Source organism: Hypanus sabinus, chromosome 1 (assembly GCF_030144855.1).
Source record: "Hypanus sabinus isolate sHypSab1 chromosome 1, sHypSab1.hap1, whole genome shotgun sequence".
In the NCBI taxonomy this organism is placed as follows: domain Eukaryota; kingdom Metazoa; phylum Chordata; class Chondrichthyes; order Myliobatiformes; family Dasyatidae; genus Hypanus; species Hypanus sabinus.
The window spans coordinates 148,884,122-149,028,300 of record NC_082706.1 but is presented as its reverse complement, the minus strand read 5'-3'; the positions used below and the strand labels follow the sequence as shown (position 1 = coordinate 149,028,300).

Here is a 144,179-nt window from a genome sequence, read left to right as displayed (position 1 = left end):
ACAATTTATAAGATTGGAGAACAAATAGTAAGGGCAGAGTGGGACCTAATTCATTGTATAATGTTACCCCATTTTCGAGACCATGTGCAGAGCAGTCCTTAATCAACGTGAAAGAACTCAGGTTGTTGAAGAGGTTGTATGCACCCACTCAAGGGCAACAAAATACCACCACAGGGCTCTCCCCTATTCCTTCCAAAGGGGACGTAAGGTCAGTAACAAAGTTATCAACTACCCTTATTCCTCAGGATGATCGTATTCAATGTCTTCCTACATCAGATCCTCAGCAAGGAAAACGTAATCAACAAACCAAACAATTTCCCTGGTGACTGCCTTAAGAAAAGATACTCACCTGCATCCTAGATGGCTAGACACTAGGATTAGGCCACGGCCTTTAGCTCCACAACCCTTTCTTCGCGGAAGAAAGTTTTAGACCAAGATACTCCTTCAGGGACAGAGGGAACATTCAGAGGTGCCATTGATATTATGGGGAAGAGCGTGAAACTGAGCACACACACCATGGTCCAGCTCATCCTTCACTCTCTAAATGGACCCTGAAGGAGATGGACTCCTTCAGGGCCCATCTCGAACATTCACCCCCTCCCTTGCAGCTCAGGAAAATCAAGTGTAAAGAAGGGAAAACTAAGGGTTATCTAACAGAAACTGCACAAGGGATTATTAGCAATAACTCTAATCAAAATGCTCCATCTGATGGATACTGAGGCATACTGACTCTTACCTTTCCACATGACAAAGCATGTATTTTTGGCAAAAATCAAGCCTGCTGACTTGATAACTTTGAGGTCAACAACCCCAATACCATCACAGAAGAAATGTGATCTAAGTGACTTTGTGAAATGATTGTTGGTGCCAGAGAGAGTGATTTGAGTATCTCAGAAACTGCTGATTTCCCAGGATTTTCATGCATAATAGTGTCTAGAGTTTACAGAGAGTGGTGCAAGAAATAAAAAAAACATCTAGTGATTGGCAACTTTGTTGTCAAAAACACTTTATTAATGAGAGAGATCAAAGGAGAGTGGCCAGACTGGTTCAAGCTGACGGGAAGATGGCAATAACTCAAATAACTATCTATTATAATAGTGGTATATAGAAGAGCATCTCTAAATGACAGCGCGCCGGCATAAAGGCCAGTCCCAAAAGGGATTATTAGCAATAACTCTAATCACAATTTCCCTTTGTTGGTGAGGCAGACCTGGTGCCCTTTTGGGACTGGCCTTTATGCCAGCGCGCTGGCCATTTGTGAGCCGGTTCGAGTGCGCTAGGAAGTGGGTCGCCACAATATTACACTTAATGAAACAGCAGAGACTACACAAAATCATTCCTACCCACATGAATGATATTGCTTATCATATCCATGAACTATTTGATAATTAATATACAAAGTCATATGTATTTGGCTGATAAAATTTTTCATGCAATCATTAATACCACTCACATCAATCTGGAAAAATACAAAATGAAAACTTGTAAATTAAAAAACAATGAAAGGTCATAAGTCTGTCAGAAGAGGCTGAAATTCCTCACATGAATATTATTGAGAAGCTTGCCAAGTGTACAAATTATTAATAAGGAGAATTCAAAATTTAATTTAGGAATAATGGGTATAAATATTTTAAAAATGCAATACAGAAGAGATTCTGCAGATACTGGAAATCTTGAGTAACACACATAACATGCTGGAGGAACTCAGCCAGTCAGACAGCATCTAATGCCAGAAATGAACTGTCAAAGTTTCAGGCTGAAACCCTTTATCAGGATTGACAAAAAAAGGGGGCAGAAGGCAGAATAAAATTGTAGAGGGACGGGGAGGTGCAGGAGCACAAGCTGGCAGGAAATAGTTGAGTGATCATTTGCCAGAGAAAGGTTTGAGCTTACTGTATTTTATCTATTCTCATTGATATTATTTGTAAGTCAATGAAAAGCTACAACAGTTGTAATAGGTTAACGGCCCATTACCTACACATTTCTCCCACTGGTTCCCATCACAACCTAATTTGGGTATGCAGCCTCATCGATTGGTAGGTGAGGATTAGGGTAATTCCATACCTGTTATGTCTGAGAGTGGGGGAAAGGGTGATGGCAGATGACAGGAAATAGAAAAGATGTGGGTAAGGGCTTGATAGCAGTAGGAGAGGGAGCCTAATTTTCTGAGAAAGTGAGGTCATATTGTTTATCCTAGAATGGAAAGCTTCATCATGAGAACAGATACAATGAACAGTAAGGAACTGAGAGAAGGGAATAGCATCCTTGTGGGAAGGGTGTCAGGCCCAGTGAAAGGGTGGGAAGAAGTGTTAGTTGATGTAACTGTGGATTTACATTGAATAATCTGTCTCTGGAGCTGAAGACAGAATCAAGAAAGGGAAGGCAGATATCAGGGATGCCCCAAGTGAATGTGAGGGCAGGGTGGAACTTAACAGTGTAGCTGATGAAATTGATTAACTCTACATGCATGCAAAAAGTAGCACCAATGCAGGCATCAATGTAGTGGAAGAGGTGGGGAGTATGCCAAAACATGACTTATTCCATATATCCAATGAAAAAGCAGACATCACTGGAATACCCATGGCTGCACCTTTAGTCTTGGGCACTATTTTTTACCCTTATCCCACTGGCCTCCTGTCTATTCCATCTGTCCATCACCCACGTATTCCTCCCACCACTTCTCCTCTCTACCTCCATCCGGAAATTTCATGGTCTACTATCCTCTCCTTTCAGATTCCTCCTTCTCCAGCCTTTTATTAGCCCTACCTATAACCTCGCAGCTTCTTACATCATGCCCAGTCTCCAATCTTCCTCCCCTGTCATTCAGCCCCGCATTCCCCTGGATCTCCTATCACCTGCCAGCTCTGACCCTCACTGTTTCATTAAGGCTATCTCCCCTATTTCTTTCCAGTGCCAATGAAGGGACTTGATCCAGAACTTCAGCTATCCAGAACTTCCCTGGCTGCTGCCTGAACTGCTGAATTCCTCCAGCTTTTTGTGTTGAACAAGCAGAGTATGTAAAATCATAACACTGAATATCCTAATAATGGTAAGACAATATAGATAAGAGGTTACAAATTTTTGAATGACCAAGTGCGAACTGGGAAAAAAACCTGAAAACTAATGCTGCAAAAAGTGATACCACTAAGGATTATTAATTTATAATCTTACTAACGTCCTTGGCCAATTTATTGTTTTTGTAAAAAGAACTATTCAACAAAGTTTTATTCACTTGTCCACATTTGTGTAAAAGCCTGCTACAAACTCCTATTTCATGAACAAAAGCATAAGAAAGAGAAGCAGCATCCCCTTGAAGTTGCTCCATTATCCCATAATATCCAAACAAAATTATGTGAACTTCACTTCTTCACTCTTTCTCATTATTCCTCAAGTAGTGGTGCTGCCTGAACATGGCGATTCTGTCTCAGTCCTGCAGCATCTAGTGGAGAAATGTCATCCTTTTTATCTGCCCAGGGACCTTTCCATATCATCGTGGTAGCAGGGTTTCCACCTCATGCCAATGTCAGGCAGGCACTGGAGGAGCTGAGTACCATAATCAGCAGCCATGCCTTCCCTATCGTTGCCATGAACAGATTTCAACCGGGTCTCTGAACAACTACCACCTGTGGAACCAGAGGAGCCAACACACTTGGCCACTATTATACTGCCATTAAGAATGCTTACCCTGTCATCCCACACTCACACTTTGCAAAGTCCGATCAACTGGCTATACTACTCCCAGAGAATAGGCAGGACTAAAGACCATAGTACCAGTGGTGAGGAGCAAGAAGATATTGTCAAGGGAGGCGGGGGAATGCTTACAGGACAACTTTCAGTCAGTGGGCAACAATCAGGGACTCATCTTCAAACCTGAGTGAATGCACCACAGTTGTCACCAACTTCAAGACCTGTGTGGATGAGTGTATGCTTTTGAAAACATACCAGATGTGACCAAACCAAAGCAGTGGATGAACCAGGACATTAGTACAGTAGTCTGCTGAGGGCTAAGTCTGTGGCATTCAAGACTGATGATCCAGAGCTATACAAGAAGTCCAGGTACATCATACAGAAGGCTATTTTAAGGGGGTAAAAACAATTCTGATTCAGGTTAGACACAGATTTGGATGGACGTCAGCTCTGGCAGGGCTTTCAAACCATGACTTCCAACAAAGCAAAACCTAACATGATGATGTCATAACAAAATTCATTCCCAGGTGAGCACAATACCTTTTATGTACTCTCTAAAAGGGAGAATAAAATTACACTTGTGCAAATCCCTGCAGTATCTGGTAACCCTGTGATCTCTGTTTCAGAGATCATTGCTCAAAGTTCAAAGTACATTTATTATCAAAGTAAGTATATATTATACAACCTTGAGTTTCATCTCCTTATAGGCAGCCTCAAAACAAGAAGCCCAAAAGAACCTATGAAAAATCCTGACAAACAGCCAATGTGCAGAAAAAGAGAAAAAACAACAAATCATGCAAATGATATATGTAAGCAAATCACATTTAGAACGTAAGGGAGTCCTCAGTCTCAAAGCCCAGAGTAGCCGGAGCAGGCCCACAGCCTCAGCCCCAGAGCAACTTTAAGCAAGTCTACAGGGAGTTTGGCCTCATCACATAGGACATCAATGGAGTAACTCCTTAGCAGCTAGCCAGCTAGTTTAAATAATGATAGCTATGCTAATGAACGAATGACACCTGTTAAATTCACCTCAACATGTCTTTTACATTTTAACCCACCATGTGCAATAGAAAAGTCACTGTTGCAAACAGTGCAGCGAGCAACACTGTCATTATTTTTGAGGTCGACTGTAAAGCCCGCCCACAGAGAAAACTGATAGGTCTATTTATCACGAAGAGACCAATCAGGATGTTGTGTCTCGCTCTTGCTCTCCCTCTGCCTCTCTCAAAAAATCGATTTCCGGGATATTGTATATAATTTGCAGGAATCAGAGAGCCACTATCAATATACAGGAAACTCCCAGAACTTCCGGGAGAGGTGGGATGTCTGTTTTTATATTAGGGCCAGATAACATGCCCATTCTATTGCATCTATTCTGAAAAGAAAGGAATCTTGCCTCAGCAGTCCATCCAGAGCTTACTCTGTAATATTCATATACTGTGGAATCCAGTTAATTGGGGCACAATTACACCAGTACATTTTGGCCCAATTAGCCTAAGTTTTATGGAAATAATTTAAAATGTAACAAAAATGACAAACTACCATTTAACTGAGTAAAAAATTATGTATTTAATTGAAATACAGAACAAATTAGCACATTATCAATCCTACTACAGTATTATAAAACTGTGTATTAATTCCTAATAGTTATTGAAGGAGGAAGTCACCTGGTGTATGCTGTCATGTATGGGGTGTCCAGGGAGGTGTAGCAGCTCTGGTGAAGGGGCTTGTAGAAGTCATGTATCTATTTTCTGTCAGTCTATATTCCACATTTCTGATCATTTGGATTGGGTCATGGTAGAAGCAAATGAGTATAGTCATGTATTCACCCTTAGTGCAGTTAGTTTTTAGTTAGAGACAGCCAGGAAATGAGTTTTTTTTTGTCGAACACGAATTTGAACACTAATTACTCTTATTTCACTATATCACTAATTTAGATTTGTTAGTTTTTATCACTATATAAATCATTCGTCTTTGTTGGTTTGTAATAAAAGATAAAACTTTTTTTGACTTGGAATTGTTATTTGGAAGTGCGTTATACAGTATCGAGTCTGTCACTCAGTTTCTCAGCAGTTTTGTTTGTTTTCAAGCAACTGCTACATTTCTGTCAGCACAAGAATAGTCCTACCAAATGAACACCGATCAATGGAAAAGAATTGCCTTGGGCCAGTTGGTGAAACTGGAACAGCTTGCAGTAGGATTATCTTTTGTTGATTCACGCTGTTATTTGTGGTTTGAACATAGTTTTGAATGGTCAGTGCCGTCTGTCCATTGTGGACCATTGCTTGATTACATGGTGTTTGCCTGAGAGTTCATCACTTTGGTTTTATTGAAGTGCTGAGACATTGTCCCAGTTGCCAACATATGAATTGAATGCTATTCTGTTTGTTTGGTTGGGTTTAAGTGGTGTAGATGCATGAACAGTTTCAAGTCAAGTCAAGTCAAGTCACTGTTTGTTGTCATTTCAACCATAACTGCTGGTACAGTACACAGTAAAAACAAGATAACGCTTTTCAGGACCATGATGCTGCATGAAACAGTACAAAAACTACACTGAACTACGTGAAAACAACACAGAAAAAAACTACACTAGACTACAGATCTACCCAAGTCTGCATAAAGTGCACAAAGAGTGCAGGTATTACAATAAATAATAAACAGGACAATAGACACAATAGAGGGCAGTAAGTTGGTTTCAGTCCGGGCTCTGGGTATTGTAGAGTCTGATAACTTGGGGGAAGAAACTGCTACATAGTCTGGTCATGAGAGCCTGAATGCTTCAGTGCCTTTTTCCAGACGGCAGGAGGGAGAAGAATTTGTATGAGGGGTGTGTGGGGTTCTTCGTAATGCTGTTTGCTTTGCAGCTGCAGCGTGTAGTGTAAATGTCCGTAATGGCAGGAAGAGAGACCCCGATGAACTTCTCAGCTGATGTCACCATTCGCTACAGGGTCTTGCAGTCCGAGATGGTGCAATTTCCGAACCAGGTAGTGATGCAGCTGCTCAGGATGCTCTCAATACAATCCCTGTAGAATGTGATGAGGATGGAGGGTGGGAGATGGACTTTCCTCAGCCTCTGCAGAAAGTAGAGATGCTGCTGGGCATTCTTTGCTATGGAGCTGGTGTTTACGGACCAGGTGAGATTATCCACCAGGTGAACACCAAGAAATTTGGTGCTCTTAATGATCTCTACCGAGAAGCCGTCGATGTTCAGCGGGGAGTGGTCACTCCGTGCCCTCCTGAAGTCAACAACCATCTCTTTTGTTTTGTTCATATTCAGAGACAGGTTGTTGGTTTTGCACCAGTCCGTTAGCTGCTGCACCTCCTCTCTGTATGATGACTCATACAGAGTTTGTTTGTTGCCTGCATTTATCGAATAGAACATTGCTGCTCTGTTTGGTTGTTTGGTTTAAGTGGTGAGTTTTGTGAATCTGTTGTAGATGAACAAAGTGTTAATTGTTAGTTGCGCAATAAGAAGAAAGTTACATGAGTGAATCAAAGCACTGAACTGATGTCAGTGACCCTGAGTCAGGGCTGGAAAAAGAGGCATAAACTTACTGCCAAAGTAAGGCAAATCAAAAGTATTCAAAAAGAGTATGAAATGTGTTAACAAAATGAAAGGTTTAGTACCATCAGTTAAGGATCGTAAGAAAATAAAGAAAATGCCTTACAAATGCAATCTTATTTTGAGTACTTGACTAATCTCTGTGAAGCAGTTGCTAAGCAACATCAAATACTCATGTTAATACTTCCCAAGGACGAACAAGGAAAAAAGAATGAATGCTTTTCAAGCATTGATAGCTGTAGCAGTACATTCAAAAAGGTGTGAAACAATAGATGACCCAAACATGTTACACTGAAGCAATGAATGAATGTGTCTCATCTTCCATCAGATGTTTCTCAAATTCCAATGCATTTAGCGACGCATACAGCAGATAGGTACATTGTTAGAAAGGTATCCTGTTGGATAGGTACATTGAGCTTAGAAAAATAGAGGGCTATGGGTAACCCTAGGTAATTTCTAAGGTAAGGAGGTGTTTGGCACAGCTTTGTGGGCTGTAGGTTTTCTATGTTTCTACGTTTCTATGATGTGAAGCCGAACAACAGTGTCTCAAATGTCAGCACTCAAAGCTCTGCTGCAGGAAGAAAAGTTTTGGTATCTCTATGTGCATTATCACACATGAACAATTAAGGAAGGACAAATGCACTGGAAGAGCGAGTGCGAGATGGAAGAGCAAGAGGAGCAGCTACACAAAAGGAAGGATCATCTTAAGTCACAGGAAGACATTTCCACATGTATGGCTAAGGTTAATGGGCTAAGGCAAGGGTCAGCAACCTTTACCACTGAAAGAGCCACTTGGACCCGTTTCCCACAGAAAAGAAAACACTGGGAGCCGCAAAACCCGTTTGACATTTAAAATGAAATAACACTGCATACAACGTTTTGTTTTGCCTTTATGCTATGTATAAACAAACTATAATGTGTTGCATTTATGAAATTGATGAACTCCTGCAGAGAAAACGAAATTACATTTCTGCATGCAACAAAAACATTTTGAACTCCCGAAAAAAAGACGTTGGGTTGAAGGTTACTTTTAAGTAAAATACTCAACGTCTATTTGAGTCCTTCTTGTATTTATGAAAAACGCCAAACTTAAATTTGCCGCCAGCAGCAAACCAAAAATAACGTCAGCCAGCTGTCAACCTGAAAAATAAAAGGACTATTTCACTGAACAATGAAAACATATGAATGTACGTAAAATAATAGACAATTAAAATATTTATCATACTTGTTCAGGTTGACTCACACCTGACAATGCAGTCGTATTCAGTAGGGATGGATCGATGCTTAGGGGAGTGACCGGGAAGGATAATGTGTTTTTTTCCTCTCTGAACTCACAGAAGCATTTCCCAAACGATGTTTGCATTGCGATGATTGCAGAATGTAAATACCCCGAATTTATCATGTCGTGACCTTGTTTGAACTCTCTCAAATTGGGGAAGTGAGACAAAGTGCCTTTCTGTAAATCTCTGGCAAGCAACGTCAACTTGCGCTCGAATGCCAAAACATCCTCCAACATGTACAGGGCTGTACGTCCTTACCCCTGAAGAGCTGTGTTCAGCGTGTTCAGGTGCGCTGTCATGTCTACCATGAAGTGTAGCTTTTCCAGCCACTCTGGCTGTTCCAGCTCAGGAAAGGTGAGCCCTTTGCTGCCCAGGAAAGTTTTCACTTCTTCCAGACACGTGACAAAGCATTTCAGCACCTCCCCTCTGGACAGCCAGCGATAAAAAAACGTTGTAGCGGTGTGCTACACGCAGTCAGTAAACTGCAGTCAAAGATAGCTTTATTCGAACTAAACAGCCTTGCTTTTAAGCCTCCCTCAACCCGCCCCCCCATGGGCGCGGATGCTCCAAAAGACACGTACTCACAAACCCCCGTAGGCTATCTCCCTTAGCCTGAACACTGGCTAATTGTGAGCCGGTTCGAATGTGTCAGGAAATGGGTCGCCACAACGTTTTATTTAGATTGTACAAGATCACCATAATCTTCAAATTTAGATTTACATTTCAAAAACTAACAAACTAACATAAAATACATTTTAATTAAATACTGACCATGTAGCGGTGTGCTACACGCAGCGCTAAAATTACGACACGGAGTCGGTAACTGCAGTCGAAGGAAAAAACTTTATTCGAAATCTTCAGCCTCACTTTTAAGCCTCCCTCAACCTGCCCCCCATGGCGCAGAGGCTCCAAAGCTCTGTGCTCGCAAACCCCCGTAGGCTATCTAATTGTGAGTCAGTTCGGATATGCCAGGAAAAGGGTCGCCACAACCAATTATTTCCCAAAGCAACAGGGAGCCGCAGCACAGACGTAAAAGAGCCACATGTGGCTCCGGAGCCGCGGGTTGCCGACCCCCGGGCTAAGGGCTTCAAGAGTGGTGAGTGCTAAAAGTGCTCCAGCAGGATAGCCCTATGCTGTAAGCTCCTATATTAAAACGGTACAGAGAAAACAATGTCAATGTTGATTCATTTGTTCCTTGAGTGTTTGTGTAGTTCAGACTGCTTACTCTCAGCCTGCATTAATGAGGCACTCTGAACCTATTTTAATTCCAGCAACTCAAAGGGCTCACAGGGACATTCACTTATAACATGGAAACACTCTTGTTTCAGACGATAGAGTTCAAAATACTATTACCGATATCATGAGGAAGCAAAATTAATTAACACACTTATTGGCGCAACAACAACGCATTTCAGTTTTGCCTAATAGAGAGTTTTAAATCTTCGATTGTGATCCATTGCCGCATCGTGCATTCATGCAGGCCTTTGTAATTAGTGTTAAAGGCAAAATGGACAGCCATAGTAACTGCCTCTATTTCCTTTACACTATGTACCCTAGAGATCTTGTCAGATGTCAGCAAGTTGAAAAGATATGTAAATACTAAGGCTTTATTACAGAAATATTTTGGAAAAAAACAGAAAATTGCAGACGCCTACATGCAAAGAGCTCTTTCTTGGGTACCTAGTTAAGTCTGAAGACATGAAAGCTCTTCAAGACTACGGTCTTTCTCTTAATGTCTGTTGCAAAGCCATGGAAGAAGTGCAGTACATGTGTGAGTTGGACACACCTGCTGAAGTGTTGACTGTTGTGGGGGCTGGAGTCAGGGCTACAACACAGTATTCGCTTGGCCTAAGACAAGTTATTTTGTGGTCAACTGAAGATTTCAATGGACTAAGGGTCTCGACTATATATATATATATATATATATATATATATATTGTTTGTGTGGTTGAATTTTTACTGATATTCTATATGGGATTATTACCTTGCGAGGACTGAGCCTCAAGCTGCAGTATCAAATGGGGGAAGGGCATCAGGGCCAGTGAGCTCCACTGGGGCTGTTGTGGACGTCTGAAACTTTCAATAGGTATTTTGTGTGGTTGTATCTTTTTTCCTGATATTTTATATGGGCTTGTATGTGAATGTCTGGGCCTCAAACTGCAGTGGCCAGGGGTGGGGAGAGGGTGTAGTGGGGCTGGAGGAGTCAGGCTCTTTTGTAGTTGTCTGTCGATTGATTGCGTAAGGCTTTTTTGGACTCTTTTATCGAGTGATAGTGAAATAATTTTTTTGTATATCTAATGTGTGCTTTGTGCTGTATGTGACTGTACTGTGTTTTGCACCCTGACTTCGTAGTAATACAGTTTCATTTGGCTGTATTCATGTACAGTTGAAATAACAACTAAACCTGAATTGAACTGAACTGAATTGAATTGAATTATTGAAAGACAAATAAAGATTGCAACAGACCCAATATTTGGGAATATACGGGACAGGATTTCCATCACTGGCTATTAGTAAAGGTGTGACCGACACTAAGTCACAACTTTGTTCTAAGGCTAAAGTTAGTAGCTTTGCCACTACTGTGGCCATTGTGAGAAGTAAAGCTAAAACGGAACGTGAAACTAATCAAAGGGAAATGGTCTCGTCAGCCAAAAGGGTTTGTTTGATCTGCAAGGATGAACAGGCATTGGATGTGTGCCCTCAACTGGAGAAAAGGGCTCATATTGAGAAGATTGCCTTCCTAAAGGAAACTGGTGTCTGTTTTGACTGTGTACAGGACACATCAGCAAGGATTGTAGGAAGCATTTTTCATGCAAGGTATGTGATGGCAAGCAATCCAGCATACTTCATATTCATTCTAACAAAGAGGGTTCAGAATCAAAACAAGCCTTGAAAGAATCAGATATTGCAGTGAGTGGCTGGATATCATGATTGTAAACTCTCCATAATTCCAGTACAAGTGAAGTCTAAGAAGGGGAACAAGACAGTGGTTACCAATGTTACTTTACTGGATCTGGTTATGACTTTGGTCGATGAGTTAGTAAGACTTGATCCCTGTAAGAGCTGAACATTAAGTGATATTCCCTGAAAAGTTGCTCCACACAACACAAAGTTTCCCTTTTCAGGAATGATAAACACCATGATGTGGAATATACCAATCTTTCCCATCACTGCATTCCAGATCCCCTGCTGGCAATCTTTTGGCATAACTTTGGTGATGACATCCTCCATTAAGGCTGTGTAATCAGTGTGAAATGATATATCCTTCTTAAATCTCTTCCTTAGAGTTGGAGCACGCTGTTCTGCAATCTTCCTGTTATTTGGCATGTTAACCTCCTTCTTTCTGAAAGGTAAACTAATCTGGTAGTGGCTATCAACCAATTTTGCAGAATTTATAACCAGCTCTATGAACTTGTGGTCCTTTCTTGACAAATCAAGTTGTTCATCCTGACTGCATTCAGTGAAGTCTACCTTGAACTGCCACTGCCAGAACTCATCCAAGTTCAATACTATGACCCTGTTAACTGTCAGCTCAGGCTGTGAACAGTCTCTTCCATCACCATTGTCTCCTTTCAGTGGTCCACTCACAGTCCAACCCACCACAGTTCTAATTGCATAAGGTCCATTATTAACACTGTGAATCACTTGCAACAGCTTCAATGCTTTAGGTACATTCATCCTATCAGCTACTCAATTTCCGAATCAATCTCTGAAATATAGATGCGTTCCAAGTGAGTCCATCCCTGGAGATCCCTCTGTCATGGAATGTTCCCTTCAAGGACAGGGATACTTACTTGTGTAAAATATTAGGTAGTTCACAATAGTTCTCACCATCCAAGCCAACCACTTCCAATCTTGAAACATGTAGCTGCTCATGACTTTCCCTTGAACTATGGTGCATAAGAGAACGTGTGTCCTTTTTCTTGTAAGGTTGAATTTGTTCATGAGGCCCACTATGCCTAAAGCATTGGAGCTGTTGCAAAAAGTAATTTGCATAAATGTTAAGATGTTTATCCTTGAAGATTTCATGTCTCCAATTTTGTAGAATGTAGATGTAATTACTATACTGTAATAATTAGGGGCTCGGATGTAAGAGCCATGTATCTATTTTTTGTCTGTGTTCTATTTTGTGTTGTATGTTTAATATGGGTTACTGTAATTTGTCACATGGGTTGGGGCATAGTAGAAGCAATTGAGCATAGTCATGTATTCACCCTTGGTACAATTAGTTGTTTGCTAGATGCAGCCAGGGAATGGATTTTTTTTTTGTTAATTGCTAATTTGAACACTAATTATTCTTATCTGTTATATTGCTAATTTAGTTTTGTTAGTTTTTTTGTTGCTAAGATTGTTTGTCTTTAAAGAGCAAACACAAGGAAATCTGCAGATGCTGGAAATTCAAACAAAACACACGCAAGATGTTGGTGGAACACAGCAGGCCAGGCAGCATCTATAAGGAGAAGCACTTTCAACATTTCGGGCCGAGACCCTTCGTCAGAACGAACTGAAGAGACAGATACTAAGAGATTTGAAAGTAGTGGGGGGAGGGGGAAATGCAAAATGTTAGAAGACCGGAGGGGGTGGGATGAAGCTAAGAGCTGGAAAGATGATTGGCGAAAATGATACAGAGCTGGAGAAGGGAACGGATCATGGGACGGGAGGCCTTGGGAGAAAGAAAGAAAGGGGAAGGGGGGGGAGCACCAGAGGGAGATGGAGAACAGGCAGAGTGATGCGCAGAGAGAGAGAAAAAAACAAACTACTAAATATGTCAGGGATGGGGTAAGAAGGAGAGGAGGGGCATTAACAGAAGTTAGAGAAGTCAATGTTCATGCCATCAGGTTGAAGGCTACCCAGCCGGTATATAATTTCACTGTTTTATCCCCCCTTGTTCAATCTCTTCTCACCTATGTTCGTGACCCTTCTCACGCTTTGAATTTTTTCAATTATTTTAAGTTCCCTGGCCCCCACGACCTTATTTTCACCATGGACGTCCAGTCCCTTTATACCTCATCCCCCACCAGGATGGTCTCAAAGCTCTTCGCTTCTTTTTGGATTCCAGACCTAACCAATTCCCCTCTACCACCACTCTCCTCCGTCTAGCGGAATTAGTTCTTACTCTCAATAATTTCTCCTTTGGTTCCTCCCACTTCCTCCAAACCAAAGGTGTAGCCATGGGCACCTGCATGGGTCTCAGTTATGCCTGCCTTTTTGTTGGCTTTGTGGAACAGTCCATGTTCCAAGTCTATACAGGTATCCGTCCCCCTCTTTTCCTTCGCTACATCGACGCCTGCATTGGCACTGCCTCCTGCACACATGCTGAGCTCATTGACTTCATTAACTTTGCCTCCAACTTTCACCCTGCCCTCAAATTTACCTGGTCCATTTCTGAAACCTCCCTCCTCTTTCTTGATCTTTCTGTCTCCATCTCTGGAGATGGCTTATCTACTGATATCTTCTATAAGCCTACAGACTCTCACAGCTACCTGGACTATTCCTCTTCCCACCCTGTCTCTTGCAAAAATGCTATCCCCTTCTCACAAATCCTCCATTTCTGCCGCATCTGCTCTCAGGATGAGGCTTTTCATTCCAGGACGAAGGAGATGTCTTCCTTTTTTAAACAAAGGGGCTTCCCTTCTTCCACCATCAACTCTGCTCTCAAACGCATCTCTCCCATTTCCCGCACATCTGCCCTCATCCCATCCACCTGCCACCCCACTCAGGATAGGGTTCCCCTTGTCCTCACCTACCACCCCACCAGCCTCCAGGTCCAACGTATAATTCTCCGTAACTTCCACCACCTCCAGAGGGATCCCACTACCAAGCACATCTTTCCCTCCCCCCCATTCTGCTTTCTGCAGGGATCGCTCCCTACGCGACTCCCTTGTCCACTCGTCCCTCCTATGCCTTCCCACTGATCTCCCTCCTGGCACTTAGCAGAACAAGTGCTACACCTGCCTTTACACTTCCTCCGTCACCACCATTCAGGGCCCCAGACAGTCCTTCCAGATGAGGCAACACTTCACCTGTGAGTCAGCTGGTGTGGTATACTGCGTCCGGTGCTCCCGGTGTGGCCTTTTATATATTGATGAGACCCGATGCAGACTGGGAGACCATTTCGCTGAACACCTACGTTCAGTCCGCCAGAGAAAGCAGGATCTCCCAGTGGCCACACATTTTAATTCCACGTCCCATTCCCATTCTGATATGTCTATCCATGGCCTCCTCTACTGTCAAGATGAAGCCACACTCAGGTTGGAGGAGCAACACCTTATATACCGGCTGGGTAGCCTCCAACCTGATGGCATGAACATTGACTTCTCTAACTTCCATTAATGCCCCTCCTCCCCTTCTTACCCCATCCCTGACAATATTTAGTTGTTTGTTTCTTTCTCTCTCTCTCTGCCCATCACTCTGCCTGTTCTCCATCTCCCTCTGGTGCTCCCATCCCTCCCCCTTTCTTTCTCCCAAGGCCTCCCGTCCCATGATCCTTTCCCTGCTCTAGCTCTGTATCACTTTCGCTAATCACCTTTCCAGCTCTTAGCTTCATTCCACCCCCTCCGGTCTTCTCCTATTATTTCGCATTTCCCCCTCCCCCCACTACTTTCAAATCTCTTACTATCTTTCCTTTCAGTTAGTCCTGACAAAGGGTCTCGGCTCGAAACTTTGACAGTGTTTCTCCTTATAGATGCTGCCTGGCCTGCTGTGTTCCACCAGCATTTTGTGTGTGTTGTTTGTCTTTGCTGGTTTTGTAATAAAGGATCAAACATATCTTTTTTTTGACTTGGAACTCATTTATTTGGAAGCATATAATTTAGTATTGATTCCAACACTCAGTTTCTCAGTGATTTAGATTTGTTTTCAAGCAACTGCTACAAGGCTTGTCATATCCATTCTGGAGCAGCTCCCACACCTTTTGTCCCCACTGGGCACTCAGATCTCACCTGTGGCTCTGAGTGACCGGTGGGGACAAAAGGTGAGTGAGCTGCCAGGTGAGGGTTACTGGTGAAATACAGACATGCCTATCCTAGTATGTGAAGTCAGCTTGGCAAACTGGGCAGATGAGATCAACAGTGAGATCCAACAGCTAAAAAGGTGGTTCTTCAATGCTCTGTGGAGAGTGAAGGGCATGATTAGGCACAAAACAAGTCATGGTCATTTACTGCAACCAAGGAAGATCCCAATTTGTGACAACTACTTGTACCATTCGAGCAGGAGTTCTGAGGTCAAGAAAGTGGAACTGTCTGAGTGCAATGGCTGTCCCAACTGAAAAACTTACCTGCACAGGTTTCATTGTCATTGTCAGATACAATGGACAACCTTAACACTGCCATGTTCTTTTGATTAACTGTAAGTGAACAGAATTAGTGCAGACGTCTTGTTCAGTTAATGGACTGCCTTCACACAATGCTTTCGACAATTGCATCCTCTAAGTCTTCATTTTCATTGTAACATTCAAAATGATTGTTGATACCTTCAATTCTCTGTAGTTCCTAACTTGTTGAAGGAGTGAAATTGTTTCATTTTTACTCTCAGCTGTTTCTAACAACTCTCTGAATGCTTGATACTGCAGTGAGCAAAACAATTCTAAATTGTCTTACTAATTGTTTTTTGCGAACTATCAGTGACAAAAATCACTGCTTTTTGAACACAAACACACACTACTGACTCTATTTAAAAACTTCACTCTAAGCTTGTTGTGGTCTCTACCAGTCACACAAGTTCACATTTCTGATACTATGCTGCCTGCTGAATTCCTCCAATATTTTGTGGGTGTTGCTAGTTAGAAAATGTTTGGCAACACACTCCTGTACCTAATTAAGTGGTATAGTGTTCCAAATAAAAGAAAGGAATCCCAGCTATTTTCTCTATTAGCTTTTGTTCTTTAAAAGTTGTCCCAAATAAGTGGCTGCCCCAATTAACTGATGGACTAATTAACCAGAATTCATTGTATCTTTCTATTAGTAAGGAGGCCACATCTGGAGTACATAACACTCTCGTTGTATTCTCTGAAAAATCAGTTTCAAACCCACTTAATATCAATGCTTACTCCCACCTTTGAAAAATATTGTCTTTCTGTTCTTTGTGCTTACGTGACTAATTCTACAGATATTTAAGATATCTGCTACTTCAATAATTTAATTTTCTATATCCTTTGGTGATCTCTTTGTCCTCTTTGCAACTTACTTTCCTATATAGATTTATATAATCAAAATACATGGGTATATTACACTCAAATTCACTCACTTAATTCATTAAAATTAAATGTAAATGGGCAAAGTTCATACTTGTGACATTCCACTAGTTATGTTTATTTGAAAGTTGATGTTTTTGTCTAATTGGAAAGGAATTGCTGGCTATCTCTGATCATAGCCAGCAATTTTAGACTAGTACAAATACATGGTGAGAGTTGGAAGTCCATGAGAAGCTAGAGCACAATTGATGGCATATTCAACTGTTCTTGCATATTTGTTTCTACCCTTCAGCTCTGGACTAGGTGGTAAGCATTTGAATGATGATCCTATTCATTTGAATGACTCCATGGAGGAAGGTTTTATGATAAATATATTTAATATAGTAATATTAACAAGGAGGAAACAAAAAAGCAGGAAGTGTATGGTTAGTTAGTTTATCATCTATTGCTAGGAAGATCTTAGAGTTTATAATCAAGGGACAATTAACTAATCATTAAGAATAGCTTAAAGTAATCAAAGCAAAAATTGAGATTTTATGAAAGGTAAATCACATTTAACAGATTAGACAGAATTCTTTGAGGATGTTACAAGCAGAGTCAATAGATGGAATCTGTATTTGGTTTGCCAGAAGGCACTTGACAAGATGCCACACAAAGGTATAAGATAACAGCTTATGATACTGGAAGAATTGTATTAGCATGGAGATTGGTTATCATATTGAAGACAGAGAGTTGAAATAAATCAGCCTTTTCAGGCTGAAACTAATAGAGTGCCCTAAGAATCAGTTCCTGGCCTTCAATAATTGAAGTCTGCCAGGGACACTAAAAGAGCTGGGAAGGCATGTGTGATAAGGATTTTTAGGTGCTGCAACAGAATACTGAAAAATTGAGTAACTGGCAACAACCTGCCAAACTGAATTTAAATCGGGAAAATGTGAGGCTATATGCTTTAGAAAGATATGAATATGTTTGAAAGAGCGTAGAGAAAATTTACAAGGATGTTGTTGGGACATGAGTATCAACGTTATAGGGATAAGTTGAATAGGTTAGGAGTTGACTACTGAGAAGATCAGGTGTGAATTCACTAAATGGCAAGTGGCCTATTCTTGCTCCGCTTTTTATTCTATTCTTGTAATTAGAATAATTTCCAGTTAAGTTGCCATAGATAACTTGTGCATTGTCAAAGGGTGTCAAGATGTTCTGGGGTAACACCTGATGATTACACATTGACTGGGGCTCCAGCTGTTTCAAAGGATACCTGTTAGTTTGTGTGAGTCTATTCATTCATCCTCTAAATCTGGGGGAAAAAATAAATACAACAGGTGGCAAGTGTGGCTTGGACAATCCTGTTATTAAATATAATATGAGCAAGCAATTTGACAATTTCATGAAACAGCCTTATGTTTTTATCCATATATCTTCTGAAAACTTAAATGTATCATATCCACTGATTCAATTTAGCTATTCTGCTATTTACAGCCATTAAAAAACTCAATAGATTTATTAAAAATTATTCCTCTTTCATAAACTGTGGTGACTTTACCAGAATTAATGCTTTTCACATGCCTTGCTGTCAATATTGCTAATGACTGGAAAATGTTGAAATAGGGTTATTATGCCATATCTCATTCTAATGCACAAATCAATGAGTATGTCAGACAAAGCTATCAAGATCAAATCGTTTTTGATTTGTTCATCTGGACAACAACTCTTTGACCACAGACTAACATCTGAAATAATAAATCTCAGACATTTGCTGTAATATTTGATTGAGAGTAAACTTAAAAGATCTGCATTGAATGGTTCTATCTCAAACACATTTTTATCACTGAAGTATTTGCACAGTGTTTCTAGAGCTTTTATTGCAAAAGTAAATCTTTCATCTTGAATTTTATATATACTTTTTCCATCAAATGAATGAAAATTACTATCAGAGTTTTGTTGGGAACTTAAATTACTCAGTTAAGAAAATTATATTTTATCATAAAATATTGTAATGATTTGGTGGTAGTAATTCATATATAGAATGCCCAAGATTGCATGCTGTATAGCAGTTAAGGTGTTTATGTTGGGATGTGAGGTGGAGGAGAGTGGGGAGAGTGGGGAGAGTGGGGAGAGTGGTGAGGGGCAGTGGATAGTCTGCAAACACTAGCAGATAGTTTAGTATATTGAATATGCAAGTTTTTGTTTGGATGGGAATGTGCTTTGTTTACACAGTAACAAATATTGCACTGAAAGTTCTGGATCAATGCACTACCTACAGAATCCCTTGCAGAAAAAGTTGAACCTTACTCTTAGGTGTGTAAGACCTGAAAGATACAAAAGGTCTCAGGAATACTTGGTAATATTATAAACAGTTTTAAAAGGTAGATCAGGAAATTATTAACATTATGGAGGTATGGGTGAAAGAACAACAGGGCTAAAACAGTTAAGCATAAACTGGGGACTAATTATATTTTCTACACCAAAAAAGATCAATACAAGAAATTCACTCCCATATTTAAAAGGGTGGTGAGGGTGAAAGCCTTCCAAACATCTATACAAAATAAAATACCACAAGAAGAAAATATGGGAGTTATTTTGCAAAAATGGCATAATTATTTTTGGAGAAGTAGTCACAGTATATAAATGAAAACATCAGTAACTCTAAACCTTCTTTACACTTTTGAAATGAGTCAGTCTAGACAATCAGCAAATATCATGTACTATTCATAGATGCAGTTTGAGTCAACCAGTGCTTCAGAATTTAGACGCAAAATCAGATGTACGAGTTTGAATTTATTCAACCAGCCAAATTGTAGCAGGATATATGTACCCTTCAACGAAAAATTCAAGGTTTGCATTCTCATTCTTGAGGTACAATTTCTCCACAAAAGGTGGCTGTGGAGAATTTGCCTTGGAAACAGTTCACGCAAAGCTACAATTTTATTGCCCAATGCAGTAAGATCTCAAGGATACAGCAAAATGCAGCAATCAACATGCTAGTTTATTAATTCCAGCTGTTTGAGGTATGCAGAGTTTTTAAAGATTATGTTTCACCTGTTGGCCTCCTCAGATAGCATTGATACTTGTGATATTATTGGCCAGCTGGAAAAAATTTAAATTTCAAGGAGAGCATGCTATATATGCATACTTCTTTTCATTTTGAGATCATAAACCACATATCTATTTCAATCTATGAACTCAAAAGATTAAAATCCTTGATGCAAAAATGTCACACTTCATTGAATTAAGCCTCAAAAATTCATGTGTTCTAAGCCATTAAAAATCTATTAGTAATCAATTTGAAACACCAATGCCTATTATCATTTTTTCCTATTTACCACATATTCTGTAGGTTGAAAACAATGGAAGATTAACTTGGGAGAATAATGCATTGCGGTGTTACATAAACCTTGATATTGATTTCTAGATTCCATATTGAATGTGCTTTTACTTGCTATCTAGATATGATCTCAGAAGCACAGGTGTTAAAGAGACTATATTGCAAGTATCAGCAGATGCAGACTTTTATTTGGATCTTTTCATGCCTATCTGTTCTTTGGGTCTCCATGCTTACTTTATATATTCAAATTTCTTATTACAAAATTAGCTTACATATGTAAAGGATGATGATCTATCTTCCAATCCACAAATGTGAAATACACTAGGTCTTACATGTTTCAAATCCAAACATTCCATAAAAATGGCTACAGAAAATATCTCCCAGTAGTTCTCTGATAAACCTCTTGTAAGAAAATAACTGAACTAATCGGGAAGTAGCATCTGTAGCACAGGAAGGACAAAATAGTATAACTCTTTAATATTTTTAAAGGAATTTTGGCTACTAATCTTGTCATTGGGTAACTGCGGTCATCCTATCATGTACATAAAGAATAACATCAAAGAAGTATGGCCCTGTTAGAGGTATAAAATTCACTTTTTTTTTACATTCCTAGATAATAAACATTGCAGGTAAAAGGAATCACTCATAACTGTATATTTTAAATGTTTGGGATTGAAGTAGAAAGAGTAATATTATGTTGTATTTTAAGTAACAAAGTTGTTATACATGACCTTGATTATCTTGATTATTTCCAAAATGTGGAATGGTTCTGTCCAACAGCTATATCTCAAAAGAGAATTAGAATAGTAATATACTATAGACACACATTTCTATGAATTGCATTTACTACATTAAAAAGTTCTTTGTTAACCCATTTTCAATTTATTTCAAGTGCACAAACTCTACCAAAAGTGCTGCTTTACAAATGTGGTACTTCAACATCTTGATTAATTAGAATCAAAGAAATTAATCATGAACCTCATCACTGTAAAAATCTTCTAGCTGTTGAGAAAAGTTGGATGGGTTCTTCCCATAAAGATCCAAAAGTCCAGTAGATATGTTTAGAAATATTAAACTGAATATAAGCACCTTCCAAGCGAGTTCAGGACTTGATTTGCAACCATCATTCAGCCAGCAATTCCTTGATGATTCGTAGCCATCTTTTGGTAAGCAAAGCATAAACCCCGTCCACTTTCATACAATCTCTCTCTCTAAGAAAGAAAGCATGGCAATTAGTCTGACATCTAGGAAAATGTAAAAATCAATCCATACTTATCATTTTAAAAGATGTTCCATTGCATTCCATTTTTCAGAGTGATATATTCCAAATGGCAATAACGTTATACTTAGTTGAAACAACTCAAAGATACATTACATAAACATGATTGGAGAAAATTATTATTCTCCATCTGAATTTATATCAGGCAACTGGAGAAGTCCTGTGTAGATTTCATTTATTTGATTTCCATTTTTTCATAAAATACCGTAAGCAATATTGAAAGGCCCAGTGAACCATGACAATTTTATAAAAAATTAAACCTAAAGTGTCCAATCCAAGTGTTATTGCTAGCAAGATGATATTTCAGTACATACAAGGACAGAAATTTTCTTACATTTATTAAGACAAAATATCAGTCATATGTTCTTCACCTTTTTGGAAAGCTAAGTTCCTAAAAAAGAATGGGTATCCATGATCAAGAAGTTTTAAGTTATGCTGAAGTAACAGCTGCTTCTGTTTGCAAGATGGAGATCTTTAAGATACGTTCTTCATCTAATTAAATTAGTTAGTACGAGGAGTGATTGATAAGTTTGTGGCCTAAGGTAGAAGGAGCCAATTTTAGAAAACCTAGCAGATCTATTTTTCCAACATAGTCCCCTCCTATATTTACACACTTAGTCCAGTGGTTGTGGAGCATACGGATCTTGGCACTCCAGAAAGAGTCCACAGATGGGTGATTGATAAGTTTGTGGCCTAAGGTCGAAGGAGATAAGTTATACAGCTCTCTTTACATGCACATGCAGATCAACCCTGAGTAATTATGCAGAAAGTTTGAAGTTAATAACTCATCTCCTTCTTCTGGACTAAATGCATAAATATAGGAGGGGACTATGTTGAAAAATAAATCTGATAGGTTTTCCAAAATTGACTCCTTCTATCTTAGGCCACGAATTTATCAATCACCCCTCATATATTCCATCAGGAAAATTTACCTTAACTTCTATGTCAGCAAGAAAACAGAAATTTGCAAACTATCGTAAATTTCCCATGAACTTTAATATTTCATTGAGTACTTTGAATAAAAATCTCATTTATAAATTATTCTTTCAATTAAATGTAATTTGCTCTTCAAATAGATTTGTCATTTATCGCTTCTTTACAAATTGCTTTATGAGTGGAAGAACTTCTCTACCACTTTGTTGTAGAAAGATAATTGGAAAATAACTGTTCATAAAGGGATTTAAAAATGATATCTGAATTCTATATTATCATAATCACTTTTAATTAGACCATTGCTTTCTTTTAACCTCTTTGAAAAATGCTTATTTCACTAGTCCCTAGTAATCTTACAACTGAGATTTTATTTGATGTTTTGTCAGAAAAAAAATGCTTCAGTTTGTCTTCCGTAGTTTAATGCTCAGTTTACTAAATTCTTACTCATTTTCAACAGTTTTCTACTTCCTTAATATAAAATCAACTACAATTTTAAATATAATTTATTTCCTATAGCAAATAAGTAATAAAGATAGTTGAAAAGAATGACCTTTTGTTTGGTCATATATATTATCAGGAAGAATTGATAGAATGAGAAGATTATGAGGAAGAAGTATCTGCAAGCTGGAAAGAAAAGTGCAAATGTGGAAGTAAATTTAAGTCATAATGGATATAAATTCAAGACTGAAATTTTAAATTGAAGCCCTTGAGGAATTAAGAACAAATATTAGTAACAATAGGGATGCTGGGCAACTAAGACAACTTGTCAAATACATACAATAGATAAGTGACAAAACATAACTTTCCTGAAGCCACATTTCTGTGTCTCTGATCTAGAAACATGATTGAACCAATTCATAACTGTTAGGTAATTCAAATAACTTAATACACCTGGAAGTGACTACTTGATTTTCATAAAAACTACTTCTAGTATCTTTCAGGGAAGGAAATCTCCCTTTTATTCCTGTTTCGACTGGGACTTCCCATGAACAAATATAGTTGATTCTTAACTAATTCCTTCGTTCTAGGAAAATTATGAATAAATGCTGACAATCCAAGTAAATAAAAGGGAAGTAGTGAAAACAATTACTGGTGTATCAGAAAGGCTGAGAAAGAAGAGGACAACAGAAAAATTATGTTGGCTAATTGTAATTAATGACCCTTTGTGAGAGAGATGTAAAGTTTGTGCTATCTGGTTGAAATAGTATTAAGGAAGGAAGATGAAAGCAGTTTCAAGAAAGCAGAATTTATGTTGGAAGACAAAGATGACATCTTCAGTCTCGGTGTTACTGCAATACAAACAAATTCAGTTGTCCCAGTGTGGCAGGTGAAACTTGAATCTTTGCTATCCAAGTTCTCTTTGTTGCTAACCAAACCCAAACTGACAATGTAAAAAAAAACATTGTGATCCATCAGAAAGAAAGACTATCTGATATTCTAGCCCAGGCAAATATTAGTCCATGGCACAAAAGTCAGTTGTCCTCTTTCAGGGTCACAAGAGTATCACTTTGAACATGGTCAGTGAGACAGTGTCAGAATCAGTTAAGTCAGAATTGCCACTTCAGCACTGCTTGCTGTCATCTTTCATGTCCATCTGTTAAAGTCAATTGGCATACAAATGCAATAAGGACTGAAAAGGAAAGGGGAAGATGCCAGAATAAAAAGGTTTGGGGGGGGGGGGGGAAGGTTAATCTGGTGTCTTCCCTCTTCCTGACGAAGAGTCTTGGCTCGAAACATCGACAGCGCTTCTCCCTATAGATGCTGCCTGGCCTGCTGTGTTCCACCAGCATTTTGTGTGTGTAACTGTTTATTTATTTCCTTAGATGTTGCATGACCTGCTGAGCTCCTCCAGCATTGGATGTTGCTTTGGATTTCCAGCATCTGCAGAAATTCTCATGTTTATCATTCTCTCCAGCCTTTCTACATAACTGTTGTGCTTTATCAGTGAAACATTCTAATACTATAAATCTCTTCAATCTTTCTCATGCTTTTAAAATGCTTTTCTCTGCTTAGATTGGACACAATACTCCATTTATAGCTGAACTAGCATCTATTATTCAAAATGGCTTTCTTGATTTATATGTCTTTACATATCCCAGGATTTTTAGTTGTTTTTACAACTTGGATTGTCACCTTCAAAAATCTGTGTGCATGAAATTCCTGGCCTTTGTATCATTGGACTTTTTGGCAAACCAGAGCTATTAAATTATATTACCTCTCTTCAGTTTTCAATTTAACACACTGCATTTATCAATATTAAATTTAATTAGCAGCATGCTCCTTCATTCCATTAGCCTAAGTCTACATCAGTTCAATCACAGTGTGCCGTACTATATACAGGACGTCTACCAGTCTTGAAATAATACTTGTAAGCGAATTATATCCTATGTACTGTACCTATGAAGAAAAGTAGTGGTATATCACTACTACTTTCATGTATCTCTTATTAATTCAATAAATAATTCATTTTTTGTTTCCCATCTCATGACTCATTTCATGTCTGCCTGTCACTGTCCCCATTTTTCTATATACTGCAGTTTGCTTACAAGATGTGAAACTTATGAAATATATTTTGAAAGCCTACATTAAAACTCTTTGTTACCTTTTCAAAGTACTCCTTTAGTGCAATATGAGGCACTTGAACCCTAATTAAGTAAATCGCTTACTGAACCGGTGTTGAACAAGGGTCCGCATCAATTCTGTGCATAACTATGCAGTATTATCATTTTATTACATGTATGTCTATGATACTCACAAAGGCTTTACTTTTGGTAGTTGCACCTTTGTGGATCTAGCAAAGAAATCAATTGGTCTGCAATTCACAGTGTGAAGATAAGATCAGTAAGGTAGGGTAGACCAAGCTAAAGAGAGAGATCAGGATGGCAAAAAGAGGGTATGAGATGAATTTGGCAAGCAGGGTTAAAGATAATCCCAAAAGGTTCTTTGGTTATATTAACTGTAAAAGGGTGTCTGGGGGGAGAGTAGATCCTCTTAAAGACCATCACCTATATATGGAGCCACAGGAGATGGTTGAGCTTTCTCATGTCTATATCTTCTCAGTGTTTACTTATCATGATGCCAAAGAGATGAGGGTAATAAGTAGTGAGGTTTTGGATCATATGCATATTATGAGGAAGAAACCTGACCAAGTGTAACTCCAGACCTTATGTAAGAAATTGTGGTGGTTCTTGTTAGTCACTGGTGAAGTACCAGAAGACTAGAAGGTAGCTAATGTTGTTCCATTGTTCAAAAGGGGTAGCAAGGATAGGTCATGGAACTACAGGCCATTAAGCCTGACGTAAGCTGTAGGGAAGTTACTTGAGGGATTTCTGAAAGACAAGTTCTACCATTGCATATTTAACACCTAATCAGGAATAGTTAGCATGGTTTTATGCATGGGAGGTCATGTTTATGGCAGACATCAATCATCACAAGCACTCATGGTAGTGATGCAGCATAATGTTTAAAAAGAGCATGTGGCCTTTCAGAACTTTATAGTGGGTTTCAGTCATTATGAGCAGTTGCTTGTTGGTGAGGCAGCATGAGGGTTAAAAAGAGCTTGGGGTCTTTTGAGAATTTTTGGTAGACCTTAATCATCACAAGCTCTTGTTTCTTGGTGAGGTAACACAAAGTTTAAAAAGGACTCAGAGCTTGTTGGGATTTTTCTGTAGGCTTCAATCATAGTGTTCTATTACACACTTGGCAAGAGCCAATAAAAAGAAGTTAGGTTTAAGTGGAGCATCCATTTTATGCTTGGGACATTATTAGAGGAGTTAGTTTCAGGTTTTGGATCAATAGGTTTAGGCAAGAAGCGACAAAGGCTCTAGATAAGTTTCTGGTGAGTTATGTGAAGAGCAAGAGGATAAGACATGAGAGAATAGGACCAATCAAGTGTGGAAAACTGTTTATGGAACCGGAGGAGATAGAAGAGGTACTTAATGAATATTTTGCTTCAGTAGTCACTAAGGAAAAGGATCTTGGCGATTGTAGGCATGACTTACAGCAGATTCAAAAACTTCAGCATGGAGACATTAAGAAAGAGGATGTGCTGGAGCTTTTGGAAAGCATAAAGCTGGATAAGTCTCTGGGACCGGATGAGATGTACCCCCAGGATACTGTGAGAGGCGAGGGAGGATATTGCTGAGCCTCTGGCGATGATCTTTGTGTTATCAATGGGGACAGGAGAGGTTCCAGAGGATTGGAGTGGTTGCAGATGTTGTACTCTTATTCAAGAAAAGAAGTAGAGTTAGCCCAGAAAATTATAGACCAGTGAGTCTTACTTTGGTGGTTGGTAAGTTGATGGCAAAGATCTTGAGAGGCAGGATTATGAACATTTTGAGAGGCCTAACATGAATAGGAGTTGTCAGCATGGCTTTGTCAAGGCAGGTCGTTCGTGCCTTAAAAGCCAAATCGAATTTTTTGAGGATGTGATTAAACATGTTGATGAAGGTAGAGCTGTAGATGTAGTGTATATGGATTTCAGCAAGGTATTTGATAAGGTTCCCCATGCAAGGCTTATTGAGAAAGTAAGGAGGCATGGGATCCAAGGGGACCTGGCTTTGTGGATCCAGAATTGGCTTGCTGACAGAGGGCAAAGAGTGGTTGTAGACGGGTCATATTCTGCCTGGAGGTTGGGGACCAGTGGTGTACCTTAGGGATCTGTTCTCGGACCCCTTCTCTTCTTGATTTTTATAAATGACCTGGAGGAGGAGGTTAGAAAATTTGCTGATGACATAAAGGTTGGGGTTGTTATGGACAGTGTGGAGGGCTGTCAGAGATTACAATGGGACACTGATAGAATGCAAAACTGGGCTGAGAAGTGGCAGATGGAGTTCAACCCAGATAAGTGTGAGTGGTGCATTTTGGTAGGTCAAATATGATGACAGAATATAGTATTAATGGTAAGATTCTTGGCAGTGTGGAGGCTCAGAGGGATCTTGGAGTCTGAGTCCATAGGACACTCAAAGCTGCTGTGCAGGTTGACTGTGTGGCTAAGAAAGCATATGGCGTATTGGCCTTCGTCAACTGTGAGATTAAGTTTAAGAGCCGAGAGGTAATGTTACAGTTTCATAGGACCCTGGTCAGACCCTACTTAGAGTACTGTGCTCAGTTCTGGTCACCTCTTTCTTTCTTTTTCAATCTTTTCATTAATATCAAAATAGTGGATATGCATAGTATTGTTACACAATTGTTGTGATTACATTGTTAATAGATAACGTATATAGTTATATATTCACCTCACTGAAGGAAGGATATGGAAACTATAGAAAAGGTGCAGAGGAGATTTACAAGGATGTTCCTGGATTGGGGAGAATGCTTTATGAGAATAGGTTGAATGAACTTGGCTTTTTGTCCTTGGAGTGGCAGAAGATCAGAGATGACCTGATAGAGGTGTATAAGATGATGAAAAGCAGTGATCATGTGGATAGTAAGAGGCTTTTTGCCAGGGCTGAAATGGCTAACACGAGAGGGCACAGCTTTAATGAGCTTGGAAGTAGGTACAGAGGAGATGTCAGGGTTAAGTTTTTTACACGGTGAGTGGTGAGTGCATGGAATAGGCTGCCAGCAATGGTGGTGGAGGCAGATACGATAGGGTCTTTTAAGAGACTCCTGGATAGGTATATGGAGCTTAGAAAAATAGAAGGCTATGTGTAGCCCTAGGTAATTTCCAAAGTAAGTACATTTTCCACACAGCATTATGGGCTGAAGGACCTGTATTGTGCTGTATGTTTTCTATATTCTATGTTCTCTCTTTCTTTGTCTATCAGTATATAGCCAGTGCTGTCAGAATGAGTCCAGGGTCAGTGGTATGCCTTCGTGTGAGGTAAGACCATAAGACATAGGATCAGAATTAAGCCATTCAACCCAACACAAGTCTGTTCCAGCATTCCATCATGGCTGAACCCCAATCCCTCTCAAACCTATACACCTGCCTTCTCACCATATCCTTTGATGCCCTGACCAGTCAGGAAACTATCAACTTCCACCTTAAATATTCCCACAGAGTTGGCATCCATCACAGCTTGTGGCAGAGCATTCCACAGATTCATCACTCTCTGGCTAAAAAAAATCCTCCTTGCCTCTGTCTAATAGATCGCCCTTCAATTTTGAGGCTGAGCCCTCTAGTTCTGTGTACCCCCTGCAGACTAAACATCCTCTCCATTTCCACCCTAACTAGTCATTTCAACATTTGGTAGTTTTAAATGAGATCCTCCCAAATTCTTCTAAATTTGAGTGAGTGCAGGCACAAAACTACCAAATACTCTTCATATGTTAACCCCTTCATTCCTGGGATCATCCGTGTTTTATCACCTCTGGACTCTCTCCAATAACAACTCATCCTTTCTGAGGTAAGGGGCCTAAAACTGCTGACAATACAGCAAGTGTGGCCTGACTAGTGCCTAATTGAACATCCTTGTTTTTATATTCTATTCCCCTTGAAATAACTGCTAACATTGTATTTGCCTTCTTTACCAAAGACTCAATCTATAAATTAACCTTCTGGGAATCTTGCAGAAGGACTCCTAAGACCCTCTGCACTTCTGATGTTTGAACCTTTTCCCCATTTAAATGTGGGAACTATGTAAAACCTCCAGTCTCCCGGATTGCTACATTTGCATGAGGTACATCCAGCTGTGGCTCTTTACAAACCATGATAGGAAGCTGCATTTGCAGCTGGAAGACCTAGGGAGGGGAAAGGAAAAGAGTGCAATTGTGATAGGGGAGGATCAAACTGGAGGTTCTGTGGACCTGAAAGGAACACTTGGATAGTATGATGCCTTCAAGGTGCCACTGTCAGAGACATCTCAGATCTAAAGAAGGAGAGTAAACAGCATGAGGTTGTGGTACAAATTGGCATAAATGTCATAAGTAGGACAATGGCTGAGGTTGTGAAGAGAGAATATAGGGAGTTGGGTAAAAAGCTAAAAAGCAGGACTTCAAAGGTAGTAATCTCTGGATTTCTGCATGTACCACACACCAGTGAGGATAGAATGATCTGGCAGATAAATGTGTGGCTGAGGAGTTGGCTCAAGGGGCAGAATTCCAGATTTCTAGATCGTTGAGATCTCTTCTGGAGAAGGTATGACCTGTACAAAAAGGATGGGTTACACCTGAACACAAGAGAGACCAATATCCTTGTGGACAAATTTGCTGGTGCTGTTGGGGAGGGTTTAGACTAATTTGGTAGGGGTTAGAAACTGGACTGATAGGCCAGAGGATGAAGCAGTTGATATACAAGTAGATGTAGCTTGTATTTTCTAAAAGGATAAGAATTTAACATTCAGTAACACGGCAAAATTTAAAAGGGTGATTAATACAGGACTGAAGTGTTATATTTGAATGTACACAGTATATGGAATAAGGTATTATAGTGCAGTTAGATATTAGACCATGAGAACATAAGATATAGGAGTAGGATTAGGTCATTTGGCCCATCATGTCTACTCCGCCATTTCAATGTGGCTGATTCAATTTTCCTCTCAGCACCAATCTCCTGCCTTGTCCCCATTTCCTTTATAGCCTGACTAATCAAGAATCTATCAACCACTGCCTAAAATATACATAAAGGCTTTGCCTCCACAGCTGGCTGTAACAGAGAATTCCACAGATTCACTCCTCTCTGCCTAAAGAATATCCTTCTCATCTTCTTTTTAAAAGGACACCCCTCTATTCTGAGGCTGTGTCCTCTGGTCTTAGACTCTCCCACCATAGGAAACATCCTCTCCACATCCACCTTATCAAGGCCTTTTGTCTTTCAATAGGTTTCAATTGGGTCACCCCTCATTCTTCTGAATTCTAGTGAATACAGGCCTAGAGCCATCAAATGCTGTTCAAGTGACAAGGCATTCAATGCTGGAATCATTTTCATGAAGGTTCTTTGAGCCCTCTCCATTTTTAGCACAACCTTTCTAAGATAAAGAGCCCAAAGCTACTCACAATGCTCCAACTGAGACCTCAACAGTGCTTTAGAAAGTCTCAACATGACATCCTTGTTTTTATATTCTAGTCCTCTTGAAATGAATGTTAGCATCACATTTGCCTTCTTCACCACAAACTCAAACTACAAATTAACCTTTAGGGAATCCTGCACAAGGACTTCTAAGCCGCTGTTGCACCTCGTGTTTTTGCATTTTCTCACCATATATAAAATATTCATCCTTTTCATTTGTTCTACCAAAGTGCATGACCATACATTACCCAACACTATATTCTATTTGCCATTTCTTTGGCCATTCTCCTAATCTGTCTAAGTCCTTCTGTAGCCTCTCTACTTCCTTAAAACGACCTACCCCTGCACTTATCTTCATATTGTAAGCAAACTTTGCAACAAAGCCATCAATTCAATCATCCAAATCATTGACATATAATGTATGAAAAATCAGTCCTAACACAGAGCCCTGTGGAACACCACTAGTCACCGGTAGCCAACCAGCAAAGGTCCCATTTATTTCCACCCTTTGTCTCCTGCCAATCAGGCACTGCTTTATCAATGTGAGGATATTTCCTGTAATACCATGGGCACATAGCTTGTTAAGCAGCCTCATGTGTGGCACCTTGTCAAAAACCTTCTGAAAATCCAAGTATAGGTCATCACCCAGTTCTCCTTATTCTATTCTGCTTATTGTTTTTTCAAAGAATTCCAACAGATTTGTCAGGAAAGATTTTCCCTTGAGAAAAATATGCTGACTACAGCCTATTTGATCATGTGCCTCCAAATACCATGAGAATTCATCCTTAATAATCGATTCCAACATCTTCCTAACCATTGCAGTCAGACTCACTGGCCTATAGTTTCCTTTCTTCTGCCACTCTCCCTCCTTGAAGAGTGGAATGACAATTGCAATTTTTCAGTCTTCAGGAAGCATTCCAGAAGCTAGTGATTCTTGAGAAATCTTTACTAGTGCCTCCACAGTCTCTTCTGCCACCTCAATCAGAACTGTGGTGTGTATACCATCTGGTCCAGGTGATTTATCTACTTTCAGACCTTTCAGTTTCATAAGAAACTTCTCTCTAGTAATGGTAACTTCACACACTTCATAACCCCTGACACCTGGAACTTCCAACATACTACTTGTGTCTTCCATGGTGAAGACTGATGCAAAATGCTTTTTCAGTTCATGTGCCATTTTCTTGTCCCCCATTTGTACCTCTCCAGCATCGTTTTCCAGCAGCCTGATATCTACTCTTGTCTCTTACTTACACTTTATTTATCTGAAGAAACTTTTGGTATCCTCTTTAATATCATAGGCTAGCTAACTTTTGGTTTCCATCTTTACATTCTTAATAACATTTTTTAGTTTGTAAAAGCTTCCCAATCCTCTAACCTCCCACTAGTTTTTCCTCTATCATATGCCCTCTCTTTGGCTTTTATATTGGGTTTGGGAGATTGTTAGGTATAACATGGAAATCACTGAGCTGTGGCTGAAAGAATGATCATAGTTGAAAGGTTAACTTTTAAGGATAGACATTGATTTGAAAGGACAGGCAAGTAGGCAGAGGGTTTGGAGTGGCTCTGGTGGTAAAAAATTGAAATCAAATTCATAGGATCTTATCATAAAGGAACACTTAGGAGGCAGTGTTCATAATATGATTGAATTCAAACTGCAATTTGAGAGGGAGAAGCATAGGTCAGATGTATCAGTATCGCATCAGAATGAAGTGAATTACATAGGCATTAGAGTGGAGCTTCCACAGGTGGATTGGAGGAGGATACTGGTGGGGACGACAGCAGAGCAGAGGTGGCTGACGTTTCTGGGAATAGCTCACAAGGTGCAGGAGAAATATGTCCCACAGATAAAGAAGTTCTCAAATGGCAGGGGTAGGCAACCGTGGCTGACAAAGGAAGTTCAGGACTGCATAAAAGCCAAGAAAAGGGCATATAAGGCAGCAAAAGTGAGTTTGAAGTTGGATGATTGGGAAGCTTTTAAAATCCAACAAAAGGCAACTAAAAAGTTACAAGAAGGGAGAAGATGAAATATGAGTGTAGACTAGCCATTAATATAAAGCAGGATATCAGTTATATAAAGAGTAAAAGGGAGACAAGATATTGGACCACCGGAAAATGATGCACAGAAACATAGATAAACATAGAAAACCTACAGCACAATAGAGGCCCTTCAGACCATAATGCTGTGGCAAACATGTACTCACTTTAGAAATTACCTAGGTTTACCCATAGCCCTCTAGTTTTCTAACCTCCATGTACCTATCCAAGAGTCTCTTAAAAGACCCTATTGTATCCGCCTCCACCACTGTCGCTGGTAGCCCATTTCATGCACTCACCACTCGCCGCGTAAAAAAAACTTCCCCTTACACCTCCTCTGTACTTACTTCCAAGCACCTTAAAACTATGCCCTCTTGTCTTAGCCCTGGGAAAAAGCCTCTGAGTATCCACACAATCAATGCCTCTCTTCATCTTGTCACCTCTATCAGGTCACTTCTCATCGTCCATCGCTTCAAGGGGAAAAGGCCAAGTTCACTTAACCTATCCTTGTAAGGCATGCTCCACAATCCAGGCAGCATCCTTGTAAATCACCTCCGCACCCTTTCTATAATTTCCACATTCTTCCTGTAGCGAGGTGACCAAAACTGAGCATAGTACTCTAAGTGGGGTCCTATAAAACTGTAACATTACCTCTCAACTCTTGAACTCAATCTCATGGTTGATGAATACAGTGCACAACCTGCACAGCATCTTTGAGTGTCCTATGGATTTGGACCCCAAGATCCCTCTGATCCTCCACACTGCCAAGAGTCTTACCATTAATATTATATTCTACCATCATATTTGACCTACCAAAATGAACCACTTCACACTTCTCTGGGTTGAACTCCATCTGCTACTTCTCAGCCCAGTTTTGCATCCTATCAATGTCCCGTTGTAACCTCTGACAGCCCTCCACACAATCCACAATACCCCCAACTTCTGAGTCATCGTCAAATTTACTAACCCATTCCTCCACTTCTTAATATTCAGCAGGATCTTGAGATTGTAAAACATATGTTTAAAAAGGACAATAACACAAGTAGAAGTTGTTGCGATTGACCCCGCTACTATCTTACAGGAAGTTGCAATTATAGTGAAGGCACATAGGCAGATAATTCTCATTAGGAGTTTGTGAAGAAGTGATATCCAGTCAAAACTCCAGCAAAATTCTATATGTGCATGTGGAAAATGCCCTGAATGGTTGTATCATTACTGAATAGAGAAGGTGTTATGGAACGGGAGCAGCAGGTCAAAGTAATCTGGATCCTGCAGGATACTGAAGAGATAGGAGCCACAGGAAGGTGGTCACCTCTAAGTTGCAGGAGGCAGTTACCTGGATAACTGTAAGCAGAGGGAAAGGAAATGGGCAACCAGTGTGGAGTACTCCTATGGTCATTCCCCTAAGTAGTAAGTATACTACTTTGGATACCGTTGCGGCAGACAATGTACCGGGGGAAGCCTCTACAATTGGATCTCGGGCACTGAGTTCAGAAGAGAAGGGGAGAGAAGAGGTTTACGGTAGTGATAGGGTATTCCATAGTTAGAGGAGTAGACACAAGATTCTATGGATGTGATAGACACCTGGATGATAGATTGCCTCTCAGGTGATAGATTACCTCCCACGAGATTCTATGGATGTGATAGACACCCGGATGATAGATTGCCTCCCAGGTGCAAGGGTCAAGGAAGACTCTAAAGAATGAGGGTGAGCAGCCAGAAGTCTTGGTACAGTGATGCATAAATTTGAAAACCTGCCGCTTGTAACACTTTCTCAGCCACGCATTCATTTGCCAATTTATCTTATTTATCCTGTGACCAGGTTTGCTAAAACTGTTAGGAAAGCTTTAAACTATGTGGGAAGTGGGAAGTCTGGGAGATCTCCAGACTCCTAGATAAAAATATCTGCAGCAAGTGCACCAAGCTGCAGCTCCTGAGTGAATATATTAACAAACTGGAGCTGCAGCTCAATGACCTTCAACTCATATAGGAGAATCTGGAGGTGATAGATAGGAGCTACAGGGAGGTAGTTACCCCTAGTTTGTAGGAGACACATAACTGGGTGACTATCAGGAGGAGGAGGGGAAATACATAGCCAGTGCAGAGTACACCTGTGGCCGTTACCCTCAATAATAGAGGAGCCACGGTGTCCATGTCTCTGGCGCTGAGTCTGGTGCTATGACTCAGAAGAGCAGAGAAGTGAAAAGGACTGTAATGCAAATAGGAGATTCCTTAGTCAAAGGAACAGAGTAGATGTTCTGTGAGGCCAGAGGTCTTGGTACATATTGGCACCAATGACATAGGTAGACAAGGTGAGGAGGTCCTGAAGAGAGCTTCTAGGGAGCTAGGTAAAAGCTGAGAAACAGGACCTTCAGTGTAGTAATCTCTGGATCGCTGCCTGTACCACATGCCAGTGAGGGTAAGAATAGGATAATTTGGCAGGTGAATGTGTGGCTGAGGAACTGGTGCAGGGAGCAGGGGTTCAGATTTATGGATGATTGGGATCTCTTCTAGGGGAGGTATGACCTGTACAAAATGGACACGTTACACTTGAATCCAAGGAGATCCAATATCTTTGTGGGCAGGTTGGCTAGAGTTGTTCGGGTGGGTTTAAACTAATTTGGCACAGAGGATGGAAACTGGGCTGATAGTGCTGAAGATGAGGTAGTTGGTTTACAAACAGAGGATATGTGTAGTGAGACTCCTAGCAAGGAGATGCTGATGAAAGGGCAAAATTGCAGTCAACAGGAGTTCCAATGTAAATGGCAGACAAAATCAAAAAGGATGAACATAGGACTAAAGGTGTTATATTTGAATGTGTGCACTAGACAGAATAAGGTCAATGAACTTGTAGTACTGTTACAGATTGGTAAGTCATGGATGAAAGAAGATTATAGCTGGAAGCTTAATGTCCAAGGACACATGTTGTATTGAAAGGATATGCAAGAAGGAAGAACAGTTGATGTGGCTTTGTTGGTAAAAAATGAAATTAAGTTATTAGAAAGAGGTGTTGAATTGTTGCGGATTAGGCTAAGGAACTGCATGGATAGAAAGACTCTGATGGGAGATGTATAAAGACCTTTAAACAGTAGTAAAAATATGATCTACAAGTTACAATGGGAGATAGAAAATGCATGTCAAAAGAGCAATGTTACAACAGTCAAGAGGGATTTCAATATGCAGGTAGATTGGGAAAATCAGGTTGGTGTAGGATTCCAAGAGGGGGTACTTCTAGAATACCTACCAGATGGCTTCTTAGGGCAGCTCATGGTTGAACCTACCAGGGGATCAGAAATTCTGGATTGGGTGTTGTGCATTGAACCAAAATTGATTAGAAAGTTTAAGGTAAAACAAACCTTAGGAACAAGTGATCATAATATGATCAAATTCACCGTGAAATTTTATAAGGAGAAGTTAAAGTCATATGTATTAGTATTACAGTGGAGTAAATGGAATCAGGGGCATAAGAGTGGAATAGACCAGAATTGATTGGAAGAGAATACTGGCAGGGATGCTGGCAGAACAGCAATAGCTGGATTTCTGGAAGCAACTTGGAAAGCACAGGCTATATACATCCCATAGAGGAAGAAGTATCCTAAAGGTAAGATAACATAACCATGGCTAACAAGGGAAGTCAAAACCAAAGAGAGGGCATATAATAGAGCAAAAGTTAGTGGGAAGTTAGAAGATTGGGAAGCTTTTAAACACCAACAGCAGTCAACTAAAAAAGTCATTACTTCTGATGGAGATAAAGAAGCAAGCTAGCCAATAATATGAAAGGTTAAAGAGATACCAGAAGTTTCTTCTGATACATAAAGTGTAAAAGAGAGGTGACAGTGACTATCAGACCACTGGACAACAGTGCTGGAGAGGTAGTAATAAGGAACAAGGAAATGGCGGATGAACTGAATAAGTATTTTACATCAGTTTTCTCTGTGGAAGACATTAGCAGTATGGTGGAAGTTCCAGGTGTCAGGGGTTATGAAGAGTGTGAAGTTACCATTACTAGAGAGAAAGTTCTTCAGAAACTGAAAGGTCTGAAAGTAGGTAAGTCAGCTGGATCAGATACTATATACCCCAGAGTTCGGAAAGAGGTGGCTGAAAAGACTATGAAGGCATTATTAGTGATCTTTCAAGAATCACTAGATTCTGGAATGGTTCCAGAAGACTGGAACATTGCAAATGTCACTCTGTTCTTCAAGGGAGAGAGGCAGAAGAAAGGAAATCATAGGCTAATTAGTCAGACAGTGGTTTGGAAGATGTTGGAAATGATTATAAAGGATGTCATTTCAGGGTACTTGGAGGCACATGCCATAGTCAGCATGGTTTCCTCAAGGGTAAATCTTGCCTGACAAACCTGTTGTAACTCTTTGAAGAAACAGCAAGCAGGACAGACAAAGTAGAGTCAGTGGATGTTGTGTAGTTGGATTTTCAGAAGGCCTTTGAGGAGATGCTACTCATGAGGCTGCTTAACAAGCTATAAGCTAATGGTATTAGAAGAAATATTCTAGCAGGAACACAGCAGTGGCTGATTGGCAGGGAGCAAAGAGTGGGAATAAAGGGAGCCTTTTCTGTTTGGGTACGGATGACTAGTGGTGTTGCACAGGGGTCTGTGTTGGAACTGATACTTTTTATGTTTTATGTCAATGATTTGGATGATGGAATTGATGGTTTTGTAGTAACATTTACAGATGATATGAAGATAAGTGGAGGGACAGGTAGTTTTGGAGAAAATAGAGAGGCTTCAGAAGGACTTAGATAGATTTGGAGGAAGGGCCAAGTGGCAGATAGAATACAGTGTCAGGAAATGTATGGTCATGCACTTTGGTAGAGGAAATGAAAGGGTTGACTATTTTCTAAATGGAAAGAACATACAAAAGTCTGAGGTGCAAAGAGATTTGGGAGTTCTTGTGCAGGAATCCCTAAAGGTTAATTTGCAAGTTGAGTCTGTGTTGAGGAATGCAATTGCGATGTTGGCTTTAATTTCAAGAGGACTAGAATATAAAATCAAAGATGTAAATTTGAGACTTTATAAAGCACTGCTGATGACTCACTTGGAATATTGTGTGCAGTTTTGGGCCCCTTATCTTAGAAAGGATGTGCTGAAACTGGAGAGTGTTTAAAAGAGGTTCATGAAAATGATTCCAGGATTAAAAACCTTGCCATTTGAAGTGCATTTGATGACCCAGCACCTGCATTTACTGGAATTCAGAAGAATGAGCCATGACCTAATTTAAACCTATTGCATGGTGAAAGACCTTGTTTAGGGTGGATGTGGAGAGGATGTTTCCTGTGGTGTGAGGGTCTAAGACCAGAGGACACAGTCTCAGAATAGAGGGGCATCCTTCTGAACCGAGATAAGGAGGAATTTCTTTAGCCAGAGAGTAATGAATCTGTTGCCATAGGCAGCTGGGGAGGCCAAGTCTTTACGTATATTTAAGGCAGAGGTTGATGGATTCTTGATTAGTGAGGGCATGAAGGGAAATGGAGGTGGAAGGCAGGAGATTGGGGCAGAGAGGAAGAATTAGATCAGCCATAATGAAATGGAGGAGCAGACTCGATGGATCAAATGGCCACCTTCTGTTCCTACAGCTTATTGTCTAATGGTCTAAACTAACTTGGCAGGGGAATAGTAAACAGTGGTAGGGCTGAGGATGGAGCAGACTGTACACAAGCAGAGGCAGTGTGTAATGAGTCTGTCAGGAAGGACAGGCAGATGATACAGCAAAATTGCAGAGAGTGGAATGAGTTGCCATGTATAGGGGGCCAAAAATCAAAAAAGGGATGAACACAGGACTGAAGATGTTATACTTGAATGCAAACAGTATATAAAATAAGCAGATTGTAGCGCTGTTCAAGGTTGGTAAGTGTAATGTTGTGGGGATCACTGAGTCATATTTGAAAGAGCTTAACTTCCAAAGATACACACTGTATTAAAAGGAAAGGGAGGTAAAGGGAGTGCCATGGTTCTGTTGGTAAAAAAAAATGAGACCAAATCCTTAAAAAGAGGTAACATAGGACTAGAAGATGTAGATGAGGATCAGACAGATCTTGGGGTCCTAGTCCATAGGACACTCAAAGCTGCTGCGCAGGTTGCCTCTGGGGTTAAGAAGGCATATGGTGCATTGGCCTTCATCAATCATGGGATTGAGTTGAAGAGGCGAGAGGTAATGTTGCAGCTACATAGGACCCTGGTCAGACCCACTTGGAGTACTGTGCTCAGTTCCAGTTGCCTCACTACAGGAAAGACGTGGAAACCAGAGACAGGGTGCAAAGGAGATTTACAAGGATGTTGCCTGAATTGGGGAGCATGCCTTATGAGAATAGGTTGAGTGAACTCGGCCTTTTCACTTGGAGCGACAGAGGATGAGAGGTGACCTGATAGAGGTGTACAAGATAATGAGAGGCATTGATCATGTGGATAGTCAGAGGCTTTTCCCCAGGGCTGAAATGGCTAGCACAAGAGGACTTAGTTTTAAGGTGCTTGGAAATGTACAGGAGAAAAGTACAGGAAATGTAAAGGTACAGAGGAGATGTCAGAGGGGTAAGTATTTTACACAGAGAATGGTGAGTGCGTGGGATGGGCTACCAGTGGCGGTGGTGGAGGCAGAAGTGATAGGGTCTTTTAAGAGACTCCTGGATGGCTACATGGAGCTTAGAAGAATAGAGGGCTATGGGTAAAGCCTAGGTAGTTCTGAGGTAGGAACATGTTCGGCACAGCTTTGTGGGCTGAGGGGCCTGTATTGTGCTGTAGGTTTTCCATGTTTCTATGTTTCTAGATTCATTGTCGTTAGACTTAAGGAACTTCAAGGGGGAAAAGACCCTGATAAGAGTTATTTACAGGCCTCCAAAAGCTGGGTTGTGCGCTATAAAATACATTGGGAGATAAAAAAGTGCAGGTTAAAAGGCTGATGTTACGATAGTCATGGGGATACCAATATATGGTTAGATTGGGAAAATCTAGTTGGTTTGGATTCTGAGAGAGAATTTGTAGCATGCCTTTGAGATAGCATTTTAGAGCAGCTTGTGGTTGAGCCCAATAGGGGAAAGGCAATTCTGGATTGGGTATAGTGTAATGAACCAGATTTGATTAGGGAGCTTAAGGTAAAGGAACCCTCAGGAGCAGTGATCATCTTAAGATAGAATTCACCCTGCAGTTTGAGAGGGAGAAATGAAAGTCAGATGTATCAGTATTACAGTGAAGTAAAAGGAATTACTGAGGCATGAGAGGGAAGCTGGCCAAAGTTGATTGGAAGGAGACTAGCAGGATTGACAGCAGAGCTGGAGTTTCTGGAAGCAATTTGGAAGGAGCAGGCTAGAAACATCCTAAAGAAGAAGTATTCTAAAGGCAGAGTGATGCAAAGAGGGATGATAAGGGAGTCAATGACAGCATGAAAGCAAAAGAGAGTACAGTATATAATAGAGCAGAAATTAGTGAGATATTAGAGATTTGGGACATTTTTAAGAACCAACAGAAGGTAACTAAAAAAGCCATAAGAAGAGAAAAGATGAAATATGAAGGTAAGCTTGCCAATAATATCAAACATTTTTTTCAGATATATACAGAGTAAAAGAAAGGCGAGAGTAGATATTGAACCACTGGAAAATGACACTGGAGAGGTAATAATGAGGGACAAGGAAATGGCGGACAAACTGAATAAGCAGTTTTCATCAGTCGTCATTATGGAACACACTAGCGGTATGCTGGATGTTCAAGAGTGTTAGGGGTCAGAAGTGAGCACATTTGCTATTACTAAGGGAGAAGCTGCTTGAGTAACTGAAATGTTTGAAAGTAGACAAGTCACCTGGACCAGATGGATACAACACCCCATCATTTTGAAAAAGGTACCTTAAGAGATTGTGAGGCATTAGGATCTTTCAAAAATCACTAGGTTCTGGCATGGTTCCAGAAGACTGAAAAATTGCAAATGCCACTACTTTTCAAGAAGGGAGGGAGACAGTAGAATGAAAATTATAAGCCAGTTAGCCTGACCTCTGTGATTGGGAAAAAGTTGAAGTTGATTTTTAAGGATGAAGTTTCGGGTACTTGGAGGCACATGATAAAATGAGCCAAAGTTGAGCTAAAGTCTTGCCTGACAAATCTGTTGGAATTCTTTGAGGAAATAACAAGCAGAATATACAAAAGAAATGAGTAGATGTTGTGTATTTCAGTTTCCAGAAGGCCTTTAACAAGATGCCACACACGAGGCTGATTAGGCAAGATTAGAGCCATGATATTACAGGAATAACACTAGTATCGATAGAGCATTGGCTGATAGGCAGGAGGAAAAGAATGAGAATAAAGCGAGACTTTTCTGACTGGTTGCCACAGAAACCACGGAAAACTAGTGAATTTCTGCTGGGGTTGGTATTGGGACCACTTCATCTTACATTGTCAATTCTTTGGATGAGGGAATTGATGGCTTTGTGAACCAAGTTTGCAGAGGATATGAAGATAGGCAAAGGCAGAGGTAGTGCTGCTGTATCAGGAAGGCTGCAGAAGGATTTAGACAGATTAGGAGAATGGGCAAAGAAGTGACAGATGGAATACAGTATCAGGAAGTCTATGGTCATGCACTTTGGTAGGAGGAATAAAAGCCAAGACTATTTTCTAAATGGAGAGAAAATTCAAAATAAGTATCTTATAAAGCCCAAGCATTATATCCTTGCTTTTATATTCTAGTCCTCTTGAAATGAATGTTGACATTGCATTTGCTTGGAGTATTGTAAGGAGCTTTGCATTCCTTATTTAAGAAAGGATGTGCTGACATTGGAGTGGGTTTAAATGAGGTTCATAAAACTTATTTCAGGATTGAAAGGCATATCATATGGGGTGCATTTGATAGCTCTGAGCCTGTACCCACTGGAATTTAGAAGAATGTGGGTGGTATCTCATTGAAACCTATCGAATGTTGAAATGCCCAGAGTGAATGTAGAGAGGATGCTTCCTTTGATGAGGGAGTGTAGGACTAAAGAGTACAAACTCAGAGTAGAGGGACATTCATTTAGAATGGAGATGAGGAAGAATTTCTTTAGCCAGAGAGTGGTGAATCTATAGAATTCATCACTACAGGCAGCCGTGGAGGCCAGGTCATTGAGTGTATTTAAAGTGGAGGTCGATGAGTAATGGTGTGAAAGGTTACAGGGAGAAGGCAGAGGAATAGGGTTGAGAGGAAAATTGATCAACCATGATCAAATGGCAGAGCAGGCTTGATGGTCTGAATGGACTAATATTGCTCCAACATCTTAGAATCACAGAAAACCTGCAGCACAATACAGGCCGTTTGGCTCACAAAACCGTACCAAACATGTCCTTACCTTAGAAATTACCTAGGATTACCTATAGCCCTCTATTTTTCTAAGCTCCATATGCCTATCCAGGAGTCTCTTAAAGACCCTATCGCATCCACCTCCACCACCATCACTGGCAGCCCATTTCACGCACTCACCTCTCTCTATGTTTAAAAACATACTCCTGACATCTCCTCTGTACCTACTTCCAAGCACCTTAGAACTGTGCCCTCTCATGCTAGCCATCTCAGCCCTGAAAAAAAGCCTCTGAGTATCCACAAGATCAATGCCTCTCATCATCTTGTACACCTCTATCAGGTCACATCTCATCCTCCATTGCTCCAAGTCTTACAGTCTTATGGTCTTGTATGGTATTCAGATGATGATGAGGAAGTTCACAAGAGTTTTATCAATAAACTTATAGATGGTGTTTGAGTTGTCCCTAGCCACAGAGTTGTGTAGAGAGAACAGAGTAGTACGCATCCTTGAGGTGCACTTGTGCTGATTGTCAGCAAGGAGGAGATATCTTTGCCAATCTGCACTAACTGCAATGTTCCGATGAGGAAGTCAAGGATCCAGTTACAGACAGAAGTACAGAAGCAGATTTTGAAGCTTGTTGATTAGTACTGTGGGGATGATGGTGTTGAACACTGAGCTATGATCAATAAACTGCAAGCTAACAGAAGTGTTACTATTGTCCAGGTTGTCCAAGGCCAAGTGCAGAACCCATAAGATTGCATCTGCTGTAGACCTATTGTGGTGGTAGGCAAACTACAGCAGGTCCAGGTACTTGCTTAAGCAGACATGATCAACCTCTCTAAGTACAGTAGATGTGAATGCTACTGGTCGATAGTCATTCAGGCAGTTCACCCTGCTCTTCTTGGGCACTGGTATGATTTTCACTCTTTTGAAGCAGGTGGGAACCTCCAAATGCAGCAGAGAAAATTTGAAGATGTCCTTGAACACTCCAGCTAGTTGGTTGGCACAGGATTTTAGTACCCTGATAGGTACACCATCAAGGCCTGATGTCTTGCAAATGTCCTCTTCTTGAATGATGTTCTGATGTTGGGCTTTGAGATATCACAATGTAACTAGCTGCTTCAAGGATTCATAAGGGTATAGTTTTATTCTCCCTTTCAAAGCATGCATAAAAGGTGCTCGGCTCATTGGAGAGTGAAGCATCAGAGACATTTATGATGTTAGGTTTCACCTTACAGGAAGTAACGGCCTACAATCTCTGCCATAGCTGACATGCATCTGATTTAATCTTTAACTTCACTCAACATTACTCATTTTGCTTTTAAAATAGTCTTCCATAATTGGTACCTGGACTTCTTGTAGAGCTTTGGATCACTAGTTTCAAACGCTGCAGACCTAGCCCCAAGCGGACTGTGAATCTCCTGGTTCATGCATGGCTTCTGGTTTGGGTATGTCTGATATTCTCAAAGGTACACCCTCATTCATACAGGTCTTGATGAAATTTGTGACAACTGTGGCATATTCATTCAGATCCGAAGATGAATCCACTGGTTCAAAGCAGTCCTGTAAACATTCCTCCACCTCTCTTGGACCATAACTTCTCAGTCTGTACTACTGGTGCTACAGTCCTCAACTTCTGCCTGTCTGCCAGGAATAGAAGTACAGCCAGATGATTGGACTTGTGAAAGTATGGGAATGAAATGGCACAGAAAACATTTTTGGTGGTGTAGCAGTGTGTTGGCTCTTCTGGTTCCAGTACTTGGTCAGAGTCTTCTTCAAGCTGGCTTGGTTGCAATCTCTGCAAGCAACAGAAAGGCATCAGGATTTACTATCTCATGACTGCTGATTACAATGCTCAGCTTCTCCAGTGCCAGCCTGACATTGGCCAGGAGTGGAATCTACACCGCAACCAAAGTAGTTTACTCAGCAGATAGAATGGATGACACTTGACTACTAGATGTTCTAGGTCAGGGGAGCAGAAATGAGACAGAACCATCATCTCCATGCCCTACAGTGAGTTAATGATGAAGCAAAAACTGCTGCCTCCGCTTTTACCTTGTGCGTTGTCCAGTTCATGCACTGGAAGATGAAGCCCTCAGGCTGAAGCCCCATGTCTGGAGTGTTAGGGGTGAGCCATGTCTCTGCAATAATGAAGGCAGTCACAAAATCTTAAACATTCACAAAATGCTGGAGAAATTCAACAGGTCAGGCAGCATTTATGAACAGGAATAAACAGTCGACATTTCAGACTGAGACCCATCATCAGGACCCGATCCTCTCTATAGATACTGTCTGACCTGCTGAGTTCATCCAGAATTTTGTGTATGTTGCTCTGGATTTCCCAGCATCTGCAGAATCTCTTGTGGTTATAACTTCTCCCTTTGTCGTTTCTTATGGATTTCCAATTTTACACAACTATTTACACCATCTTGCATCCTGATTTCCACTGATTCTCCACAGGCATTATGTTTTGTACTTTTTATTATCTCATTTAAAGTTACATTACTGTTTTTTTTTCTATCTGAATGATCTTCAAGGCTTCCATGCATGTGCCAGTCTGTCTTTCTGCTCTTTGAAGATGACATCAGCCATTTCATATCTGTTATGACACCCTAGTTGGAATGACAGAGCTTCTGACCTGCTATCATATTGCAATACAATTCTTCTTAACACATTCAACCTGATCTGTGCTTGATTCAAACTATTGAACAATTCTGTAAACAAAAGTCTTGAAGACAGGATTCTTCTCCAGAATTATAATCTACATTGTAATATCTAGCGTAATTGCTATTACTTTACTACAGCATCTGCAGCTGGATGTTTTAATTTCTCATCTTCTTTGCAAATCCAGTAATAATCCTCTGAGCTGCTTGTCTTCAAGATGTATGAATATTTTCATCATTCCGAACCTAAATCACTGTTCAAATAATGCTTTTGACTTGGTTTTCTGTTAGACTTGGTTTACTATAATCTACATGAACTATATATAACTCACTGGTCCAACATTAAGTAAGTCCTTTCCCCAAGACATCTCATTCTGGTTTATTTCTTGAGTGAACTTGTTACTTCGTAGGTTTGTTTATTTGGTTTCACGATATCTTCTACAGGCATTTCTGTAATCAATATCTTCTGTGCTATTTGCTATCATGGCTCAATACTGTCTTACTTTTGACTTATGAATAAATGTACATATATCCAGCTCTTGCTGACACCTAGGCAGGCAGCTCCATGAATCTATACTTTTGTAGAATGCTGTCAGTATTGTATCTATGTTTTCTGTGGTACTATTTTAATTACCTTTACTAATTGTAACTTTCTGCAGGTATTAACATCCTTGTGGCAGCTGTAGCACTGGACATTCTCAATGTAGGTGAATCCCAGTGCATACATAGCAAGCCTTCCTATTGCTCCTTTCACTTAGCAATAGTTTTCCACCAGTATTAGTTCAACATTCACATGACAAGGCTGTGAAGACTGTGCTGCCATGTCCTTCTATGGGCTCCCCACATCCAACTTATCTAGTCCTTTCAACATTTGGTAAGTTTCAATGAGATTACCATGCATTCATCTAAATTCCATTCAGTACAGACCCATAGCTGCCAAATGCTTCTCATATACTAACCCTTTTAGTCCCAGAATCATCCTCATGAACCTCCTCTGGATTCTTTCCAATGACAATATGTTCTTTCTGAGAAAAGGGGCCCAAAACTGTTGACAATACTCCAAGTGTGGCGTAACTAGTGTCTTATAAAGCTTCAGCATTATCTCATTTGTTATATGCTATTCTCCTTGAAATGAATGCAAACATCGCACCTGCCTTCTTTACCATAGACTCAATCTGTGAATTGACCTTCCCTTTGCACCTCTGATGTTTGAATTTTCTCCACTTAGATAATAGTGTTCACTTATTGTTCCTTTTACCAAACTGCATTATCATACATTCACCAACACTGCATTCCATCTGCCACTTTTTGCCCCATTCTTCCAATGTGCCTAATCCTGCTGCAATCGCTTTGCTTTCTCAGCACTACCTATCCCTCTGCCTATCTTTGGATCATCCGAAAACTTTGCCACAAAGCCATCAATTCCATTATCTAAATCATTGACAAGCAATGTGAATAGTAGTGATTCCAATACTGACCCCTGAGGAACTAGTCACTGGCAGCCAGCCAGAAAAGGCCTCCTTTATTCCCACTCGCTGCTTCCTGCCTGTCAGCCATTCCTCTATCCATGCCAGTAGCTCTCCTGTAACACCACAGGATTCTATCTTGTTAAGTAGCCTCACGTGAGGCACCTTATCAAGTGCCTTCTGAAAATCTAAGTAAATAGCATCCACTTCCTCTCCTTTGTCTAACCTACTTGTTACTTCCTCAAAGAATTCTTATAGATTTGTCAGGTAAGATTTCCCTTTGCAAAGACTATGCTGACTTTGACTTATTTTATCATTAGTCTCAAAGTACCCTGAAACCTTGTACTTAATAATGGATTTCAGCACTTTCCCAACCACTGGCCTATAATTTCCTCTCTTTTGTCTTCCTCCCATCTTAAAGAGTGGTGTGACATGCCAGAATCAAGTGATCCTTGAAAGGTCATGACCAATGCATCTGTTGTTGCATCAGCAACCTCTTTTAGGATCATGGGATGTAGTCCATCTGGTCCAGGTGACTTATCCATCTTAAGACCTTTAAGTGTGTGTGACACTTATTCCTTTGTATTTGCAATGGCACTCACTCCTGCTCCCTTATGTTCACAGACCTCTGCCATACGGCTAGTCTATTCCACAGTTAAAAACTGCAACAAAGTATCTATTAAGTTCATCTACCAGTTCTTTGTTCCTTATTACTGCCTCACCAGCATCATTTTCCAGTGGTCCAAGATCAACTCTCACCTCCCTTTTACTCTTTATGTAATTGAAAGAACTTTGTTTCCTGCTTTGTATTATCGGCTAGATTGCCCTCACACTTCATCTTTTCCCTTCTTAGTTTTCTTCAGTTGCCTTTTGTTAGATTTTAAAAGCTTCCCAATCATCCAACTTCTCAGTCACTTTTGCTATCTTATTATGTCCTTTCTTTGGCTTTTATGCAATCCTTAACTTCCCTTCTCAGCCACGGTTGCCTACCCTTGCCATTTGAGACCTTCTTTAGTGGGACATATCTATCCTGCGCTTTTCTATTCCCAGAAACTCCAGCCACCTCTGTGCTATTGTCATCCCCGGCAATATCCTCCTCCAATCCACCTGGGCAAGCTCTTTTCTGGTGCCTCTGTAATTCCCTTTATTCCATTACAATACTGATGCATGTGACTTAAGCTTCTCCTCCAAACTATGACTTTCTTTCAGCCACAACTCAGTGATGCCCACAACGTCATAGGAACCAATCTCTAATTGTGCCACGAGTTCATCCACCTTATTCCAAATGCTATGTGCATTTAAATACAGTGCCTTCAATCCTGCATTCTTCTCCCTAATGAATTTTGTCTTTGTAGTACAACTTAACTCTTTGCTCTGTATCCAGTTGTAACCAATCATTAACTTATCCTTCCTTACATTCATATTACATCATCCACTTGTATACCTGCTGGCTCAACCCCAGAAGAGGTCACAATGATCCAGAAAACTCAATCCCTGCCCCTTGCTCCAATTCTTCAGCCACACATTTATCTGCCACCTCATTTTATTAAAACAGGTGAGCATCAAAATGGACATACCAAATTTCTTTAGCCTTCTGAGGAAGTAGAGGTACAGTTGTGGTTTCTTGGACATGGTGTCTATTTGATTGGATTAGCATAGGCTATTCATGATTTTCACTCATAGGAACCTGAAACATTCAACCCTCTCAACCTCCCCACCATTAATATAAACAGGAGTGTGTGCATAGCACCCATTCCTGAAGTCAATGACTTGCTCTTTTGTTTTGGAACATTTAAGGAAAGGTTGTTGTTGTGATGCCTTGCGACAAAGCTCTCTATCTCTTTCCTGTACTCCAGCTCATCATCATTTGAGGGCATCAAGTTTAGGAGCAGTTTAAGAACCTACACTTGGAGTATTGTGCACAGTTTTAGTTACCCTATGATAAGAAAAACATTGTTAAACTTAAGAGGGTGCAGAAGAGATTTATGAGGATACTGCCTGGAGTTGAGGCACTGAGTTATAGGGTTAGGTTGGTCATATCAGATCTTTCTATCCTGGAATGCAGAAGAATGAAGGTGAGAGTAAATGACCTCACAGAATTTTATAAAATCATGAGAGGTGGAGATAAGGTAGACAGTAATAGTCTTTTCCCCAGGGTTGGAGAGTCCAAAACTAAACAGTACAGATACAAGATAAGAGGGGAGAGATTGAAAAAGTGCTGAGAGATGTTTCTAGGCTGTATGACTGTGACTATGACTAAACAGTTCCACTATACTCATTCCGGACAGTTAATCCTTCTGCCAATCATAAATACAACAGATTCTGCAGATGCTGGAAATCCAGAGCAACACTCACAAAGTGCTGGAGGAATTCAGCAGGTCAGGCAACATCTACAGAGAGGAATAAACAGTTGATGTTTCAGGCTGAGACCCTTCACCTAGGCAGGAAAAGAAGGGGGAAGAGGCCAGAAAAAGAGCTGAGGGGGAGGGGAAGGAGTACAAGCTGGCAGGTGATTAGTGAAACCAAGTGAGGGGGAAGGTAGGTGGTGGGGAAGGGGAATCAAGTGAAAAGCTGGGAGGTGATAGGTAGAAAAAGAAAAGGGCTGAAGGAAAGGAATCTAATAGGAGGGGAGAGTGGGCCATGGGAGAAAGGGAAGGGGGGCATCAGAGGGTGGTGATGGGCATGTAAGGAGATGATAAGAGGTAAAGGGGAGCCAGAACGGGGAATGGAAATAGAGTGAAGATTGGGGGGGGGGGGGGGTGAAGGAAGAAATGACCGGAAGTTAGAGAAATCAATGTTCATGTCATCGTTGTCTGTAATTTGTAGTAATTCACTGCATCTTGTGTCCTTTTGGCCTCATCAACTGAAGATTTCCTCTTCTTATGTATGATTATGTTGCTCTATTTTGTATCCACCCTTGGGATTTTGACAATCTTGTTCATCCTTAAGAACATTTGCACTTGTTTCATATGGCTGAGCTCATTGGTATTGCTTGATGTATCTGTCAAATCCACCGCCTGTCGTCATCACTGCTGTATCCCCAGAATTCCTACTTTCCAATTGCAGTAGTTCGCACTTGATCGCTCTGCTGGTACTCCATTAATAAGGAACATTCTATCATACTATCCCCCACTTTAAAGGAGAAAATACAGAAGCCTGAAGACCCACACCACCAGGTTCAAGAACAGCTACTTCTCTTCAACTATTCAATTCCTGAACCAACTTACACAATCCTCTTGATGTTGAATAATTCATGTTGTTAACATGTTTTCCTTGTGAAAGTTATCTTTCTAATGCTATGTGCCTGTCGTGTTGCTTCAAGTAAATTTTTCATTGCACTTGTGCATATCACAAACTCAACTAATGTAGTGTCAGTTCGTTCTTTAGTATAGTTACTTACTGATCAAATTATACAGATAGAGTTGGAACTATTGACTAAATATCTTTTATCGAAGACAGTGGGCTCGCAACCAATGATAATATGTCAAATGTCATACCATTTGGTACTGTTGGATATTTAATATTTCAGCAATATTTAAGTAATCCTGTATAGTTATTGGTTGATTAAGCATTCTTGTTTGTTGAAATAATTTATTATGGTTCATATGTGTAAATACATAATTACACTACCACATCATACATGTGTACCTCGCTTAAAAGTGAACCCGAAGTTAGACTCACATTGCAAACTCCCGTGTCTTCCTTTGAATTTTTTTTAATGGTTTGAACAAACATATAACAGGTACATACAGTAATGATTCTTAAGGGTACATTAGCACACACACACACACACACACTTTCTCAGGCAACACGAGTGAATCTGCAGATGCTGGAAATAAATAAAAAACACAAAATGCTGGCAGAACTCAGCAGGCCAGACAGCATCTATGGGAGGAGGTAATAACGACGTTTCAGGCCGAAACCCTTCATCAGGAGTGAAGTAACATGGGATGGTTGATGGGGGGGATAAGAAGTGGGGGGAGGGATAAAGTAGAGAGCTGGGAAGTGATAGGCTGGAGGGAAATGGGCTAGGGGAAAGGTGGAGAATTATGGAAAATAAAAGAGAAAGAAAAGTAGGGCTGGCGGGGGGCGGGCAGGGGAGATTATAGTGAGGGAGGAAAAAGAGAACCAGACTAAAATAATGGATAGATTTCCCGCCTAGGTAGCCTCCTTCCTGCCGGCATGAACATCCAACTCACTGACCTCCGTTGATACCCCTGCCCCCCACCCTTATCTATAATTTTAGTCTGGTTCTCTTTCTCTCTCTTTCCCCCCTCAATATAATCTCTCCCCCCACCCCCAGCCCTACCTTTCTTTCTCTTTTATTTCCCATAATTCTCCACCTTCCCCCAGCCCATTTCCCTCCAGCCTATCACTTCCCAGCTCTCTACTTTATCCCTCCCCCCGCTTCTTATCCCCCCTCGACCATCCCATGTTACTTCACTCCTGATGAAGGGTTTCGGCCCGAAACATCGTTATTACCTCCTCCCATAGATGATGTCTGGCCTGCTGAGTTCTGCCAGCATTTTGTGTTTTTTACACACGTTCTCAGATGCTTTGCCTAGAAACAGGAAACAGACATCATCAAATACATTCCATCAATCTCATAACCTCCCATCTCACTTTAGCCCTCCAAGTTATTGTCGGATGTGCATCGATTCCCCTTTCATTATTTTGTCTTCACAATCACTAGGGGTAATTTACCAGAGCTAATTAATCTAATAGCATATCTTTGGGATGTGGATAGAACCAGAATACTTAGGAGAAATCAGAAATAAGAGAAAATTGTAAACACGAAGTACACTGCAGATGCTGTGGCCAAAGCAACATGTACAACAAGCTGGAGGAACTCAGCAGGTCGGGCAGCGTCCGTAGAAACGAGCAGTCAATGTTTTGGGTCGAGCCTGGCGAAGGGTCTTGGCCCGAAACGTTGACTGCTTGTTTCCACGGATGCTGCCCGACCCGCTGAGTTCCTCCAGCTTGTTGTATGTGTTACAACAGAAAATCTGCAGATGCTGGAAATCCAAGTAACACAAACACAACGTTGGAGAAACTCTGCAGGTCTCGCAGCATCTGTGGAAGAGTACAGTCGATGTTTCAGGCTGTGTCAGCCCAAAACGTTGACTGTACTTTTTACCATAGGTGCTGCCTGACCTGTAGAATTCCTCCAGCTTTGTGTGTGTGTGTGTGTGTGTGTGTTACTTAGGAGAAACCTATGCTGTTTTAGATTAGAGACTAAATTGTCATTTTTCTTGTAGTTTTACTTTGTTTGTGCTTGCTTACGTTTGTATAATCATCTGTTTGTCCGTGAATGTTCAGTGGATTTTTAGTAATTTGTAGTATAGCTGGTTCTTTGTCTATAAGTCTGTGTCACATCAGCATAAGCCAAACTCTTTCATAAGTTGTTCTTATCAAAATAATTCTCTTATCTCTTCAGTTTGAGCCAATTTTCTGTATAATGTAGACCATGCAGCAAGGTTGTTTGTTCTATTTTGATCTCTCGCTCTCACTGTAGAAGAAGTTGGTTACTGTTTTTGCTTTGGTGTGAACATCTAAAAAGAAACGGCTGTAAATTACAATATTTTGCCTTATTCTTGACTTCCAAAGAACATTCTGGATAATATCATCTCCAGATCCAACAAATGGCATACTCAGGAGGATAGCTGTGAAGATTTAAAGACTGGGGAGAATCACAGATGAAAGGGAAAGTTTTAGTGTGCACATTTAACAGGAGCAAAGACCTTCCTCCTTTCTTAATCACCAGAGAAGCACCCTAGTTCTTACTTCATACACTATTTAAAGGAAGTCAAAGAGTGAATGCATACTCTACTTTATTCTGCCTCCTTTTAGTGAAGTTACATGTTACTTTTTGACTGTGCATAGTCTTTTAATTTGACAATTTATCTAATCAGCTGTGTATAGTTTATTTAAATTTCAATTGTGGGTAGTATATTTATTAAATTTTGATGCAGTATAAATTTGTTGGTTGTGCAATGTCCATTTAAATTTTGGATTTAATCTAGTGACATAGGCTAAGGGAGCTCTGGGGCAGTTAATTCATTGCTTTACTAGTACACCATGGCCAAATTAGAAAAGAAACCTACTACAGAAAAAAGGGTAACTGAACATCCAGTTGTTATACAGTATGTGAACAGATGACTGAGGGCTTGAATTCTTTCCTAAACAAATGGATAAGATTAATAAGGAAATCAGAATGAAATATACAATCAATGCCAAGTCTAATAGAAGCTGGCTGCTAGTTGATATTGACAGGTCATGGAGTAAGATCCAGAGAATGCCTGAGACTCAGGGAAAAATTGGACGAATGCTAACATTCTTAGCACAATTTTTTTTTTACAGAGAATGTGTCCTTCAGTTACAAGACCAGCATGATGAGAACTGTTAAAAAGTATAAAGGTCAGATATGTACATATGCTGAATGAACCAATGAAAAGGGAAAAAGAGAATTGTGACAAATTATGAAATCAGTATGACAGAAACAGTATAAAAAATCTAAGGAGCAAATCTGTGTATGAACTGAGCAAGTAAGAAAACAAAAGCACAAGTGTAATTTAATTGAAGTGAACTGAATAGAGCTCAGGAAGAAATTGGGGTAGTATCAAAGTGCACAGCAGGGACTTCAGAAGGGTGGTCCTGTCCCTGGTACCTCCCTACATCGGACAACAATCCAAAGAAGCACCTCTAATTGAACTTACATGAATTGCAGACTGGACATGGTATGGATTAAAAAGTGACCTCTAGTGATTCAAGTGATGTTAACAGTGATTAGAAAATGACACCCAGGCCTTGATTTGCTCCAATAAAGATCAAGCAAGTGCATAGAAATGATGATAGATCCTATGAAAGGAGACAAGTGCTTTCTCACCAACCAGCTGAATTCTCCCCTCAGCCTGCTCTCCCTAAACATCCCAACCCTCCTCTCCCTCCTGAGACCTCCCACTCTATACCCTCCTCTGACCCCAGCCCCAACCCTTGCTATGTCTTCACCAACCCACTGACCTTCCCCTCTCTGAGGCAGAGTGTTCTGTCCTTAACAAGGGCCTCACTTTTGTCCCCCTCCATCCACACCTCAGTGAATTCCGTGCCTGCAATGGCGTTGAACGCTTCTTCTGTCACCTACGTCTCTGAGCCTACTACTTTAACAAGGATTCCCCTCCCCCTATTGATGGCCCCTTCTCCCGTCTTCAACCCTCCTCCTCCTCCTGGACACCTCCACTGAGCCATCTACCTGCACTCAATCTTTTCAACTCCAACTGTCGCCGCGACATCAACTGTCTCAATTTCACCACTCCTCTCTCCTGTTCCAACCTCTGAACGCACTGCCCTCCACTCTCTCTGCACTAATCCTAACCACACCATCAAACCCGCAGACAAAGGTGATGACGTAGTAGTCTGGCAGTCAGACCTCTTTCTCACTGAGGCCAAACGACAGCTCTCTGACACCTCTTCTTACTTACCCCTGGAACAGGACCCCACCCAAAAACATCAAACAACTGTCTCCCGTACCATCACTGCCCTTATCAACTCCGGAGACCTTCCATTCTCAGCCAAAAAATTCATAATTCCCACACCCTGCACTGCTTGGTTTTACCTCCTCCCCAAGATCCACAAGCATGACCGTCCTGGTAGGCCTATAGTTTCGGCCTGCTCCTGCCCCACCGAACTTGTATTTGCCTACCCGGACTCCATTTTGTCGCCCATAGTTCAGTCCCTCCCCACCTACATCCTGGATACATCTGATGCTCTCCACCTCTTCAATAACTTCCAGTTCCCCAGTCCAGACCACTTCATTTTCACTATGGATGTCCAATCCTTATACACTTTAATTCCCCATCAAGAATGGGCCCCAACTATGCCTGCTTCTTCGTTGATTATGTGGAACAGTCAATGCTCCAAATCTATACTGGTACAGCTCCCCAACTTTTACTTCACTATATTGACAACTACATTGGTGCTGCTTCCTGCACCCATGCTGAGCTCGTCAATTTCATTGACTTTGCCTCCAACTGCCACCCAGCCCTCAAATTCACTTGGTCCATCTCAGACACTTCTCTCCCCTTTCTTGATTTCTTGGTCTCCATCTCTGGAGACAGACTGCCCACTGACATCTTCTATAAACCCACTGACTCTCATAACTACCTCAACTATACCTCTTCCCACCCTGCCAAATGCAAAAATGCTATTCCCTATTCCCTGTTCCTCCGTCTCCGCCGCATCTGCTCTCAGGATGAGACTTTCCATTCAAGGACATCTCAAATGTCCTCGTTCTTTAAGGATCACGGTTTCCCTTCTGCCGTCATCAATGATGCCCTCACCTGCATCTCCTCCATTTCCCGCACTTTGGCCCTCACCCCATCCTCCCGTCACCACAACAGGGACCGAGTTCCCCTTGTTCTCACCTACCACCCCACCAGCCTCCAGATCCAGCATATTATCCTCCGCAACTTCTGCCACCTTCAACAGGACCCCACTACTAAGCACATCTTTCCCTCTCTACCCCTCTTTGCTTTCCGCAGGGATCATTCCCTCCGTGACTCCCTGGTCCTTCCCCACGGATCTCCCACCTGGGACTTATCCCTGCAAGCGTAATTGCTACACCTGTCCCTACACCTCCTCTCTTACCACCATTCAGGGCCCCAAACAGTCCTTCCAGGTGAGGCAACACTTCACTTGTGTGTCTGTTGGGGTCACCTATTGCATTTGGTGCTCCCGGTGCGGCCTCCTCTACATCGGCGAGACCCGACGCAGATTGGGGAACCGCTTTGTCGAGCACCTCCGCTCCATCCGCCACAACAGACAGGATCTCCTGGTTGCCACACACTTCAACTCTGCTTCACATTCCCATTCGGATATGTCCATACACGGCCTCCGCTACTGCCATGATGAGGCCAAACTCAGGTTGGAGGAGAAACACCTCATATACCGTCTGGGTAGTCTCCTGCCCCTTGGCATGAACATTGAATTCTCCAACTTCTGGTAATTCCTTTCCCCTCTCTTCCCCCATCCCAGTTTCACTCTGCCTCCTCCTCCAGCTGCTTATCACCTCTTTCGTGATTCTGCTTTCTTCTACTACACAGTGCTATCACGTTACATTCCTTCTTCACCTTTCCTGCCTATCACCACCCTGCTTCCCCTCCCCCCACTCCTAGATCTTTCCTCTGATTGGTTTTTAACCTAACATCCACAAGCCTTCTCCTTCCCACCCTCCCCCCACTTTGTTTATAGGGCCCCTGCCTCCCCCCAACAGTCCTGACGAAGGGTCTCGGCCCAAAAACGTTGACTGCTCATTTCCACAGATGCTGCCCGACCTACTGAGTTCCTCCAGCTTGTTTGTACCTGTTGCTTTGACCACAGCATCTGCAGTGTACTTTGTGTTTGATTTATATAGTATGTGTATGATGTCCTGATTGCACCTAACACTACAGATCAGCATGAATGCAAGGTATTTTCCTTACTCAATTACTTACCTTCCAAAGGTCACAAGACAAGTTTGGACAAGGCACAATTACAAGAAGTAAGTTACTTGAAATAAAAAAGATTCCCAAGGTAAGACAGGTATCACCAAAAATTGTTTATCAGTTCAGCAAAACCTTCTGCAACAGTCCAGCAACTCCTGGGTTTGTATAACTACAACAAAATGTGTGTTGATTCATATGCTAAAATTCCACTACCAGCCAACAAACTACTGAAGAAGAGCAAGTCCTCAGATGACCTTAAGACTCTTATCGAAGAACAATTGGAAGCGTTACAAACCTTAACTTTAACATTATGCACAGCACCTGCATTAAGACTCTCTGACAAAGGTAAACCATTCACCCTAATGTCAATGAGAAACATAGCTGCATGGTACCAGTCTTGACTCAAGAAAATGAACACTCACAGCATTCTGTTGGCTATTAATCTACCAAATTGGTTAATATTTCACTAAGATTGGGGCTTTATTTGTAATCAGTACAAGCTATCTATTCAGCAGTCATAACTACTTTCAGTATTGTGCTTGATCAAATTTTGAATGTTTGATGTCCTCACTCAGTACACATCTTACTGACAATGAACTGACAAGGGCCTCTCAAGTTACAGCTGCTCAATGGTCCAACTGGTCCCCTGTTCTTGAGGCATCTAACATTATCATTCAGCAAGCAAATCTAGTGAATCCAACTACACTGTTGCATTGGACATGGAGGACTATGATAGCCATAACTGAATAAGGATAATAACGTGCCATGAAGATGGAAGCAACCACAAAGAAATGGTCTATTGAACCCAGATTTGATTCTGCTCACAGATGGCTCCTTGCTAGTTGAAAGACAGGTTAAAATAGCTGGATGGGCTATTGTTTCTGAAACTTTAAGTGCCAGCATTAAGAAGTATGGTTCTAGCTACTACTGCACCAACAGGCTGAACAAAAATTAATAATTGAGGCCTATAAGATGGAAGTAGGAAAATCAGATAACATCTGCACAGATTCCTGACACGCTTTTGGTGCTCGTCATGATTTTGGAAATTTATGAATGCAACGGGGATTTCTTATGGCTGTAGGAACACAAATCAAGAATAATTAGCTAGCACAATATACAATTGCCTCCGGAGTGGCTGTATTGAAATGTAAAAGCCTCTCCAAAATTGACACAGTTGAAAGTTGTGGAAATGCATCTACAGGCAGTAAAAGTAGCAGCACAGGAAGGAATACAAAGAATATAAGGAATACAAGGGATAAACAAAGTGAATGAATCCTGCCGTTGAAGTTCTGAGAACAAACTTGATGTCAGAGAGGCTGATATGCACATTATAACAGTTTAGTTGACTGTTGTGTGAAACTAATGCAAGCTGTTCAGACTGCTTCACAACAGGTTTCTGCTGCTTGGAGTGATCTAACAGGAAGGGGATGCACCTTGATTCCTGATCAGTGTGTCCTGGCCAAGAAACCACATAGAGAGCCATTAGGCACACAGTGGGAAGAAGTCGATCAGCTGCTGTTGATTACTAAATCAGCAGTAAATGTCAAAGGAACAAATGGATATATACTAGGTACTGCAAAAGACCTAAAGGAAGTAAAGACAGAGACAGCAAATACTTAAGTTAATGTGCTAGTAACCTCTGAGTTATGTCACTGGGCTAAATCATTAACCTGGCTGAAGACATCAAACAAAGCAATTAACTACTGAACATAATGTTCATTCTGATGTTGTTTGTTATTGTTACATTTCTACCAGTCTTGTTTAATTAAAAATGAAAGAGTAAGCAATGAGCCTTACAGAAAGTAACAACAACACTAGTTGCAATGCTTCTCCAAAATCATATGGCATTAGGCCTTCTCTTAGCCATTAAGAGGGGAGTGCAAATATAGGAAAAGAGTGTTGTACTTACACATTTGATGAGTCCTAAGATAGGTCAGGTTTAGTTAACTGAATTCATAAAGCTGCAGCTAAGATACACCAATCAGATGAGTAGGATTTCTTTGATTGGATCAAATCAGCCCTTGGGAGCCAATTTGCTCTGGTGTTCCTTAATTGCTTGTATAAGGGCCACCATCAATGAAGCTGTTCAAAACTCACATGAGTGTCCCTATCCCGAAGGACAATCCACATGGTTATGATATAGCTGTATGTTTTTATACCTCGAGGTTGATTAAACTTTATATTCGACACTACCACTGCAAGTTTTTCTACCCTTAATTTTCGGATGTAATAATTCAAAATGGTGATTTAGAGCAAAAGGGAGAAATGTTGGTTAGAGTCCAAATTGTCATTCTTCTTATAGTTTAACATTTTTATTCTTGTTTATACGTTTTTATAATCATCCGTTTGTCTGTAAATATTCAATGGATTTTCACTCATTTGTATTATAGCTGGTACTGTCTTTTATTTGTAGTTTATTTTTGTCCATAAGCTTGTGACATTGTCAGCATAAATCAAGCTATCTGATAGGTTGTTCTTAACAAGAATTTTCTTCGCTGTCCGGTTTGAGTTAGTTTCAGTATAAAATGACCATGAAGCAAGGTTCCTTGTTCTTTCTTTCTTTGCTTTCTCTCTCTCCTCCTTACTTATAGTAGAGTGAATTGGTCTTATACTTTTGTTATAAGAAAGGCTGTAATTACAAGAAATATACCTAATTTTTGACTTCTAAGATGGACAGACAGACAGACATACTTTATTGATCCCGAGGGAAAATGGGTTTCATTACAGCCGCATCAACCAAGAATAGTGAAGAAATATAGCAATATAAACCCATAAATAATTAAATAATAATAAGTTAATCATGCCAAGTGGAAATAAGTCCAGGACCAGCCTATTGGTTCAGGGTGTCTGACACTCCAAGGGAGGAGTTGTAAAGTTTGATGGCCACAGGCAGGAATGACTTCCTATGACACTCAGTGTTACATCTTGGTGGAATGAGTCTCTGGCTGAATGTACTCCTGTGCCTGACCAGTACATTATGGAGTGGATGGGAGTCATTGTCCAAGATGGTATGCAACTTGGACAGCATCCTTTTTTCAGACACCACCGTCAGAGAGTCCAGTTCCACCCCCACAACATCACTGGCCTTACGAATGAGTTTGTTGATTCTGTTGGTGTCTGCTACCCTCAGCCTACTGCCCCAGCACACAACAGCAAACATGATAGCACTGGTCACCACAGCCTCGTAGAACATCCTCAGCATCGTCCGGCAGATGTTAAAGGACCTCGGTCTCCTCAGGAAATAGAGATGGCTCTGACTCTTCTTGTAGACAGCCTCAGTGTTCTTTGACCAGTCCAGTTTATTGTCCATTCATATCCCCAGGTATTTGTAATCCTCCACTATATCCACACTGACCCCTTGGATGGAAACAGGGGTCACCGGTGCCTTAGCCCTCCTCAGGTCCACCACCATCTCCTTAGTCTTTTTCATATTAAGCTGCAAATGATTCTGCTCACACCATGTGGCAAAGTTTCTCACCGTAGCCCTGTATTCAGCCTCATTTCCCTTGCTGATGCATCCAACTATGGCAGAGTCATCAGAAAACTTCTGAAGATGGCAAGACTGTGTGTTGTAGTTGAAGTCCGAGGTGTAGATGGTGAAGAGAAAGGGAGACAGGACAGTCCCCTGTGGAGCCCCAGTGCTGAAGAACCTTCTGGATAATATCAACTACAGATCCAACATATGAACATAGGCTCCAAAGAGGCAGCATGCAAAATTAGTATCAACCCTGGATCACTGGGATTGTGAGAACACAGCATTAACTACCATGCTACTACAATGTATTCTTCCTCAGTAACACACAAAGGAATCAAAGAAACTCAGCAGGTCAGGCAGCATCTATGGACAACCTACATTTTGGGTTGAGATCCTTCAGCTGAAGTACAAAGGAAGAGGAAGGTGATGGGCAGTTGGAGAGGGTCGGGAGAGGAAAGAGATAGGATAATGAAGGCCAGTTGAATCAGAAGGAAAGAGGAAAGTTAAAGAAAAGAGTAAAGGGGGCAGAGGAGAGCGATTACCAAAAATTTGAGAATTCATTGTTAATTCCATTAGTTTGGAGAGTGGAATATGAGATGTTATTCTTCTAATTTGCATTCAGTCTTGACCTGGCAATGGAGGAGCCAAGGACAGAAATGTCAGTGTGGGCATAAAAGTACAATTAAAATGTTTGTCCACCAAGAGATCCCAGCTTTCATGGTGGATGAAACCATTTTTTTTGCTGATTATGGGCAGTTTGATCAGGGCACTTCAGTGAAGACTGGCTCTGCAGCCCACAGTCAGCCAGGGGTGCTGAACTGAACTAAAATGAATACTCCTGGACTCCTGGTTTGATATTTGACGTTCTATGTGCTGTTCCCTCACTTTATGCCTTTTGCTCAATTTGTTCCTTTTTTGCATGTTAGGGCTTTGATGTTTCCTTAGAATGGTTCCCATGCTGTTTCTTTGTTTTATAGCTGCCTGCAGGAGGATGAATCTCAGTTGTATTCTATACACACATACTTTGATAATAAGTGTACCTTGAACCTTTTGAATCTTTAGATGGAGAGAAGATGCTCAGCAAAGCAATTCCCCTATCTATGTCCAGTCTCATTGATGTAAAAGAGACCGGATGCAATAAATAACTCTGCAGGTTTCACATATGAAAGACAACTATTGTCTTGTTTATTAATTATTGTACTGTCTTGCTCTGTTTTGTACACTTTTTGTAGTCTCGTGTAGGTCTGAAGTCTAATGTAGTTTTGTGTTGTTTCACGTAGTCTAGTGTAGCTTTGTGTTGTTTCAGGTGGTCTAGTGTAGTTTTGTGTTGTTTCATGTAGCACCATGGTCCTGGAGGAACGTTGATTCATTTTTACTGTGTACTGTACCAGCAGTTGTGGTTGAAATGACAATAAAAGCGACTTGACTTCACCTGAAAAGCAGTCCAGAGCCATGGATGGTGGTGAGGGTGGTAGTGTAGGTGCAGCTCTAACATTTTGTGCCGTTGGAGGGGTAAGTGAGTGGAAAGGAAAGGAGAATCAGTAGTGAGAGATGAGTGGATGCGAGAATTACAGAGGGTTTGATCCCTGCACAAAGCTGGAAGGGGTGGAAAGATTTTCCTGATAGTGGCTTCCTGTTGTAGATGAAGCAAGTTTCCGAGAATGATAATGTTGGATGTGTAGGCATTTTGGAGTCGCTTTGAAACTGCCAGAGTATTGGAAACAAAGTGCTGTTGTTTAGTTTATATATCCCGAGGCTGAATTCTACTATATGGTAGCGTCGCTTGGAAACTCCATGGCTGCAAAAGTGGTGAGTCTACTAGGACATCCGCCTGAACACAATAAATACTGATCACTGAAAGCTCACATTGCACAGACCTTTGGACTATTGGAGCCTGAGCACACCAAACAGTTGCTCTACTTGCCTGGCTTCAGCAATGCTAAGCCATCAGAACTAATGGACCACATGCTGTCAATCCTGGGAAATCACCATCCTTGTTTTATTTTTAAAGAACTCTTCATGCAGCAAATGCCTGATCAAATTCGCATTTCCCTCACTAATGCACCTGTGAAGTCCTTCACGGCTGCTTCCTTTGTGTCACAGGGTGCTCAAGGGAGCTTGCTAAAATGGTTGACAGTCTACACAGCTAGACGGCAGAGCATTATCCCTTCCCCTTTCTCGACATGAATAAGCCCAGTCAGCAAGACCCTCAACATTAGGATGCCCACAGCTGCAAAACAGATTATGCTGTCCTGTGTTTTTACCACATTCGCTTTGGCATGTACGCTGGGAAATGCTGACCATTTTGCACTTTGCTGAGTGTCACCCACATCGGGACATCAGAGGTTTGTTAACACTATGGGTCTCAGCTGCCAGGGACGTCTGCTGGTCATGCACACACTTTCAGGGCAATGCTTCCTTTGTGGCACAGGGTGCTCAATTGAGTGTGCTGTCAGCATCATCTATAGATGAGAAGGCAAACAGTGATGAAACTTTGCCTTCAGCAGCGGGATCCAGACTTACAAGACATGATGTGTGACACTCTGTTTCAGTGGGCGACATTACACATGGGAATTCATCCTGGCTAAAGTGACTGGACTTCTGCTCAGTGCAGATTTCCTGTGTGCCCAAGAACTATTAGTCAATCTTAAAAACTGCTGGCTTGTGGATGTCAAGGACTTTGAGTTGTTACCCTGCTCCTCCAATAAGTTCCCCACAACAACTCTGTCAAGCACATGCACCACCACATGTGAGTTTACTCAACTGCTGGGTAAATCCCCAGACCTCACCAAATCCACATTCTCAACTACAGTCACAAAACATTGGTCAAGCACCACATTCCCACAACTGCCAGTCCATGTTCGTGCATGTAAACTGGACTGAAAAAAACTGGCAAATGCAAAGGCTGAGTTTGCCAACATGAAAGGACTGGGAATTGTGTGTTGGTCAAATAGCCCCTGGACTTCATTCCATATGGTCCCTAAGTCCGATGGTGGTTGCCACTCATGTGGTGATAATCAACATCTTAATCAGGCTAGCACCTCCAATCATTACTTGGTCCCACACATTCACTACTTTTGAGCACACTTAGCCAGAAGGTTAATTTTTTTCAAATTTGATCTAGTTAGTGGCTACCATTAGCTCCTAATATGTGCTCAGAGGACATTCCCAAAACAGTTGTGATAACCCCATTTTGTCTCTTTTGAGTTTCTGTGCATGTCATTTGGGCTGAAAAATGCAGCACAGACTTTCCAATGGCTGATGGACTCTGTACCAAAAAACTTTAGATTTTCTTTTTGTTCACCTGGATGACATATTGTCCAAATCCAAGCATGCATCTCTTTTCTGCACACTTTTCGAGCACTTAAGCCAATGTGGATTGATTATTAACCCTACTAAATGCCAGTTTGGGTTGTCAGCCATTGACTTTCTTGGCTTTCGCATTTCTGCAGATGGTGCAAAAACGCACCCATCAAAAGTAGCCGTGATTATGGATTTCTCACTGCTGAGCACAGCTAAAAACTACAGGAGCTTTTAGGTATGGTGAATTTCTATCACCGCTTCATTCCACAAGCCGCTGAACTTGTGCTCCCCCTGTGTATGGTGCACTTTAAGGCTATACCACTAATCAAGTGCTTGACTGGTCAGTGTAAATGACCAAGGCATATGATGATACCAAATGAGCTCTTTCCAACACAACCCTACTGGTGAACTCACATCCCAATGCATTTATAACCATTGCTACCAATGCTTCAGAGTATGCTGTGGGTGCTGTGCACGAACAGTTGGTCAGATGCATGTAGCAGGCGCTCGCCTTCTTCAGCCAGCAGCTCCATCCTTCTGAAACTGCTGGCTTGTGGATATTTGACTGTGAGCTTCTCTGTCTCGTTCTGGCTGTCTGCCACTTTTGTTTTCTTCTAGAGTGTCACCATTTCACAGCATTCATTGACCACAAACCCTTCATGCAAGTGATGTCTAAAATATCAGGCCCTTGGTCTCCATTGCTGCAATGCTAGTTGGCCTACATATCAGGTATACAACTGATATCCAACATATCAAGAGGAAAAATAATGACATAGCTGATTGCCTCTCATGGCCGGCTGTTGAGGCCATACACATACGGATTGACTATGCTGGCATGTCAGCCGACATAGCCATTGACCCTGAGGTCCAGGATCACTGAACAGCAGTGTGGTTGGCTAACACTAAGCTCAGGGAGGCTGAGGTGTGTCTCCTGTGTAACACCTCAACTGGTTACCCTTGCCCCATAGTAGGACAAACTGGAGGTGAACTGTTTTTAAGTCCATGCATGGCCTCTTGCATCTGGGCCAGAAGGCCTCACAGAAATAGTTTGCTCTAAAGTTTGTGTGGTATGGCCTTTAAAAGGACATGTGTGATTGAAGTGCAGCTTGTGGGGAATGCCAGTGAGCAAAAATTAACCGTCATTAACCGTCAGGTGCCATTGGCATCTTTTTGAGGTCACTGATTGATGGCTTGACTATGTCAATGTGGACCTTGTTGGTCCTCTTACCCACCCCCTCTCCCATGGTTTCATGTACCTGCTTACCAAGGTGGACCGTACTATCAGGTGGCCAGAGGTCATCCCACTAGCATCAATGACAGCCACAGATTTGGCTTGGGTATTCATCAGCACTTGGGTTGCTTGGTTTGGCACCCCATCTGATATTTCCTCTGACAGCAGTCCCCAATTCATTTCAGACTTCTGGGCTACAAAGGCCCCGAACTTCTGTGTTTGGCTATATCACACCACAGCATACCATCTGCTGTCCAACGGCCTATGCAAGCGGTTTCATCACTCCTTAAAAGCTGCTCTGAGGGCTTCCCTGATGGATAAGTGTTTGCATGATCACTTCCATGGGTACTGCTGGGATTCAGTTCAGCTTCAAAAGAGGATCTGCAGTCATCCATAGTTGAGTGCCAGGTGTTTTTACTCCTGATGCAACGGCCACCCGGTCAACATTTCATCCTCATCAGTAAATTCAATTCCTGCACCTATTCCTACCAAGGTCTGCAATCTTGGGCTCCTGTTGACCTACATTCTTACATTCTGCCTCGTTTGTTTTCAATCAATATGATGCACACCAAAGTTCCCTTAGGTCCCCTTAAGGTGGCACATTCCATGCTTTGGAATGGAGAGAAAAGACTTTTATCATAGATAGGAGGGGTAAACCTGAATGTGTTTTGGTAGATCTCCTTAAACCTGCCCACCGAGATTTGGAGGATTCCACTACCATGTTGCTGCTGGCATGACATGTCAACACATCTCTGGATGAGCCAGAGGCACCTGCTGTTCCTTCACCCATGGAACATAGCACCCAAGCTGAGCAGCTCGTTTGAGCTCTGGACAGGCTCACAATGCCATTTTAGTGAATTCTGGGGTGGGGGGGGGGGTGCTGTGTAGGATATTGTAATTGGTGGAATTGTACATAACTCACAACCACCAACATTAAGTCAGAGTTCACTTTAAGAGGCTGGTCTGACATGTTGATTTTTAGGATCTTTAGCGTGTTTTGTGTTCAGGTTTTGAAGTTCAATAAATGTGGTTGTTGCAGTTTTTACTTAAACTTACAAACACCTCACATCATTTTATTTGTAAAAACCTACAATTTTATGTCCAAAAAAGAAGAGGCTTCTGAATGAAAAAAGTGGTCATTACCTCAGGTCACTTAATCAATTACTCCTCACGTCTGCATTCCTTGTTCCCTTATCTTTATGGAAAAATACCTGCTGTTTGTCCATTTATCTTGCTCAATTACGCGTCCCCAGGCCACGATCCTGTCATTTGGCCACATTGCTTGTTGATGACTGGGTAAATGTAAAAGAATCTACAAATATTTTTTGGTGGCAATTAAAACCATTAACAAGCCTACTGAAATCTTCCAATCTTTTGTTTCACCTCTTACCAATATCTGACAGTTTGTGTTGAGTTAAAAATGCAGTATTCTCCATCCCCACATTACTATAGATATTTAGTAATTGTCAACATTAGCTTACACTAAAAGTTTATTGTGTTAGTCTTCACTAAAGATTTTTCATTTACTATCCAATCAGTAAGTTGAAATATTAACTTTGCAGTATTTCATGTTGAAACTGTTGGTTAAAAATTGAGAATAACAAAAAATTTTTGAACAGGTAATTAAGTATTTAATAAGTCAAAAGTAGGAATTTAGTGAGCTGTGATATTCTATTTATGATTTTTGCTATCAAAATGTACTACAGAATGTTTCAAGAAGTGTACTATTACTATTGAAAAAGATTGTAAGAATTGGCATACCATAAATTTACAAACAAGTTGAGGTATATTCTTTTAACTTACATTCTTATGAAACAAAAGATCAAAATTTTAAATACTGCTCTGCAATAGTTACAGAAAATGCAATTGACAAATTTTTTGATGAAGTATTGTCAAAGTCCACAACTTACAGGCCTCTCTAACACCACAGGAAGAGATGGCAAAAACTCAGGTTTCTCTTTTGAAATCGGCAGGCTGGCAATTTTCATCAGAAATTCTCTGCTGTAGGTTATCCTCTCTGCATCTGGAAAGTAGATTGAATTGGTAAACAAAGCAAAGCTCTTTTTTAATGCAAAATTTACAAACATAAAAATGGAGATAAAACAGCAATAATGTGCTGAATTTGAATGATAAGCCATAATCATATTGAATGACAGCAGATTTACTAGGTCAAATGGCTCACTTCTGCTCCTATTTTCTATGCTTCCAAGGGGCTTGGGAACCCTTGTGCAGGAGGGTCCAGGGCAGATTCATGAAAATGATTCCGGGAATGAAAGGGTTAAAATATGAGGAGCGCTTGATGATTCTGGGCCTGTATTTGCTGGAATTTAGAAACATTGAGGGGTGATCTCACTGAAACCTATTGAATATTGAAAGGCTTAGACAAAGTGCACGTGGAGAGGATGTTTCCAATAGTGGGTGAGTCCAGGACCTGAGGGCACAGCCTCAGAACAGAGGGACATCCATTTAAAACAGAGACAAGAAGGAGTCCTGACAAAGGGTCTCGGTCCGAAACGTTGACTCCTCATTTCAACGGATGCTGCCCGACCTGCTGAGTTCATCCAGCTTGTGTGTACATTAGGAATTTCTTTAGCCAGAGGGTGTTGAATCTACGGAAATCATTGCGATGGACAGCTGTGGAGGCCAAGTCATTGGGTATATTTAGAGTCATAAAGTACAGCACAGAAACAGGCCTTTTGCTACATCAAGTCTGTGCTGAACCATTTAAGCTGCAACAACTTAAGCAGATCCCATTGGCCTAAAACAGTAATATAGCCCTCTATATACCTTTCCAAACTTCTCTTGAACGTTGAAATCGAGCTCGCAAGTATCACTTGCACTGGCAGCTTATTCCACACTCTTACGACCCTCTGAGTGAAGAAGTATCCCTCATGTTCTCCTTAAACTTCTCACCTTTTACTGACAACCCATGACCTCTGGTTGAAGTCCTACCAAACCTCATTAGAAAAAGCCTGCTTGCATTTGCGTTATCTAAATCCCTCATAATTTTGTATACTTCTATCAAATCTCCCTGCAATCTTCTACGTTCCAACGAATAAAGCCCTAACCTATTTAACCTTTCCTTATAACGTAGGTCTACCAATCCAGCATCCTTGCAACTTTTTTCTGTGCTCTTTCAACCTTATTTACATTTTTCCTGTATGTAAGTGACCAAAACTGCACATACTTCTCCAAATTAGGCCTCACCAACGTCTTATGCAACTTCAACATAACATCCCATTTCCTGTGTTCAATACTTTGATTTATGAATCAATGTGCCAAAAACTTTCTTTGCAACCCTATCTGCCCATGATGCCACTTACAATGAATTATGGATATGTATTCCCAGATCCCTTTGTTCTACAGCACTCCTCAGTGCCCTACCATTCACTAAGTAAGACGTCCCCTTAATATCTGGTCAGAAGTGCGGATATTAAAATATCTATGCAGTATGGGCATCTGTGCATGTGCAATATAATTTGTCTTCTCATATTCTACGTCTCTGCTCATAAAGGTTGTATTGTAGCGGTGTGCTACATGCAGCGCTAAAATTACAACACGGAGTCGGTAACTGCAGTCGAAGGAAAAAACTTTATTCGAAATCCTCAGCCTCACTTTTAAGCCTCCCTCAACCTGCCCCCCGTAGCGCAGAGGCTCCAAAGCTCTGTGCTCGCAAACCCCCATAGGCTATCTAATTGTGAGCCGGTTCGGATGTGCCAGGAAATGGGTCGCCACATAACCCCCCCCCCCCAGAACCGGCGATACACCCCCCAATGTCCACAGTCTGGGCCAGAACCTGCTTGGGAGGTCGGCCTCTGCGCCGAGGTGCCGGAAACTCGGTCGGTTGTGCCAGGTCCACATGAGCCGGTTTGAGGCGGTCCACCGTGAAAACCTCCTCTTTCCCTCCAACGTCCAGCACGAACGTGGACCCGTTGTTCCGGAGCACCATAAACGGCCCCTCATATGGCCGCTGCAGTGGTGGCCGATCCCCGCCCCTTCGTACAAACACAAACTTACAGTTCTGCAGGTCTTTGGGTACGCAGGTCGGGTTCCGCCAGTGCTGTGAAGTGGGTATGGGGGCCAGGTTACCGAGCTTCTCGCATAGTCTGCCCAGGACTGCTGCGGGATCTTCCTCTTGCCCCTGTGGGGCTGGTAGGAATTCCCCGGGGATGACCAGGGGCGCGCCGTATACCAACTCGGCCGACGAGGCGTGCAGGTCGTCCTTGGGCGCTGTGCGGATGCCGAGTAGGACCCAGGGAAGCTCGTCTGCCCAGTTGGCTCCTCGCAGGCGGGCCATGAGGGCCGACTTCAGGTGACGGTGGAAACGCTCCACTAGCCCGTTCGACTGTGGGTGGTAGGCAGTTGTGTGGTGCAGCTGAGTCCCCAAAAGGCTGGCCATAGTCCGTGCCAAACGAACCTGCTGGAAACTATCCGGACAGTTGTCCGGATGGAGGGATGCGCCAAGTTATGAATGGAGTCGAAAACACGGCGCCGCCAAGCTGTCGGGACGACGGGACGGGGCTGGCCGGTGGCGACATCACAGAGTAGGGTCCTCTCACCCGGGCCCACGGGGAGGTCCTGGAGCTGCAAACTGGAGACTGAGGTTCTGTAACTCGGAATCTCCTCATCCGCCTGCTGCACCTCTGCCAGTGCCTCAAAGTCTACCCCTTGGGAAAGGGCATGAACGGTAGGGCGAGAGAGCGCGTCCGCCACGAAGTTGTCCTTACCCGAGACGTGCCGGACATCCGTCGTGTATTCAGAGATGTAGGACAGGTAGCGTTGCTGGCGGGACGACCAGGGGTCGGACGCTTTCGTAAACGCAAAGGTAAGTGGTTTGTGGTCCGTGAACGCGGTGAAGGGCCGACCTTCTAGGAAGTACCTGAAATGCCGGATTGCCAGGTAGAGCGCCAACAGTTCCCGGTCGAAAGCACTGTACTTGAGCTCGGGTGGCCGCAGGTGTTTGCTGAAAAACGCCAGGGGTTGCCAGCAACCTGCGATGAGTTGCTCCAGCACCCCACCGACTGCCGTGTTAGATGCGTCCACTGTGAGGGCGGTAGGGGCATCCATTCTGGGATGTACTAGCATTGCGGCATTCGCCAAAGCTTCCTTCGTTTGAACGAAAGTGGCGGCGGACTCCTCGTCCCAGGTAATGTCCTTGCTTGGACCCGACATCAGGGCGAACAGGGGGCACATGATCCGGGCAGCTGAAGGGAAGAAGCAGTGGTAGAAATTGACCATATCTACGAATTCCTGAAGGCCTTTGATCGTGGTGGGTCGGGGGAAGTGGCGGACCGCATCTACCTTAGTGGGCAGAGGGGTTGTCCCGTCTTTAGTAATCCTGTGGCCCAGGAAGTCAATGGTATCGAGTCCGAACTGGCATTTGGCGGGGTTGATTGTAAGACCGTACTCACTCAGTCGGGCGCAGAGTTGACGGAGGTGGGACAGCGCGTCCATTAACCGCTAGAACGTCTGTGTGGCATTCTTCAGGCCGAACAGCATGCGGAGGAACTCGAAAAGGCCAAACGGGTTGATGAGAGCTGTTTTGGGGACGTCGTCAGGATGCATCGGGATTTGATGGTACCCTCGGACAAGGTCTACCTTGGAGAAGATCCGTGTGCCGTGCAGGTTTGCTGCAAAGTCCTGAATGTGCGGCACAGGGTAGCGGTCCGGTGCGGTAGCCTCGTTCAGCCTGCGGTAGTCGCCTCACGGTCTCCAGCCTCCCGTCGCTTTGGGCACCATGTGCAGGGAGGAGGCCCATGGGCTGTCGGACTGCCAGATGATCCCCAATTCCTCCATCCTCTGGAACTCCTCCTTCGCCAGTCGGAGCTTGTCCGGGGGAAGCCGCCGAGCGCGGGCGTGGAGGGGTGGTCCCTGGGTCGGGATGTGGTGCTGTATGCCGTGTCGGGGCATGGCCGCTGTGAACTGCGGTGCCAGAACCGATGGGAAATCCGCCAGGACCCTGGTGAAGTCGTTATCGGACAGCGTGATGGAGCCAAGGTGAGGGGCTGGCAACTGGGCTGCACCCAGGGAGAACGTCTGAAAGGTCTCGGCGTGTACCAGTCTCTTCCTGGGCAGGTCGACCAGTAGGCTGTGAGCCCGCAAAAAATCCGCACCCAGAAGCGGTTGGGCTACGGCAGCCAGTGTAAAGTCCCACGTGAACTGGCTGGAGCCGAACTGTAGCTGCACCTGACAGGTGCCATAGGTCCTTACTGTGCTGCCGTTCACGGCCCTCAGGGGGGGACCCGGTGCCCTGCTACAGGTGTCGTAACTCGTCGGAGGTAAAACGCTGATCTCGGCACCAGTATCGACCAAAAACCGGCGTCCCGACCTTCTATCCCACATATACAGGAGGCTACCCCGATGGCCAGCCGTCGTAGCCATCAGCAGCGGCTGGCCCTGGCGTTTCCCGGGAACTTGCAGGGCGGGCGACAACAGCGGGCTTCTGCACCCCACCGCTGGTGGTAGAAGCACCAGTGTTCCTTGGGCCGGGGGTTGGCAGGCTCTGCGGCCGGGCCTGGACTGGTTTGCTGCTGGGAGCGTGGCTGGGAGATCTGTGCGATGGACGCCCCGCTCACCTTTTTGGCATTCCACAGCAAGTCCACCCGGGCTGCCACCTTCCGGGGGTCACTGAAATCCACGTCGGACAGCAGCAGGCGTATGTCCTCGGGCAGCTGCTCCAGGAATGCCTGCTCAAACATGAGGCAGGGTGTGTGTCCGTCGGCTAGAGACAACATCTCATTCATTAAAACCGATGGAGGTCTGTCGCCCAAGCCATCCAGGTGCAGTAAACGGGCAGCCCGCTTGCGCCGTGAGAGTCCGGAAGTCCTGAGGAGCAGGGCTTTGAATTCCGTGTACTTGCCGTCTGCCAGGGGCGACTGTACGAACTCCGCGACCTGGGCCGCTGTGTCCTGGTCGAGGGAGCTCACCACGTAGTAGTAGCGGGTGTCTTCTGAGGTGATCTGGCAAACATGGAATTGGGCTTCGGCTTGCTGGAACCATAGGTTCGGTCGCTGTGTCCAGAAACCCGGCAGTTTCAACGAAACCGCATGAACAGAGGCGGCGTCGGTCATTTCTGGTCCAAAAATCGTTTGGACCGTCGGGGTCACCAATTGTAGCGGTGTGCTACACGCAGCGCTAAAATTACGATACGGAGTCGGTAACTGCAGTCGAAGGAAAAAACTTTATTCGAAATCCTCAGCCTCACTTTTAAGCCTCCCTCAACCTGCCCCCCCGTGGCGCAGAGGCTCCAAAGCTCTGTGCTCGCAAACCCCCGTAGGCTATCTAATTGTGAGCTGGTTCGGATGTGCCAGGAAATGGGTCGCCACAGTATCACTAATTCTCAAATTGCCTTGCAATTTTCATACTATCAACATATTTTGTATATTTTGTAAGGTTCAAATACATTTTTATCTATTGAGGTTTCTACTTGCCTTATTTGCCATCCTCAAATGCATTACTTCATACTACTCTGAACTAAATTCGACTTGCCACCTGAAGAGCCACTGATATCTTCCTACATTCCACAGCATCCTTCTTCATCAATCACCTCAGTGCCAACTTCAGCATCATCATAGGCCTTACAGCTAACAATCCAGATTTGCCCTTATTTGTATCAGAGTTGAAAATTTTGAATCAGGATACATAATCCCAGTTATTTAGTACTTGGTCCAAATTAGCATTTGCTCATTGTTGGCCCTTAAGGTGCTAAAGTTGAGGAACTGCACAACAGCAATGCCTTTTATAATATTAGGAAAAATGTTGGAGATGTTCTTTGCATGCTAAAGCATCAGCCTAAATTCAATTGTGGTTAAATTTTTGCCAAATGCATACTTTGTATGAGCCCTTATTTAATGGTGTGCTGTACTTATCTGAACCATAAGGCAATTAGGCATAAACTGGAAACACATCCAAAGTAGATGCTTCATCACACTTTCCACTGCAATCTACTTTGTTCTCCCCATTTTTCTGGCTACTCCTTTAACTATTAATCCAATAATGTGATATGACTCTTCTTCATTGTGTTGATTACTAAGAAGGAAAATAGACAAAATGAAAAAGAGGGCCTTGCACACCTACCTCAAGAGCACCATACATTGCTTTCTATTAGCACTCCTCATCTCCCACAGGACCTCACACAAGAAATCAGAAGTTATGGATCCAGATATTAATATTTTTATCCCATAATACTGTGCCTATGAACCACAACCTCAAAAACATCAATTCCACTATCTGGTAAGATCTAAATGTCACTGCTGCTGCTGCTCACTTTTTAAAAGAAGGGAGAATACATTCAAATGGAGAATTTTTATCATATTATCATGCATTATGAATGCAGTGATGTCAGCAGTTCTATTGCAAACTGATCCTAAGCTAAGCTGATCAAAGTCATTGTGACTGTTACCTCCAAGAACGAGCATTTGCCGCATGCAGGTTTGGGACTGGGGTTCTGTATATTGTAAAACATTATAGATCTCAATAAGCACTGGTTTTGTTCTTTCGAAGTCTTAGCTTCCCAACAGATTTTTTCTTAAATGTGGAAACAGTTTATCTTCTGATTATGCTTATTTCCCCATGTCCTCCCACCATTTATACAAACCTCACTCCCACAGTCACCTGTCTTGTCAAGAAAACAACCCCTCTCTCAATGTTGCAAAAACAAAGGAGCTGGTTGGGGACTATAGGAGGAATGGAGCCAGGCTAACCCCTATTGACATCAATGGATCTGGGGCTGAGAGGGTGAACAGCTTTAAATTCCTCAGCATACACATCACCAAGGATCTCACGTGGTCTGTACATACTGGCTATAAAGTGAAAAAGAAACAATAGTGCCTCTTTCACCTCAAACGTTTGAAGAAGTATGGTATGGGCCCTCTAATTCTAAGAGTTTTCTACAGGGGCACAATTGAGTGCATCCTGACTGGCTGCATCGCTGCCTGGTAATGGGAACGGTACCTCCCTTAATCGTAGTACTCCGCAAAGAGTGGTGCAGACAGCCCAGCCCATCTGTAAATGTGAACTTGTCACTATTCAGGACATTTCCAGACAGGTGTGTAAAAATGGCCCAAAGGATCATTGGGGACCTGAGTCACCTCAACCACAAACTGTTACAGCTGCTACCATCTAAGAAATGGTATCGCAAAATAAAAGCTAGGACCAACAGGCTCTGGGACAACTGATTAATTTATCCTGATACAACTGTATTTCTATGTTATATTGACTGTCCTGTTGTACATACTATTTATTATAAATGACTAAAAATTGCACATTTAGACAGAGATGTAACGTAAAGATTTTTACTCCTCATGTATATTAAGGATGTAAGAAATAAAGTCAATTCAATACAAAATAACCTCAGGAATCTAAGCAGATCTCCTTGAATTATGTATCCAGAATATTTGTAAGTAATTAAAATTGTCTGTATGTATGTGATGCAGACAGTTGTTGGAAGTTCTTCCCTTGCTATTCAAACTTGTCCCTCCCTCTTCCCCATTGACCCCCACCATCACCTTTCCATGACTCACACTACATATGCAGATAACTAATTAATGTTGACTGCTGTGTATTCTGCATATCTTTGACATGTATGTGCACCATGTATGGAAAGGCCCAATTCAATATACTAAAATATTACATTTTGATCTCAGTCTTTGAGTTGTACAGCATGGAAACAGGCCCTTCAGCCAACTCAACCATATCAACCTTGCTGCTCAGCAAGCTAATCCCATCTAAACACATTTGGCCCTCTAAACCTCTCCTATCCATGTACTTATCTAAATGGCTCTTAAACATTGCTAATGTGCCTGGCTCAACTATTTATAGCAGCTCTTTGTAAATATGTACCACTCTTTGCCTGAAGAGCTACCACTTACATCCTATTTAAAGTTCTTGCCTCTGACTTTAAACCTATGCTCTCCTTTTTAGTAACTCCTCTCCAGACTATTTGGTTTCATCCTTTCTATGCCCCACATGACATTATATACCTCTATCAGATCACCCCTCAATGCCCTACATTCCGTGGAATAAAGCCCCAGTCTCTGCAATCTCTACTTGCAACTTAGACCTGTAAATAAAATTGAACACCTATGTTTAAATGAAACAAAAATCTGACCCATGTGATTTAATTTTTTAGGCCACAACATTTTAACAAAGAAACTAAAATACAAGTCTGCAAGGTCTTAATTTTAAAATGATGCCATCCTCTTAGTCAGCAAATATGACCTGAATTACTGCCTCGTCATTGTCCATCTTTGTAAAAGGAGATATGATTATGAGAAGGAAATTAAACTTTATTACTGAAACTATTAAATGACATTGTAAAATATAATTAAGGTAAAACTGTGATCAAAGAAAAAAGAAAGCTTCAAAGCCTTCGTGCCTATCAAGTGCTATTTCTTGCCTCATAACATGCGCCGTTTTGATAAGATCAAAATTAAGCAATAGCAATATATTTCATGTATTACATGTTAACAGCTACATAGTTATAATGTAGTCCTAATACCAAAAGCAGTTCCTTTGTTAATTAAAGAAAACTGAATGTTGCACTTATCTATTATTGTGAGATGGCAACACTCAGTTTTCTTTAATTAACAGTTTCTATAGCCATTCAACATGCAGTGTGTAACCAAGCCCTGGTTAGCTAATTTTATATTTTCTATAGCCTAGGAATTTTGCATTCTCCTTTGGATGGTTTCTTAAATTTTTCCATATTGTCTAGAGATATTTTCATCAACTGAAGCTTAACATCTGTAATAATTAAATATTACTCTACATTTATTGGAGTATAAAAGTTGCAACTTGCTATTTACTAGAGAATGAAATCTTAGGAACGTAGAAGACAATGGTGTGTTAAGCTAAGAGATGTAAATTATATAATCTGAGTTTGCTATTTGCTATGCACGTACCCAATTTAGTAGGAGAATGAAATATTAAGAATGTAGAAGACAATGGTGTGTTAATGAGAGGTAGCTAACAGATGTAGATTAGAACATGATTAAGTCATGAAATATTAAGAATGTTATCCTGCTATTTGCTAGAGAATGAAATCCTAAGAATGTAGAAGACAATGTTGTGTTAATAAGAGGAAGCTAAGAGATGTAGATTAGAAAATCTGAGTTTGCTATTTGCTATGCATGTACCCAATTTAGTAGGAGAATGAAATCCTAAGAATGTAGAAGACAATGTTGTGTTAATGAGAGGAAGCTAAGAGATGTAGATTAGAACATGATTAAGTCAATGGATAGAAACAATAGTGGCGGATGTACGTGTGGTACGCAACTATAGACCGATTGCATATGCTAATACAACTAAACCAGGAGATTGCTATAAAACATGCTATGTCCAAGGATCGGTGGGCAATCAGCGACTATGACTGTCTCAGCTTTGATTTGCAAATTAAAGTTTAACCCTTCTTGAAGAATCTTCTGCGTCTCCTAGTCATTTGTGGGGCACAAGAAACCACGACAAAATTGGCGACCGTGGCAGGACTGGAAAGAGATCCGCAGAAAGGAAATGGCAGATTGGGGACGCTTCCCAGTCCTCTAGGGACCCCCACAAGGCTAACAGAATTAAGGGTGCGCCTAAACAAAAGGTAAGCGCTTTTTGCGACAATTTGGACTAAGAATTCTGTTGGCTTTGGGGAGGTCTTGGAGTCTCGGAAGTGTGGAACCACTGCCGAAGTATCTCTCCGGTTCAAAGACTCTGGCAGAATTGGGGGTTAACAGGAGGCTCAGAGGGTTGATCAAGAACACTGCAGTGAGGGTAAGTACAAATAAGTTAATAAAAAGTGAAGTTAAGAAAAATTCCACGTGGTGTTGGTAAATCCCTGTGGATACCGCTTCGTATGAAACAAAGGTCTGAACTGGCAGGGCTGGTAGATAGACGATAGACAAGGCATAGAATTAGAGTAAATAATATTATCCAGTAAACGAACTGTGAATCTCTGAAATACCTTAAAAAGAGAGAATAACATGACAGGTAAAGGAACGGCAGTAGAGATTCTGAGCAAAAACTTCCCGATAAATAAAAATGAGAACACAAAAACTTCAGAAAAATGGGAAAAAAGAATCAAAAACCTGGTCACAAAATGGCCAAGAGAAGGAACGTAACGTTGTTGGTAAACAAGGGATATCAGTCTAAAGACTTAGGACCCTTAGTTAAGAGTGTTGAAACCATAACAGTGTGGAGGAAAATCACGCCCGAGGTGTGGATATCAGAAGACAGCAATTGCATTAAAATAATGGTAAGTGTAGATATGGTAGGGACAGTGAGAGAGGTCGAAATAACTCCCCAACCACACCTGCCCTTGCTGGGAAAGGAAAGAGGCCAGCAGAAAGATAAAAGGTTAGATGAGTTGCCGTCTATTCTGTGGTCACAGCATGACACGGACGTAGGGAAAATAAAAACAGCTAGTCCGGTGGAAATAAGGCTGAGGAGACCATAATACCCTCTAAGACCAGAGGCAGAAGAGGGAATAGCATGGACAGTGCAGGGGTTGCTTGTATAAAGGGGTTTTTTTTCTTTGTTACTGTTGGGAAAGGGTTTCCTTTTGTTAACTAGCAGGAATGCTAATTTACTGATAACGAGAATGGTGTTCCTTTGTAAACCAAATGGGGATTAATGTTCTTTCTTCTGAGTCTGTAAGCTTTTGTTGACGGGCTTTTGGGCAAATCGGCGTGAGGGGGTCGAGAGAGAGGACGCAATGCTCTAAGCTGGGCGAGGATCAGACCCCAAAGGGGGGTCCGAGGCCGGGAGATTCTCCGAGGGGGGGGATGAAGCTAGATGTGCTTGGTTGACCACTCGGAGGGTCCTGAGCTGTTTGGAGAGTCGAGGAGTTCGGAGGGTCCTGAGCTGCGAGTCGAGGAGTTCGAATGGTGGCCAGAAGACTTCAGTAATTGAGCTCCAACGGCTGTGCACGAAGTGGTTTGGACTTTGATAAGTTTGGCGCCTTTTCTTTAATTTTCTCTTCATATATACTGTATCATTATTAATCACTTAGTTATAGTAACCTTTATAAATTAATCGCATATGGTGTATTGTCTGTTTTTGGGCGAGGCGGGGACAGCACACAGCATCCACACCAGCTGATTACCCAGTTTGGCGGGGCCGAAGGCTGCTCCCCCTAGACTAGAACGAGCTGAGCGAGCCTGAGGCGACCCAGGGGGTTACACTTGAAATAGGAGTGCTTAAAAGAACAAACAGTCCATGCAATACCCCGTTGCTGCCGGTCTTAAAACCAGATAAATCTAAGTGGAGATTGGTGCATGATTTGTGAGCGGTAAATGATGCGGTAGAGGACTGGCCAGCGGTAGTCCCCAACCCACACACGCTTTTGACTAATGTTCCACCAGAAGCAAGTTATCTTTCAGTGATTGATTTGTGTTCGGCTTTCTTTAGCATTCCTCTAGCCGACCAGTGTCAGTATCTGTTTGCATTTACTTAGAGGTGCTCAGTATACCTATACCAGAATGCTGCAAGGATCTAAACATTCACCACACGTTTTTAATCAGGTGTTGAAGGCAGACCTAGAGGGCATGTCATTGGAAAGTACATTGTTACAGTATGTGGATGACCTGTTGATTTGCTCCCACAGAGAGGAACAGTATGAGCAGGACACTATAACTCTGTTAGAGAAGCTGGCACACGGAGGACATAAAGTATCCAAAAAGAAACTGCAATTTTGCAAGCAGCAAGTGGAATACTTAGGCAGGGTAATATCCAAGGGAGTGAAGGCGATAGCACCAGATCAGATTGAGGCAATAACTAAGGCCCCCAAACCCCAGACTGTAGGGCAGATGATGACGTTTTTGGGAATGGCAGGGTACATGCTCAGATTGGATAGGAGAATATGCTGAGATTGTGGCACCTTTGAGAAAGATAATGAAAGAAGCAGGACATACAAATTTGAAGAACGGCTTACAGTGGAATGGAGAAGCGGAGATAGCTTTCAGGAATTGCAGTCAGCACCAGCATTAGCTTTGCCTGACTACGAGAAGGTTTTTCATTCGTATGTATCTAACCAACAGGAGGGTTATGTCACAGCGGTTCTAACACAAGAGACAAGCACAGGAAAAGCAAAGCAGCCGATAGCATACTACAGTACAAGACTAGATTAGGTGGCTCAGGGGTATCCACCCTGTTATCAGGGAATGGCAGCGCTGTACTATGCATATGAAAAGGCATCATCTGTAACCCTGGGCTATCCTGTGACTCTGTACCAGGCATGGGCAAACTACGGCCCGCGGGCCATATGCGGCCCGTTAAGCTTTTTAATCCGGCCCGCAGAACTTGATGAAATTATATTAATAAACCTTGTTAACGTTTTTTCCCCGCAATTCTGGCGTTTTCCCAATAGATGACGCACTCTATATACATTTGTGGCGACCCATTTCCTGGCACATCCGAACTGGCTCACAATTAGCCAGCGTTCCGGCTAAGGGAGATAGCCTGCGGGGATTTGCGAGCACAGAGCTTTGGAGCCTCTGCGCAGGGGAGCAGGTTGAGGGAGCCTTAAAAGTGAGGCTGGGGATTTCGAATAAAGTTTTTTTCTTCGACTGCAGTTACCGACTCCGTGTCGTAATTTTAGCGCTACATGTAGCACATCGCTACACATTGACCTTTGTTGAGATACAGCGTATTACTCCACATTTGCGCTTTACTCTTTGTTCGGCTCAACCTATTTGTGTGAACAGGCGTTCAGCATCATGAACATCAACAAAGCCAGCCGCAGATCCAAGTTAACTGACCAACACCTCAGATCCATCCTGAGAATCGCCACAACAAAACTAAATCCAGTCTTTGATGCGCTGGCTAAAAAGGGAGACCGACAACACTGTTCCCACTGAAATTAAAAATAAGTTTCTTCGTTGTGTTATGTAAAAAATGCATTTGAAAATTTTTTTTCAATAAGCCTTACATGTTACATGTCATTTCTGTTAAGTGATGGACATGAGTAGTGCGCAGGTGCACGTACGTTCTCAAAATTAAAAAATGCGCTCCAGATCAAATAACGCTCTCCGCATACTGGCCACTGTTCTGTCTTTGTGCTGGTCATTGTTGAGTTTTGGCACAGGGGACAATTGAATAAGAAGGAGCAGGACAAGTAGACCTGCACCTCCTACCATTTTTGAAATAAAGACAGTCAGGAGGAGAGTGATGATGATAATATCTTGAAGGATAACAGAATTTTCAGTGCTTTAAAATAATAACTGTTACTATTAAAAAAGCTGTATTTTATTCATTTAATTTTCAGTGTTTTAAAAGTCATTTCAATAAATAGCTAAATACCATGGGACTTCAAAGACAGATATTTTGTTGTAATGCATTTGTTCATTTTCAATTGAAATTAAAGCACATGTTTTCTACATATCCCATGATATTTTATTTTCTCTTATGAGGTGTATTACTAAAACACTCCGTCCATCTGCTCCTGGTCCAGCCCCCCTGTCAAATTTTAGAACCCTTTGTGGCCCACAAGTCAAAAAGTTTGCCCACCTCTGCTCTGTACACACACCACAAAGTAGCAGAATTGCTGGAAAGAGGGAGGATAGCAGCGTATCAGATGCTCTTGACATTTCCAGATATAACTATACAGAGATGCACTACCAGTAATATAGCAGATTTTGTCCCTTTGGGCGATGAAGGAGAACCCCATGATTGTGTAGGGAAGACGATGGCATTTGCCAAATTGAAAGCAGATTTACGGTCAGAACCACTAGAGGATGCAGATAAAAAGGTTCTGTTCATAGATGGCTCTTGTTATAGGGACTATGATGGAAATCATGCAGGGTTCTCAGTAGTGCAGCAGGATCAGTCGAACTATAAGATTATTAGGATGGAGTCCTGTCCCCAACCGTGTTCCGCCCAACTAGCAGAAATCAAAGCCCTGACAGCTGCATGTGAAATGATGGAAGGTGAGAAAGTAGACATCTATACTGATTCGGCATATGCTCATGGAGTATGCCATTTGTTCGGGGCAGTGTGGAAGCAGAGAGGTTTTAAAAAAAGTAATGGAGATCCCATACAACATGGTCAGCAATTTCTAGACTTAATAAAAGCCATAATGAAACCTAAAGCATAGGCTATAGTAAAATGCCAGGCACATAAAAAGGGAAATGATGTAATAACAAAGGGAAATCAAGCTGCGGACGAGGCAGCCAGAAAAGCGTCCGGGTGTATATCAGCTGTCATTGCCCCCCAGGTAAACCAAACTTAGGTAAAGGACCTAATTGAAATACAAGGTAAAGCAACTTTGGCAGAACAGACAATCTGGAGAAAAAGGGGGGCGAAGCAGAACCTGGAAGGCTTGTGGAGCATGTAAGACGGTTTGTTGGTAGCGCCCACCCCTCTACTGATGTTTCTGATTTCAGAAGCGCATGGGATGGACCATTGTGCAAGGGGGGAAGTGATAAAGAAAATAAAGAAGGATGGTTTTTGTCACCTTATTTACAGGCTTCAGTGGACTTTATCTTGTCACAGTGCGAGGTATGCACACAGAATAATGTTCGAAAGGGAATTACAACCCCAATAGGTTACATTCCTGTACCTGAAGGACCATTTAAACATCTAGTGATCGATTACATAGACATGATAAAGACAGTGAGAGGGAAAAGATACATGCTGGTAGTAATTGATTGATTTAGCAGATGGGTGGAGGCGGTACCTTCAAGAAATCAAGGGGCAAAGACAGTGGTAAAATTTCTGACAAATGAAGTGATCCCAAGGTTTAGAATACCTATAGAAGTTAGCTCAGACAATGGTTCAGCTTTTATCCAGAAAGTGGTCAAACTGGTACTACAGGCGCTGAGGATAAAGCAAAGATTTAGATGTGTATACCACCCTCAGTCGCAGGGCATGGTAGAGAGAATTAATGGAACCCTGAAAGCCAAACTATACAAAATTTGTGCAGACACTAAACTTAATTGGGTCGATGCTTTACCGTTAGCATTGATGAGTTACCGCATGCAAACTAATCAAATAACATGCCTGACACCGCATGAGATGGTCACTGGGAGGCCCATGCCAGTGCCCCGGTGGAGAGGGCCATATAAAGGACCTAGTTTGGAACAATTGGAAACAGAATTGAAACAATACATGCAGCAGCTAACTATGCAGAAAAAGGTTGTGTGTGTGTAATGTTTGGAGAACAATGCTGCACTTTCATACTGAACAATACTAGCCCAGAAGGGTCTTTCACCAGAGCAATGAATAGATTAAAGAATCTGCGGATGGAGGTCAAACAGAATGCAGGATTTGAACATCAGTTCTTTGATTGGTTAGAAAGTAGACTCAGAGGATGGGGAGCATGGCTGACTAAAATAGCAATAACTGTCAGTATTATATTGTTGAGCTGTGCGCTTGTGCTGTGCTGTTTTCTTCCTTGTCTCAAATCTCTTGTAGTGCGTGCTGCAACCAAACAACTTCCAATGCTCGTGGCAATTACTGAAGCAAGCTTAGTGGAGAAAGAAACACCGAAAATGTATCGTTACAGCCTACAACACCTGCAGAATGAACAAAAGCAAAACGACAGTGTGGGAGTAGATTGTAAGGGCTTCTGAGTCTTTTTCCCTGTCTCAGGTACAGAGGGACAGGTTTTTGGCTCAGTGGCCCAGGGTAACAGGGAGAGAATACTTAGAGGTCTTGGCGCAGAAGTTTATAGTTTAACCCGAGATTTGGGAATAAGTGTTTGAGTTTATTGGGGCTTTTGTGCGCAAACTGTTAGTCTTTTCTCTGTGTGAGACCCTCTGGGTCTCAAAGGGGGGATATATTGGAATATAAAAGTTGCAACTTGCTATTTGCTAGAGAATGAAATCTTAGGAACGTAGAAGACAATGGTGTGTTAAGAGGAAGCTAAGAGATGTAAATTATGTAATCTGAGTTTGCTAGTTGCTATGCATGTACCCAATTTAGTAGGAGAATGAAATATTAAGAATGTAGAAGACAATGGTGTGTTAATGAGAGGTAGCTAAGAGATGTAGATTAGAACATGATTACTTCAATGGGTAGAAACAATAGTGGCGGATGTACGTGTGGTACACAACTATAGACCGATTGCATATGCTAATGCAACTAAACCAGGAGATTGCTATAAAACATGCTATGTCCAAGGATCAGTCTCATTTCCTAGCGTATCCGAACCGACTCACAATTAGATAGCCTACGGGGGTTTGCGAGCACAGAGCTTTGGAGCCTCTTCGCCATGGGGGGCCGGTGGACAGAGGCTTAAAAGTGAGGCTGAAGTTTTCGAATAAAGTTTTTCCTTCGACTGCAGTTACCGACTCCGTGTCGTAATTTTAGCGCTGCTTGTAGCACACCGCTACAATTGGTGACCCCGACGGTCCAAACGATTTTTGGACCAGAAATGACCGACGCCGCCTCTGTTCATGCGGTTTCGTTGAAACTGCCGGGTTTCTGGACACAGCGCCCGGACCTATGGTTCCAGCAAGCCGAAGCCCAATTCCACGTTCGCCGGATCACCTCAGAAGACACCCGCTACTACTACGTGGTGGGCTCCCTCGACCAGGACACAGCTGCCCAGGTCGCGGAGTTCGTACAGTCGCCCCCGGCAGACGGCAAGTACACGGAATTCAAAGCCCTGCTCCTCAGGACTTTCGGACTCTCACGGCGCGAGCGGGCTGCCCGTTTACTGCACCTGGATGGCTTGGGAGACAGACCTCCATCGGCTTTAATGAATGAGATGTTGTCTCTGGCCGAGGGACACACAGGCCTCATGTTTGAGCAGGCATTCCTGGAGCAGCTGCCCGAGGACATACGCCTGCTGCTGTCCGACGCGGATTTCAGTGACCCCGCTGATGGCTACGGCGGCTGGCCATCGGGATAGCCTCCTGTATGTGTGGGATAGAAGGTCGGGACGCTGGTTTTTGGTCGATACTGGGGCTGAGATCAGCGTTTTACCTCCGACGAGTTACGACACCCGCAGCAGGGCACCGGGTCCCCCCCTGAGGGCCGCGAATGGCAGCACAGTAAGGACCTATGGCACCCGTCAGGTGCAGCTACTGTTCGGCCCCAGCCAGTTCACGTGGGACTTCACACTGGCCGCCGTAGCCCAACCGCTTCTGGGTGCGGATTTTTTGCGAGCTCACAGCCTGCTGGTTGACCTGCCCAGGAAGAGACTGGTACACGCCGAGACCTTTCAGACGTTCTCCCTGGGCGCGGCCCAGTTGCCAGCCCCTCACCTCGGCTCCATCACGCTGTCCGACAACGACTTCACCAGGGTCCTGGCGGAGTTCCCATCGGTTCTGGCACCGCAGTTCACAGCAGCCATGCCCAGGCACGGCGTACAGCACCACATCCCGACACAGGGACCACCCCTCCATGCCCGTGCTCGGCGGCTTCCCCCGGACAAGCTCCGACTGGCGGAGGAGTTCCAGAGAATGGAGGAATTGGGGATCATCCGGCGGTCCGACAGCCCCTGGGCTTCCCCCCTGCACATGGTGCCCAAAGCGACGGGGGGCTGGAGACCGTGCGGCGACTACCGCAGGCTGAACGAGGCTACCACACCGGACCGCTACCCTGTGCCGCACATTCAGGACTTTGCGGCAAACCTGCACGGCGCCCGGATCTTCTCCAAGGTCGACCTTGTCCGAGGGTACCATCAAATCCCGATGCATCCTGACGACGTCCCCAAAACGGCTCTCATCACCCCGTTTGGCCTCTTCGAGTTCCTCCGCATGCCGTTCGGCCTGAAGAATGCCGCACAGACGTTCCAGCGGTTAATGGACGCGGTGGGACGGGACCTGGACTTCGCGTTCATCTATTTGGATGACATCCTCATAGCCAGCGGCAGTCGTCAGGAGCATCTGTCCCACCTCCGTCAACTCTGCGCCCGACTGAGTGAGTACGGTCTTACAATCAACCCTGCCAAATGCCAGTTCGGACTTGATACCATTGACTTCCTGGGCCACAGGATTACTAAAGACGGGGCAGCCCCTCTGCCCGCTAAGGTAGATGCGGTCCGCCACTTCCCCCGACCCACCACGATCAAAGGCCTTCAGGAATTCGTAGGTATGGTCAATTTCTACCGCCGCTTCCTCCCTTCAGCTGCCCGGATCATGCGCCCCCTGTTCGCCCTGATGTCGGGTCCGAGCAAGGACATTACCTGGGACGAGGAGTCCGCCGCCGCTTTCGTTCAAACGAAGGAAGCTTTGGCTGACGCCGCAATGCTAGTACATCCCAGAATGGACACCCCTACCACCCTCACAGTGGACGCATCAAACACGGCAGTCGGTGGGGTGCTGGAGCAGCTCATCGCAGGTCGCTGGCAACCCCTGGCGTTTTTCAGCAAACACCTGCGGCCACTCGAGCTCAAGTACAGTGCTTTTGACCGGGAACTGTTGGCGCTCTACCTGGCAATCCGGCATTTCAGGTACTTCCTAGAAGGTCGGCCCTTCACCGCGTTCACGGACCACAAACCGCTTACCTTTGCGTTTACGAAAGCATCCGACCCCTGGTCATCCCGCCAGCAACGCCACCTGTCCTACATCTCTGAATACACAACGGATGTCCGGCACGTCTCGGGTAAGGACAATGTCGTGGCGGATGCGCTCTCTCGCCCTACCGTTCATGCCCTTTCCCAAGGGGTAGACTTTGAGGCACTGGCAGAGGCACAGCAGGTAGATGAGGAGATTCCGAGTTACAGGACTGCAGTCTCTGGTTTGCAGCTCCAGGACCTCCCCGTGGGCCCAGGTGAGAGGACCCTACTCTGTGACGTCGCCACCGACCAGCCCCGTCCGGTCGTCCCCGCAGCCTGGCGGCGACGTGTTTTCGACTCCATTCATAACTTGGCGCATCCCTCCATCCGGACAACTGTCCGGCTGGTTTCCAGCAGGTTCGTTTGGCACGGTCTCCGCAAACAGGTCAGTGAATGGGCCAGAACGTGCATGCACTGCCAGACGGCCAAGGTTCAGCGGCACACCAAAGCCCCACCGCAGCAGTTCCATCCCGCCCACCGGCGTTTCGACCACATTCATGTGGATATCGTGGGCCCCCTGCCAGTGTCGCGCGGAGCGCGTTACCTCCTGACTATCGTGGACCGGTTCACAAGATGGCCAGAGGCGGTCCCGCTCACCGACACCACCTCCGAATCTTGCGCCCGAGCCCTGCTCGCCACCTGGATATCCCGCTTTGGTGTACCAGCCCACATTACCTCCGACAGAGGCGCCCAGTTCACCTCCAGCCTGTGGTCAGCTATGGCCAGCCTTTTGGGGACTCAGCTGCACCACACCACTGCCTACCACCCACAGTCGAACGGGCTAGTGGAGCGTTTCCACCGTCACCTGAAGTCGGCCCTCATGGCCCGCCTGCGAGGAGCCAACTGGGCGGACGAGCTTCCCTGGGTCCTTCTCGGCATCCGCACAGCGCCCAAGGACGACCTGCACGCCTCGTCGGCCGAGTTGGTATACGGCGCGCCCCTGGCCGTCCCCGGGGAGTTCCTACCAGCCCCGAGGGGGCAAGAGGAAGAACCCGCTGCAGTCCTGGGCAGACTTCGCGAGAAGCTCGGTAACCTGGCCCCCATACCCACTTCACAGCATGGGCGGCACCCGACCTGTGTACCCAAAGACCTACGGAACTGTAAGTTTGTGTTTGTACGAAGGGGCGGGCATCGGCCACCGCTGCAGCGGCCATACGAGGGGCCGTTTATGGTGCTCCGGAACAACGGGTCCACGTTCGTGCTGGACGTTGGGGGGAAGGAGGAGGTTTTCACGGTGGACCGCCTCAAGCCGGCCCATGTGGACCTGGCGCAACCGGCCGAGTTTCCGGCGCCTCGGCGCAGAGGCCGACCTCCCAAGCAGGTTCTGGCCCAGGCTGTGGACATTGGGGGGTGTATCGCCGGTTCTGGGGGGGGGTTATGTAGCGCCTCATTTCCTAGCGTATCCGAACCGACTCACAATTAGATAGCCTACGGGGGTTTGCGAGCACAGAGCTTTGGAGCCTCTTCGCCATGGGGGGCCGGTTGACAGAGGCTTAAAAGTGAGGCTGAAGTTTTCGAATAAAGTTTTTCCTTCGACTGCAGTTACCGACTCCGTGTCGTAATTTTAGCGCTGCTTGTAGCACACCGCTACACTATGTCCAAGGATCAGTGGGCAATCAGCGACTAGCTCAATGACTGTCTCAGCTTTGATTTGCAAATTAAAGTTTAACCCTTCTTGAAGAGCCTTCTGCGTCTCCTAGTTATTTGTGGGGCACGAGAAACCACGACACATTCAGCATTCAGGTAAGACAAAACAATTTCAGAAATTAATCTTTCTCATTATTGTAGCTGCTACACTTTAAATTAAAATGTGCCCTTTCATAAGCATTCTCATTTAAGTGTACTTTGTAATAGTTACATTTTTTACTTGATCATAGAAAAAATGTCTCCTTTCTATTACAGCAGAAAGTAGGTAAAGTCAGATCAGAATTAGCTCAATTTTGGATTAATAATTAAATATAAAACCTGGAATGTTTTAAATTAATCTAAACTAAACATTAATGTCACAAATATTTATAGCACAAGAGGCAGAAAATTCTGAAGGAAGAGGACTAAGGATTTTAACTGATCAGAGCTTTTCTTTAGTTCACTTATTCTGGAATGGGGGCTTCAGCAGAAAATTATTACAATTTATTTCATAGATTCAATAGACCTTACAATGCTATCTAAATGCATAATCAATGAAATTACCCTTCTTTGTGCCATCTCCCTGACCAGAATGACGTCTTTCAGTTGGTCGTTCTTTCAGATCATGTTTGCTTCTAAATGATGGAATATTACTCCACTTGGTTTCCCGTTGTACATATCCACTTGAAATAGTCTGTAAAGTTTTAAACACTGGTTACTTGTCACAATAGTTTGCATATTTCATGTATTTGCTTTGCTGCTCAGATAAAAATAAAGTTCTAAAGCAGAAAAAAAACACAAATTGGGAATTAAACAGAATTTATAATATAACTATTGGCTCTTCTCCCAGTTTATGAATAGCATTTTCTCAAACTGATAATGGGCATCATAAGTTTATAGAAATTATGCTTATGATGCTCGTTATCAGTTTGACAAATAATCATTCCACTATTCTTCCACTATTTTCAGTGTTCTTACCTATTTATCTAAAGCTTTGCTCTTTGTATTTAATAATCCTGGTAATTTGTGGGGTAGCATCAGCTATGATAACTACTGAACTCTTATCAACAGTTAATTGGTTTGCAAATGCACCTTACAACTAAATGAAATGCAAGTATTATCCTATATATGAATTTGACTTAAATTTTGAGATTAATTTGACTACAAAAATAATTGCAATCTTGCCTTCTCAGAATACCAAGGAGCTACTAGTGACGCCTTTAGCTAAGAACCTAATTTAGAATAATGTTATTCCTTCTACTCAAGGTGAAATCAAGACCCCAATAATATCATTGGCCACATAACCATAAGGCTTTCAATGTTCAGGATTATCATGAAGGAAATTAGTTCACTCATGAATTGTTGGCTTGCCAAGACACTCAGTAATCAAATAAATGAAATGCATGGAGTCAGTCCAGTTATCTACTAAACATGCCACGGAAAGGTCAAGGCCTGTACATTGATGTGCAAGTGATTTTTAATGTGTCTCAATTAGTGCCAAACAAGATTTCCGGCATTGAAAGTTTACGTTTTAAAAAAACACGAATACTCTTTTTAGTACATAGCAACTGTTGTGGCCAAATTTTTTTTCCAATTTTTGTTTCTTTCATTGCTCAACTCTATTCATCCTCTAATTTTATTTTGCATGCAATTTAACATTGTATCATTTACTAAATGCAACCTACAAATGGAATTCACTAGAAAAGGAATGTCTATCGTGTGCCTTGCTAGTAATCCTGATTGCACTGCAGGTGGACCCCAGGATCAGAGCTGAAGAGGAGGAGGAATCAGAAGGAAGCAGGACTAACCACCAGATGCAGGTATCAGTGAACCTGGGAGCAGAACACGACCATACCCTATTTCACTTATTTTGTCAACATTTGCACTTCTACTTCTGGAACCTGATCTCATAAGAGCAACCTTTATGAAGGCACAGATCAATTTATCTACAAGCACACATGCTCAAACAATTGTGCAATGTCCTCAATCATCCTCAGCGCGTGCACACACACACACACACACACACACACACACACACACACACACACACACACACATAGAGTCTTCTCTTCAGTTATCCATCAAAATCCGATGACAATGTCATCTCCTTTAATGGTGGGATCTTTGATGAATATACAGTTCTATCCTGGACCCACAAGCTCTGTTGCAGGTGGGATATATATATGTGGTAGTGGTGGTAGTGATGGCAACCATGGCTGCATTTCTCCTGGCTCTCTTCTGCTATCGTCTATCTACCAGCCCTGCCCATTCAGACCTTCGTTTCATACGAAGCAGTATCCACAGGGACTTACCAACACCACGTGGAATTTTTCTTAACTTAACTTTTTATTAACTTATTTGTACTTACCCTCACTGCAGTGTTCTTGATCAATCCTCTGAGCCTCCTGTTAACCCCCAATTCTGCCAGATTCTTTGGACCGGAGAGACACTTCGGCAGTGGTTCCACACTTCTGAGACTCCAAGACCTCCCCAAAACCAACAGAATTCTTAGTCCAAATTGTCGCAAAAAGCGCTTACCTTTTGTTTGGGTGCACCCTTAATTCTGTTAGCCTTGTGGGGGTCCCTAGAGGACTGGGAAGCGTCCCCAATCTTCCGTTTCCTTTCCGCGGGTCTCTTGCCGGTCCTGCCGCAGTCGCCAATTTTGTCGTGGTTTCTCGTGCCCCACAAATGATTAAGAGATGCAGAAGATTCTTCAAGAAGAGTTAAACTTTAATTTGCAAATCAAAGCTGAGACAGTCATTGAGCTAGTCGCTGATTGCCCACTGATCCTTGGACATAGCATGTTTTATAGCAATCTCCTGGTTTAATTGCATTAGCATATGCAATCGGTCTATAGTTGCGTACCACACGTACATCCGCCACTGTTGTTTCTACCCATTGACTTAATCATGTTCTATTCTACATCTCTTAGCTTCCTCTCATTAACACAACATTGTCTTCTACATTGTTAATAGTTCATTCTCCTACTAAATTGGGTACATGCATAGCAAATCGCAAACTCAGACTACATAATTTACATCTAACACACCATTGTCTTCTACATTCTTAGGATTTCGTGACTTAATCATGTTCTAATCTACATCTCTTAGCTACCTCTCATTAATACGCCATTGTCTTCTACGTTCCTAAGATTTCATTCTCTAGCAAATAGCAAGTTGCAACTTTAATACTCCAATATATCCCCCCTTTGAGACTCAGAGGGTCTCACACAGAGAAAAGACTAACAGTCTGCGCACAAAAGCCCCAATAAACTCAAACACTTATTCCCAAATCTTGGGTTAAACTATAATTTTCTGCGCCAAGACCTCTAAATATTCTCTGTTACCCTGGGCCACTGAGCCAAAAACCTGTCCCTCTGTACCTGAGACAGGGAAAGAGACTCAGAAGCGCTTACAATCTACTCCCACACTGTTATGGTTTCAACACTCTTAACTAAGGGTCCTAAATCTTTAGGCTGATATCCCTTGTTTACCAACAATGTTACGTGGGGCGCAGCCTCCGGTATCCTGTACCATTTTTCTAAAAAGGTGTTCCACTTAACTTGTAAAGCTGCCCCTTGCTTTCCAATTATCACAGCCTCCCCTTCCAGGTGCTGTTGGGCACATACCTTCAGGTGCCATCTCTCCTCTAACTCCCTGTTCTGAGTCTCGTCAAAAATCACTGTACAATGTAGCTCAGATTTGGGCATTACAGCCCTGGGTAATATAGCCTGCACACCCTTTTTCCATTTCTCCCAGGTTTCCTGAATCTGATCTGCGATGTCTCCTATCCAAAAGACATTAGCCTTCTTGTCTTCTCGCACTATCAATTGAGCCCCTGCTCTTCCCACACTCAGCCCATTTCCGGTGCATCCTAATTTTAATTCCAGTTTCAATAAGGCATCTCTGCCTAACAAATTAATCGGAGTTCCTTTAAATACTAGCACCGGCAAAACAATTCCTTTAGTTCACGTCCTCAACCGCACTGGAGCCGTGCACTGTGTCAACTGTGTTTTCCCCGAGAACCCTACCGTCTTAATAAACTTTCCTGACATGGGAAGGTGAAGGGCGTACTGTGGCTGTACGCAAGTGTACGTGGCTCCAGTATCTATCATCATTGGTGTCAGTTGCCCTTCTAACATAACCTGAACAATGGGTTCCTCGTCTGCCTCCCTTGTTATCATTGGGTAATGTCCCTTCCCACTCAAGTTCTCGGGGCACCCCTAATACCTCGCATAGGGGTTCACAGCTCCGCTTGGGCTTGTGGGGGCTGGTCCTTGGCTAAACTTTAGTTCCCTTCTTATCGGTTCCTGCTGGTGTGTGACAGGCCATGGTGTAAACAGACAATCTCTTCTCATGTGACCTGGCTGATTACACCCCCAGCACAATCTCTCTACCCCTCTTTCCCCCTGTCTCCTCACTGGTCCCCTCTGCCCATAGCTCCTCTGTCCCCCTCCTTGGGACTTCCAGTCATGTCTGGGCAGTTTGAATTTAGTCTGTTCCTGATAGGGCATTTGTGGGAATGCTCCTCCGAAGACGATTATTGGCATGGGGTTTTCCGGTCCTTGTCTTACAGTATGATCGGTTCCTCCATATAGCGGTGCATCATCCAGTTCGATGGCTGTTCTCGGACCAGTGGTTGCTGGCAGCATCTTTTTGTTTTTCTCTTTTTCCTTCTTTTTGAGCTCTTCGAGCTGCATTTGTATTAACTTTCTTTGCACCTCTTCCTGCTGCTCAGCCAACCTTTGTTTGTCTTTCCAGTATTTCTCAACCGCATGGACTACGTGGCCTCTAAATTCTTGTGGGGTCTTTGACGTTAGCCCAACCACTTCCTCCAGTTTGGATTTTACTTGTGGAGGCATTGCATCCAAAATGCTATGTTGGAACAGTGAGGTCATAAATAAGCTATTCTCCACCTCTTGCTCAGTCTCCAGTCTCCACCTTTTCAACTGGTTTTCTATGTAGGCTGCTGGGTTTTCAGTGTCTCCCAGTGGATCCCCTTTTAAGGCTTTGGGGTCCACTTTGGGTGGATAAAGCTTTCTGAGGGCCTGCCATACCCTCTGCCTCACTCTGTCAAACCCGTCTCCATCAGTTCTTGGGTCGTTTGAGTTTACTATGCCAGCCATTTCCATTAATTTGTTAAATTTGGTTCCCATCAACCTTATCAATAGCGTCTTCAAATCTCCCATAGCCAATAATCATCCCGCCGTTTCTTCTTCAAAGGCTCTAATCCATTTCCCTGCTCCTTCATGTAGATTGGGCAGAGTGTTTTTCAGCCCTTCTAGGTCCTGGGATCCCCAAGGGATATACTGCACTTGTCCTGATCCTTTTACTAAGAACGGCATCATTCTTTCTCCTTCTTCCCACCTGCCCTGGCTCTCCTCCTCACCTGACTCCCCATCTGTCTCAGGGTATGTCTTTACTGCCTCCCACACAAATGTCTCCGGGGTCCTCTCCTTCTCTCGGTCTCCTTGTGGAGTCCTTCCTTTCTGTCTCGATTCAATACTTGGTTGGCCCCTGGAGTATTTTTCGCATCTCTTTTGGCAATCCCCTCTCAGTAACTTATCCGGCTCTCTCTCTACTTCCGCAAGTCGCTCCCCTACTGCCTCCTCCTGCTCTTCTCGGCTTCTGCCTCCTACCTCTTCCCCGCAAATTCTCGCATCCTCTCTCTCTCCACTTAACTCTTGCTCCTCCAATGAGTCACCTTCTTTTCTAGTCTGTTTATTTCTATAGTATAACCGATACTCCTTATACTCCTTTTCCTCTCAAGTATTTCATCCGTTCAATCCCTTCTTCCATTTCTCTCTGTGCCTGTTCCACCTTTATCCTGTCTGCCTGTATCTCCTTCCATATCGCCGCTTTTTCCTTCTCATATTGTTTTTTTCTTCCTCATTATCCCAAACTTGTACTTCTCCCTGCATGTTTACTGTCCCCGTCAGCAGGGGGCACTGCTTAGGGGTTCCTTCCTCATTATAGGGAGGGGGCTTTTTTATTTCTTTCGCATCCGGGTACGGAGCTGAAGCCAGTTTCTTACTGTACCTTCCTCTCTCTCTAACAGGCTGTTTCTCCAGCACCTTTGTGTCTTCCTCGCTTGTAATCAATATTCTACCTGTCCTCCTCAGCCTTTCTCCCTCCATTCTGAAGTGTTTTAGCACTTCCATTTCTCGTTCTCGTTTTTGCCCTCTTTTCTTAGATTTATCTTTTGGTTTGTAATTTTTAATTAGATCCTCCATTTCTTCACACAAGCTTACATCAAAAGTTCCTTCTCTTGGCCATTTTGTGACCAGGTTTTTGGTTCTTTTTTCCCATTTTTCTTAAGTTTTTGTGTTCTCATTTTTATTTATCGGGAATTTTTTGCTCAGAATCTCTACTGCCGTTCCTTTACCTTTCATGTTTTTCTCTCTTTATAAGGTATTTCAGAGATTCACAGTTCGTTTACTGGATAATATTATTTATTCTAATTCTATGCCTAGTCTATCGTCTATCTACCAGCCCTGCCAGTTCAGACCTTTGTTTCATACGAAGCGGTATCCACAGGGATATTATTTACTCTAATTCTATTTTCCCTTTCTTTGCCCATTCAAATCTTCATTTTATACGAAGCGGTATCCACAGGGACTTACCAACACCACGTGGAATTTTTCTTAACTTAACTTTTTATTAACTTATTTGTACTTACCCTCACTGCAGTGTTCTTGATCAATCCTCTGAGCCTCCTGTTAACCCCCAATTCTGCCAGATTCTTTGGACCGGAGAGACACTTCGGCAGTGGTTCCACACTTCTGAGACTCCAAGACCTCCCCAAAGCCAACAGAATTCTTAGTCCAAATTGTCGCAAAAAGTGCTTACCTTTTGTTTGGGTGCACCCTAAATTCTGTTGGGGGTCCCTAGAGGACTGGGAAGTGTCCCCAATCTGCCGTTTCCTTTCCGCAGGTCTCTTTCCAGTCCTACCGCGGTCGCCAATTTTGTCGTGGTTTCTCATGCCCCACAAATGATTAGGAGACGCAGAAGATTCTTCAAGAAGGGTTAAACTTTAATTTGCAAATCAAAGCTGAGACAGTCATTGAGCTAGTCGCTGATTGCCCACTGATCCTTGGACATAGCATGTTTTATAGCAATCTCCTGGTTTAGTTGTATTAGCATATGCAATCGGTCTATAGTTGTGTATCACACATACATCTGCCACTATTGTTTCTACCCATTGACTTAATCATGTTCTAATCTACATCTCTTAGCTACTTCTCATTAACACACCATTGTCTTCTACATTCCTAAGATTTCATTCTCTAGCAAATAGCAAGTTGCAACTTTTATACTCCAATATCTTCTAGTTATTCTTTCCTTCTCCAGAATATAAACCCTGTTCCTACACAGCTGTTGCCAAGTGATATGGTCAGCAGCAACATCATCCAGGTCCTCGGGTCTGATCTTGCACTTCCTTAAAGCATTCTTCATCTGATCCTTATAGCACTTCTTTGGCCCTCCAGCTGAGCGTCGACCATGATGTAGCTGGCCGTATAACACTCTGCGGGGTAGCCAACATGGGGCCACCCTTATCACATGCCCCAGCCACTGCAGCTGATGCTGGGTGATGATGGCCTCAATACTTTTCTGCAGTTGGTCTTTACAAGTATTTCAGTGTGAGGCACCCGTTCATGCCAGGTAATTCCCAGGATGTGCTAAAGGCAGCTTACATGGAAGCACTCCAAGGACTTGATGTGACGGCTGTAGGTTACCCAAGCTACACAGCTATAAAGGAGGGAACACACACACACATACACACCTCGCTGTTCACATCAGGCATTCTGAACAACATGCAGGTCACATCATAAGCTTAATCACAACTATGTATTGAAAATCAGATTATTACTGAAACTTTGATATTAACTCCTTTCTTTATGCTTGCAGGATGTTTGTCTACAAGAGAAAAGAGAATACCCTCCTTTGGGTCACAGAGACTCATGTTGCTTGAGGAGAATTCTTCATACTTAACAGAGACAAACAAAGGAAAATCTCCAGATGCTGGAAATCTGAGCAACACACACAAAATGCTGGAAGTACTCCGCAGGCCAAGCAGCATCTATGGAAAAGAGTACAAGCCATAGTACAGTCCTGCTAAAGGGTTTCAGCCCAAAATGTCGACTGTACTCTTTTCCATAGATGCTGCCTAGCCTGCTTTTCCCTCCAGCACTTTGCATGTGTTACTCCTTAACAAAGAGCTGAGAAAAGGTAAGGTGAAAGAGCATGCAATTTTCATTGCACTTTATTGTTGTCTCCTAGCCCCATTATTGTCTCCACAGCATGGGGTCTCTATTTTCGCTTAGAAATGTCAATTTGGAGACAACAACATTCCCTATGGTCTTGTAATACAGTGGCTATTACAATGAAGCTCTTCCTATATTAATTGCAGTAGGGATAAGAAGCCAATCATATAAAAAAGATATGCCTTATTCCCAGGATCTGGTCCTTCCTCACAGTGACATTGGCCATTACCTAAGATTGAAAGTGTTGGGTGAATTTTGCAGATACAACAAAGGTACATTTAGCAAAAGAGTGCTTCCTAGTTGTGGTCACCTATGACGTATGCTTAGTGTGCAATACACATTGAATTTCTTCCCAAGGAAAGGGCTTGAAACAAATATTTCACCTATTATGCATAATGGTTACTGCCTAAGGATAAAGAGTCTATTTTGCTTGAATATGGAATATCAATGACCTGTGGTGCTCAGTAAACTGTGATACATTGCGAAGATCAGCCACTCCTGCCTGGAATTATTTAGAGACTGGGTGTGAAATAAGTCAAAGACCTTCACCTACATAGTCAGAGCAATTCAGGCAGAGGTGCATGGTTGAAGCTTTTCCTGCAAAAGATCATATGTCTCTGCTATCAACAGCTTTGAAAACATTGATTACCAGATCTTTTGCCTTGCGAAGAGGAATGAAGATAAATACATTGTTATCTGAATATTTGTGGAAAGCTGGCACACATGTTCATATACTCCTCTTCCAAATATCTCATAACACCACAAGATATAGGAGCAAGATTCTGTCATTCTGCCCATTAAGTCTGTGTCAATCACGGTTGATTTTTAAAAAGATGCCTGGTTCAGTCCCTATCTACATTCACAACACTTCACCTGCTCTTTGTCTTTTCAATGACTTGAAGTTCTCTGTCCCTGATCATTTTATTTTCACTACATATGTCCAGTTGCTATACACATCTACCACCGCCCTCCACCCCCCCCCCCCCCCCCCCAATCAGGAGAGCCTTAAAGTTCTCTGGTTCTTTCTGGATGACATACCCAGCCAGTTCCACTCCACCACCATTCTCCTTTGTGTAGCAGAACTGGACATCACCCTTCGGCTCCTCCCTTCAAACCATGGACTCTCACATGGGTCCCAGCTATACATGCCTTTTCGTAAGCTATGTAGAATAGGCTCATGTTTCAAGCCTACACCAGCATCGCTCCCCAACTCTTCCTCTGCTACACTGATGACTGCATTGGTGCCGCTTCCTGCAGCCATACTGAGCTCATCGACTTTGTCAACTTTACCCCCAACTTCCACCTTTTGTGTGAAAATTCCTCATCTCAGTTCTAAAGGGGTGTCCTTTAATTCTGAAGCTGTACCCTCAAATCCTAGACTCTCCCACTATTGGAAACATTGTCTCTCTGTTCAATTTATCCAAGCCTTTCAGTATCTAGTAGGTTTGAATTTTCTCCTCCCTCCCAATTCTTCTGAACACTATTGAGTACAGTCCTAAAGACATCAAATACTCTCATACATTAAATTCTTTCATAGCTGAGATCATTCTTGTGAACTACCTCTGTCCAGAAGCCAGTGTAAGCTTGTACCCAAATGCAAGTGCAAAGAATGGTTACTGTAATTTGTTTTATATTGACCCCAAAAATGTTTACTTCACATTTATTTAATCAGCCTATCATATTGATGTTGTTATAACTACAATAACTCAGACTGATCCAAATTAAAAGAAAATGAATACTGTACTTTGAAGTCACAAGAGTGAACCCAATTTCAACTAATGAAATAGAGACTGAAACAAAGAGAAAACAAGATTAGACTCACACAATACTGAAAAAGACTTCAGCCCAACATGCCAATTATCATCATTCATCTATTCCAATGCCACCTACTGGTGTTTGGTTTTAGTGAAATAAGTGCTCATCCAGCTACTTTTCAAATGTTGTGAGTGCACCTGCCTGCATTACTTTCTCAGGCAGTGCACTTCAGATCACAACCACCTACTTGGTGAAAAAAGTCCTTAGATACCCTCTAATCCGCCAAAAAACCTGTGGTCTCTGATGTTAAATATCTTAGTTGAGAGAAAAGAAAATTCTCACTATCTACACTATGTATGTCCCTTATAATACTGTGCATTTCTTTTATGTTCTCCCTCTGCTTCTGTTTCTCCACGGAAACAAATCAAAACCCATTCAGTCTGTCCTCATGACTGAAACATTCAATTCCAAACAATATATTGGTATATCTCCTTTGCACTCTTTCTCTATAGAGCGGTGATAAGATCTACACACAAAAGTCCAGCTGTGGACTAACCAAAGTTGTATAAAGCTCTGAGGCATCAAAACTGTTTCAGGTGAAGTTCAAAGGACTGCATTGTGAAACAGCTGGTACAAACACTGCCACACAGCACCAAAGACCCAGATTCAATTCTATCCTTAGATGTTTGTGTGGAATTTGCAAGTTCTCCCCAAGTCACATCATAAAGGTGTGCAGGTTGGTAGGTTAATTGGCTGCAATAAATTTCTCCTTGTCAGTAGAGGAATTTGGGGTAATTGATGAAAATGTGGGAGAATTGCATTTCAAGATGGCACTGGAGAATCTCAATGACTTCCAGCTGGTAGCTAATTAACAAGGAGAACAACTGAATACTTTATTAATTATTCTTTTTCTGATAAACAATCATCGCAAGCAAGTCTGTAACTTCCCTTTGGATTTGGAAGCAATTCAATGTAGCAGAACTGAGGCGAGGTGAGACAGCTGGCCCATTGCCGAGAGCAAGGAAGACCCTAGATTCAATCAATTTAAGTATACTGTATGCCAAATTGAAAAGGTTAGGTACAGACTGAATCAAAGCGGCAGGGTCCAGACCCCAGAGCATATCGAAGCAACTGAAACTAATGTGTGGACAACAATTTAAGCAGCACAAGGAAATCTGCAGATGCTGGAAATTCAAACAACAAATACAAAATGCTGGTGGAACGCAGCAGGCCAGACAGCATCTATAGGAAGAAGCACTGTCAACGTTTCGGGCTGAGACCCTTCATCAGGACTAACTGAAAGAAAAGATAGTAAGAGATTTGGAAGTAGGAGGGGGAGGGGGAAATCCGAAATGATAGAAGACAGGAGGGGGTGGGGTGAAGCTAAGAGCTGAAAAGATGATTGGCAAAAGCTGGAGAAGGGGAAGGATCATGGGACAGGAGGCCTAGGGAGAAAGGAAGGGGGAGGGGAGCAGCAGAGGGAGATGGAGAACAGGCAAAAAGTGATGGGCAGAAAGAGAGAGAGAGAAAAGGAGGGGAGGAAATAAATAAATCAGGGACGGGGTAAGAAGGGGAGGAGGGGCATTAACGGAAGTTAGAGAAGTCAATGTTCATGCCATCAGGTTGGAGGCTACCCAGACGGAATATAAGGTGTTGTTCCTCCAATGTGAGCGTGGCTTCATCTTGACAGTAGAGGAGGCCATGGATAGACATATCAGAATGGGAATGGGACGTGGAATTAAAATGTGTGGCCACTGGGAGATCCTGCTTTCTCTTGCGGATAGATCGTAGGTGTTCAGCGAAACGCTCTCCCAGTCTACACTTAAGCAGCAGGCCAGATTGAAAAAGTCAGGGTGTCAAGGCCCGAGGCAAGGGTTGGGACAGTTCAGCTCACTGCTTGCTCTGTGATGTTTACTCGGTTGTGCACTGACCTATGGGTCTTGAACTCTCTTTGTGGACTTCAGTTCACAAAGGTATTTGCTTGTGATTAGTTTCTTTTCACTGCACATTGGGGAGTTTGATGACAAAGAAAAGAAAATCTGCAGGTGCTGGAAATCCAAGTAACACACACAAATTGCTGGAGGAACACAGCAGGCCAGACATTTATGGAAAAGAGTACAGTCGAAGTTTTGGGCTGAGACCTTTCGGCAGATCTGGGAAAAAAAAAGATGAATCAAGCTTCAGAAAATTTAAACTTCTTCAGGGTAGGCATCCCTGAAAGAGACTTTGGAGTGTAGTAATCTAATCTCAAACAAGGGAAAATCTGCAGATGCTGGAAATTCAAGTAAAACACACACAATGCTGGAGGAACCCAGCAGGCAAGGCAGCATTTATGGAAAGGAGTACAGTTGATGTTTTGGGCCAAGACTCTTCAGGAGGGCTGGAGAAAAAATGATGAGGAACCAGGGATTCATCTTTTTTTTTCCAGTACCCTGACTCCTCATCTTTTTTTCTCCAGTCCTGGCGAAGGGTCTTGGCCCTAAATGTCAACTGTACTCCTTTCCATAGATGCTGCCTGTCTGCTGAATTGCTCTAGCATTTTGCAGGTGTTTTTTATGGGTTCTTTTAGGTTTCCTTGTTTTTGGCTGCCTGTTAGGAGATAATCAAGGTTGTATAATGTATACATACTTGGAGAATAAATGTACTTTGAATAATAATAATTAGAATAATAAAACGCAGGATTAAATGTAGGAATAGTATAAATAGGTCATTGCTGGTCAGCATGGACTTAGTGAATTGGAGGACCTGTTCCATTTACCTAGGATTCTAAGAGGTTCCTAGTAAATTGTACTAGCACTTAACTATCCGGCAGTATTTGTGTTCTAATTTAGCTCCTTACTGTGTAATTTATACTTCATTTGTATTTTGCTTCTGAATGATTTGTCTCTAATGTTTTGTGTCTGTGATGCTGTTACAAGTAAATTTCTTATTGCACCTGTACATGTAAGAATAAACTTGACTTTGACTGAGGTCAGCCAGCCAGGACACACCTTCAAGGACTACAGGAAGTGTCTTTCATGCAAAGTAAAGGTAGCAAACATCTCATACTTCATATTCACTTTAACAAAAAAGGGTGCAGAATCAAAACAAGTCATGAACGAATCAGACAAAGCAGTAAGCAGTGCCCTGGCATCTAATGGCCTTACAGGAGCTGGTGGTCATGACTGCAAACTTCCCTCGGTTCCAGCACAAGTTAAGTCCAAGAAGGGTAACGAGACAGTGGTTACAGTGCTTATAAAAAGTGCTTACCACCCCTTCTCCTTGGAAGTTTTCATGTTTTATTGTTTTACAACATTGAATCACAGTAGATTTAATTTCACTTTTTTGACATTGATCAACAGAAAAACTGTCTTTCATGTCAAAGTGAAAACAGATCTCTAAAAATTATCTAAATTAATTGCAAATATAAAACATAAAATAAATGATTGCTTAAGTATTCACCCTTTAATATGACACACCAAATCATCACTGGTGCAGCCAATTGATTGTAGAAGCCACATAATTGACTAAATGGAGATCTGTTTTTAGAGACCTGTGTACAGTTGAACTGTTTCAATTGACTGTAGTAAAAATACACCTGTATCTGTATCTGGAAGGTCCAACTGCTGGTGAGTCAGTATTCCGGAAGAAACTACACCATGAAGACAAAAGAACACTCTAAGCAACTCTGTGAAAAGGTTATTGAAAAGCATAAGTCAGGAGATGGATACAAGAAAATTTCCAAGTCACTGAATATCCTTTGGAGTACAGTTAAGTCAATCATCAAGCAATGAAAAAAATATGGTATAGCTGTAAATCTGCCTAGAGCAAGCAGTCCTCAAAAAACCGAGTGACTGTGCAAGAAGGGGACAAGTGAGGGAGGACACCAAGAGACCTATGACAAATCTAGAGGAGTTAAAATCTTCAGTGGCTGAGATGGGAGAGACTGCAAATGTTGCCCGGGTGCTTCACCAGTCCCAGCTTTATGGAAGACTGGCAAAGAAAAACCACTGTTGAAAACACTCACATGGAATCTCAGCAAGAGTTTGCCATAAGAGCCTCTGAAGTCAGCTGGAAGAAGGTTCCATGGTCTGATGAAACCATCTGACTAAATGCTAAATTTGGCATAAGCTAAACACCACACATCATTAGAAACACACCATTCCTATCCTGAGGCATGGTGAGGCTAAATCATCCTGTGGGGATGCTTCACTGCAGTAGGCCCTGGAAGGCTTCTGAAGTTAGAGGGTAAAATGAATCCAGTAAAATACAGGGAAATCCTGGAGGAAAACCTGATGCAGTCTGAAAGAGAACTGTGACTGAGGAGAAGATTTGTTTTCTAGCAAGACAATGACCCCAAGCATAAAGCCAAAGCTACAGAGGAATAATGTATAAGCAACAAAGTTAACATCCTGGAGTGGCCAAGTCAAAGTCCAAACCTCAATTCAATTGAGAATTTATGGCTGGACTTGAAAAGGGCTGTTCACTCACAATCCCTATGCAATCTGGTAGAGTTTGAGCAGTTTTTAAAGAAGAATGGGGAAAAATTACAGCGTTCAGATGTGCAAATCTGATAGAGACCTAGTCACACAGACTCAAAGCTATATTTGCTGCCAAAGGTGCAACTACTAAATACTAACATGAAGTGGTTGAATACATATGCAATCAATTATTTGGCATTTTAAATTTGTAATTAATTTAGATCACTTTGCACAGAAATTTTTTCATTTTGACACAAAAGAGTATTTTTCTGTTGATCAGTATCAAAAAAGCCAAATTAAATCCACTGTGATTCAATGTTGTAAAACAACAAAACATGAAAACTTCCGGGGGGGGGGGGGGTTAATACCTTTTATAGGCACTGATCAAGAAAGTACAGCAATGTTCTGCACAGTGGACTTCCTGAACACACTCAACCTCACAAGGAAAAAGGACACATACTCACCAAACTCTACCTAACATCTAAACAGGAAAATATGCCTGTCCACTAACGGAACATTCTGCCATGTCTTGTAACTTCAAAACATTAAGCTAATTCAGAGGAAGACATGCGCATCTGAAATGTACAAGTAACTTCGTGTTTACTTTAAGCAAGGCACGCATGTATCACATGGTAGCGTGATGACGTCTGCAATTCATGTATTTTACATATAACCTATAATTAGTTATTTTAAGTAAATAAGAATGCTTAATTAATATATATGTCTCTGTGGGTGTGTGTGTGTGTGTGTGTGTGTATATATATATATATATATATATACACACAAGATTACTTAAATATTAAATGCGCAACACACCTCCCTGCAAAGCTATAAACTCTAGCTCAATACAGAATGCATCTCAACTAAATACACAATATACAACTACTATATACAGACATCCCCACAACATAGTAAATTTTTAATTGTCCCATTCAGGCCTAAATATTTAATCGCCACGGAGAATTCCCTACTCTTGTGGGATAATATCTTTACTGACAAGGGGGATCACTCTGCCTGGCAGGTGAGACTTGTGGTTGTAAAAGCAATCTCAGATTTTGGGGCTTTTTCCATAGTGGTTGCAGGAGTTGACTCTGAAACTTCAGGAAATGGATCTGACAGCTCTGGACACCTTTCTTCTCCATCCTTTTTCTAAATTTTTGCAACTTTCAAGAGGCTCCTTGAACTCTCTTCCAGCTTAAAACAAAGCCACATTTCACAAGTCACTGCCTGATTAACATATCAGAAGTTTTCTCAGATGTGTTGCCTACAAAAACTGTAATAGTCAGACAACTGCTTTGGTCACTTTCATTCTTTCTCTGAGTAGCATCTTCCTTACTTGGTCCAATATGCTTTCCAAATAGAGGCACAAAGGTTGGCACCAGCAACTGTTTATCCTCTGTTGGGCAATGATTCATGGTGTTCAGTATGGAGACAGCTATGGCATCATCCAGTACATTTCTTAATTTGATTTCAGTTGGCTTCATTTCAAGAGATGTGACATGCAAGTAGCGGAATGATTCCAATCAAGTTGTAGTTATCTCAGCCAATCACCATGCTGGTCCTCTTGTTTTTTTTAACCACATACAAGATCAATGTGGCTTTTTGGTAGTTGTATTTAACTCTTACAAATATCATTCCCACAGGAATTTTCTCCAGTATAAGTTCTTAGTTGGATATCTGGAGGCTTCAGTTCAGTATCTTTCAATGCCTCTCGACTAATGTTGTGGAATGACTGAACTAGTGTATAATTCCATTTTAATCAATTTACCATTCACTTTTGGTATTAGCCATATTGCTTTTCTATTGTTAATTCTCACACTATAAACCTCAAGGCTACACATTCTTGTGTCACTCTCATTATCAGATTTTTCACCAACAGTACATACATTAGTGCTCTTTTTGAAACTGTAGCTTGACTTTTTATCTTTATCATTTCCCTATGCAGTCTATTTATTCTTTTCTGCCTGACATGCTATTTGTATGTGTCCTACTTTGGTGCATTTTCTGCAAGTTTCACCCTTAAATCTGCATTAATCTGCTGTATGTGAGCCCCTGCCACAATGGTAATACCATTTATTCAGCCAGGCCAGTTTCTGTTCAGACATCGTAATTATATTCACACTCACTTTCATTCCTGACTGCAACTCAAATGAATCTCTGTCTGGTGTTTCTGTTTCTATTGATACAGTAATTTCAATGGTTCTTTTAAAAGTAAGTTGTGCTTTAGTTAGGAGCCATTTCTGAATGCTTTTTTTTAAGATTCCAGAAACTAATTGATCTCTCAGTGCATCATTAAGCCCATTATTACTGAACTGACAATGCTCAATCTCTTCAATTCAAATTTGTAAAGAGATCAAAAAGTGTTGCAAGAAATATAAGGTTATGATAGTAGGTGTTTCAATTTTCCATATATTAACTGGACTCCAATGGGAAAGAGTTTGTCAAACATGGTCAGAAAAGTTTCCTTAATCAGTACATAGAAGTCCCAATTTGAGAGAGTGTGATGCTAGATCTCTGAGAAGGGAATATGACAGGGTAGTGAAATTTGTGTTGGGTAACACTTTGTGATCATAATGTCATTATGTTAAGTATGGAAAAGTATTGGTCTGGTCCTCAGGTCCAGATAGTATTTTTGTTTTTACACATTTTTAATAACCTATTCAATATATGTAATTTATTTATTTATTATTATGTTTTATTTTATTTATTACTATTATTTTTTCTCTCTCTGCTAGATTATATATTGCATTGAACTGATGCTGCTAAGTTAACAAATTTCATGTCACATGCCAGTGATAATAAACCTGAAATTGGAGAAAGGCTAATTTTGATGGTTCAGGAAGTATCTGTCAAGTGTGTGTTGAGATAAGTTGTTTTCTGGTAAAGGTGTACTTAGCAAATGAGAAGCCTGCAAAGGTGAAATTTTGAGAGCACTAAGTTTTATGTTCCTGTCAGAGTAAAATGCAAGGATAATAGATTTATGGAACCGTTGTTTTCGGGAGATTTTGATGCCCTGGTTAAGAAAAATAAGGAGGTGCACAGCAGGTATAGGCAGGTAGGAAGAAATAAGGTATTTGAGGTATATAAGAAGTGGAACAGAACACTTAAGAAGGAAATGGGGGGGGGGGGGGCTAAAAGATGGCATTGGATCGCTCTAGCAGATAAGGTGAAAGAGAATTCTAATGGCTCCTACAGCTGTTTTCACAGCAAAATGATAGCAAGGAACAAAATTGGTACTCCAGAAAATCAGAGCCAAAACAGATGGGGAAAATTTTTAATGGATTTTTTTTTCATCTGTATTTTCTCATGAGATGGACACAAAATCTACAGATGTGAGGAAATGCAGCAATGAGTTCATGGAACCTATACAGATTGCAGAGGAGGAACTGCTTGCTGTCCTCAGGCAAATTAAATCACTAGGGCCTGACAAGGTGCTCCTCATACCCTATGGGAGGTGTGTGCAGAAATTGCGGAGGCACCAGCAGAGATCCTTAGCCACGGGTGAAGTGCTGGTGGATTGGAGGACAGTTACAGTTGTTCTGTCGTTTAAAGTTCAAAGTTCATTTAATCATCAAACTACGTATACTATATACAACCTTGAGAGTTGTCTCCTTAGAGGCAGACACAAAACAAAAAACTTCAAAAGAACCCATTAACAAAAGTAGGCCGTCAAACACCCAAAACACAGATAAAAAAAATCATTCAAAGAATAAAAGTAAGCAAGTAACATTCAGAACTGAAGTTCACAAAAGTGAGTTCACAGCCATGAAGCCTGTCATTACTGTAGCTGTTCTAGGAGCCCATTAGTTGCAGGCTACAGTCTCAGTTCAGCACAGAAACACATAAACTTCAGCAAGCAGTGAGATGAACACCGACTCTGTTATCCTGACCCTTTCAATCTGGCCTGACAATCAAATCAGCCAAACAGCAGGTCGTTCCTTGCTCCCAGACCCAGGCCCGTTACCCACCACCTTAAATCAGCCCATGTCCAACCTTTCCAATGTAGCCTGGTGCTTAAGTCAGTCAAACATTGGCTTGTTCCTCGTTCTCAGGCCCAGGCCCTGCCACTTCAATTATGCCTGTGCAGGCTGCTGCAATTGTCCTGCACTTTTGAGATTTCAGTTCACAACACAAATATGCCAGGTTGTACAGGCAGTTCTAAAGCTCAGCTCTGAAAGGGAATTTACAGGCTATTGATTGTAATGATTGTTTTCAAGAAAAAAAACTGATTAATAAAGTAATTAGCAGTTATATTTGCTGCAGGCAAGTCATTGCTGTGCTTCACCAGACCCATCTTAAATCAAAAAAGGCTCTAAGAATAAGACAGGTTATTATAGGCTGGTGGGCCTGATATCAGTAGTGGGAAAGTTGCTGGAAAGTATTCCAAGGGACCCAATATATAAATATCTGAGGCACTGATTAGGGATAGTCAATATGGTTTTCTGCATGTTAGGTCATGTCTAACAAAACTTTTTTGAGGATGTTTCCTGGAAAGATGATAAAAGTAAAACTGTAGTGTTGTCTACATGGACTTTAGCAAGGGCGTGGACAAGGTCCCAAATGGGAGGTTGGTCAATAAGGTTCAGTCACTTAGCATTCAAGATAAGGTAGTAAAATGGATTAAATACTGGCTTCATCAAAGAAACCTCCCATGTGGTTGCTTCTCTGACTGGAGGTGTGCTGCAGGGATAGGTGTTAGGTCTGTTCTTATCTGGATGACAATGTGGTAAACCAGATCAGTAAATTTGCGAATCACAGCAAGATTGGGGGATGTAGTGGACTACGGAGAAGACTACCTAAGCTTGTAGCAGGATCTGGACCAGCTGGAAAAATGGGCTGAAAAAATGGCAGATGGAATTTAATGGAGGCAATTGTGAAATGTTGCACTTTGGGAGGTCAAACCAGGTTAAGTCTTATACGATGAATGTTAAGGCACTGAGGAGTGCAGCAGAACACAGAGATCTGTGAATACAGACTTCTAAATCCTTGAAAGTGGCATCACATGTAAATAGGGTCATAAAGAAAGCTTTTAGCACATTGGACTTCATAAATCAATGTACTGAGCATATGAGTTGGAGTGTTATGTTGAAATGGTGAGTCCTAATTTGGGGTATTGTGCATTTTTGGTCACATACCTACAGGAAAGATGTAAGTAAGAGTGAAAAATTGCAGAGAAAATTTACAAGGATGTTGTCAGGACTTGAATTATAAAGAAAGGTCAAACAGGTTAGGTATTTATTCCCTGGAGCATCAAAGATTGAGGGAAGATTTTATAGAGGTATATAAAATTATGAGTATAGAAAGGATAAATGCAAGCAGGCATTTTCCACTGAGGTTGGGTGAGACTAGAACAAGAGGTTATGGATTAAGGGTGAAAGGTGAAATGTTTAAGGGGAACATGGAGAGGGAACTTCTTCACTCAGAGGGTGGTATGAATGTAGAACAAGCTGCCAGTGTAAGTGGTGGATTAGGGTTGATTTTGGATAGATACACGGATAAGAGAGACATTGAGGGCTATTGTTTTGCAGCAGGTCAATGGGACTAGGCAGATTAATGGTTCAACACAGACTGGATGGGCTAAAGGGCCTGCTTCTGTGCTGTAGTGTTCTATGACTCTAACTTTTCAGTCACTAATATATTATTTCCTTACTTGTATTTTTAAAACTCAGGGAAATATTGTGTATGTTAATTACATTGTATAAATGAAAAATGATGATATGCTTTATCTTGTTTATAACACATAGCTTCATCTCATTTAGAAGAAAAATTCAGCATCCTAATCCTTAACATTTCTAATCTTAAGCAATCCAACACCTGGTTAGAGCACACATCAGCATGGAATTAATCCTACCCAGTTCTCTTCGTTCCATGAAACTTCATTTTGATGTAAAAGCGGTGGAAAGTAATCAACACATACTGTAGAATCTGGTGGAAGAGAAATTAAAAATTAATGATATAATTAATAAAATGTAAATAACTAAATGCTTGCTTACTTCCATGCAAAAGATCAATTGGCAAATGAAATAAAACGTAGAGCAATTTAACACAAAACACGCCTTCCAGGTCTACACTGAACATGACACCAATCCAATTTCACCAACCAGTTATTGTCTAAATCCCTTTTTTCCTTGCCTGTGCACGTGTCTGTCTAATGCCCCTTAAATGTTAAGACTGCATCTACATCTACCACCTCTCTGGTACTGTGTTTTACCACTCTATCTTAAATAAAATCCTGTCTTGCAAATCCCCTTCATAAACTTATTCACTCCAGCATTTGTCATTTCCACACTGGGAAAAAGAGTGTACCTACTCTTTATACACTTCTCATACTGTTGTATTTTTTCTATTAGGTTGCTCCTCAACTTCCAATGCTAACTATCTACTGCCAATCTTTGGCTTCTCCCGCAAAGCCAATGTCTAATCCAAATTACTACCTCATCTAATCCAAATTACTACCTCTGAACTTTCTTGACCAACCTCCCATGTGGGATTTGGCCAAAGGCCTTGCAAAAGTCCCTGTAGATAACCTCCACTGCCTTGCCTTCATCTATTTTCTTGGTAACTTACTCAAATAAGTCTATAAGATTGGTTAATCATGACCTGTCAAGCACAAAGTAATGTTGACTAACCCTAATTAGTCTTGTCTACCCAAATACTTATATATCAGTTCCCTTAGAACACCTTCCAATAACTTCCCCATGACTAATGTCAGGGTCACTGGCCTATCATTTCCTGACTTATTCTTAGAGCCTTTCATAAACAACAGAACAACGTTAGCTATCCTCCAATCCCCTTGCATCTCACCCGTGCCTATGGATGTTTTAAATATCTCAGCAAGGGCCCCTGCAATTCCTGCACTAGTCTCCCACAGGGTCCAAGTGAGCATATTGTCAGGCCTGGGGATTTATCCACTCTAATTTGTTTTTTGACAGCAAACATCTTCTCCTCTATAATATGTATATGATCCATGGCCTGCCTCACTTCTACAGACAGTGTCTGTCTTCCAAATAAATATAGATGCAAAAAATCCATTTAAGATCTCCCCATCTCTTTCAGATCTGCACACGGATTACCATTCTAATCTTCCAGAGGACCAATTTTGTCCTTTGCAATCCTGTTGCTCTAATTATATTTGTAGAAAGCCTTAGGATTTTCCTTCAGCCTATCTGCTGGTGGAACCTCAAGCCTTCTTTTAAATTCCCTGATTTCCTTCATCAGTGTTCTCTTACATTTCTCATACTCAAGTAACTTATCTGTTCCTACCTGCCCATATCTGCTATACACCTACTTATTTTTCTTAACCTGGGCCTCAATATCTCTCAAAAACCAAGGTTTCCTAAATCTGTTACCTTTGCCTTTTATTCGTACTGGATCATACAAACTCTATAGTCCCAAATATTTATTTTTGAAGGTGTACCTTTGTCAGAGGAACACCTTTCCCAATTGACACTTGTCAGATCTTTTCTGATACCATCAAAGCTAGCCTTTCTCCAATTTAGAATCTCAAAACGACCAGATATATCTTTTTCCATAAGTACCTTGAAACTAATGGCATAATGATCACTAGATGCAAAGTGTTCCCATGCACAAACCTCTGTCACCTGCCCTGTCTCATTCCCTAATAGGAGGTCTAGTATTGCATTCTCTCTAGTTGGGACTTCTAAGTACTGATTAAGGAAACTTTCCTGAATGCATATGACAAATTCTTTCCCATCCGGTCCTTTTATGGCATGGGAGTCCCAATCATTATGTGGAAAGTTAAAATCACTTGCTCTAAAAACTTAATGTTTCTTGCAACATCCTGCAATCTCTTGACAAATTTGCTCTTCTAAATCCTGCGTACTGTTGCGTGGTCTACAATATAAACCCATTAACGTGGTTGTACATTTCTTATTCCTCAGTTCTATCCATAAAGCCTCACTGAAGAAGTGTGGAATGAGCTGCCAATAGATGTAGGGTCAATTTCAACATTTAAGAGAAATTTGGATAGGTACTGTCCTGTCTGAACACTGTCATGACTTTTTCACTGACTAGTAATACCACCTCTCCCCCTTTAATCCCATCCGCTCTATTAACATCTAAGATAACAGAATCCCGGAACACTGAGTTGCCAGCCCTGCCCATTCTTCAACAAAGTCCAATTTAACCCTAATCTAATCATGGGACAATTTACCTAAATAATTTTCCTCCTTTTAGACTGGGAGGAAAGCAGAGGACCTAGAAAAATCCCACACATTCTATGGGGAGGATATACAGAGAATTCTTACAGACAACAAGGGGATATTTGCATGGAGTTCTGCATAGGTATGTTACAATGAGACAGGGAAAGGATGGTAGGGTACAGGAACCATGGTGTACAAAGGCTGTTGAAAATCTAGTCAAGAAGAAAAGAAAAGCTTACGAAAGGTTCAAAAAACTAGGTAATGATAAAGATCTAAAAGATTATAAGGCTAGCAGGAAGGAGAGCCAGAAGGAGCCATGAGAAGGCCTTGGTGAGCAGGATTAAGGAAAACCCCAAGGCAGTCTACAAGTATGTGAAGAGCAAGAGGATAAGACATTAGAGAATAGGACCAATCAAGTGTGACAATGGAAAAGTGTGTATGGAACCGGAGGAGATAGCAGAGATACTTCATTTCTTTGGCAGTTTGAACAGGGCACGACTGCGCTAAGCACGTGAAAATTGGCCTGTGAGATCAGCGGGAGAGTTTAAAAAGCAAGCAGATTACCAGAGCGGGCGATGGAGTAGTGGGAGACAGAGTAGGAAGGCTTTGGCTTGAGAGGCTTTAGCGAGCAGAGGCTGAGGACAAGCTTCACTCCAAGTGAGGTAAGGTCGGGTAAGCTCCTTTAATTAATCTAATTAACTTAGAAGTAGGTAATGGAGGCAGCAGTTAGGGCAGTCGGGTGCTCCATTTGCAGTTTGTGGGAAGTCAGGGCGAACACAATTGTCCCTGATGACTACACCTGTAAAAGGTACATCCAGCTGCAGCTCCTGACAAACTGAGTTAGGGAGCTGGATGAACTTCGGATCATTTGTGAGGCAGAGGCAGAAATAGACAGGAATTTCAGGGAAATAGTCACCCCGAAAAGTCAGGAGACAGGTAGCTGGGTGACTGTCAGGAGCGGGAAGGGGAATAGACAGGAAGAGCAGAGCACCCCTGTGGCCATTCCCATCAATAATAAGTATACCGTTTTGGATACTGTTGGTGGGGACGACCTACCAGGGACAAGTGGCAGTAGTCGCATTTCTGGCACCGAGACTGGACTCTCAGCACAGAAGGGAAGGAGGGAAAAGAGGAGAGCAGTAGTGATAAGGGATTCGATAGTTAGGGGAAAGGTTAAGAGGTTCTGTGGGAGAGATCAAGAATCCCAGATGGTCTGTTGTCTCCCTGGTGCCATGGTCCGCGATATCTTGGATCAAATTCTCCATATTCTCAAGAGGGAGGGTGAGCAGCCAGATGTCATGGTCTACGTAGGGACCAATGATGAAGGAGGAGGTCCTGCAAAGAGAGTTTAGTGAGTTAGGTGCAAAGTTGAAGGACAGGACCTCCAGGGTTGCAATCTCAGGATTACTACCCGTGCCACTTGCTAGTGAGGCTAGAAATAGGAGGATAATGCAGCTAAATATGTGGCTAAGGAGTTGGTGCAGGAGGGAGGGGTTCATGTTTCTGGACAATTGGGCCTTGTTCCAGGGAAGATGGAACCAGTTCCAATGGGATGGGTTGAACCTGAACTGGAGGGGGTCTAATATCCTTGCGGGAAGGTTTGTTAGTGCTACTCTGGGGGGGGGGGGAGGGGGGAGGTTAAACTAGATTTGCAGGGGTAGGGGAACCAGAGCGTTAAGAGCAGATAGTGAGGTGGAGAAGGAAAAAGGTCATGCGAGAAGTGCAAGTATAGTGCATGGAGTAAAGCCAGATCTAACATATAAAGAGGCTTTGAGGAAAGAGAAGCAGAATAAAGGATGTAAAGGTAGTAAGGTAGAAGGGCTAAAGTGCATGGACAAAGGTAATGAACTGAGAGCTTGGATACATACATGGAAATATGATGTAGTGGCCATTACAGAGACTTAGCCAGCACCACAGCAGGAATGGATTCTCATTATTTCTGGATCTGTGTTTTAAAAGGGATGGGGGGAGGGGAGGAGGGATGGCATTACTGGTCAGGGATATTATAACAGCTGCAGAAAGGGTGGGTAATGTAGCAGGATCCTCTTTTGAGTCAGTATGGGTGGAAGTCAGGAACAGGAAGGGAGCAGTTACTCTACTGTGAGTATTCTATAGGCCCCCCTGGTAGCAGCAGAGATACCGAGGAGCAGATTGGGAGGCAGACTTTGGAAAGGTGCAAAAATAACAGGGTTGTTATCATGGGTGACTTTAACTTCCCTAATATTGATTGGCACCTGATTAGCTCCAATGGTTTAGATGGGGCAGAGTTTGTTAAGTGTGTCCAGGACAGATTCCTGTCATAGTATGTTGACAGGCCGACTAGGGGGAATGCCATACTAGATCTAGTATTAGGTAATGAACCGGGTCAGGTCACAGATCTCTCAGAGCGTGAGCATCTGGGGGACAGTGACCACCACTCCCTGGCCTTGAGCATTATCATGGAAAAGGACAGAATTAGAGAGAACAGGAACATTTTTAATAGGGGAAGGGCAAATTATGAGGCTATAAAGCTAGAACTTGCAGGTGTGAATTGGGATGATGTTTTTGCAAGGAAATGTACTATGGACATGTGGTTGATGTTTAGGGATCTCTTGCAGGATGTTAGGGATAAATTTGTCCTGATGAGGAAGATAAAGAATGGTAGGGTGAAGGAACAATGGATGACAAGTGGGGTGGAAAATCTAGTCAGGTGGAAGAAGGCAGCATACATGAGGTTTAGGAAGCAAGGATCAGATGGAGCTATTGAGGAATATAGGGTAGCAAGAAAGGAGCTTAAGAAGGGGCTGAAGAGAGCAAGAAGGGGACATGAGAAGCCCTTGGCGAGCAGGGTAAAGGAAAACCCTAAGGCATTCTTCAATTATATGAAGAACAAAAGGATGACAAGAGTGAAGTTAGGACCGTTTAGAGATAAAGGTGGGACGATGAGTCTGGCGGCTGTGGAAGTGAGTGAGGTCCTCGATAAATACTTCCCTTCGGTATTCACCAATGAGAGGGAACTTGGTGACAGTGAGGACAATATGAGTGAGGTTGAAGTTCTGGAGCATGTTGATATTAAGGGAGTGGAGATGTTGGAGTTGCAAAAAAATATTAGGATGGATAAGTCCCTGGGGCCTAATGGAATATTCCCCAGGCTGCTCCATGAGGCAAGGGAAGAGATTGCTGAGCTTCTGGCTAGGATACTTATGTCCTCGTTGTCCACGGGAATAGTACCGGAGGATTGGAGGGAGGTGAATGTTGTCCTCTCATTCAAAAAAGATAGTAGGGATAGTCTGGGTAATTATAGACCAGTGAGCCTTACATCTGTGGTGGGAAAGCTGTTGGAAAAGATCCTTAGAGATAGGATTTACGGGCATTTAGAGAATCATGATCTGATCAGGGACAGTCAGCATGGCTTTATGAAGGGTAGATCATATCTAACAAGCCTTTTAGAGTTCTTTGAGGAGGTGACCAGGCATATAGATGAGGGTAGTGCAGTGGATGTGATCTACATGGATTTTAGTAAGGCATCTGCTAAGGTTCCACATGGTAGGCTTATTCAGAAAGTCAGAAGGCATAGGGTCCAGGGTATTTTGGTCAGGTGGATTCAGAATTGGCTTGCCTGCAGAAAGTAGACCATCGTGGTGGAGGGAGTACATTCAGATTGAAGGGTTGTAACTAGTGGTGTCCCCACAAGGGTTGGTTCTGGGACCCCTACTTTTCATGATTTTTATTAACGACCTGGATGTGGGGGTAGAAGGGTGGGTTGGCAAGTTTGCAGACGACACAGAGGTTGGTGGTGTTGTGGATAGTGTAGAGGATTGTCAAAGATTGCAGAGAGACGTTGATAGGATGCAGAAGTGGGCTGAGAAGTGGCAGATGCAGTTCAACCCGGAGAAGTGTGAGGAACAAACTTTGGAGGGACAAACTTCAAGGCAGAGTACAAAGTAAATGGCAGGATACTTGGTAGTGTGGAGGAGCAGAGGGATCTGGGGGTACATGTCCACAGATCCCTGAATGTTGCCTCACAGGTAGATAAGGTAGTTAAGTATGACATCAATAGGATGCAAAACTGGGCTGAGAAGTGACAGATGGAGTTCAATCCAGATAAGTGTGAGGCAGTTCATTCTGGTAGGTCAAATATGATGGCAGAATATAGTATTAATGGTAAGACTCTTGGCAGTGTGGAGGATCAGAGGGATTTTGGGGTCCAAGTCCATAGGACACTCAAAGCTGCTGTGCAGGTTGACTCTGTGATTAAGAAGGCATAAGGTGCATTGGCCTTCATCTACCATGGGATTGAGCTTAAGACCGAGAGGTAATGTTATAGCTATATAGGCCGTTGGTTCAGACCCTACTAGGAGTGCTGTGCTCAGTTCTGGTCACTTCACTACAGGACGGATGTGGAAACTATAGAGAGGGTGAGAGTCATTGATCGTGTGGATAGTCAGAGACTTTTTCCCAGGGCTGAAATGGCTATCATGAGAGGGCACAGTTTTAAGGTGCTTGGCAGTAGGTACAGAAGAGATGTCAAGTGTATGATTTTTATGCAGAGAGTGGTGAGTGCGTGGAATGGGCTGCCAGCAACGGTGGTGGAGGCAGATATGATAGGGTCCTTTAAGAGACTCTTAGATAGATTCATGGAGCTTAGAAGACTAGAGGGCTATGGGTAACCCTAGGTAATTTCAAATGTAAGTATATTTTCTGCAGAGCTTTGTGGGTTAAAGGTTTTCTATGTTTCTAATATTGGGATTGAATACCGCACTCTAATGTTCCAAGCTGTGACAGCATTGTGCTAACTGATAATTATTATAGTTCATTGTACTTTCTGCTTCTTTTATATTCAAGGGTCCTTTGCAATTTCAGCCTTCTAAACCTTATATTTGCTTCCCTTTACTTTTGATAAATATTACAATATACCGCAATCCAAGTTTCTGTCTTTCCTGTCTTTCATTTCACAAGAACAAGCTAATCCTGAACTCTAACCAGCTGGCCTTTAAAGAACTCCATATTACATGGTAGCTCTCAATTGCCTCTTCCCAATTCCTGCTTATTACTGTTTCTGCTTATAACTTTCCTGCAATTTAATGCTTTCTCCCAAAGAGCAGTTTTATTCTTATTCTAGCTGGTTGCCAGAGACCACAGGGGTCTGATTTGAGACCGATTCTTTTTACATTATATGTCAATAACTTGGATAATGGAATTGATGGCTTTGTTGAAAAGTTTGCAGATGATATGAAGATGGGTGGAGGAGCAGGTGATTTTGAGAAAGTAGGGAGGCTTCAGGAGGACTTAGATTAAGAGATCAGACAAAAAAATGGCATATGGAATTCAGCATCAGAAGTGCATGGTGTTACGAACCCTGTAACTGGGTGTCTTACCAGCAAAGATAGGAGTAGCCATTGAAGTCTGATGATACTATTTTTAACAGTATTTATTAGTAAAAATACACAAAAATAATATCAATGCAAATATACAAATAATATACGTCATCGATACTAAACCTAAAAGTGCGTGTATAATAACAATAAGAAAATAGCTCTATCGTTGTCTAGGGGATAATGAATTGTCCGATGGAAATATAAAGTTCAGTTCAGTTCATGCAGGCTGCGGTAGTTGTTGATCGCTGTGTTGCAATTGTTGGAGAGAGAGAGAGAGAGAGAGAGAGAGAGAGAGAGTAACAGCTATTGACTTGCCGACTTTCCTTTACGATCTTGATCCGTCAATGCGTTGTTGTTGTGGCCATTCACATATGACCCCTCCGTCCTTTAGCTAGACCGTTCCATGGTAGACTCGTCACCCGAGCAAGGGTGGACACACACACAAGCCCCCACTGGTCTCATAGCGTCTCTCCTGGTGCGTCTGAGGGGTGTTCCCCAGACCTTACTTTTATCCCCACTCACGGGCTCTCAGGTGTCAATCAGGTTGGGATGATGCAACCCATCAACCAGACCACTCTGGTTGCCCCCTGTGGGGTTTCAATGAATAGAACAGTACTCAATACACAATCCTTCTCCAAGAGACAATAGCAGTAATCAGTGGTTCCGTTCCACTTTTGTTAGGAGGAGACATTCCACTTTTGTGTATCTCTGCATTGTCTCTCTCTCTCATTTCCTTGGTATCAGACCCGAAATAGTAGCGATTTTGCAATTCTCAAAAAGGGGAGGGGGCGACTTTGCACCCTTCTGCCCATCAGAGTTGCTCCTCATTCGTAACACCCCCATCCTTCTAAGAATTTTCACCCAAAAGGGGAAAATTAACTAATGCAGAGTCTTACAGAATTTCAGAATCTAACACAATATAAAAGAGTTTTCACTACAGAGTAATACAGTTATACATTCAATTTAGCATCTAAACAGTTAGCGATTACATTGTCACTTCCTTTAATATCTTAATATCTTGTACATTAATAAATTCCTGTAGCATCAGACTCCAATTTAATAACCACTTATTTTTTATTCCTTTTCTTCAGCAAAAACAAAACTAAAGGGTTGTGATCTTATGTATATAATGCAAAATGTGAACCAATACATGTGTGATTATTCTGTAGTACATTACAAAAGTTTATGCAAATACTAATCTTCATTTTACTTTTAAACTTAACAGTCAATCTTCCATGGTGTTGTCTTTATTATTTACATGCTTTGTCGAAATCCCTTAAAACCAGATCCTGTTATTTAAAGTGGCATTTTTTTTTAACCTTTGCCTCTTTTCCACTTAACTCTCACGTGGTTAGCTTGCTCACCAGTGTGGAATAGGCTTTCGCATACTCCTTTCATAGGAGTCATTTTATCAACAATGTTTTTCCAACTTAGCCCATCTGCTGAACTGCCACACCATTCTTTAGTTTTAAGCAAGTCATTAGTTTTATCTTCAGGACCCTTCACTCTATTAGTTTTCAGTTTAACATTTGTAAGTGATCCCTCTTTGTCCAAACAACATTTCAAATTCTGCCTCTTCACAGCACACCCTTGAATAACATTAGCAAATGGGGTACCTTTACATTCCAAATCAAACTGTAATTGATTCACAGGCACCGTGTTAACAAGCCATTGTTCCCTCAGCCTGGTTACTGCTTCTGAAACCAATTCTGACTTAAAATTTTCTTTATTCAATTTAGGAACTACACATTTCCCTTCCCCTTCAATAATAATATTCACGTGACCAGCTTCCATCTCCTTACTAACTTTTAACACATCTAACACAAACAACTGGGAATTCTCACTTCCCACTAGTACCAAGGTTAACCCTTTCTTCACGGAACCGAGTCCATTTGACCTAAAAGGACTGCATTCCTTTTCAACCAAATCAGATACCTCAGACCTGATACCTGAGTTTCATTACTAGGTTTAGTACCATGTGCATCCACATCTTGAACACACTCAGACGGGACATCTGCCTCTGCCAGGCTTTCAATGCCCGTCCCCTTTTCAAATTCTAAGTTCCCCTGATCCTCCCAGTTACACTCTGGGCTACTCCCTTCTGGAGTAAACTCAAGTGCGGGTTAAAACAACCTCATCTGTCAACCCAGCAGACTCCTTCAAGGTAATGGCATCCTTTTCATCTAGGACTGCCCTTATTTCATTATCGGGAACACATTTAAAATTTTCAACTTCTTCAAACAGTTCTGTCAAGCCAGACAAATCATCCATGTCCAATCCTGGACCTTCTAACTGCCTTATCTGTTTCTCATCTTTACTCCGTGCCTCTATACATTTCCTCCTGGCTAAGGGTAGGTTTACCTCCTCTCCTTTACTCTCCTTCACCTCCCTATTCTCCGTTTTACCATCCCCTAACCCCTCTTGGTACAGGGTCGGTAAAAATGTCTTGACCAAATCAAAACAGGACTCATTTAAACTGGTCTCTTTCTCAGCTGCCTTTCTCGACATGCTGCGAGTGATCGCGCATGCGGGATAGATCTTGGAATATAGAGGCGGGTCCTCAACACTTACAGGCTGGCTCGTCAGCTTCATTGCTGACCACATCTCACCACCTGCTAAATCGTTACCAAGAAGGACGTCCAAGCTAGCTCTCGGGAATTCTGATCGCACCCCTAGTTCAACTGGTCCAGGTACCAGATCACAACTTATGATGATCCTATGCAAAGGCACAGCTTCTGTCCCTTTTCCTATGCCTCTCAAAACTACCTCTCCCGTCTCAGGACCAAAATCTAGTACCTCACCGAGAATCAATGACTGCTCAGCTCCAATATCCCTCCAGATCCGCACTGGAACTGATGTTTCTCCCTCTTTCACAGACACGGTCCCTTCTGAAATAAATTTCTCACGCCCCCTCGTATTTTATCTACCTGGGCCTTTCTTGTTGATTTGCCGATTGACACAATACACCCTGTAGGGACTGCTGCGTTCCCTTTTCCTGTCTCCTTCCTCCGAGCAAAGCACTTAGATGCAATATGATCAACCTTTCCACAATTAAAACAGGTCAAGCCGGGAACCCTCCTGCCGGCTTACCTTTCTTCCTCCTTACCTTTACCACTAGCTCCCGGCTGAATTTCTGCCTCAGCCGGCGGGCTTTCTCTACCATTCCTACGGTCTTCCTGGTAACTCTTAGTTGAGGAAAACTTCGTCTTGTGGGTTAGGGCATATTCATCTGCGAACCTGGCAAATTCTGATATGGACTTATTCCGCTTCTCGTTTAAATATATCCAGATATCATCCGAAACACAACCTTTAAATTCCTCAATCAGAATTAACTCCCTGAAATGCCGAAAATCCTCTTCCACCCTTTCTGCCGCACACCAACGATCCAAGAGCCCACCCTTCTCATAAGCAAACTCTGCATACGTCTGATTCCACACTTCCTGTAAATCTCTGAACTTTTGTCTATATGCCTCAGGTACCAATTCGTAGGCCTGAAGGATGGCCTGTTTTACTTACTCATAATTCTCATACTCCTCCACAGACAACGCCACATATGCCTGTTGTGCCTTCCCTTTTAACACACTTTGTAACAATGCCACCCACTGATCTCTGGGCCACTTCTGATTCACTGCCACCTTTTCAAAATGCAAGAAGTAACTATCAACATCCGTCTCCTCGAACGGAGGTACTAACCTAAACTCCCTACTAACATTAAACCTCTCCTCTCAGTCTGCCTCTTGGACCCTTCTCTCTTGCTTTAACTTCTCCATGTCCAGCTCATGCTGCCTCTGTTTCTCCTTCTCCTTTTCGTCTGCTTCCAGCTGTTGTAACCTACGTTCATGCTCCCTTTGCTTTTCAGCTGCTTCCAGCTGTTTTAACCTCATTTCATGCTCCCTCATTGCCCCTAACTCCTTTAGCTGGAGCTTGTACTCCCTTTTCCTCTGTTCCGCGTCCAGCCTCAATTTTTCCAACTCTAACTGAGCCATCCCAATAGCTGGTACCTTTTCAGGGATCTTTTCCAATACCTCAGCCGAAAACACATTCTTCTCAATATAATACTGAGTTATGGCCCTCCGCATCTCCCACTTTTTCATTGACGACCTCACATCTGCGAGATTTAGTCCTTCCGCAATATTTACCAAGTCCGTCTTTGTGGCCTCCTCTAGCGCCTTCAAAGTCGGGTTTTGTGTAAATTCGTCTATGTCCATCTTTGCTGGTTTCCCGTCTGGTTACCCGCGCAACCAGATCCAAATCTGGACTTAAAAGCCTGATTCACTGGCCCTCCAATTTGGTATCAAATCTCGAGACGAGGCCCTAAGTTGTTACGAACCCCGTAACTGGGTGTCTTACCAGCAAAGATAGGAGTATCCGTTGAAGTCTGATGATACTATTTTTAACAGTATTTATTAGTAAAAATACATAAAAATAATATCAATGCAAATATACAGATAATATACGTCATCGATACTAAACCTAAAAGTGCGGGTACAATAATAATCAATAAGAAAATAGCTCTTTCATTGTCAAGGGGATAATGAATTGTCCGATGGAAATATAAAGTTCAGTTCAGTTCATGCAGGCTGCGGTAGTTGTTGATCGCTGTGTTGCAATTGTTGGAGAGAGAGAGAGAGAGTAACAGCTATTGACTTGCCGACTTCCCTTTACGATCTTGATCGGTTGATGCGTTGTTGTTGTGACCATTCACGTATGACCCGTCCGTCCTTTATCTAGACCATTCCATGGTGGACTCCTCACCCAGGCAAGGGTGGACACACACACAAGCCCCCACCGGTCTCGTAGCGTCTCTCCTGGTGCATCTGAGGTGTGTTCCCCCAGACCTTACTTTTATCCCCACTCACAGGGTCTCAGGTGTCAATCAGGTTGGGTTGATGCAACCCATCAACCAGACCACTCTGGTTGCCCCCTGAGGGGTTTCAATGAATAGAACAGTACTCAATACACAATCCTTCTCCAAGAGACAATAGCAGTAATCAGTGGTTCCATTCCACTTTTGTTAGGAGGAGACATTCCACTTTTGTGTATCTCTGCGTTGTCTCTCTCTCATTTCCTTTGCGATTCTCAAAATGGGGGGGGGGCGACTTTGCACCCTTCTGCCCATCAGAGTTGCTCCTCATTCGTAACAATAGTAATGCATTTTGATAGAAGAAATGAAAAGGTTGACTATTTTCTAAATAGTGTGAAAATACAACAAAGGGATCTAAAGGTTAATTTGCAGGTTGAGTCTAAGGTGAAGAAGGCAAATGCAATTCTAGCATTCATTTCAAGAGGACTCGAATATAAAAGGAAGGACGTATTGTTGAAACTTTAACTTTATAAAACACTGATGAGGCCGAAGCAGGTTTGGGCCCCTAACCTGTCTTTGAAAGGATGTGCTGAGACTGTGGAGGGTTCAAAGAAGGTTCATGAAAATGATTCCAGGATTGAATGGCTTGTCATATGAAGAATATGTGATGTCTCTGGGCCTGTATTCACTAGAATTTTGAAGAATAAGGGGTGACCTCATTGAAACCTATCAAATCATGAAAGGCCTTGATAGAGTGGACGTCAAGAAGATGTTTCCTATGGTGGGAGAGTCTAAGACCAGAGGACATAGCCTCAGAATAAGGGAGTGTCCTTTTAGAACAGAGATGGGGAGGAATTTATTTAGCCAGAGAGCAGTGAATCTATGGAATTCTTTGCCAAAGGCAGCTGTGGAGGCCAGGTCTTTATGTATATTTATGGCAGAGGGTGATAGGCATGAAAGGATACGGGAAGAAGGCAGGAGATTGGGGTTGAGAGGAAAATTGGATAAACCATGATGCAATGGCAGAACTGACTCAATGGGCCAAATGGCCTAATTCTACTCTCATGGCCTTATATTAAAGTCTGATGCATCTCGGGTATCTGATGGAATAATACGTATTTTATTTGCAGAAATGGAGCTTATATTTCATGCCCAAACATTGGTTAGGTTCTTGTTATTTGGCTATATCTTTACTGCTGTAAGACATACACAATTTTTTTCTTTACATCCCATGTTTGGAAATAAATGGTACAGTTCAAACGAAGATGCTTTTGCATCAATTTTAGTCCTATGGTATAGTGTTGCAAGAACTATAAGAGACTAGAAATGTTAAGAAATAGTAAGCAATGACACCATCAGTGCCTTCCAGAGAGGAACAACAGAATAACTGCAATTTGCAACATGATTCCCCAAAATTCTAAAATTCTTTAAAATATTCTCTTGGCATTCAAGGGGGAACATGTGCAGTTATAGGCAAGGAGTGTTGCACTCGTATACCTGACCAGACTACATATAATTGAATTGGCTGAACACAATTGTAAAGAAGCAGCTAAGATACATCATTCTGATGGATCGAATTTCTTTGACTGGATCTAATTAAGTCTAGGAAACTGGGATTACTTGATACAATGAGTCATTATATTTGCGCTGACATGCCTAATCAGAATTTATATCTTAATTGCATGTATGAGGAACATTAATAATAGAACTGCTTAAACTCACATATGTGCACCGACTCATATGGACGATGCACCTGACAATGGCATAATTCTATAAATACCCTCTTAACTTGGGTGAAATTTTAGTTATTTTATACTTAACACAGGTACTACAAGTTTTCCTGACTCTGATTCTTCAGATGCAATGATTAGACCATGAAGACTTTAAAACAAAGGAGCAGAATTAGGCCATTCTGCCCATCAAGTCTGCTCTGCTATTCCATCATGGCAGATTTATTACCACCCTTAAACCCCATTCCCTTGCCTTCTCTCTATAACCTTTGACACCCTTATTAACCAAGAACCTATCAACCTCTGCTTCAAATATACACAATGACTTGGCCTCAACAGCCATCTGTGGTAATGAATTCCACAGATTCACCACCAACGGGCTAAAGAAATTCCTCCTCATTTCTCTTTTGAAGGGGCGTCCTTCTATTCTGAGGCTGTGCCATCTGGTCCTAGACTCCCCCACTATAGGAAACATGCACTCCACGTCCACTCTTTCTAGGCCTTTCAATACTCGATAGGTTTCAATGAGATCTCCCTCATTTTTCTAAATTCCAGTGAGTGCAGACATAGGGCCCTCAAACAGACCTCAAACGGACCAAAACCTTTCATTCTTGGTATCATTCTCATGAACATTCTCTGAATCCTCATATCCTTTCTTAGATAAGGGGCCTAAAACTGCTTACAATACTCTTAGTGCGATGTGGCAAATGCCTCATAAAGCTTCAGCATTACAGTCCACATTCTAAATGTGTGATTTAGAATCAAAGAGGTTTCAATTGGGTGTAGAATTGTTACTTCTCTTGTAGTTTAACATTCCAATGCGTGCTTGTATTCTTATGTAATTACATATATACATGTAATTCTTTTGTGAACGTTTCACTTAATATGGTATGGCTGTATCTGCATTTTTCTTGAAGCTTCTTAGTTTTCAGTAGCAGGTGTCACGTTACTTGAATCTGGCCATACCATAGATTAATTGTTATCAATTTTTTGTTATCTCTAATCTGAGTATGATACAATTATGGTGGCTTTTTTTTCCTTTGTCTTTTCTTTGTTCTCTCAGCTCCTGTTTCTTGTTCATCTTCCACTCTTGAAAAACTTAATAAAACAATTATAAGCATAAATTTTATGCCTTATTCTTGACTTCTGAAGAACCTTTGGATCACAGAAGTATCAGGATAAAAAAAGCAGTTAATAATCGTACAGTCAGTACAGTTGCTTCCTCAAAACTCCTGCAACTCTACATAAAGGTGAGTTGAGATTAGGGAAAATGAATTGCTACAGGTTGAATATACTGTGGTGATAACCCAGCTATCTTGTGCACATATGTAGGGGAAAAAACGTGGTTTCAGTCCAGCCTTGCATTAGTAGAGAGGGAAAGCTTCAAATTGAAAGACACTCCTACATTATCTGGGACATGCACACAGTCAATGGCACCTTACACAAATGGAAAACAGCCAGTGTTGCAAATCTGATATCTCACTCATTTGAACTGACCTCATTGGTGGAAAAGATGATTTAGCTGGGTTGGTCTGGACAAGATAACATCAGTTACCTGCTTAAAACAAGCCACAGGTAGATCTTGTATACATCTCTGGCAAACACATCGCTAAGAAAATAAGTTGAGAGATCAGGGCAACTGTTCCAATTGCTCTGTTTAAGCTTGGCACCAAATCCAACAGTCAGTTCTGCAAATATTTGTTACCACCTGATGACATTTTCTTCACCTTCTCAGGCATTAATATCAAGACAAATCATTATTGGCTTATACTGACCATGCTGGGTACGTGGTTAACAGATGGGAGGGAATCTTGAAATCCAAAACTCATCTGATTTACTCCAAAGATTAGTAAGATTGTAGACAGAGTCTCCATAATGAGTGATTTGTAATTGTTATTCACATCCAAAGCCTTCAATTAGTTTTCAACATCATAATAAGTATGCTTTCATGATGTATCTATAAAAGTTTGGCATAGATAGGTTGAATTCACACAGTCTTTTTCCTTAACATTTGTATTTACACAGAGGTTAGCATATATATGGAATATACAGAGGAAATGTTTGAGGCAGGTACAATAAGAACTTTTAAAAGAAATTTGGACAGGTTCATGGATGGAAAAGGTTCAGAAAAATATAGGCCAAGAGCAGATAAATAGGACTTGCTTGGATGAGCATCTTAGTCAGCATGTATCAGTTGGGCCAAAAGGCCTGTTCTGCGCTGTATGATTCTATGACTTTAATTCTTATTGTTAGGATCATACTATCCAGCAGCATCTTATAGAATGAATGCCTGCTGTTGATATCCTACATACAGTGATTTTGCATATATACTAAAATATTTTGACACAATTATTTAAATAAGATGTTGGTAGAATAGTGGTTGCAATAAATAGAGCATTTTGCATGCTCTACCAAGGCAATAAACAAGGCCACTTACCTATCTCAGTAGATAAACGATGCAATGGTCTTGCTGGTTTCAGGGATTTGCGGATTACCGGTACCTTTCTAGTGGTATCCATGATTATTGGAGAGATCCTGTTACAAAACTTTCAGTTTTTAAACTATACAATAAATAAGCTAATAAAAGCAAATTTTAAATAATTTAAATAATATTGAATAACAGTAGATAATGCAAAAAATCTATAAATTACATTAAACCACATATAACATCTCTGTAACTAATTTTTAGCACTAAAGTGCTTTGGGACATAGCAAAGACATATGTGCAAATACACATTCCTTTTAATGACATTCCAAAAAGTTATCTTAAATTCTTGATGAGAAATGGTTCATATTTTAATTTTTGGAATAATACCTTGGAGTAGCAAAATCAAAGTCTGTGCAAGAGCGAGAACCATTGAAATAAAGCAAGTCTCATTGCATGTGAGTTTTATTTGGACCAATAAAAGAAGTGAGGTTTAAGTGGAGCACCATTATGGGAGCAGCCATTTTTGGAGTGGACAGAATTAGAGTCAGGTAATGAGCTTTGATGAAAAGAGGCAGAGGCCAAGGTCTTAGCGGCCTCTTTAGAATGGCCATTGTAGAAGTCTGAGGTCTGACGTTTCAACAAGGAGGCACAGATGAGTATCAGGAAAGAACAGGAAAGGATTTATTTTATATAGATCTAGAAGGATGTCAAATTACAACTAATGAAAAAGGGATGCAGGATCAGGTGATGCATTGCAGCTATAAGATGTGGGATCTGGTGGACCCACTGTGTTGCCTAATGACCACATCTGCAGTGAGTGTTTGTTGTTCTAGGAACTCAGGCTCAAGCTGGAATCTGAGTTTCAAACATTGTGATGCATCACAGAGGGAGAGAGTAACCTGGACACTGTTATTCAGGAAGCAGTCACATTTCAAATCTGGTTTGTAGCCAGAGACAAGTGAGGTGGGTGATTGGGAATCCAAGAAATAGTGCTGGAGAAGCCTCAGATCTTGAGCTTGCCTAACAAGTCTGAGATTGTTCTCCCTGTGAAGATGAATGTGGAGGCAAAAGGAGGGATGGCACAGTGGCTCAGGGAACCATTCAGAGGGACGTGGAGGGAGAGAAAAGAAACGTAGATATAATTGGGAAAACGGTAAATGTGTGGCCCAAAGATTTGTGTGGGAGAAGATAGTTTCAATTTGTGGGACATTTGCACCAGTAAATCCTGAACTACCCTGGGACCAGAGTCCTAATAAATCACATAACTAGGTATGTTAATAGGATTTTAAACTAAGGGTGGTGGTGGGTTCAATAGCTTGGAGAAGTATGGATAAAGTAAAAATGAAGGAAAGAGCAGGAGAGGTTACTGAAGACTCCAGAATAAAGAGTAAGACAAAAAGTTTAGAAAGAGGTAAGAATTTAACTCAGGCAACATGGAGATAAAATTGAAAAGAACAATGGTGAATACAGGACTGGGATATTATATTTAGATGCATACAATATACAAAAAAAAGTAGAGGATCTTATAGAGTAGTTAGTAAGTGGCAGGTATGACTTTGGGGGGGGGGGAGAGGAGAGAATTTCATTGAAACCTACGGTATATTGAAATGCCTAGATAGAGTGGAAATGGAGAGGATGTTTCCAATAGTGGGAGAGTCTAGGACCAGAGGGCACAGCCTTGGAATAGTGGAATGTCCCATTAGAATAGAAATGAGGAAGAATTTCTTTAGCCTGATGGTGATGAATCTATAGAATTAATTGTCATAGACTGCTATAAAAGACAAATCATTTGGTATATTTAAAGCCGAATTTATTAGGTTGTTAATTAATAAGGGTGTCGAAGATCATGGGGAGAAGGCAGTTGAGAGGGAAAATAAATCAGCCCTGAATGAATGACAGAGCAGACCTGATAGGCTAAATGGCCTAATTCTGTTCCTATGGCTTATAGTCTTATAAAACAGTTTATTTATGCATGGTTATATAAGTTTTATTGACACAATAAATCTATATTTTATTGATTACTGCCTTCAAACATACTTGAATGTCAATTCTGTATTTTTTTAAAAAATTCAAATAAGCCAAAGTACAAATTTCAGGATTAAATTCTAGTGATTTTGAAACAAGTCTTTCTTTTAATATTTCTGTGCTTTTTGCCTTTATAGGATATATCTCTCCTAAATTATGATTGGTCCAAAACCAAAAAGTAAAGAATTCTAGTATTTATGATTATCTTAACCCATTTCTTTTGCCTTTTCATGGAGAATGAAAATTAAAGGAATTCATTACTACAGCTGGATTGACACATTTTCAGAAAATATCATAGGGTTGGAAGGTATTGAATCATTATGGATAGATCTAATGAACTGCAAGGGTAAAAAGATCCTAATGGGAGTTGTATACAGACTCCCAAATAGTAATAAGGATGTTGCCTACAAATTACAATGGGATATAGAAAATGCACGCCGAAAGGGCAATGTTATAATAGTCATGGGGTCTTCAATATGCAGGTAGATTAGGAAAATCATGTTGGTGCTGGAATACAGGAGAGGAAATTTCTATAGTTCTTACAAGATTAGTTATACTGGATTGGGTGTTATGAACCAGGGGCAATTAGGGACCTTAAGGTAAAGGAACCCTGAGGCGGTAGTGATCACAATATAATTGAGTTCAACTTTAAATCTGATAGGGAGAAGGTAAAGTCTGACGTAGCAGTATTTCAGTAGAGTAAAAGAAATTATGGTGGTATGAGAGAGGAGTTGGCCAAAGTAAATTGAACGGAGATGTTGGCAGGGATGACAGCAGAGTAGCAATGGTTTGAGTTTCTGGGGAAAATGAAGAAGCTGCAGTATAGGTGTATTTCAAAAATGAAGAAATACTCAAATGGCAAAATAGTACAACTGTGGCTGACAAGGGAAGTCAATGCTGATGTAAAGCAAATGAGAGCATACAACAAAGCAAAAAATAGTGGGCAGACAGAGGTGGGTAACTTTTAAAAACCTACAGAAAGCAACTAAAAGACTCATTAGGAGGAAGAAGATGAAATATGAAAGCAAGCTATCAAACAATATCAAGTTGGATAGAAAAAGCTTTTTCAAGTATATAAAAATAAAGGGAGCTGAAAGTGGATATAGGACTGCTAAAAATGAAACCAGAGAAATAACAAGAAGGGACAAGGAGATGGCAGATGAACTAAATGAGTATCTTGCATCAGTCTTTGCTGTGGAAGACACTAGCAGTGTGCAGGGTGTTGAAGGATGTGAGGGAGGAGAAGTGAGTGCAGTTACTATTACAAGGGACAGGTGCTCAAAAAGCTGTAAGACCTAAGGGTACATAAGTCATCCAAGCCAGATGAACTGCACCCTAGGGTTCTGAAAGGGATAGCAGTAGAGATTGTAGAGGCATTAGTAATAATCTTTCAAGAACCATTTGACTCTGGTATGGTGCCAGAGGACTGGAAAATTGAAAATGCCACTCCACTCTTTAAGAAAGGAGGGAGGCAGCAGAAAGGAAATTGTCTGACCTCAGTAGCTGGGAAGATTTTAGAATGAAGTTATGAAATACTTGGTGATACAGGACAAGATAGGTCAAAATCAGCATATTTTCCTTCAGGAAAAATCATGCCAGCTGAACCTATTGGAATTCTTTGAGGAGATTACATTTAAGATAGATAAAGGGGATGCAGTGGAGGTTGTATGTTTGAATTTTCAGAAGGCCTTTGACAAGGTGCAACACATGAGGCATGTTAAGAGCCCATAGTATTACAGGAAAGTTACTGGTATGGTTAGGACATTGGCTGATTGATAGGAGGCAACAAGTGGGAATAAAAGGATCCTTTCCTCGTTGGCTGCCAGTGACTAGAGCGGGGGTCGGCAGCCCGCGGCTCCGGAGCCACATGTGGCTCTTTTACGTCTGTGCTGCGGCTCCCTGTTGCTTTGGGAAATAATTGGTTGTGGCGACCCTTTTCCTGGCACATCCGAACCGACTCACAATAAGATAGCCTACGGGGGTTTGCGAGCACAGAGCTTTGGAGCCTCTGCGCCATGGGGGGGGGGGGGCAGGTTGAGGGAGGCTTAAAAGTGAGGCTGAAGATTTCGAATAAAGTTTTTTTCCTTCGACTGCAGCTACCGACTCCGTGTCGTAATTTTAGCGCTGCGTGTAGCACACCGCTACATGGTCAGTATTTAATTAATATGTATTTTATGTTAGTTTGTTAGTTTTTGAAATGTAAATCTAAATTTGAAGATTATGGTGATCTTGTACAATCTAAATAAGATGTTGTGGCGACCCATTTCCTGACACATCCGAACCGGCTCACAATTAGCCAGCGTTCAGGCTAAGGGAGATAGCCTACGGGGGTTTGTGAGTACGTGTCTTTTGCAGCATCCGCGCCCATGGGGGGCGGGTTGAGGGAGGCTTAAAAGCAAGGCTGTTTAGTTCGAATAAAGCTATCTTTGACTGCAGTTTACTGACTGCGTGTAGCAACCGCTACAACGTGTTTTTATCGCTGGCTGTCCAGAGAGGAGGTGCTGAAACGCTTTGTCGCGCGTCTGGAAGAAGTGAAAACTTTCCTGGGCAGCAAAGGGCTCAACTTTCCTGAGCTGGAACAGCCAGAGTGGCTGGAAAAGCTACACTTCATGGTCGACATGACAGCGCACCTGAACACGCTGAACACAGCTCTTCAACGGGGTATGGACGTACAGCCCTGCACATGTTGGAGGATGTTTTGCATTCGAGCGCAAGTTGACGTTGCTTGCCAGAGATTTACAGAAAGGCACATTGTCTCACTTGCCCAATTTGAGAGAGTTCAAACAATGTCACGACATGATAAATTCGGAGTATTTACATTCTGCAATCATCGCAATGCAAACATCGTTTGGGAAACGCTTCTGTGAGTTCAGAGAGGAAAAAAACACATTATCCTTCCCGGTCACTCCCCTAAGCATCGATCCATCCCTACTGAATACGACTGCATTGTCAGGTGTGAGTCAACCTGAAGAAGTATGATAAATATTTTAATTGCGTATTATTTTACGTATATTCATATGTTTTCATTGTTCAGTGAAATAGTCCTTTTATTTTTCAGGTTGACAGCTGGCTGACGTTATTTTTGGTTTGCTGCTGGCGGCAAATTTAAGTTTGGCGTTTTTCATAAATACAAGAAGGACTCAAATAGACGTTGAGTATTTTACTTAAAAGTAACCTTCAACCCAACGTCTTTTTTTCGGAGTTCAAAATGTTTTTGTTGCATGCAGAAATGTAATTTCGTTTTCTCTGCAGGAGTTCATCAATTTCATAAATGCAACACATTATAGTTTATTTATACATAGCATAAAGGCAAAACAAAACGTTGTATGCAGTGTTATTTCATTTTAAATGTCAAACGGGTTTTGCGGCTCCCAGTGTTTTCTTTTCTGTGGGAAACGGGTCCAAGTGGCTCTTTCAGTGGTAAAGGTTGCTGACCCCTGGACTAGAGGTATTCCACAGAGATCGATGTGGGACCACTTTTTATGCTGTATATCAATTATTTAGATGGTGGAATAGATGGCTTTGTTGCCAAGTTTGCAGATGATTTACTAGTGGTGTGCCACAGAGATCTGTACTGGGTCCAATGTTGTTTGCTATATACATTAATGATCTGGTTGATGGGGTGGCAAATTGGATTAGTAAGTATGTAGATGATACTAAGATAGGTGGCGTTGTGGATAATGAAGTAGGTTTTCAAAGCTTGCAGAGAGATTTAGGCCAGTTAGAAGAGTGGACTGAAAGATGGCAGATGGAGTTTAATGCTGATAAGAGTGAGGTGCTACATTTTGGTAGGAATAATCAAAATAGCACATACATGGTAAATGGTAGGGCATTGAGGAATGCAGCAGAACAGAGTGATCTAGGGATAATGGTGCATAGTTCCCTGAAGGCGGAATCTCATGTGGATAGGGTGATGAAGAAAGCTTTTGGTATGCTGGCCTTTATGAATCACAGCACTGAGTATAGGAGATGGGATGTAATGTTAAAATTGTACAAGGCATTGGTAAGGCCAAATTTGGAGTATTGTGTACAGTTCTGGTCACCAACTTATAGGAAAGATGTCAACAAAATAGAGAGAGTACAGAGGAGATTTACTAGAATGTTACCTGGGTTTCAGCACCTAAGTTATAGAGAAAGGTTAAACAAGTTAGGTCTTTATTCTTTGGAGCATAGAAGGTTGAGGGGGGACTTGATAGAGGTGTTTAAAATTATGAGGCGGATAGATAGAGTTGATGTGGATAGGCTTTTTCCATTGAGAGTAGGAGAGATTCAAACAAGGGGACATGAGTTGAGAGTTAAGAGGCAAAAGTTTAGGAGTAACACGAGGGGGAACATCTTTACTCAGGGAGTGGTAGCTGTGTGGAACGAGCTTCCGGTAGAAGTGGTAGAGGTAGGTTCGATTTTGACATTTTAAAAAATTGGATAGGTATATGGACAGGAAAGGAATGGAGGGTTATGGGCTGAGTACAGGTCGGTGGGACTAGGTGAGAGTAAGCATTCGGGGCATGCTAGAAGGACTGAGATGGTCTGTTTCCATGCTGTAATTGTTATATGGCTATATGATACAAAGATTGGTGGAGGGGCAGGTAGTGTTGAGGAAAAAGGAAGGCAGCAGAAGGACTTAAACAGATTAAGAGAATGGGCAAGAAAGTAGCAAATTAAATACAATGCATGGTCATGCACTTTAGTAGACAAAATAAATGTGCAGTCTATTTTCTAAACGGGGAGAAAATCCAAAAACCTGAGATGCAAAGGGACTTGGTAGTCCTTGTGCAGAACACCCTAAATGTTAACTTGTAGGTTGAGGTGGTGGTGAAGACATCAAATACAATGTTAGCATTCATTTCAAGAGGTCTAGAATATAAGAACAGGGATATGATGCTGAGGCTCTGTAGGGTACTGATGAGGCCTCATCTTGAGTATTGTGAATGGTTTTGGGCTCCTTATCTAAGAAAAGATGTGTTGCCATTGAAGAGGGTTCAGAGGAATTTACAAGGATGATTCTTGGAATGAAAGGATTATCACCCAGCAGCACTCACATCTACAGTGATGAAATGTTCTGAGAGGTTGGTCATGTCTAGACTGAACTCCTGCCTCAGCAATTTGCCTATCACCACAATCTCAATGGCTCTTCACAAAGCCTTAGACCACCTGGACAGTACATGTCAGGATGCTGTTCATCAACTATAGCTCAGCATTTAACACTAGCATTCCCACAATCTGTACCCCCTTCTGAAATTGGATCCTCAACTTCCTACCTGGAAGGCCACAATCTGTGCCAATTGGTGATAATATCTCCTTCTCGCTGTGGCTAGGTATAGCTGAAATACCATCTATAAATTTGCTGATAATACAACCATTGTTGGTAGTATCTTAGATGGAGACAAGAGGGCGAAGAAGAGTGAGATATGCCAACTCGTGGAGTGGTGTCACAGCAACAACATTGTACTCAACGTCAGTAAGACAAAAAAGCTGATTGTGGACTTCAGGAAGGGTAAGATGAAGGAATACATACCAATCTTCATAGAGGGATCAGAAGTGGAGAGAGTTTGAAGAGAGTTGGTATGTCAACAAAAACATTCAAAAACTTCTATAGAGGTACCATGGAGAGCATTCTGACAGGCTGCATCATTGTCTGGTGTTGGAGGGGGGCAGGGGGATAGGAGCGGCTGCACAGGACTAAAAGAGGGTCCTCAATTTAGTCAGCTCCATCTTGGGTATTAGCCTACTTAGTGCCTAGGACATCTTCAAGCAGCGGTGTCTCAGAAAGGCAGTCCATTATTAAGGAACCCCAGCTCCTAGGGATGGCCTTTTCTCACTGTTACCATCAGGTAGGAGGTATAGAAGCCTAAAGGCACACACTCAGTGATTCAGGAACAGCTTCTTCTCATCTGCCATCCAATTTGCTAAATGGACATTGAATCTGTGAATACTACCTCACTTTTTAATGTATATTATTTCTGTTTTTGCATGATTTTTAATCTATTCAATATATGTATTCTGTAATTGATTTATTATTATTTTTTCTTCTTCTTCTTCTATATTATGTACTGCATTGAACTGCTGCTGCTAAGTTAACAAATTTCACGACACATGCTGGTGATAATAAACCTGATTCTGATTCACATGAGAAACATTTGATGACCTGTATTCACTGGAACTTAGAAGGATGGAGGGGGTGGGAATCTCATTGAAACCTTTCAGATGTTGAAAGGTTGAGACAGAGTAGATGTGGAAAGGATGTTTCCCATGGTGGAGGAGTCTAGGACAAGAAGGAACCGCCTCAGGACAGAGGGGCGACATTTAAAACAAAGATACGGAGAAATTTCTTTAGCCAGAGAATGGTGAATTTGTAACCATAGGTAGTTGTTGGGGCCAGCTCGTTGGATGCACTTAAGGTGGAGATTGATAGGCTCTTCATTGGCCACAGCATCAAAGGTTTCAGGAAGAAGGCTGGCAAGTGAGGATATGGAGGGGAAAAAAGGATCAGCCACGATTGAATGGTGGAGCAGACTCAAAGGGCAAAATGGACTAATTCTACTCCTGCGTCTTTGGTCTAATTATATCTCACTAGACAACCTCACTAAATGGCAGTGAAGACAAAAACACTTAAATATAAATAAATTGCCCATTGCCAAAAGTATTAAACCATTGTATGTATGATGGAAACACAGTGAAGTGTCAATATATCAGTTAATAATGAACCATCTGACCAAAAGATTCAAATGTTTAATAATAGTTGTTACATAGTAACAAGTTTGAACTGCACAATTCTAAATACAAAATAATCAAATTTATAGCATATAACATCAAGCAACATCTGTGCGGGGGTGAGGGAAGTGTCGACACTTTAGGTCATGGCCCTGCATAAGAACAATCGTATTCTACCGTTAAACTAATTTCATGGTAGACCAAATAAATCTTCCCAATACTCACCATCCCAAAACATACATAAAGAGGGAAATTTTAGTGAAAAATCATTCACCATCTCCCAAATGAACCAATAATAGATATACATTGTGCATTCAGTATGTTTCATCACACTTTCCCCCACTACTTTATCAGTTCCAGCCAGTAACCTTATGTACAGACACTCCAGTACCTAGTGCCATTTTATGGAAATACAATCAATGTATTTATATTCATTGTGTTTTTCTCATTATTGTGTTTTTTATACTGCGTCAGATCTAGTGTTGCAATTTTTTGTTCTCCTTTACACTAGTGTACTGGAATATTGAAACAATCTTGAGCTTTGAATTAATTTGAACTTAAACTCTTCAGGAATAGTCATGTTCTCTGGTTTACCACTCTGGGCAAGATGGAATAATATCAATAATACTTCATGTAGAATCCTCAAAGAAAAATGGCAATCATTTTAACTCGCAAACACGGGGAAATCTGCAGATGCTGTAAATTCAAACAACAACACACACAAAATGCTGGTGGAACACAGCAGGCCAGGCAGCATCTATAGTGAGAAGTGCTATCGACGTTTCGGGCCGAGACCCTTCGTCAGGACATCATTATTAGTCTTCTATTAGTGCTAAACTGAATTACAATTTAAGCCCAGTCCTGGGCTTAATTAATTCTCACTGTAGATGCTGCTGTGTTCCACCAGCATTTTGTGTGTGTTGTTGTAATCATTTTAATTCTCAGCTTTTCCAGTAGGGAAAAGCACGAAATACTATTTTTTCTTCAATTTAGTTTCCCATCCTCTCAAACTTTCTGGAAAATCTTTATAGAAGATAAGGTTAAGGCTAATGTGAGAAAGACTAGTGTTTAAGGCCCACTATAAACATGAGATATTCTGCAGATTCTGGAAATCCAGAGCAACACACACAAAATGCTACAGGAACTTAGCAGGTCGGGAAGCATCCATGAAAATTAATGAACAGTCAATGTTTTAAACCGAGACCCTTCCTCAGGTCTGGGCTTAAATTGTAATTCAGTTTAGTACTAATAGAAGACTAATAATGATGTTCAATCAAAAGGTTGTCTACTCTCAGCTGGGAAAAAAACACTCAAGAGTTTATTTCAGAAAAGCAAAAGAGTCAGCCAGACATCCTTGTCATTCGTTGCACCTTGTGCATTATTACTAAATTACATTAATCTAGTCATATCACTTGATATCTCTTGGAGTTTGCTATGGGGTGAGTTGCCTGGTAAATCTTCATTCTTGCAGTAACAATACTTCAAAAGTAAATCGATGATTATTATACATTGAAGGAATACGAAAAATGCTATGCAAATACAAGTCTTTCCTCTCCCTTCAATAGCTACAAACACAAGGATTAGAATAGCATACATTATTTCAAGATTAATCAGTCAAGATTATAAATCATAGGAATTTCATCTCCAATCAGAAGATAATGGGGCTTAAGTACCTCATAGAAATTTTCCAGAGTAATGAGTGCAAAATTTGTGCTGACACTTAGTACAGCATGGAAGTTGTGTCCAGCTGAGTGCAGCTTTGCTTTGACAAGGCATTACACTAAATCTCTATTGTACCAGAATAAGAATCAGGTTTAATATCACTGGCATATGTCGTGAAATTCATTATTTTATGGCAACAGTACACCGCAATACATAATAATAAAACTAAATTACAATAAATACAGTATATATTTTAAAAATTAAATAAGTAGTGCAAAAGAGAGCAAAAAAAAAAGGTGAGGTAATGTACATGGACTCATTGTTTATTCAGGAATCTGATCGCAGACTGGAGGAAGCTGTTCCTGAAACATTGAGAGTGACATTAAGTTCCTGTATCTCCTCCTTGATGGTAGAGATGAGACGAAGGCATGTCCTGGGTGACGGGGATCCTTAATGATGGATGTCGCCTTTTTGAGGCATCGCCTTTTGAAGGTGTCCTCGATGCTGGAAAAACTAGTACCCATGATGGAGCTCACTGAGTTTACGACTTTCTCCTATCCTGTACAGTGGCCCTTCCATACCAGAAGTTAATGCAACCAGATAGAATGCTCTCCACAGCACACCTGTAGAAATTCACAAGTTTTTGGCAACGCACCAAGTCTAGTTAAACTCCAAATGAAATATAGCTGGTGTGGTGCTTTCTTTGTAGTTGTATTGATATGTTGGGCCCAGGATATATCTTCAGAGATGTTGATACATAGGAACTTGAAACTGCTCACCCTTTCCACTGCTGATTCCTCAATAAGGTCTGGTGTATGTATGTTGCCTTGATTTCCCTTTCCAGAAGTGCACAATCAATTCCTTGGTCTGACTGACACCGTGTGCAAGGTTGTTGTTGTAACACCACTCAATGAGCTGATGTATACCTCCTCATGACCATCTGAAATTCAGCAAACCACAGTTGTGTCATTAGCAAATTTTTAAATGGCATTTGAGCTATGCCTAGCCTCAGAATCATGAATGTAGAAAGCATAGAACAGTGGGCTAATACACAACTTTGAGGTGCATCAGTGTTGATAATCAGTCAGTAGGAGTTGATATTTCTGATCCGCACTTATTGTGATCTCCTGATGAGGAAGTCAGGGATCCAGTTGCAAAGGCTCAGGTTTTGGAGCTTGTTGAACTGAGGGTATGATTTTGTTGAACACTGAGCTGTAATCAATGAACAACAGCATGATGTAGGTATTGCTATTGTTCTGGTGATCCAAGGTCTAGTGGAGAACCAATGAGTTTGCATCCGCTGTAGACCTACTGTGGCAATAGGCAAGTTATTGTGGGTCCAAGTCCTTGCTAAGGCAGGAATTGATTCTGACCAATGACCAACCACTTGACCAACCACAGGAGATGTGAGTTCAACTGCGCGATAGTCATTGAGACAGCTCACCCTGCTCTTCTTGGGCGTTAGTATGGTTGTCGTCCTTTTGAAGTAGGTGAGAACTTCCAACTGCAGCAGTGAAAGATTGAAGATGTCCTTGAGCACTTCTAGCAGTTGGTCAGCATAGGTTTTCAGTGCCCTCCAACGTTCACCATGAGGAACTGACATTCTGCAAAGGTTCACCCTCTTAAAAGATGTTCTGATATTAGCTTCTGAGACAGAGATCACAGGATCACCGGATACTTCATACTGTTTATGAAGTTAACGCTACTTCAAAGAGCAGGGAGTTCTGCCCATTATTTATCTCAATTAACAGAATTAAACCTAGGTATCTTAGAAAGCAAGCATCAGAGCTCTTGAGAACTATAAGTCAGGAAGGAGCTTAGGAAGACAATGACATGAGAAGGGCTTGACAAGTAGGATAAGGAATATTCCTAAGGCATTCTATATATATATACAGTCGGCCCTCCGTATCCGTGGGTTCTGCATCCGTAAATTCAACCAACCATGGATCAAAAATATTTGAAAAACATTCCAGGAAGTTCCAAAAAGCAAAACTTGAATTTGCCATGCACCGAGCACTATGTTGAATCCACGCGAATAAAGTGATGTGTAGGAATACCCTGCTGAAGCCTCCCACCATTTCACAGATCCTCAGTCTCTCTCCAGCACTCATTGTTTGAGCATTGTTTGCCTCGTTCATTTGTTACTTGTGTTGTGAGCAAGATGAAGGAGTTTAAGGCTAGTAAGGGATGGGCTGGCTAGCTATGCAAAGCACTACAGCCTCAAGAATGTAAAGATCATGGGAGAATCAGCACTGGCTGATGCCCGGGCAGCATCAGCGTTCCCAGAAGAGCTACGAGGGTTGCATCTGTACTGAATACATACAGACTTTTTCTCTTGTCATTATTCCCTAAATAATACAGTATAACAACTATTTACATAGCATTTACATTGTATTAGGTAAGTAATCTAGAGGTGATTTAAAGTATAAGGGAGGATGTGCATAGGTTATATGCAAATACAACGCCATTTTATATAAGGGACTTGAGTATCCGTGGATTTTGGTATCTGCAGGGTGTCCTGGAACCAATCTCCCATGGATACCGAGGGACGACTGTACTCACAATGTATGTGAAAAACAGGATGACCAGAGTGAGGGTAAGACTCATCAAGGATAAAAATGAAAACATGTTTGGAGCCAGAGGACGTAGGGGAAGTCCTTAATGAATACTTTGCTTCAGTATTCACCAGTGAGAGGGAACTTGATAAATGTGAGGTTAGCACAGACAGATTAAGGTGCTGTAACATGTTGAGGTTAAGAAACAGGACATGCTGCAACTTTTGAAAAACATTGGGGTAGTTAACTCCTTGTGGCCAAATGAGACATAACCCAGGTTACTAGGGAAAGCGAAGGAAGGGGTTGCTGTGTTTTTGGCAACGATTTCACATTCCCCCTGGCCACAGGAGCTGTACCAGTAGATTGGAGGGTGGCAAGTGTTATTCCTTTGTTCAAGTAACAGGGATAATATTTTGAATAACATACCAGTGACTGTTACATCACTGCTGGGCAAAATATTCAAGAGGATACATAGAGAGAGGAATTGTGAGTATTTGGAGAAGTATGGTCAGATTATGGTAGTCAGCAAAGCTTTGTGAGGGCATGTCATGCCTCATGAACCTGATTGATTTCTTCAAGGAAATTACAATACAAAGTGATGAAGGTAGAATATGAATGTGGTATATATGGATTCTAGTAAAGCATTCTGTAAGGTTCTCCATGGTAAGCTCATTCAGAAAGCCAGGAGGCATGGAATCCAGGGAAACTTGGCTTCGCCAAGAAATGGCTTGATCACAGAAGGATAGTTTAGTACTAGATAGAGTGGAACACACACCAAATGCTGAAAGATCTCATCAGGTCAGTCAACATCTATGGAGAGGAACAAAGAGTTGATGTTTTGGGCTGAGACCCTTCAGATAGCCTCGAGATGTATGTCCAGTCGTGTTCCGCTGGGATCCGTTTTGAGACATCTGCTCTTCATGATTTTTATAAATGACTTGTATGAGGAAGTAGAAGAGTGTGTTAGTATGTTTGTAGATCACATGAAGGTTGATGGTATTATGGATAATGTTGAAGGTTGTTGTAGCTTACAATGGGAATTTGATAGGATGCAGAGCTGTACTGGGAATGGAGAAATTTTTAACTAAAAGGAAGAACACAAGGTTAATGGCAGGATTCTTAGCAATGTGTAGGAATGGGGGATCTTGGGATCCATGTTCATAGAAGCCACAAAGTTGCAAAGCAAGTTGATAAGAGTGGTTAAGAAGGCATATAGTGCATTGGCCTTCAGTAGTTGGGGGATTGAGTTCAAGAGCTGTGAGGTAATGTTGCAGCTCTATAAAACTCTGGTTAGAGTACACTTGAAGTATTGCATTCCGTTCTGGTCACCTCATCGTAGGAAGGATGTGGAATCATTAGACAGGGTGCAGAGGAGATTGACCAGGAAGCTGTCTAGATTAGAGAACATATATTTTGAAGAAAGCCAGAGTGAACTATGGATTTTCTCTTTGGAGTGAAGGAGGATGGGAAGTGACTTGATGGAAGTGATAAGATGACACGAGGGATAAACAGAGCAGACAACCACTGTCTTTTCCCAGGGCGCCAGATACGAAAGGGCATAATTTTAATGTGATTAGAGGTAAATATGGGGGAGATGTCAAAGGTAGTTTGCACAAAGAGTAGTAAGTATATGGAACACACTGCTGAGGTAGTGGCAGACATCAGGGACATTTAAGAGACTCTCAGGCACATGGATAAAAGAAAACTGGAGGGCTACAGTGTGTGGCTGAGAATAGTTAGATTGATCATGGAGTAGGTTAAAAGGTCTGTAGAACGTTGTGGGCCAAAGGGCCTGTATTTAGAACATGATGTAGAACAACCCTTTAACCAACTCCAAGATCAGTCCAACCCTTCTCTCCTACATAACTATTCATTTTTTCTCTCATTCTGCCTAAATGTCTCTAAAATACTGCCTCTACCAACCCCTTGGCAATGCAATCCATGCACCTACCGCCCTATAAGTAAAAGTAAAACTAGCTTGTATATCCCCCCCAAACTTCTTTCCAAACACTTTAATGTTATGTCCCCTTGTATAAGCTATTTCTGCCCTGGGAAGTAGTGCCTGGCTGTCCACTCTATCTCTGCCTCACATCATCTTGTACACCTCTAATAAATCACTTCTCATCCCCCTTCGCTCCAAACAGAAACTCTCTAGCTTGGTCAACCTATCCTCACAAGACAACCTGTCTAATCAATGCAACACCCTGGCAAATCTCCCCTGCACCGTCTTTGAAGCTTCCATGTCCTTTTTATAATAAGGAAACTGGAACTGAATACAATACTCCTAGTGTGATTCAACCAGAATTTTACAAAGATGCAACATTACCTTATGACTCTTGAACTCAATCCCCCAACAATGAAGGCCAACATACCATAGGAGATCTTAACCATCCTATCAACTTGTGCTCTGAAACTTTGAGGGTTCTATGGATTGAACCCTAAGATCCCTCTATTCCACCACATTACTAATAATTCTGCCATTAACACTGTATTCTGCCTTCAAATTTGACCTTCCAAAGTGATACACTTCATAAAGCACTGCAGCACAGAAACAAGACCATCAGCCCATCTAGTCTGTGCTGAACTGTAATTCTGCCTAGTCCCATTGACCTGCACCTGGACCCTATCCCTTCATTTTTCTTAGTACACCCATGTATTCATTCAATCTTCTCTTAACTCTCACGATCAAACCTGCATCCACTACTTCTGTAGATAGCTCACACTATCCTGTGAGTGAAGAGTTCCCCCTATTGACCCCCAAAATCATTCCACTCTTCAACTATAACCTCTAGTTCTATTCCTATCTAACCTCAGTGAAAAAGCCTGCTTGCATTTACTCTGTCAACACCCTTCATAATTTTGTATTCCTTTATCAAATCTCCCCTTATTCTCCAATGCTTCAGGGAATAAAGAGTTAATTTGTTCAACCTTTACCGATAATTCAAATTTTAATGTCACAGCAATATCCTTGTAAATTTTCTCTTTACTCTTTCAATCTTATTGATATCTTTTTGTAGGTAGATGGCCAAAATTGCACACAACACTCCAAATTTGGCCATCTACCTACAAAAAGACAGATTTCAACATTGCATCCCAGGTCCTATATCTAGTATTCTGATTTATGATGTCCAATGTGCCAAGAGCTGTCTTTATGACCCCATCTACCTGTGATGCAATTTTCAAGAAATTTAGGTATTTCTATTCCCAAATCTCTCTGTTCTATCACACTCCCCATTGCCCTACCATTCAATGTGCAAATCCTATCGTGTTTTGTCCTCCCTAAGTGCAACAGTTCATACTTGTCTACATTAAATTCCATCTGCCATTTGTTCAGCCCATTTTGCCAGCTGATCCAGATCCTGCTGCAAGCTTTGATAGTCTTCCTCATTGTTCTTCATTCTTCCAATCTTGCTATCATCTGCTTATTTGTTGATCCAGTTTATTACATTATTACCTAAATCATTAATATAGATGATAAACAACAACAGACCAAGTACCGATCCCTTTGGAACACCATTAATCACAGGTCTCTAGTCAGAGCAGAAGCATCTACTGCCACTCATTGGCTTCTTCTGCAAAGCAAATATTGAATCAAATTTACTATCTCATCCTGAATGCTAAGTGATTGAACTTTTTACAAAACTTTGTCAAAGGCCTTGCTAAAGGCCATAGTCCATGTATACAATGTCCACTGTTTTCCTTCATCAACTTTGCTAGTAACCACCTCAAAAAACTATAAGATTGGTTGTACATGACCTATCATGTACAAAGCAAGGATGGCTATGCTTAATCAGACCCTCCCTATCCAAATATTTATATGTCCTGTCCCTTAGAATACATTCCAATAATTTAGCCATTACTAACATCAGGCTTAATGGCCTATAGTTTCCCTGTTAATTCTTAGAGCCTTTCTTGTACAATGGAACATTAGCTATCCTCCAGTTGTCTGGTATAAGGTCATTTTAAATACTTCTGCCATTGCCCCTGTAATTTCTGCACCAGCCTCCCACAAGGTCCGAGGGGAAACCTTGTCAGGCTCTGAGGATTTATCTACCCTAATTTACCTCAATACAGCGAGCATCTCCTCTTCTGTAATCCATATATGGTCCATGATCTCTCCACTGTTTTGCCTCACTTCCAGGAAAATGCGGATACAAAAAATCTATTTCAGATCTTTCCCATCTCGTTCAGCTCCATGCAAAGATGACCAAGATGATCTACAAGTGGACCACTTTTGTCCCTCTCTATCCTTTTTGAACTTGATGTATCTGTAGAAGCCCTTGGAATACTCCTTCACCTTGTCTACAAGAACAACTTCAGGTCTTCTTTTAGCTCTCCTAATTTCTTTTACATTTTTTCTATTCTGTAAGTGCCTCATTTATTCCTTGCTGTCTATACCTGCTGTGCACCTCCTTCTCCTCTTAAGGAGGGCCCTAATATCCCTAGAAAACCAAGGTTCCCTCTACCTGATAATATAGTGCTTTGCTCTAACAGGAACATAGAAACTGTGTACTTTGATACTTTCACTTTTGGAGACCTCCCACTTACCAAGCCTCCCTTTGCCATAAAACAAATTAACCAATCCATACTTGCCAGATCCTTTCTGATTACATTAAAATCATTTTACTCATTTTATAAAAGAGTGAATGTTTTAAGCAACAGACACAATATGCTGAAGGAACTCAGTAGGTCAGGCGCAAGAAAAAAGTACTCTTTTCCTAGATGCAGCCTGGCCTGCTGATTTCCTCCAGCATTTGTGTGTGTGGTGTTCGGATTTCCAGCATCTGCGGACTTTCGCTTCTTTGTAAATGTTTTAAGCAACTTTCTCTTTCCCATAACTTGTATTTTATTAACCTCATCCATGATAGTACTCTTCAGATGGCTGAGAGATCAAAGTAGCAGTGCAGGATCACACATCCCTGAAGTTTGTTGCCTGATCTCGGACCTCTGAAAAGTACTGGCATGTTTGTCTCTGGAGGTCTCCCATCCCTGATACACCGAGCAACTGCAGCAGCTCCGCCAGTTGACATTATTCCCCCAGTTTACTCACGAAGAATAAAACACTTAAGGGTTGCAGTGTAAGGGGAGGGGACGCCCGGCAAGGCGACCCTGATTCTAAAAGGTAAGGGGAGTATTTAAATTTCAGACCAGCCCGACAGATGGGTGACTGCACGCCGCCGCGTAATCTCAGGAGATGCTGCCGGCCACCGGGAGATCGGTCTGCGGTACCAGAGCTCTTTCGAGAGGGATCAGTGGTCGTACTCACCCGGTTTGAGTAACGCCTTTTACCTCCGCCATCCCCTCCTCACGGGACAATCGCCCTGCCTCCGTAACGGGTGACAGTGCTCGCGACAGAGCTCGAGCCGCCTCGTCAGACCGCACGTGCCTGCCGCGGGTCGCGAGGGGGGAGAGGGAGTTAGCGGCGTCCCGGTGGCACGGCACCTGGGGCAGCGGGCTCAGCGAGAAGGGAACGTCCGATCGGGCTGCGCACTGCTGGAGAGATGTAGACAGAGCGAAGATCGTTAATGTATATTTTTTAAAAAATCCGGCTGCGCTGTCAGTGGAATTTATAGATGGGAAGGGATTAGGGGTGGTGAGGGACAAACGCGTGTTTTTGAAAAAAAAAGCCGCAAGAAAGAAACAACGGAGACAAGAAATGTTTCCCCACGATGAGAAGAGTTATTATTGGGGTACGAGGGTTGTTGACAATGAAACATTGTACTCACAGAGAAGTTGCATTGAGAGGAGGGGGTTATCAAATTGATAACCGACCTGGAAACGTTGCCTTGCCAACCACAACAACAGGTACAGCAGTGACGTAGGCGAGTCGTCCATCCCGTCAGTATCAGCACCCCCCCATTAAACTTTCAACCCAGTCTTCACTTACACTTACGTTTAGAATAATAGTTTGATTATACATTCAAATTTTAAAATAATTTACATTTCTCAATCCTCTTTCATGTTTTTATTTCCACATCCTGAACCTGGCATTCCTGAATTATTTTCATTATCCTTTCCAAGCTCCAAACTTGAATCATATCTTCCGAGGTAATGTGTCAGGCTTGCCCCTCTCTCTTTTTGGAGTGCAATGCTCCATTTGTGCTCTTGTTAACCGTATTTGAATTTATTTTTTTAAGAGAATGGATGTCAGAGGTCAGAGAGGTGAGTTTTGATAAATGACGGTTAGAATAGAGGTGCAGAGATTGGATTCCAGTGTGTCTATAAAACTTTAGAGGAATCAATATGTTTTGAGTTCATATGGCCAATAGAAACAAACGTAACAGTATTGCTCGATATATGCAATCTATTTAGAAAATGTAAACCTATCATAAGAAAGTTTAGACTGTTCTAAAAATTGTTGCAGGAGTTTAACAGAGCATATAGGTAGTTTCCTTTCCACTGGTACAGAAAATATATTTATTGGCATGTTTCTTGTTTCTTCACTGATGGGTCTACAAGTAGGAAAGCTACTTAGCTGATATGCTGTGAAATACAGAATTGTTCCTTGTACTTTTTAAAGTTAAAGTAAGTTCAACAACCTACCTCTGCGCTCTGTGTCTGTTAAGCTGGAACCATTTTAAAGGAGAGTGCTGTTAACTAACATTATAATAGTTTCTCGTCTCAAAGCTCTAAATAACAATCGAACCTACAGAATTAATGTGGACAAGAAAAAGTGAGGAACACTACAACTGTATGCAGTTTCCATTACAACTTGTATTTATATAACATTTATTGTAATAAAGTATTCCAAGGCACTCACTAGGATGCATTAAACCAAGAAGCAATTTACTTAAGGACAGGCCATCAATAATATAATCAAAGAGATAATTTCAAAGGGAGGGAATTTCACAGTTGATAAAGATAGAAGATAGAATATTGACCAACAGTGAATTGGAACAGTTGAGACAAAAAGTAACAAGATGACAGATGAGACTTTCATTAGCTGGGCTGAGACAGGACTAAAATATACAAAAGTAGGCTTTTTTGTATTGGATAATAATGTTCATATAGTTAAGAATCAAAAAGGGTTCTAAATTTGCAATGTTCAACAGGAGGTTGTGACCAAGAAGGGGAAATAGAATTAATGGCTGGAAATCATATTGTGTGACAACCAGAACTGCTCAGAATAACTAAAATATGACTAAATAAAAGTTTCATGCACCTGTAACAGAATGTCTCAACTTTTATACTCAATACCCTGATGAATGGAGGCCGTACATTTTTGTTATTGTCCTGTTCACTTGTGCCAATTTCAGAGAGCCATGGACCTGCACCCTAGTGTCCCTAGGTCTGTTCTCCTATGGGTCCTGCAATCTATTATTTATTTTCTTCTTACATTTGATCTTTCAAAGTGCAACACCACGTACTTACCCAAATTAAATTCCATCTGCCATTTCTCTCCCCAAATTTCCAATTGTTCTATATCTAGCTGTAACCTTTGGCAACCAACCTAACTAAAACTACATAAATGTTTGTGTCATCTTCCAAGTTACTAATCAGACCACCTCAATTTTCATCCAACTCTTAATATAGATTATAAATAACAGAGGTCAAAAGAGGATGCCGTCCAAGTTGCATGGCATCTTGGACAATGTCTCTCATCCACTCCATAATGTACTGGTTAGGCACAGGAGTATGTTCAGCCAGAGACTCATTCCACCGAGATGCAACACTGAGTGTCAGAGGAAGTCATTCCTGCCTGTGGCCATCAAACTTTACAACTCCTCCTTCAGAGTGTCAGACACCCTGAGCCAATAGGTTGACCCTGGACTTATTTCCACTTGGAATAATTTACTTATTATTATTTAATTATTTATAGTTTTATATTGCTATATTTCTACACTATCCTTGGTTGGTGCGACTGTAACAAAACCCATTTTCCCTCGAGATCAATAAAGTATGTCTGTCTGTCCTAGTACTGATCTCTGTGGAACACTGGTGACAGACCTGTCAGAAAAGTATGTTTTTACCACTGCTCTCTAGCTCGTATAGCCAAGCCAGTTTTGTATATAATTTACCAACTCACTGTTCATCCCATGTGATTTAATCTTCTGGTCTAGCCTATCATGACAGACCATATCTTAAATCCATGTTGATAACATCTACAGCCCACCTTAATCAATCATCTTTATCACTTACTCAAAAAAACTCAAATTTGTGAGACAGGGCCTTCCCCGTTGAAAACCATCCTTGCATTTCCAAACGTGAGTAAATCCTGTCCCTCTGAATCTTCTCCAAAAGGCTAAGTTCACTCAACCTCTAAGGTACACCCTCCAATCCAGGCAACATTTTAATGAATACTGATGTGAAAGACCTCATCCATTTTTTTCTGGCTCCACACTAAAGTTCTGCCCCTCGTTCTCGAGTGGCTCTACTTCTCTCTAGCTACCATCTTGCTCCTACTGTCCTCTTTGACCCTGGCAACAGGGAAATAATACACCAACCTCAAATCCCTCTTGCAACCACAGGAAACCTATCAGTTTCCCTGACTATTGAGTTCCTCCAATCACTGCTACTCTCTGGAGTGTACCTGGCCTTTTCTCCTTGGAGCGATGGAGAATGAGAGGTGACTTAATAAAGGTGTATAAGATGATGAGAGGCATTGATTATATGGATAGCCAGAGGCTTTTTCCTGGGGTTGAAATGGCTAGCACAAGGGGTCATAGTTTTAAGGTGCTTGGAAGCAGGTACAGAGGGGATGTCAGGGGAAAATCCTGTTTTGGGTGCATGGAATGTACTGCTGGTGACAGTGGCGGAGGCGGATACAATAAAGTTTTATAAGAGACTCTTAGATACATGGAGCTTAGAAAAACAGAGGGTTATGCAGTAGGGAAATTCTAGGCAGTTTCTGGAGGTCACATGGTAGGCACAACATTATGGGCTGAAGGGCCTGTAATGTGCTGTAGATTTCTATGATCTTTGTTCACTCACCTAGACTTTGACTTTTCTTGCTGTATAACAGAGTCAGTTATGACGCCACTGATTTGGTTGATGCATTTTCCCCTTGTTCCCTTGACAGACCATATC

At 42.0% G+C, this 144,179-nt stretch overlaps 1 protein-coding gene across 1 annotated transcript; it reads right to left on the bottom strand.

Annotated features, from left to right (window-relative positions):
- Positions 1-65,021: 65,021 nt before the first annotated feature.
- On the bottom strand, positions 65,022-140,664 carry gra (granulito). The gene is made up of 5 exons (XM_059978806.1): positions 140,419-140,664; positions 122,209-122,306; positions 105,570-105,643; positions 85,805-85,934; positions 65,022-65,152 (listed from the first exon to the last, which is right to left on the bottom strand). The coding sequence occupies exons 1-5, from the start codon at positions 140,448-140,450 to the stop codon at positions 65,022-65,024; spliced, it is 465 nt and encodes a 154-aa protein (XP_059834789.1). The 5' UTR covers positions 140,451-140,664.
- Positions 140,665-144,179: the final 3,515 nt, after the last annotated feature.

Coding starts and splice junctions, on each gene's coding strand:
- gra (XM_059978806.1), bottom strand. CDS start 140,450: ATGGCGGAGGTAAAAGGCGTTACTCAAACCGG. Junction 85,935..105,569: donor CATGGAACGAAGAGAACTGG/GTAGGATTAATT, acceptor AAAACTTTACAG/ACTATTTCAAGTGGATATGT. Junction 65,153..85,804: donor GGGAGATGGCACAAAGAAGG/GTAATTTCATTG, acceptor TCTACTTTCCAG/ATGCAGAGAGGATAACCTAC.